Genomic DNA, 144,179 nt, shown 5'->3' on the forward strand with positions numbered 1-144,179 from the left:
AACACCTGTGGTTAGTTTCTTTTCATATTTCTTGCCAGTTTTGGAATTTTTTTCTTTGTATTTTGGTTTATGCAATCTGCTTCTTGTTCCGAAAGTAAACTTCCCAAATGTGGCCAACGCTACAGCTCACCAATCTGAATTCTTTAGTTTGTGATTGATTAGTATCCTTCACAGCCTTTGAGCACCATGGGTGGTTCATCTTCACATCTTCACATCATCTTCTTTTTCACCAGAGCCAAACATTACTGAGAGTTATTAATCAGTACCTGCTTAAATGACCCCTCCCCCCAACACACACACACACACACACACACACACACAGACACACACACACACACACACACACACACACATCTGCTGACCTTCACCTGTGTCTATTTTCACACTCCAGATATATGACATAAATCTGCATTTGAAATGCCTGGCTCTTTTCAATCATTCAGTGGGAACCTACGTATGTGGTTGAACACATGATCAGCTGAGGATGACTCCACTCTCCCAGTTTCCCTGGCTCTGTCATTTCTGTTCGACAATACCACATTCCTTTGAGAAGCTTCCTACATGACATCCTTTTCTCTTAAACCAGAAATCCTCTCACTCTGATGTACTGAGCCTTCAGCTGTGACTGTCCAATCTCTCTCGTTTCTGCCCTCACTCCGTCCCCTCCTTCCCAGAACAATGATAGATCTCCCCTTATCCTCACTTGTACTGCACTAGACTCTGCATTCAGAGAATCATCCTCCCCCACTTCCACCACCTCCAGCAGGACCACACCATCAAACACATCTTCCCCTCCCGCCAACTGTCAGAAGTTCACAGAGACCACTCCTTCTGTGGCACGCTCCATAACCTGAACACTTCCCCACACCCCCATGACACCTTCCCATGTAAATGCAGAAGCTGCAGCATTTGCTCATTCATCTCTTCCCTCTTCACTGTCCAAGGCTCTAAACACACCTTCCAGGTGAAGCAACATTTCACTTGTACGCTTTCAATCCAATCTCCTGTCATTGCTGCACACAATGCAGTCTCCTTTACATTAGTGAGCCAAATAGAAACTGCTTTGAGGAACATCTCCACTCTGTCGGTTGGAATGACCCTGACCTTCTGCTTGCTCCCCATTTCAATAACCTACATTGCTCTCAAGATAATGAGAATTATTTGAGGAGGTAACGAAGGGTTGGACCAAAGACAGTTACCTATTTGAACTTCCAGAAGGCCTCTGATATGGTACCGCACAGGAGGCTGCAGAGTAAGATAAGGACCCATGGTGTCAGAGGACAGGTACTGGCATGGATAAAAGGTTGGGTCTCTTACAGGATGCAGAGTGAGGATAAAATTGTCCCTCTCAGGATGGTAGCCGGTGACTAGCAGTGTTCCACAAGAGTCAGTGTTGGGACCACAACATTTCACTTTATAGGTTAATGATCTGAGTGGCGGGACAGAAGGCATTCTGGCTACGTTTGCAGATGAAGCAAAGACAGGTGGAGAGGAATGTAATATTGAGGAGGCAGGGAGTCTGCAGAAATATTTCGACAGTTTGGGAGAGTAGGAAATGGAGTAGGAGATGGAATACAATGTGGGAGGGTATGAGGTCATGCACTTTGGTAAGAAGAATACAGGCATGGACTATTTACTAAATGGGAAAAAAATCAGAAATCTGAGTAACAAATGGAGTTGGGATTCCAAGCGCAGGATTCGACTTAGATAAACTTGCAGGTTGAGTCAGTTAAGAAGGCAGATACAATGTTGTCATTCATCTTGAGAGGAGTAGGATATAATGGTGGGGATTCTGAGGCTTTTTAAGGCTCTGGCCAGACCACATTTCCTGTATTTTGTGCCTCATACCTCAGGAAGGATGTATTAGCCTTGGTGTGTGTCAAGAGAAGGTTCACCAATGAAAAGTTTAACACATGAGGAACGCTGGAGAACTCTGGGTTTATACTCGATGGAGATTAGAAGGATGAGGGGTGATCCAATTGAAACTTACAGAATACTGAATGACCTGGATACAGTCAAAATTAGGAGGCCGTTTGCACTAGCAGGAGGACACAGGCTTAGAGCAAAGGGAAAATCCATTAGAACGGGATAAGATCAAACGTCGTTAGCCAGAGGGTGGTGAAATTGTGGAATTCCTTATCACAGAAGACTGTGGAAACCAGATCATTTGACACCAACGATATAGCCTGGAAAGGGACTGCGGATCTGAAAAGTGACTACAGAGAGTTAGTTTGGAACCTAAAGGGTAGGACGAGTAGAGTAGTCATTTCAGGTTTGCTACCAGTGGCATGAGCTCGTGAGATGAGGAACAGTCAACGAATGCAGCTTTACACTTGGCTGCGAGGCTGGTGCAGGAGGGAGGGCTTCAGATACTTAGACCATCGGGATACCCTCTGGGTAAGATGGGCCCTGTACATGAAGGATGGGTTGCACCTGAATTGAAGGGGCACAAATGACCTGTTTGGGAGGTTTGCTCGTGTGATTCGGGCGGGTTTAAACTAGTTTGCCAGGGGGGTAGGAATCAGACCACATGTCTGAGACGGGGTTAGTTGCAGACTTGACAGTGACAGGGATATATTGAATCTATCAGGAAGGTTTCTCACGCGATGAAACAAAGGGATCAGTTAAAGTGCGTCTGCTTTAATGAAAGGAATGTCCGAAATAAGAGTGACAAACTTAGAGCATGCATCAGTACTTGGGGCTACGATGTCGTGGCCATAACAGAGACGTGGGTTTCACATGGGCAGGGATGGTTGCTTGATGCTCCAGGGTTTAGAAAGTTTAAAAATCTTTAGGGGCGGCGCGGTGGCGCAGTGTTTAGCACTTGCTGCCTCACAGCGCCAGAGATCCGCGTTCAATTCCCACCTCAGGGAACTGTCTGTGTGGAGTTTGCAAATTTTCCCCGTGGGTTTCCTCCGGGTGGTCCGGTTTCCCTCCATAATCCAAAAATGTGCAGGTTAGGTGAATTGGCCATGCTAATTTGTTAAATGGAGGGGTAAATGTTGGGGAATGGTTCTGGGTGGGTTGCTCGATGGAGTGTTGGTGTGGACTTGTTGGGCCGAAGGGCCTGTTTCCACACCAGAAGTAATCTAACAAAGAACAGGGTGGATGGAAAACGAGGTGGGGGTAGTAGCATTGCTAATCAGAGAGTGCGTCACAGCTACAGAAATGAAGGTTGTTGAGGAAGGCGTGTCAACTGAGTCAGTCCGGGTGTAAGTTGGAACAGCAAGAGAACAATCACCGCATTGGGGGTTTTCTACAGACCATCTCATAGCAGTAGAGAAATTGAAGATCTCATAGGCGGGCAGATTCTGGAAAAATGCAAAAGTAGCTGTGTTACTGCTATGGATGATTTTAACTTTTCCAATATCGACTGGAACCTCCTAAGTGCAGATGGTGTGGATGAAGCCGTTTTTGTCAGATGTTTTCAAGAGGGTTTCCTTGCCCAGTATGTAAACAGACCGACGAGGGGAGAGGCTATTTTGGAATTGGTGCTCGGCAACGAGCCAGGATAGGTTTCAGAACTCACGTTGGGAGAGCACTTTGGTGAAAGTGATCACAAATGCCTCACATGTAGCATCGTCTGTGAGAGTGAAAGGAGCAGTTTCCCAGGGAAGATATTTAATTGTGGAAAAGGAAATTATGATGCTATCATAACCGTTAGTGCTGTCAGCAGGTTGGGATATATTGTATCTGATTCCAGTAACCAAATATTTAAAGGGCATTGTGAACAGCTGGGCCCCAAGCACCGGTCCTTGTGACACCTCAGCAAACTTCCTCTGTTAATTTCTATTTATTTATTTCGTGAATCTGGGTGTCACTGGCTGGGCCTGCATTTATTACCTGTCCCTAGTTGCCCTTGAGAAGGTGGTGGTGAGCTGCCTTGTTGAACGCTGCAGTCCACCTGCTGTGTTTGATCTCCAATGCCATTAGGGAGGGAATCCCAGGATTCTGACCCAGTGACTGTGAAGGAGTGGTGATATATTTCCAAGTCAGGATGGTGAATGGCTTGGAGGGAACCTGAAGATGATGGTATTCCCATACATCTGTAGCCCTTGTCCTTCTAGATAGACATGGTTGTGAGTTGGGAAGATGGCATCTGAGGATCTTTGGTGAATCATTTCATTGTAGCATGTATATAGTAAAACACATCTGCTGCTGCTGAGCGTTGATGGTGGAGCATTGTGGATGAAGGGACAGTCAAACTGGCTGCTTTGTCCTGGATGGTGTAAAGCTTCTTGAGCGTTGTTGGGGCTGCACTCCTCCAGGCAAATTGGGAGTCTTCTACTACACTTCTGACTTATGCATAGTAGATGATGGACAGACGTTTGGAAGTCAGGATGTGAGTTACTCGCCGCAGTATTCCTACTTTCTGACCTGCTCTTATAGTTACTGTGTTCATGTGGCGAGACCAGTGAGTTTCTGAGCAATGATTACCCACCAGGAATTTGATACTGGGGATTCAGTGATAGTAACACCATTGAATGCCAAGGGGCAGGTGAGATTGTATTTTATTGTTGATGGTCACTGTCTGGCATTCGTGTGGCCTGAATATTACTTGCCACTTGTCAGCCTGGATACTCTCCAGATCTTGTCGCGTTTGAACATGGACTGCTTCAGTATCTGAGGAGCCACAAATGTTGCAGAACATTGTACAATCATTGGCGAACATCCCCACTGCTGACCTTAAAATGGAGGGAAGGTCATTGATGAAGTAGCCCTGAAGAAGTTTTCGGTCACTGCTCGAGGACTCCTACAGATTTGGAGCTGAGTTGACTGCCCTTTATCAACCATGACTATCTTCCTACGTATCAGGTATGATTCTCACCAGTGGGGAGTTTCCCTCTGATACCCATTGATTCCAGTGTTGCTAAGGCCCCTTGATACCACACAGGGTCGAATGCAGCCTTGACTTAAAGGGCTGTAACTCTAACCCTACCTCTGGAATTCAGCTCTTTTGTCCATGTTTGAACCAAGGTAATAAGGTCAGGAGCTGAGTGGCCCTGGTGGAGCCCAAACTGGGCGTCATTGACCAGGGTATTGCTGAGCACGTGCTGCTTAAAAGCACTGAGACATTCCACCACTTTACTGATGATCGAGAGAAGACTGATGGGGTGGTATTTGGCCGGATTGGATTTGTTCTCCTTTTTATATGCAGGAGATACTTGGGGTAATTTTCCACATAATGAGGAAAAGCCATTGTTGTAACTGTATTGAAACAGTTTGGCTAGGGGAGTGGCAAGTTATGGAGAACAAATTTTCAGTACTATTGCCAGAATGTTGTCAGATTATGGACCCTATGGAGTATCCAGTATCTCCAATCGTTTCTGGATATCGTGTGGACTGAACCAAATTGGTTGATGACTGGTAACTGAATTGCTGAGGACCACTGGAGGGGGCTGAGATGGATCATCCACTCAGCATTTCTGACTGAAGATTGTTGCGAATACATCAGCCTTATCTTATACATTGAAGTGCTGGGCTCTTCCATCATGGAGGAAGGGGTTATTTGTGGAATCTCTTCCTCTGGTGAATTGTTTAATTGTCCTCAACGTTTCTTGACAAGATGTGGAAGGACTGCAGAGCTTAGATCTGAACCGTTGCTTGTGGGATCACTTGGCTCTGTCTATCACTTACTGCTTATGCTGTTTGGTGCACAAGTTATCCTTTTTGGTGGCTTCACCAGGCTGACACCTCATTGTCAGGTATGCCTGGTGCTGCTCCTGCCATCCTGCACACTCCACTGAACCAATGTTGATTCTCTGGATTGATGTCAATTGTTACGAGGGGGATATGCCAGGCCATAAGGTTGAGTGGGTGTACAATTCCGCTGTTATTGATGACCCACAACACCTTATGAACATCCAGATTTGAGCTTTTAGATCTGTTCGAAGTCTGCCCTATTAAGCACCGTGATAGTACCACCCAAAATGGTGGAGGTTATTCTCAATATGCAGGTGTGACTTTGTCTCCACAATGACTATGCAGTGGTCACTCTTACCGATACTGTAATGAACAGATACTTCTGTAACTGGCAGATTAGTAAGGCTGTGGTCAAGTATGTATTTTCCACTTGTTGGTTCCTTCACCACCTGCCACCAGTTATATCCTTTAGCACCCGGCCAGCACGATCAGTATTGCTGTAGCTGAGATACTGTTGGTGGTGAACGTTGAAATCCCCCACCCAGAATACATCTTGCGTTCGTGCTACCCTCAGTGCTTCCTCCAAGTATTGATCAGCATGGAGGAGTATTGATTCATCAGTTGAGAGAGGCTGGTACATGGTAATCAGCAGGAAGTTTCCTTTTCCATGTGCAAACTAATGCCATGAGAGTTCATGGGATAAAGAGTCACTGTTGAGGAATCCAAGAGCAATTCCCTTCCAACTGTATCCCACTATACCGCCACTTCTGCTGTGTCTGTCCTGCTGATGAGACAGGAGGTATCCAGGGAAGGTAATGGGGAGTCTGGGACATAGTCATACTCACAAAATCATACCTTTCAGAAAATGTCAGGCTGTTACTTGACGAGTCTGTTTATTTCTATTCACTGTTTCCTACCAGCTATCCCATTCTAGAAACATATCCATATATTCGCTCCAATCCACTCAGATTTGATTTTGCAAATTGAGATTGGAGCTTTACCAACATTTTTCTAAAAATCATAATGTTTGACATCATTGCTTCTCTTTCATTTGTCTCCCAGTTTGTATCTCAAACATAATTCCCATTTCATAAATCTATGTTAGTGTTTTCTATGACCATTACTTTGAGTCACAATAATTTCTGCTAAACCATTTACTAACTATGTTCTATGTTCCATGTACTCTATCATTTTCCCACACCAAACTCGGTTTTCCTTGTATTGTTAGAAAGTTTTGTGAAGACAGAACGGAAGTAGTGGCTTCATAGTTCTGCTATTTCCCTGATCCCCACTTTCCATTCTCTGGTTTCAAACAGTAAGGAAACCGCACTTGTTTTCTCATATTTCTAACATTGACGTAATTTAACAAGCAAATACAGTTCACTCTTATAACCCTTATGAATATAACTCTTCAGAAACTCATCAATTCCTGCCTTAAACTGCTCAATAATTGACCTTCCACACCATACACTCACAGGGGGCATAGACTCTGTGCCAAAAGAAATACAGCACAATCTATACTAGTCCCACTTTCCTCCACCAGGCCCATAGCCTGGAATGTTATGACACTTCCAATTGCTCGTCCAAGTGCTTTTTAACAATTGTGAGGTGATCATTCCCCTCTCAGGAAGTAATCCCAGAACCCCACACCTCGAGGTGAAAAAATGTTTAAATCATCTCTGAATCTCAAACTCTTCACTTTAAAAGTGTGCTCCTTTGTTCTTGACCCTCCACCCTGTCTGTGTCGTTTATAATCTTATCCTTCTGAATCACTGACCCCTCAGCTTTCTCTGCTCCAATCTAAACAACCTGAGCTTATCCAGCCTCTCTCCATAGCTGATACGCTCCATCCCAGGGAACATCCTGGTGAATCACCTCTGCACCCTCTCCAGTAGAATCACATCCTTCCTGGAATGTGGTTCCCGGAGCTACATATAGTATTCCATTTTGTCCGAACCAAAGCCCTGTATTGCTCTTATAATCTACATCCTGATTCGGAAACGCTACACCCAAGGTCCAATTCTTAACTAGTCCATTAACCTGTCCAGGAGAAAGTGAGGTTTGCAGATGCTGTAGGTCAGAGCTTAAAAAGTGTGTTGCTGGAAAAGCGCAGCAGGTCAGGCAGCATCAAAGGAGCAGCAGAATCAACGTTTTGGGCATAAGCCTTCTTCAGGAACCTACCCGAAACATCGATTCTCCTGCTCCTTTGATGCTGCCTGATCTGCTGCGCTTTTCCAGCAACATATTTTTAAGCATTAACCTGTCCAGTCACATTCAGGGATGTGTGGAGAAGCACAATCTGAGCTTCCCAGTGTGCTGCCATTCATTGAGTCGTCCCCTGCCTGGTTCCTTCTTCCAAAGTGCATCACCTCATATTTATCAGGGGTACGTTCCATCTGCCATTGATCTGCCCATCTGACCATTCTATCTGCATCTTCCTGTAACTTAGGGCCTTCCTCCTCACTGTGAACAAACCGGTCAATCTTTTATGTCAAACATATACTTACTTATCACACCTCCCCTACACTCCACCAAACCCCTTCCACATTCAGATCTATATTTTGTTATGAATAACACAAACAATATGCGATACAGCACTGATCCCTGTGGTACACAAGGGGACACTGGTCTCCAGTCACACAAACAGCCTTCTCCCACCACCCTCTGTCACCTGCCACTAAAATAATTTTCGTTGTAACTTGTCAAGTTATCCATCATATTGTGAGATTTTACTTTATTTTTCAGTTTCCCAGGTGGAAATTTGTCAAAGGCCTTCCTTCAAAACTATATAATCGATCTCCTCAAACTAATTCAATCAAATCTATTGGACGTGACTTCCTTCTGATAAAGTCATGATAATTATCCCTGATCAAACCTTGTGACTCTTTATGGAGTTCGATTTTCTCCTTCCCTATTTTATCCTGTCGTTTCCTTAACGGTGATCTAATACTCACTCGCCTATAGTTCCTTGGTCTATCTCTCCCACCCTTACTGTGAATTGGAATCATATTAGCAGTTCTCCAGTTCTCTGGCACCTGCACTATGGTCAGATTCTAATTAAAATATTCAGTCAGGGTCTTTCTTCCTTTGACCCCAACAGCCGCCTGTGATACAACTCATTCAGACATGGAGATTGGTCCAAATTTGTACAGAGCAAAGCCTCAAATCCTTTCTCATGTTTTACATCAAACTGTTCAAGAGCTTTCAAGTCCATCTTCTTGAATTCTGTACCTGCCTCGTCCTTCTTCCAAGTAAAATAGATGTGAAGGTCTCATGTAACAATCCATCAATGATCTCCAGCTTGACACACAGATTGCCACTTGGTTTCTAATGGACACTAGCGATTTGGTGGTTATTCTGTTCTACTTGTCCGTGTGGAATACCGTGGGATTCTCCCTTATCTCGCCTGCTTGTACTTCTCCATATCCCTCTGTTATTCAGTCTTTTCGATGTTTCTAAGATTAACCACAATCAACTCTCATGTTTTGAAACTCGAGATTACAGGCTGAGGTTCCCCATCAGACAATCTTGCCATTTTACGGATTAATCCGGATAATACCTTTTGCAGTTCCTCTGTAGTCAGTATATTCTTTCTTAGATTGGGACTCTGAACGATACACAATATTCTCCGTTTAGTCTCACCAACACTCGATGGAACTGGTGCACGACATCCTCTATCTTCCAATTACATTCACATGAATGTAAACCTAATTTTTACTTTCCCATTTGCATATGTTCTTCCCAATACCTCTCGCTTTAATTTTTCTTATGAACTTGCTGTGTGAGTTCTTTAAAAAATGCTCACGAATATCCAACTGTACGTTATCCAATGGTTTTTCATTGCCTATGTCCACAAGAATCATCTTCAAAATACTCCAAATAATGTTTGCCACTTCTGGTTTTCCTTCCATCGGTACATTCTCACACTCCCCAGTTATGTTATTACCTTCTAAATATCTAGAAGCATGCTTTTTATAATCGAGTCCAACAGATACCTGACTGCGGATGACAAGATAACTGGTCTGTAGTTTACATCCTCCAAATCCATCCTTTCTTAAACTGTTGGATAATATTTATAATCTTTGCCTTATCCAGATTGGCTAAATGCCTTTCGGGAATGTGTCGGAAAATAAAGTGACAATCCGCGATGCACTCAACATGTCTGTTGCTGCTTCCTCTGAAATTCTTGTATGAAGTACATCTCGTCTGTCAGATTTATAAATACTCAATCCTGCTTTCTTTTCAAAGATAACCCCAACACTGATAAGAATGATCTTAGACTATACTTACACAAGTCCCATGGTCACTTGGTATTTCTGGGAGAATTTCTGGACATTCTTCCATGAAGATAGACACAAAGAAACTGTTTCTTTTCCCAGCGATTTCTCTGTTTTCTGCAATAAATTACCTTGTCTGCACACCAACTGTTCCACATTTGACCTTGTTTTTATTTTTTTCATACATCGATAGACGTTTTTTAGCAGTCTTTATGTTTTTCTTTCATTTGCACGCTTTTTCTCTTTTTGATTTTATTCTCAGTTTCTTGGTCATCCTTTGCTGGGTCCTACATTTCTCTGAATCCACTGGCTTACTACAACACTTGGCATTTTTCTAAGCTGCTTCCTTTCATCTAATAAGTAGATGAAGGTGGGGTTGAATGTGATAGTCAGAGAGGAAGGAGGGTGGAACAGATGATAGGGAGGAAGGTGGACACATAGGAATGTTCAAAAGGGCGGTGCTGATTTGGACGTTTGGAGTAGGATAACGTGGGATTAGGGGAAATGGGGAAATGGGGAAATCCACTATTATCCCCTGTGGTTAGAGGGTCCCAAGGCAGAAGAGGAGGCTTTCTTCCTCCAGGCTTCTGGTGGCTTGGATTTGGCGATGGAGCAGGCCCAGGATCCTCATGTACTTGGCAGAGTGGGAAGGGGAGTTAAAGTGCTCAGCATCAAGATGAAGAATTTATTCAATTGGCTGTCCTAGAGATATTCTCTGAAATGATCCACAAGTTGACCTCCTGCCTCGCCAATGTAGAGAAGACCACATTGGGTTTAATGGATGCAGTAGATGAGGCATTCTGTCTCCCTTCGTCACTTATCACTTTCAATCCCACCTTCATCTACCTATCACAGGCCCAGCTACCTCCCCCCTGCCGCACCCTCTTCCCATTTATCTCTCATCCCCCTTGGCCCAGAAGCTTCATTCCTGATGAAGGGCTTATGTCCGAAACATCGATTTATCTACTCTTAGTATGCTGCCTGACTGTGCTTTTCCAGCACCACAGTCTTCGACTCTGATCTCCAGTATCTGTAGTCCCCACTTTCTCCTCACACCTTCATGGCTGGCATGACTCAGATTTATAACGGTTACTTCAAATAAAACAAAAACTGTTGTGTACTCAAACAGCATAAAAGAAAACCAATACATTGTGGTCACTGTTCCCAAAAGGTCCTTTCCAGCAAAAGTTTCAATTGGTTCTTCTGATCACTCAACACCAATCCCTAAATAACCTGATCTCGAGCTCAGTGCTCGACATAATGTTAATGTAAACCATCTCACACGTGGTCATGAAATCCATTTTTCACAGCATTAGCATTCAGTTGGGTTAACACAGTTTAGATATAATTTAAACAGTACATTATTACTGAAGTACCCACAAATGTGTATATCTCATTTCCTGTTTTATAACATGTCCAGAATTTGTATTGCAGCTTTCACTGAGATAAATAACTCCCATCAATGTTTGCTCCTCCTTGCTGTTTTTGCGCTCCAACATACTAGATTCTGTGGAATCTGAGCGACGTGGGCTCTGGGGAGATTAGTGGTAGAGACCATCTCGCCACATCATTTATGATTTTCTCTAACTGTAATTTCTCCAGATCTCCCGTTATGCTGATGGAGCAGAGAAGGGCAATGATCTTCCAACAATGCTCTGTATTCCCCCAGAGAGCTGAGACAACTCTAACCTGGGTGAGAACTTTACAGCAGGCTGGTAAAGTGTTGCTGCTGCTGTACAGAGAGATCACATCTGGAGTAGTGTGTACAGATTTAGCCTCTTCTACGAAGAAAGAATGTTGTTATATTGGAAGCAGCTCGGAGGTGGTTCCCTCAACTGATTCCTGCAATGAAGGTGCTAGCTTACAACGAAAGGATGATCAGGTTGACCCAGTAGCCATTGGAGTTTACAAAAATTAAAGATGATCTTTTTGAACATGAATGACAGAAGGAGGTAACAAGCGAAGTGAATTACACAGATAATGGAGGAATCCATTCCGTTCTCCAACCTGTTACGCAGGAAAAACAGGAGGATACTCAAGCCTTCAAACCTATTACACCAAAACAGAACGAGGCTATTCAACACCTGGAGCCTGATATACATTTACAGAAGGAGGCCAGTTAGCCACTTGAGCCTATAACAGTAGGCCATGCTGCACCAGTATCCTGTTAAACAGCAACATAATCAGTCCATTCAGCCTCCTCAAGTCTGTAACATAGAAACTGGAAGAGGTCACACAGTGACTGGAGAGTGTTACACTGGGATAACAGGAGGCCAATCAGACCCACCGAGACTATTGCAGGGAATTTGATAAGGATGAAAACTATCTGAGACTTCTTTCATGAGAAAGGAAGAGGTAATTTAGACACGTGTTTGTTGTATGGGAACAAGAGAAGACCAATCAAACCCTTGGTCCCATCACTGGGATACATGAGGAGACCGTTCAGTATATCCACCTGTTATGGAGAAGTATGAGAAGACTCATCAGCCCCTCAAAATGTTACACAGCAACAGGAAGATTCCATAATCTCCCAATCCTCGAAAGCACCAACAGGAGGAGATCATTCTGGCCTTGGAGATAGCAATATGGGAACACCAGAAAGACGTCAGCCCATCGATATTGTACATCAGCAGGATGGTGAGTCCATTCAGCCACACGTGGCTCTTACTCAGCAATTGGAGCAGATCTCTTAAAGCCTTGTGCCCATTAAACAGGAATTCTAAGAAACCGTGAAGGTTTTCAAAAGGGAAGAGCTTGTAATAATAGTATACATTAGGGAGTAAAGTGTAAATATATACGATTGTAATTTAAGGCACATTTTTAGAGTCCATTGTTCAGGACATTTGCAAACTCAAACCACAATTCGTCAGAGTCAACATGGTTTTACGAAGGCTAAATCGTGTTTCAATTGTTTGCTTGAGTTATTTGAAGATTTCACAAACAAGGTGGATCGTGGGAATCCTGGAGATGGAATCCTGGTCTTCCTGAAGGCATCGGATACGTCGCTTCTCCAAAGAGTAAATGGTAAGATCAGACAACATGGGTTTAGGAGTAATTTATTAGCTTGGATGGAGGATTGGTTAACCAACAAAATATAGTCAGGTGGAATAAATGTGTCATTTTCTTTTGGCAAATACAGTTTGTGCCATTGATTTCAGTACTCATGCCTCAAGCATTTGCAATCGATGGTATTACTGTACTCGGTTGACGGGAGAGAAATTACAATGCCTCATTTTCAGATAACACTAACATCGATGGGAAATTACTTCGGAATAATGATGCAAGAGATTTTAAAACATATGGATAGGTTGGGAGAATGGGCCATCATTTTGCAAGGAAAATTAATGTAAATAAATATGGGGCTATTCAAGTTGGCCAGTATAATAGAAAGACAAATTATTATCTAAATGGAGAGAAAGTTCAAAGTGTTTAGGTGCAGAGGGATCTGAGTGTCTGCTTGCATATCGCAGAAAACCTGCCTGCAGGTACTGCAAGTAATGAGAAATGCAAGCATAATTTCAGTGTTTATTTGTAAAAGGATAGAGTAGAAAGGTAGGGAGTGTTGGTGTAGCTATGCAAGGCATTAGTGAGGCTGCAACTGGAGTCCAGTTTGGGTGTCCTGCAGAATGAGGTATTTCCATTGGAGGCAATTCAGAAGAGCTTCATTAGATTGATTCCATATTTGAAGTGTTTGTCTTATGAAGAGTAATTGAGCAGTTTAGGCCTATACTCTCGAGTTTATAAGAATGAAAGGAGATCTCATTGAGGTCTGTAAAATGCTGAAAGTAATAAAAAGTGTAGATGTGGAGTGGATTTTTTTTCATGTGGCGCAATCTACAACAAGAGACTAGAGTTTTAGGATGGAGAGATGGCAGGAAAGTGGAACAGAGGCCGCGTTGACATCAGCCTCATCGAGAGGCTGGATACCTCACAAATGTTCCGTGTTCTCATTCAACACTTCTACTGTGTTGCCCAGGAATGGGGGAAGACTAGGTATCATACAGAAAGCAGGCAATCAGGATAAATCAGTGAGAGAGAATGTTACCAGTCGGGTCACACAGTGACCAGTGCTGGGTTCTCAACTATTTACAGTCTGTATTAATGATCAGGAGGATGGAAAAGATATCCAGATGCTGAGTTTGGTGATGTCCATAAGACCATGAGGCCATAAGACATAGGAGTGGAAGTAAGGCCATTCGGCCCATCGAGTCCACTCCGCCATTTAATCATAGCTGGTGGGCAATTCAAATACACTTACTCGCATTCTCCCCATAGCCCTTAATTCCTTGTGACATCAAGAATTTGTCAATCTCTGCCTTGAAGACATTTAGCGTCCCAGCCTCCACTGCACTGCGTGGCAATGAATTCCACAGGCCCACCACTCTCTTGCTGAAGAAATGTATCCGCATTTCAGTTCTGAATTGACCCCCTCTAATTCCGAGGCTGTGCCCACGGTTCCTAGTCTCCTCGCCTAACAGAAACAATTTCCTAGCGTCCACCCTTTCCAAGCTATGTATTATCTTGTAAGTTTCTATTAGATCTCCCCTTAACCTTTTAAACTCTAATGAATACAATCCCAGGATCTTCAGCCGTTCCTCATATGTTAGACCTACCATTCCAGGGATCATTCGTGTGAATCTCCGCTGGACACGTTCCAGTGACAGTATGTCCTTCCTGAGGTGTGGGGCCTAAAACTGGACACAGTACTCCAAATGGGGCCTAACTAGAGCTTTATAAAATCTCAGTAGCACATCGCTGCTTTTGTATTCCAACCCTTTTGAGATAAATTACAACATTGCATTTGCTTTCTTAATCACGGACTCAACCTGCATGTTTACCTTTAGAGAATCCTCGACTAGCACTCCCAGATTCCTTTGTACTTTGGCTTTATGAATTTCTCACCGTTTTGAAAGTAGTCCATGCTTGTATTCTTTTTTTCCAAAGTGCAAGACCTCTCATTTGCTCACATTGAATTTCATCAGCCATTTCCTGGACCACTCTCCCAAACTGTCTAGATCCTTCTGCAGCCTCCCCACTTCCTCAGTACTACCTGCCTGTCCACCTAACTTTGTATCATCGGCAAACTTAGCTAGAATGCCCCCATTCCCTTCATCCAGATCATTAATATATAATGTGAACAGCTGCGGCCCCAACACTGAACCCTGCGGGACACCGCTTGTCACTGGCTGCCATTCCGAAAAAGAACCTTTTATACCAACTCTCTGCCTTCTGACAGACAGCCAATCCTCAATCCATGCCAGTAGCTCACCTCAAACTCCATGGGGCCTCACCTTACTCAGCAGCCTCCCGTGTGGCACCTTATCAAAGGCCTTTTGGAAGTCTAGATAGAGCACATCCACTGGGTTTCCCTGGTCTAACCTACTTGTCACCTCTTCAAATAATTGTTATGTCGCTGTGATAAGCAAGAGTTTAAATTATCAAGAGAGGGTGGAGAGTCTGCAAATAGATTCAGAGAGGTAAAGACAATAGATAATAGTTTGGCAGGTGGAATTTAACATGATATAACCTGTCATTCCGTATACAGGAATAATGGAAGGCAGTATGTTACTGAAATGGAGAGGGATTACAGGAATTAATGATACTATGTACTGGGGGGTTCACTCAGACCCGTTCAGACATGGGAGGGTTTGCTCCATCCCTGATCGTCTGCTCCTTGATGCTCCAAGTGACCCCATTGCTCTCTGTACATATGGAATACTTTAATGTGGTTAATTGGTGGTGGGGATGGTGATTTGAAACGTGCAACAAGGGGACGACCTTTATCCAAGATATATTCATTTCTTTCCACGTGGAGACCCGATGAAGATGGGAATGGCTGACTGCTTCTGAATGAAGAGGCCGTGACTGCTGCCAGGACAGTGGGTATTCACCAACATGATGTACGGTGCATTTGTACACTGCTACAGTAAAAAAAAGCGATAGAGCTTCTTCAGTTCCTCTACCTCTCCCCATTGACATGAGTACTCTGCAGATGCCATGTACACCATCGGGAATCCCACTATACTGGATACACCCGGCAGCTCCCTGCTGAGGGAGAAACAATGTATTTACCTCATCCATCATATATATCCTCCATCACCGAATGGTAACATTGATGTTGAGATACTGGGTGATGATGGATATGTCACCTAGTACTGCCTGGAAAGTTCTGGAACATAGAAGCTGAATGAAACAGTGACCCTAACAGCCACAGGAAGCGCCATCCTCCCCCTGGTGTGAAGCTGCAGGTCGTGTTGAAGGAGGTGACACCTCTCTGTGACCAGCTCCTTGTTCAGTCAGGGTCCCCTCACACTCTGCTCCTGGGTTAAGTGAAGCTTGGGAAACTGTTCCTGGAAAATCCGGGGTGGATACAGCAGATTCCTTTCCCCCCACACACTCACTGCGTGGTTTCAGAGCTTCCCCTCTCTGCAGCCTCTGCTCCATTTGTTGTTCATGTTGCAGGCTCAGATGCTGTAACTACAGCCCCCAGGCTCCATACAGAGTTGGGTCACCAAATCCTCAGGTCTCCCTGAATGTCTGAGGCAGCTCACAGCAGAAACCTCCAGCAAACCAGCCCCAGCCTCTCCACTAAATTTTCAATGAAAGGAGCCAGTCAGAAACCCCTCAGTACAAGTTTTGTGGACCAGACCAGCTCCCCCCAGAATGTTTTAAGAAGACTGCTTCGACCCAAACCTTTCCTTATTTTGAATATAGATGGGAAGTGTGCGTTCCAGATATGTTGTGACTGGTCAAACCACTCGACATTAAGCAAAATATAATCTATTCAAATGCTTTAGTTAAAATACAATCAAAGGAAAGGACATTTTGGAATAGCTTATAAGTTGGAACACTTACACAAACAATAGATACCGTACCTTCTTGGTTTACACCGCTGACACAAAGATATATTCAAATACAGATCCTTCCAGCAGTTTTCCAATCCAGGGGGAAACAACATCAACAGAGATCTCAGAGAAAAGCAGCTAGGGATCATGTACTGAAACTTCCAACCCTTTTGGGATCCCCAGCAGCTTCTGAATGCTTCAGCTAAAAACAAAACGAGGAAACCTGGTCTGGGAAAGATGGCCACTGCCCTTCCATTGTTACCACCGTTTTAATGAAACCTAAAGGCTTTCTCAGTTATTTACTTAAACTGTTTTCAGACAGCAGTTCTGCACCTCTGCCTTGAAAACCTCTCTTAAAAAAACCCAAGAAAAAATACAGTGGTACTATTATCACAACTCCATCTTTAATATAATAATCCATCAATATACAAAGGTGGATTCATTTTAGACCTCCTAATCTTACTCTATTAGTAGACTGAAATGCATATACTTTACATTGATTCTGAGCATACAAATGTTCACAACTCGATTCGATTTCAGTCATTTTACTCCTGCCACAGAATGCCTTTGCCTTTCTTCATCCAAGTCTCCACAACGTTCAAAACGTAGGTTTTCTCGCCCTGTCATCTGTATAATTTCAAACTGAATGGCAGCAATAATAAGCTCAATCGAAACAAACTGGTATTTCTCTCACTAAACTTCTCTAAAAACTTTACCGGGTCACGATCAGTGATCAAGATTTGTCTCATGTATGTTATTCACAATTTAAATGCTGAAATGTTGTAACGCCAACACCAAGCTCAAAGCCTCCTTCACCATTGCGGAATAAATCTGTTGATGTTTCCACTGGACACTCCAACCACACGTTACATAATGGAGCACTTCTCATCTCTCCGATAGTCCTTCTGAATGACATAGCTCCTCATGTCTCAGCATAAAAGAGTTACGTACTTCTGTACCTCTTAATGCTCTAACCTCTTTACCTGCTACTCTTGGCCTATGCCAATAAACCTTACTCTAACAGGTATATGTTTTAAGAAGATCTCGCACATTCTTCTCAATCTCTCACAGAAACCAAACTTTGATTTCTGAACTAAGTCATCATCATCAGACATTTCATCTTCTATTCTTGCCGTTTTAATTCTCTGCTCTTCCACACGAGTTCTCACGACTGCAGGAAGTGAATTGTTGAATTTCTCCAAAATAAGAATCTCTCTAACATTTTGATAGGTTTGCTCTGTTTTTAATACCCTTACCCACCTTTCAAAATGACTTTGTTTGATCCTTTCAAACTCAATGTGGCATTTAACCAGGGACCCTTTTTTCAATTCCTGAAACGCTATCTGTCAGCTTCTGGCACAATCTCATATGCACTTCAGATGGCTTTCTTCACATCCTTATACTCCCCAGATACCTCCTCCGATAGAGATGCAAATACCTGTCAGCTTTGTTTGGATCAGCTAACTTCACATGGTCACTGAGCACTGCATTTGTTTAGCCAAGTTCTCAAATTAAATTCCAAAGGCTTTCCCCATCCTTCTCATCAAATTTAGATAATGCCTGGGTGCATTTAAACAGAACCCCATTAGACCATTGGTTACAATAAAGTTGCTCAACCGCACTATCTTCCTCATCCCACCGACCGTCTACCTTCATCTCTGCCTTCTGTGTCAACTTTCCTCTCTAACTGCTAACATTTTAAGTTGAAACTCTGCTCTTCTTCTGTCCTTTTCTCTCTTTCTTCTTCATTTTTTCATTTTCTTTTATTTATGCTTTTCATCATAATTCAAACTGTTTCAATTTCTTCTCATGTTCAAAGTGCCTCATTTGAAATTGAATTCTAGCCATTTCCAAAGAGTCTGATGGCAGTTCCACCAAATGTAATTGCTGTAACTATCTCTCATTTTCTCACAGACAAACACAACCCCAACTCCAGCTTGTCTGTTAATTCCTACAGTTTTGCCTTCATTATCTTTTGTAAAACCCCCAACTTCACTTCCTCCACACCCAGAAAACTCTTAATGACTGAAAGAATCTTTATACACAAAATACTTTTTAAACCAACCGAATTCAACATCCGGAAACAAAGACACTAACAACTACCATACGCGACCTTTGAACGCAATAGTCTCCCGGTGAATAATCTCCAGTGTCTGCATGAGCTTATTCTGGATTCTCTGGTTTCCTCCCACAATCCAAAGATGTGCATGTCAGGTAAATTGGCTATGACAAATTGTTCATAGTTTTCAGGGAGGTGTAGGTTAGGTACCTTAGTGGGGTTAAATGTGTAATAATAGGGTAAAGGAATGGGTCTGGGTAGGTTCCTCCTCGGAGGGTCGGTGTGGACTTGTTGGGTCGAATGCCCTGTTTGCACACTGTAGGGATTGTAATTCTAAACCCAATTTGGTATTATCGATTTAGAACCATTCAAGAGTCCACAGTTTGCTGCAGGCAAACTAGACTGCCTCAAACTATTTTATCAGGATAGCTTGGATGCCAAACCTTTCTTATTTTAAAGATAGATGTGAATTGGGTGTTCCAGATGTGATGCTACTATTTCTACCACTCACCATTACGCAAAACACAATATATTTAAACATTCTAATGAAAATTCATTCAAAATGATGAGGAAATTAGAATAATTTAACTATTGGAAACCTTTACCGAATAATGGATACAGTACCTTCTACAGATGAACTGTTCCAATATACTAACATCACATAAACACACTCCTTGGCATAAAGGAACATTGAGACATACATTCTTGCATACAGTTCTCCAATCCAGGAGGAAACAGCATCAAGTCAGGTTTCAGAGAGTAGCAGCTGGGGATAAGTTACTAGGCCGCTGTTACTACTATTTATTAAAAAACCCTAAAAGCATCGTAAGTCATTTACTTGAGCCGTTATCAGTAAGAAGTTTGGCCTTTAAGGTCTCTTATTTTATAAAAAGAAGAAAATAACTTTTTCTTAAAAAGTGACAGCATTGTCACACAATTGAGATGTCTGGTCCTTTACTCTCGGGACTTCTTCGTTTTACTGATCGCAAGGTCCACTGAGAGGGACAAATTCAGGTACAGACCAAGTTACAAGGATGTGTCCCATAACTTCTGAAACACCCCTGTCCATGGATCATCACATGGGACATACCGGGAAGTGAACAACAGCCTGACACACACCATTTCACTGTTTCTCAGCTTCACAATGCCAGCACTCGATACACTAGGGAGCCAAAAGCTAAGCCAAGACAAATATACAGAGAGACAGAAAGATTCATATTAATGATAGAAAGAGACAGTTAATTAACTGAAAAGATGTTGTGGAAATATGGGGAAAAAGTCAGGGCAGTGGGACTAACTGGAGAAGTGAGATCTTCGAGAGTAAACTTACAAGAATGAGAACATTGAATGAAGGCATTGTCAGATCAGCTGGAATGGTTTGTTACATCAAATTCTGAATCTGCTTCAGACAACATCACAAACAACATAAACTGGGTCAAGACGACAGCCCAGCATGGAGAGCTGTGCAGACCATGCTAGTGTGTTGCTCAGTAAACTGCACAATCTGCCAAGCATAGAGAGTATTGCAAACTTGACTATCATATGCTAACCGACTCGCATCAGATTCCTGCCTACAATGGGAAGATTTGCTGCGTTTGTGTGTGTGTGTGTTCATCAGAAACTGAGGGAAAGTGCGTGTGTGCGCGCGATTGGCGTGGCTGAATGTGAAACTCATTGCTTGAGAAGGAACGCACATGGAGGAAATTATTTTAAATATGAACAACTGGCAGGCTTTTTGTTAATGGACAGAGAGAACGAGAGAAGTTGCATGGACAGATGAGATAAAATGTTTGAGAATGTCAAAATAAAGGCATTGCCAGACACAATAGCAATATACATTGGCGTGCACATGAATGGCAGGTGGATGGGAGTTTGGTGTGAGTTAGAATCAGATTTGCTTCGGCAGGTTTGAAGCCGGAGCGTCAGCAGCAGATCATTAACTTCATTAAGACGGTATTTCATAGCTCAAGGTTCAAACAGCAGATGGAATAAACCAGTGAGATATATTCTGGGGTGGTGAGTATTTCAAGTTAGAAATGGTCAGGGTATGGTGTCAGGAATCAGCTCATGGACAAAGGGATCTCCCACAGTTGTGACTTGTCTGCTTCAACCGCAGATATTGGCCAGGGATGGGAGGGAAACAGTGGAAGGAAGTGGAGTTTGTAACCAGAACAGTGGAGAGTGACCTTCAAGCTCTGAATATTTCAATAACAAAGGCAATGTTACAACATGTTGTAGTTCTCCTCTGGAACTGAATAGGTCAACATAGAGATCCATGAGTATCCCATAGAGACCCAGAGCAGAGAGGGAGACAGTAATTGAATACATTAATTGATGTAGTTAATAGTAGTCTGTAGAGTGAATATATGGATTGAGAGTTTCAACAGGAAAATAATCGAGACAAGAAGTGCAGACTATTTGAAAGAACAATAATAGTCATAACTGCTTTATAGAAAGAAAAATCTGGACAGTGACACTTACCAGGAACACCGACGAGAGCCAGGAAAGGATAATAAAAATATTCAATAATGAGAAGAGCATAATAGAATCGCAATGATAATGACCGCCAATAAAATGCAGAAAGATACCAGACATAATTGGATAAACTCCTGTCTATTGTTGGAACATGCCAGTCTAATGTTCCCAGATTATGATACATTTTAGGAGAAAGATTTAAAAAGGGACATGAGGGACAACATTTTCACACAGAGACCGCTGTGTGTATGGATTGAACAGACAAAAGAGGTGGTGGGGGCAGGTACAGTTACACCATTTAAAAGACATTTGGATGGATACATGCATGGGAAATGTTTAGAGGGAGATGGGCCAATTGCTGGCAACGGGGACGAGAATAATTTAGGATATTTGGCGGTATGGATGACCAGACCGAACGATCTTTTTCCATGCTATACATCTCTGAGAGTCTATTGACTCTTCAGTGTTTCACACGGGAACAGGAGGAGGCTATTCAGCATTTGACTTCTGCCAGTCGGCTTGTTTGCTCAATTACAGAGAGTGAAATACAAAAATAAATCATTCAGATTTTGATGGTGTTTTACAGAAACAGGGGAAAGGCCTTTCGTCAAGAAAAGCTTTAAAGAATGTGAAGAGGCCATTCAGTCCCTCACCTCCATTCCACAGGAGCAGCAGGTGAGCACAGAGATATTGGAGCCTGTTACTCAGGAGCAGGAGGGGGACACCTACTTTCACAAAATTGGGATCAGGAGGCAGTCATTCAACTGCTTGAAACTGGGGCACAGGAACAGGAGACAATCACTCAACTGCTGAAAACTGGGGCACAGGGAAATCTAGAGGCTAGTGAGGCCCGAGGATCTTGTTACGGAGGAACTGGAGGAGGTGCCTCGCTCCCCACCAGTTTAGGACACTGGGAGAAAAGGGGAGTTTGCTTGGAACAAACAGAAATATCTGAGTAAGTTCCATTAGTGGTCCATTCAATCCTGCCCCACCATTATCTAAGACCACGTCTGATCTGATGGTGATTCCCTCATTCCATTTTACGGAGACCCCCTCTCTGCAGCCTCTGCTCCATTTCTTGGTCATGTTTCAGACTCAGATGCTGCAACAACAGTCACCATCACTCATCCAGAATTGAATAGACCACTAATGGAACTTACTCATATATTACTGTTTGTTCCAAGCAAACTCCCCATCTCTCCCAGTGTCCCATACCGGTGGGGACTGAGTCTAACCAGATGATTCAGGATTTGAAGAGTCCAATCACAAGAGTGAAAACACAAAATAAAGGCATTGCCAGATCTTTAGTTCTCTCACATTCGCAATCCAACTCACAATACCAGCCCATCCATTACATATTCAGGATGGAGCACTGTGGAGATCCGGCTAGTGTACAGCTGTATGCAACCCAGCAATGTCCAGAGTGAAACTCTGTGCAGTCCACACCAATGCTTGATCTATAATCCTGGGCTAAATGTCCAGTGTGGCGAGCTGTGCAGTCCGCACTGGTTCATTCATATATAAACCCAGGCTGTTGCATTGTTCGGTAACACTGTGTTAGATCACTGCCCAGTGTGGGGAAACATGTAACCAATGCTGAAAGTGACAGGATGTGCAGTTCCCACCCATTTACAGCTCCATATCTCCACTGTACCTTGACAAGGTGTGCTGCGAATGTGAAAGTTACTGCAAGGAAGAGATGTAAATGGAATTTAAATACCAATAGTTCTGATTAAGGCGTGTATCACTCTAGTATTTAAAGATGAAATAACTGAGATAATATCCAATAAGGTTTTGTGAATGGTGCAAACAAGTAAGAGGGGGATGGTGATGTTATAGTGGTTGTACTATACGCCTTCAAATAATCAATGGGAATTAGAAGAACAAATATGCAGGGAGACTGGCGAGACTTGCAGGAGCTATAGGGTTGTCATAATAGGTGATTTTAATTATCCTAACATAGACGGAGAGTTCCAAAGGTTTAAGAACTTAGATGGAACGTAATTTGTTAAGTGTGTTCAGGAAAGTTTCCACAAGCAATATATAGAGTATCCTACTCGGGAAGGGACAAACTCGACCTACTGTTGGGAAATAGGGATGGATAGGTGATGGAGGTAAAGTGGGGGAGCATATTGGGAAAAGTGACCAGAGCTGTATTAATGTTAAAATAGTTATGGTAGGGACAAATTGGTCCATGGATTCAAGTTCTAAATTGGGGCAAGGCGAATTTTGTTCGAATTGGGCAGGGGATTGCAGGGCTTGATTGGAGTAGTGTGTTTCCAGGTGAAAGGATCCCAGGAAAGTGGGAGGGCTTCAACAGTGAGATAGCTCGAGTTCAAGGTCTGCATGTTCCTGCGAGGGTGAAGGGAAAGTGAGGTTGGAAGAGAGAACCCTGGATGACAAGAGATATTGAGGCTCTGACCAGAAAAAAAGGAGGTCTCGCTCAGTTACAGGTAGCTGGGACCAAGGGAATCTCTGGAGGTACACAGGGGATACAGGAGTTTACTGAAGAAGGAAATCAGCAGGGCTAAAGTGGGGTATGAGATAGCCTTGGCTGAACAGATTAGGGTGAATCCAAATTCAGTATAGTAAAGAAAAAGAACAACTAGAGAGAGAATACAACGCCTTAAAACTCAAAATGGGCATACATGTGTAAAATTTCAAGAGATGGGTGAAGAGAGACATGAAGACCTGTGACCTTTTGGAGGTTAGTTGTGATATCTTCGTACAGTCCATATCACAGTAGAGGTGCTGTTGGACATATTAGAATGCACAAAGTCAGATAAATCTCTTGGTCCTGACCAGATATATCTAAGAGCACTGCACGAGGCGAGACAAGATAGTTCAGGGGCAAGGTCCTGGAAGACTGGGCAGAAGCAAATGTTGTACCCTTATTAAGAAGGGCTGCAAAGCAAAGCCTGGGAAATATAGACCAGTAAGCTTCACACCTGTTTTCGGTCAACCACTTGAGAAGGTACGGAGAAATAAGATATGCATGCATTTGGAAAGACAGAGTTTGACTTGGAGCGGTCAGCATAGCTTTGTGCCTGGCAGATCATGCCTGACAAATTTTGATAGCGTTTTTGAGGAAGTGACCAGGAAGGTTGACGAGGGCAACCACGAGGGTGGTAGACATATTCTATATGGATTTCAGTATGGCCTTTGATAAGGTTCCACATGGCAAGCCGCTCTGGAAGGTTAGATAAACATGGACTCCAATGTAAACTGGCAAATTGGCAACACAGTTGGCTTGACGTTATGAAGCAAATGCTATGGTGGAGGTATGCTTGTCGGACTGGAGGCCTGTGACTAGTGGAGTGCCTCATTGATCGGTCCTGCGCCCATTGCTGTTTGTTATCTATATCAATGATTGGGACCAGAGTGCACAACGCAACGTTAGTAAATTTGCAGATGACACGAAATTAGGAGACATTATTTACAGTGAGGAACATTGTCAGAAATCACAGCAGTATCTTGAACAGCTGGGGAAGTGGGCTGAGAAATAGAAAATGGAGTTTAATATAGATAAGTATCTTGCATTTAGGAAAGTCCAATCCAGGTAGGAATTTAATGACGAATGAGAGAGCCTTAAGGCGTGTAGCGCAACAAAAGGACGTTGGAGACCAGGTGCACGGTTGTCTGAAATTTGAGTCACAGATACACAGGACAGTGAAGAAGTCTGTTGGCACACTGGCCTACATCAGGGCATTGAGTATAGAAGTTGGGACGTTATGTTGCAGTTGCATAGGATGTTGGTCAGACTGCAGTTGGAGTATTGTGTTCAGTTTTGTTCAGCTTGCTCTAGAAAGGATATTATTGAGCAAGAAAGTACGTAGAACAAATTTCCAAAGATGTTTCCTGGGCTAAAGGCTCTAAGTTATAGGCAGAGGTTGGACAGGTTAGAACTTATTTCTTTACAGCGTAGGAAACCGAGGGGGTTCTTATAGAAGTGTAGCCCTTATAAAACCATGAGGTGTGCATGGGGTGAATTCTTCAAAATGTGTTCACAAGGTTGTGGAATCGAGGACTAGAGGACATCCATTAATGTTTGGAAAGGATAAAAATATAAAAAGGAAACTGAGGGGCAACTTTTTTTACATAGAGTGTGGTACGCATATGGACTGAGCTGTCAGTGGAAGTGATTGAGGTGGGTACAATAACAACATTGAAAAGGTATTTGGACAAATACACAGATAAGAAAGGATTAGAGGGATACAGAACAAGAGCAGGGGAATGGGGTGAGTCTGGATGGACATTCTGGTTGCCATGGACCAGCTGGGCCAAATGGCCAATCATACTGGCAGTCTCACGCAATATGACTGTAAATGATTGTTTTATGGGGTGAAGACAGGGTGGGGGCGGAGACTGAGATAAAATGTCATGGAAGGATATGTTCACAGGTTCAGAATGCTGAAATGAAGACATTTCGATAGAATCATGCAACACGGATCAGTATTTCGAAGAATTATGAGTGAAAGGGATATTGCTGTGAGTTCAGTGGATAGAGAGTTTGGATGAGCATTTGTTCGGCAGCTTTGTAACTGGGAGTGAGGACAGCACACACTGGGCTGAATCTAACAAAAAACTGTCTCAGTGACATTTTCATTGAGTGTGACAGAGGGGTTGTCTGCACGAGGCTGAGCTAGTTTCCTGGTGCTACCTAACCAAACTCATCTCATTAACTACCCACCCCATTCCATGGTGTCCCTCTCATACAATGCCAGCCCGATTCTCCCACCCATCATGACTGGAGGTACTCACAGTCGCCCGGATGCCCCTGTATATTCTGTAATCCCTGACACTGGTACCATCTTTAAAAGATCAATGGGCACACGGTGGCGCTTTCTCAGTTTGGAGCTGCCCTGCACATTTTCCCCAAGCATGGCAATGAAGGGGAAATTACACTACGGTTTTTCGACAGCAGCACAGAGGTCCTGGTAGTAGAAAAGGGGATCCAGAGGGGGCCACACGACCAGATCCACCGAGCATGGGCTGAGCTCACCACCTAGCTCAGTGCAGTTTCTGGGGTCTGAAGAAATGTCCAGCAAAACAGGACAAGCATCAATAACCTTCCCCACTCTGTCAGGATAAGGCTCGCCATATTTTCTCTGCTCCCTCACACTCACTGTATGTCTGTTACAGCACCGATCCCCGAACAATGCTCATGCTCCACCACTCTCACTACTGCTTGCAGCACCTTCCCTCTCTTTCACTCTTGCCTTTCTAATGCCCCCCACATAGTTAGAGAATATTCTGCAGAATGTCTATTATGGAATGTTCCAGGTATTGTTCCAACTTATTCCCAGTTTCAGGAAAACGGCTGTGCCCCAGTGTGTAACACGTAAGAGGATGGAGTAGAGATGTACTTTTTTCAAATTACACACAATTAAAATCCATCATGAGGACATTCAGTACTTCAAATGTGCTCCAACGTTCAATTCGTTTGGGGTTGTTCTGATGGTTTTCTCAGCTCCATGCTACAGGAACTTTCAGTCATTCAACCCCCAGGTTCCTGTTACTAAGCAGACGATTCTCAGACACTTCATACCACGGGTTTCTTCTAGCATGTGTTCAGAAGGCATTTCTCATAGGGTTGGACTCTCCTTTCAATATATTTCATCTGATTTATAAATTCATGGAACATTCAGCAGGCTTTCCACAGACCAATCAAAAACATGCACTTATTGTATGGTTATAGATATCCAATCACAATTAGTCATTCTGGTTATTTCACTTGTCCCACATTATTGTATTCAACCAAAGACAGCTTCCAAATATTTGTCTCATTATAAAATATAATTTCTAGCAGAGAACATTTTTTTCTCGAATCCGCCTTTTCCCTTGTCATTAAAATTTCTCTTGCCCTTTTTTGTGACTGATTTTGTGTGCAACATTACACAGTCTCCCACACAGTTGGCTGGATGGTTGGTTTGTGATGCTGAGGGAGGCCACCAGCGCAGGTTCAATTCCCCCCACTGACACAGGTTGCCATGAAGGAGATGCTCTCTCGACCTCACCGCATCACCCGTATAGTGACCTTTAACGTAAACCACCTTGAGAGATTTCTCCAATGAGTGTTATTTGCGACTCAAAACTATCAATGTTAACATTTACATTTTTTTAACAATTTTTTTTTATTGAAAAAGATATTTTATTATTATATTAAACCAATACCAAAACAACTCAAATAACTGAACAAAATTAAACCCATTTGCATGTATATACAAAATAAGTTAAAGTCTCTAAACGGACAGAAGAAAAACAAAAATACACAATAAATAATAAATAAATAATACGGCCCAGCACAACAAAGTGATAGCTCTCGTTCTTCGAGAGCATGAACTGATACACATTCATACGTTCATAATTCTTAATATGTGATTCATTAGACAATTTCGTCATGGCTATATAAAATCCCTTTTTCGAGTGGCAGATAAGCCTGTATCGCGGTAATCCAAAAAGGGTTGCCATATCTTATACAAATCTCTGCTTTTCGGTGCACCATACTGGTGAGAATGTCCAAAGGGATATTCTCCATGACGAGCTTACAACCACCCAACAGACCCGAAGGTTTTTCAGACATCCAACACAACAGAATATTTTTACTAGCACAGGAAGTATGGGGGAGATACTAAAGGAGTTGTGTGCATCAGTATGTACAGTAGAAAAGGATATGGAAGATATAAAATGTAGGGAAATAGATGGTGACACTTTGAAAAATGTTGATATTACAGAGGAGGAAGTGCTGGATGTCTTGAAACGGGTAAAGGTGGATAAATCACCAGGACCTGATCAGGTGTACCCGATAACTCTGTGGGAAGCTAGAGAAGTGATTACTGGGCCTCTTGCTGAGATATGTGTAGTATGGATAGCCACAGGTGAGGTGCCGGAAGACTGGAGGTTGGCTAAAGTTTTGCCATTGTATAAGAAGGGTGTTAACGACAAGCCAGGGAACTATAGACCAGTGACCCTGACGTTGGTGGTAGGTAAGTTATTGGAGGGAATCCTGAGGGACAGGATGTGCATGTACTTGGAAAGGCAAGGACTGATTAGGGATAGTCAACATGACTTTGTGCGTGAGAAATCATGTCTGACAAACTTGATTGAGTTTTTTGAAAAAGTAACAAAGAGGATTGATAAGGGCAGAGGGGTAGATGTGATCTATACAGATTTCAGGAAGGGTTTTGATGAGGTTCCCCTGGGAGACTGAATGGCATAGTTAGATCTCATGGAATACAGGGAGAACTAGCCATAAGATACAGAACTGGCTCAAAGGTAGAAGACAGAGGGTGGTGGTGGAAGGTTGTTTTTCAGACTGAAGGCCTGTGACAAGTGCAGTAAACCCAGAGATCAGTGCTGGATTCACTACTTTTTTGTCATTGACATAAATGATTTGGACGCGAGCATAAGCGGTACAATTAGTAAGTTTGCAGATGACTCCAAAATTGGAGTTGTAGTGGAGAGCGAAGAGGGTCACCTCAGATTGACCAAATGGCCAATGGGCTGAGAAGTGGCAGATGGAGTTTAATTCAGATAAATGCGAGGTGCTGCATTTTGGGAAAGAAAATCTTAGCAGGACTTATACACTTAATGGTAAGGTCGCAGGGAGTGTTGCTGAACAAAGAGACTTTGGAATGCAGGTACATAGCTCCTTGAAAGTGGAGTCGCAGGTAGATAGGATAGTGAAGAAGGTGTTTCCTTTATTGGTCAGTGTATTGAGTACAGGAGTTGTAAGATCATGTTGCGGCTGTACAGGACATTGGTTAGGCCAGTGTTGAAATATTGCGTGCAATTCTGGCCTCATTCCTATCGGAAAGATGTTGTGAAACTTGAAAGGGTTCAGAAAAGATTTCAACGATGTTTCCAGCGTTGGAGGATTTGAGATACAGGGGGAGGCTGAACAGACTGGGGCTGTTTTCATTGGAGCTTCGGAGACTGAGGGGTGACCTTATCGATGTTTACAAAATTATGAGGGGCATGGACAGGTTAAATAGGTAAAGTCTTTTCCCTGGGGTCGGGGAGTAAGAACGAGAGGGTTTCGGTTTAGGGTGAGAGGGGAAAGATATAATAGAGAACTGCGGGGCAACTATTTCACACAGAGAGTGGTACGTGTATAGAATGAACTGCCAGGTGATGTCGGGGAGGCTAATACAAGTGCAACATTTAAGAGGCATTTGGATGGGGAAATGAATAAGAAGGGTTTGGAGTGTTATGGGCCGGGTGCTGGCAGGTGGGACTATCTGGTCGGCATGGACAGGTTGGACCGAAGGGACTGTTTCCATGCTGTACATCTCCATGACTCTATGATTCTATGACTTATATTAATCTCTGTTTTTTGGTGCACCATACTGGTGAGAAAGTACAAAGGGATATTCTCCATGATGAGCTTACAAAGTCTCAACAGACCCGGGGAGTTTTCAGACATACAACACCACATAATATTTTTCCTATCATAGAAAAGAGAGGATTTTTTTTTCCCATGTGCATCTAAGATACTCTGGGCAGGCCCAGGAAAAGAGAAACTGGGTCGATTTCCAATTCGATCCCCAAGACCCACTCTACCACACTGAACACAGTGCTCCAATATATATAAAGCCTGCAGCAGGACCACATGCAATGAGTAAAAGTGTCTGTAGTTATTCTGCATTTAGGACATGCGGAAGATAATCCCACTTTGAATTTTGAGAGAAAATCTGGGGTCAGATACAACTTCTGAAGATTTTTCAACTGCATGGAATGGGTTCAATTACAGATCAAAATCCTTCGAGCATTTTCACAAATATCCTCGCATGTCTCCGAAAAGATCTAAACCCCCAACTCTCTCGCACAGACGTCATGAAGCTGCACAGTCTTGTCTGCAGGGACACTATCCAACAAATGGTAAAGGGTACTGACAGAGAGTAGATTCTTTAGAATAATCACCTGCTTCTCTGTATCGGATCTATAAGTGTCTTTTAAAATTGTGTTTTTTAATCAAATCTCTAATCTGGAAAAAAAAAACACAAGAGGTCTCTACTAGGTAGTCCATACTTACAAGTTATTTGATCAAACGGTATCATTGTTTCTCCCTCAAGTAGCACGTGGTGGCTCGGTGGTTTGCACTGCTGACTCACAGCACCAGGGTCACAGGTTTGGTTCCAGCCTTGGGTGACTGGCTGTGTGGAGTTAGTATATTCTCAACTATGACTGTGTAGGTTTCCTCCCACAGTCACAAACATGTGCATGTTAGATGACTTGGCCATTGCTCAATCGCTCATAGTGTTCCAGGATCTGTAAGTTGGGGCATTAATCAGGGTAAATATAGGATGGTCGGGGAATGGGTCTGGGTGGGTTACTCTTCAGAGGATCGAAGTGGACTTGCTGGGCCCAAGGACCTGTTTCCACACTGTAGGGATACTACTAATTCTAAATCACCCAAACAAGGTATTCCCCTCGCTGCCCACAGTTTAATCCTGGAATCCATTATCCCCGGTATACCAATTATACGGGTAAGAAACATGGTTTTGGCTGTATTGCCTCGATCTGACGCATTGTCCTTCAAGTTTTAACAGTATTGATAATCATTATTTTATGACAATATTCCAAAATGTTGTCACTTTATCTAAGAACAACAGACTAATAAGGATTTGCTTTGTCTGAGAGGGCTCAATGCCTAGCAGCATTGACGCCGAGTCCTCAGCCGCCCAGGCACAAACATACGTTTAAAAATAACTTAATTGATAGCTTTTAATTGGGGAGATCTACTCCTCACAATCTGCGGGCCCGTTGCAATTTTGTTAGCAAGATAAATAATCGCTTATGGTGCCAAATAAAAGAGCTAAACCAGCCATTATGTTTCCGAAATATCTGTCTGGGAAACTTCGTAGAAAGCATTTGAACTGGGTGTAGGAAATGAGGAAGGACATTCATTTTGATAACAGCTATCTGACCGAGCCAGGATATTGGAAATGCCTCCCATCTTTGACGGTCTTGTTTAATTTTGTCAAATAAATGGACATAGTTCACGTTAAATAAATGATTAAAGACAGATGTAATGAATATACTGAAATAGGGAAACCACCCCCGTGACTATTTAAAAGGAAACCAGGATTTGCCCACAGTAGCAGGTATTTCTCTAAGGTCTCCCATCGGCATGGCCTCCAACTTTGTAAAATTAATCTTATCGCCCAGAAAGGCAACAAGCGAATCAATGCATTGCATCACATGAACAACCGAAATTGAGGGATTTGACAAAAACATAAGACCCTAATCTGCACACAATGTAATCTTTCAAGACTTCGAACCCACCTCTGGGGCAGATATGGTGGCATCCCTGTGGATGGCCTCCGCCAGTGGCTCAATCACCAACGTAAACAACAATGGTGAAAGATGTCAGCCTTGTCGGCTGCCTGGAGAAATATTAATATTACTGGTTGGCCACACCACTAATGAGAACCGCAGCCAGAGGATCGCGGTAAAGGACCCTCACCCACTTGATCAAAACTTTGCGTAGACCAAACCATTCTAATGTACAGAAGAGATCCGGCCACTTAACCCAATCAAATGCCTTCGCTCATCTAAAGAAATCAATAATCCCTGGACAGATTGTTGTTGACACTCTTGGATTATATTGAGTAACCACTTAACATAGTAGAAAGATCTGCGGCCCTTTATAAAGCATGTTTGGTCTTTTTGAGCAACGGAAGGCAGCAAAGTTTCCACCTTAATGCACGGATCTCAGACAGGATTTTGAGTCCAATATTTAAAAGTGAGATTGGCGTGTAAGAAGCACAATCCTCCGTGGTCTTCCTTTCTTCAGCATCAGAGAGATATGAGCCTCAATGAAGGATGGAGGGAGGGGTTTGTGACTGTATGAGTGACAGAAGACGGTTAACATCAGCCCTGACAATAGATTTATAAATTATTTATAAAACTCACTCGGAAATCCGTCAGGAACGTGCGCCTTTACATTCTGAAGCTGCTTGCGCTGACAATGGTGCATTAAGGCACAACACCTATTCAGGGGTTCAATTCCTGCCTGAGGTGACTGTCTGTGTGGAGTTTACACATTCTCCCTTTGTCCGCGTGGGTTTCCTCCCACACTCCAAAAATGTGCAGGTTAGGTAAATTGGCCATGCCTGTAGTGTTAGGTGAAGGGGTAAATGTCAGGGGGTGGGTCGGTGGAGACCTTTTGGGCCGAAGGGCCTGTTTCTACACTGTAAGTAACCTAATCTAACTACTCAATCAACCAACTAGTCTTAAGAATAAAGGGATACATTCGCTAGTGTCTCGAATCTATTGTATTGCCCTTAATCTTAATCAATAAGTAAACTGCTTCATGGTCAGAAATGGTATTATTCCCAATTGTGCAGGATGCCACCGAATCTAAGATTGTTGCAGAAATGGGGAAGATATCAACCCTCATGTGGCATTTATGCCGGTTAAAGAAGAAAATAAAATCCCTACGTGTGATGTGGATCTGCCTCCAGATAGCCACCAGCTCTCGTTCTACACACATATCCACTAATTGCTTACCTTATAACGAGGGTATTGGGGCACCTTTGGACATTCTGTCCACCGTGTGGTCCACAAGACTTTTGAAGACTTCTACAATAATGTGCCACGATGCAAGATAACTGAATTTGGAAAATGCATCTACCAATAATTTAAGAGGGTGTGCCGGGAGTGGGTGGGGGTGGGGAGGGGGGCAATGAACATTCAAAATACTATATTCTTTACTATAGTCTATAGTTCAAGGTTTTGGGTATTATGAACCTCCCGTGAGTGTCAAATACAATCGAGTCGGTTAAATTGAAGATTCTTTTTATCCATTATGGCTCCTCCCCTCCTCATAATATTAAAAGAGGAGAAATAAATCCGATCAAGCCCGACCTGCTGTAATGTCAAATGTTCCTTGTCATCAAGGTGCATCTCCTGCAATAGGACAACATCTACTCTCTCTTTTTAAGACCAGAAAGTAAATTTTTCCTCTTTTCTGGCCAATGGCGCACCTTAATGCTCCAGGTCCTGCATTAAAGCACATCTTTACCCAGAACACACTGTAGCAATATTTAAACTCGAGAGAGGAAGAACTCGAATTACTGATCATTAATAAACAAAATCTCATAGAGCTTAGAAACTACACAAACTAAGGCTACTAATACTGCCGACTCTCAAAACTTTAAAAAACTAAGCATTTTTAAGTAAATGGCTGGGATGGAGTGGGTGAGGGAACCCCTTTTCCCGTGCTGTGATGCAGATTCCAACAAAGCAGACCTTCCAGATCGCCATCAGCTTGGATTTCCCCTTAACATTTTATCGATATTATCATTTCATTTTGCATTATATTCCTGGATATGCTGGAGCAGTGTGATTTTTTTTACCACTGTCAGCATTTCCCCGACACTGCACATTCCTGCCATTCCTCGATAATCCTTGACTCAGTTATTCCTTGTGAACCTTCTGTCTGTGCCTCAAACATATTCAATATCTCTGCGCCCAATACTCTGCAGGGAAGAGAGTTCCAAATACTCTCACCCTTGAGAAAACCAAAAATAACTTCATCTGTGTGAAAGATTATTTTTGTCTCCTTCTCTGAGAAAGGATATAATTAAATTGGAAGCAGTTAGATGTTTCACTTCATGTGTATTCCAGGAATGATGGTCTTATATTATGAAAGCTTTAACAGTTTACTCTTGGAATGAGAGGCGATCATATTGAAACATACAAAACCTAGAGGAGAGTGATCAGATAGATACCCACTGGGTGTTTGTATAGTCCAAACTTCTTGTTGTTTTTATAGAATCTCTACAGTGTGGAGGCAGGACATTCTGTCCATCAAGTCCACATTGACCCTCGGAACAGTATCCAGTCCGGACCTGCCCCCCTACTCTATCCATGGAACCCTGTATTTCCCATCACTAACCTACCTAACCGACACATCCCCAGGCACTATGGACAATTTAGCATGGCCAATCCGTTCTAAGCTGCTTATCTATGGACAATAGGAGGAAAGTAGAACACTGGGAGGAAATCCACACAGACATGGGGAGAATGTTCAAAATCCACATAGAGGGTTGCCCGAGGTTGGAACTGAACGTAACTACTTGGTGACAGGAGGTATCAGTGCTAACCACAAATCCACATGCGCATCCGTTAGTTTTATTCGTTACTTGTGGCTAACTAAAGAAATCTGCCTGACTTGTTCCTGTCACTGAACCTAACTCAGTCTGAGAACTTTATCATCGGCCATATCACCAACCTGGTTACATTAAAAATTTAGTGTCAGCAGTGGAGGAATGGGATGATAAAAGGAAACAGTGACACCCTCCAATATCCGTCAGAGCAGGAATTAGGAGAACTGCACAAAGTGGGATTTCAGTCAAGTGGGAATTCTCTTTCCCAGAAGTTTGGGGTGGCTGGACCTTTATATTACATCGAAGCTGGCTTTTTCTGATTTTCCATGGACATGTGAATCAGGGATAATGGTGCATGGAAAGAAAAGTGCAGCTGGGATCACAATGAGATGAGCGATGATTTTATTTACTGGTGGAGTACTGTGAAAGGGCCGAGTGGCCCACTTGTGTCCCTCAGCCCTATGTTATGATGTTCCATTCAGCCCTTGGACATGCTAAACAGGGACAGATCGAGGCCACTCCGATGGTTAGGTGTAGTTTTGGAAATGTACTTGGAAAATCCGGGCTGGATCAGGAAGTGACCACCACCCCCACCCCCCAGTCCCTGTTTCCAGGCTTCCTCTCTCTGTAACTTCTGCTCCAGATGTGGGTCATTTTGCAGACCCAGATACGCTGGGAATACAGACATATACCCCACCCAGGGTTAAAACAACAAATCCTCTGCTCTCCCTGAATGCAACATTGTACAACATGATTTCCAGCAAAATAACCCGTTACTTTCCAAAAGCATGACATGTGAAATGAATAAATAGGAACAGGAGTAGGTCAATCGGCCACTCAAGCTAACCCTGTCATTTCATAAGAACATGGCTGATCTACTCCAGGGCTCAACTCCACTCTCTTGCCGACTCCTTGTATCCCTCCACACCTGTCTGGGTTAGGGAATTCCAGACATTCACTACCTTCGGAGAGAAAACATTACTCTGCATCTCAGATTGAAATTGATGTTCCTTATTCAGTATCTATATCATCGAGTTTGTCACTTTGTTCAAGAATGGAAACAACTTCTCAACATCTACCTTCTCCAACCCATTCTGTGTCTTGTAGGTTTCAGCATTATCACTCCTCATTCATTTAAACCCCAATGAATTATCGCCTCACCATTTTAGAGATTCTCAATAACACAACCCTTTCTTCCCAGGAAACCGCCTAATGTACCAACCGAGTTACTTGCTGCATCATTATGCTGACTTTATGTTTCATACACAGGAAGACCCCAATGCCTTTCCTGTTCCTTTTCTGGAAGTCCTCTCCATTAAGTAACAGTCTGCCTTTTGATTCGGCAAAGGCATTTGTCCCTGACACCATTCCTGCAATAGGACTGAGGACTTTTGCTACACAACAAGCCATGTACCTGAGGAAGCTGTTTCATTCCAGCTCCAACTCTAACATCTCCCTGGCAATGTGGGTAATTAGCAACTGCAGTCCTCACTTTCTCCTAATGTGGGTAATTACTCAACTATGTCCCATCCCCTAAGAAGGGAATAATTACAATCGGACCAATAACCATGCCCTCAGTCCCATCACGATAGTCAAATTGGTTGGGGTTATTTTTGATAGAGCTGTCAAACAGCACAAAAATAATCGGTTCAGTGTGGTTTCCGATAGGCCCCCATGGGGAGATGGTGCTGTTGTGGAATTGTCATTGGATTGCTAATCCAGACCAGGATAATTCTCTGGAAACTGGTGCAAGTTAAAAAAAATTAATAAAATATCGAGATCTAATAACTGGTGTCAGTAATAGTGATCGTGTATTCAATGTCGATTATAGATGTCGATCTCCTTCCCCAGTGTACTCTCAGGAAGTGAATCCCCCGTGCTTTCCTTTCTGGCCTAAAAGTGACTCCAGACACACAGACATGTGATACACTCTTCAATGGTCTCTGAAATGGGCAAGCAAGACACTCTATTGTATCAAACTGCTCCGAGGTCTTAAAGGGTAAACCCGGAGAGAACACCCGGCACCAGCCTCGTTATCAGAAAAGGGAACGGGAAACACAATCCTGTCGACCCTGCAGAGACCTCCTTCCTAACAGCTGAGAGCTTGTGACAACATTTACAGAGCTTTCCCACACACTGCACAGAAGCATCGGGAAAGGAGTACGTCATACAACTCTTTGAGCTTTCCCTATTCAAGTTAATGGCCGAACATCTCCTCAACGCAGTTTTCCCCATACAATATACATAACGCTTAATATGTTTAAACATTGTGAACCATAAAATGAGAACTGCTGTAGTCCATTCAGCCCACCAGTTTTCCCCCTCCATTCTATGTACAGGCAGTTCACCGATAACACATATTGATTAAATACAATTCAGCTGCAATGCAATTCATGAACCTTTTTCTATAAAGTGAACTGGCGTTTACTGTGACGCGATTCCTTGGCGGGCACCAGCTGACCAGCAAACCCAGCCTCAGAAACCCTCTGTCCACAAAAGGTACAATCAATGTGTTCAGCTAAAACAGGAATGCAATCGACTCTGCAAGCCTTAAAACTGAGCCTGAAACTGGGGATTGTACTCTATGTTTGGAAAGAACTTTATTTCAAACTTTGGGGAGAATCTTGGAGAGAACTGGAATTCCACATCAGCATCACATGGTCAGACAGCCCCCGTGCGCTTTCTGGTGAAGATTGTGGTGAAAGGTACAGTGCACCAGTGAGTGACTCTAGTGTGAAAGCGTTAGATTTACAGCACTGTTCCATTACAACATGTAATTTAAAGATTTATTTAGACTGTCCTATTGTGTGTTAGACCAAATTTAATTTTTGGCTTTTACTGATATTTTGGGGGTTCGCCAATTACCCTCTTTTTTCCATAGACCCCATTATTAATATTGCACGATTTTGTACAACACCGTGTTGTACAGGAACACAGTTATTGTGTTATTGGAGAAAAACCTGGAACGATAGCTGATTTTCTATCTTCACACCATACTCCTGCTCTCTCCCTATCCTTTAGTTTCCAGAAATCCTTATTTATATTCAGCCCCTTGACATCCACAGCCTGATCTTGGAGAGAATACCCCTGGTTCGCCAGTCTCCGAGTGCAGACATTTAATCTCACCTCAATGCAAAGTGGCCTGTCTGTACCTAATATCGTCGCCCCTGGTTTTAGACGCCCCAGCCACGGGAATTACCATCCCTGCTTTTAATCTGTCTTGCCCTGTCAGAGTGTTACATATTTCACTAAGATTTCCACTCATTTTCCTAAACCCCATTGAATACAGGTCTAATTGCCCCAAACTCTGCTCTCACACCAAGTCTGTCACCCCAGAGATCAGTCTGGTCATCCTTTGCTACTCTCTCTCAATCTCAGGTTTGTCCTCTGTCAGGAAAAGAGACCAAAACTGCACACAATACTACACAATGTTCGAGATGGGGTCTCACCAAGGCACTGTACAGCTGGAGTAAGATACGTTTACTCCTGTAATCAAATCCCCCCGAAATGAAGGTGAATACAGCATTTATCTTCCTTCCTACTTTCTGTTCCTGCAATATTGCTTTAAGGGGTTGTTGTACAGGGAGATCCACATTCCTTTCAAAGTTACAGTTCCCTCGTGCTGGGCCTACATGCAATGGTCAGCGTGCCAATGCCATTCCCAGTATTGACTTCTGGCTTCAGAACTCACTGCCACACATGGACTCGGAGGGCTACGCAGAAATAAACAAAAACGCAGCTTAAGTTCATTTATAGTGCAATGTTTTTCAACCACTCCTTTTTCAAATGAGAGGCTGCCAGTCCATTGTTCCCATCAAAGTACACAACATCTCATCTCTACCATTACTCTCCACCTGCCACGTATTTGCCCAGTCACTCCACTTGTCTCAGTCACCTTGGAGCTTTTTTACATTCTCCTCATCCACTCACAGGATGACACCGTTTAGTGCTGTCAGCAGACTTGGGAATATTGCATTTGCGCCCCTCACCCAAAGATATGACGTGTATTGGGAATAGCTGGAGCCCAAGACACGATCCGTACAATATCCTCCAAGCCTTCCATATAAAAATAAAACATTGTTTTATTCCTACTCACTGTTTCCTGCCAGCTCTCCCATTGTGAATCTATGACCATATATTCGCCCGAGTCCCATAGGATTCGAATTTGCACAATAGGCTTGGGGCTTTATCAAAAATCTTTCTGATAATCCACTCGCATAGCATTGATATCTGCTACATAATTTTACTAAAAGCCACTTTCTCAAATATGATTCCCATGTCATAAATCTCCGTTGACTTTGTCTATGCCCATTAATTTCAGTCCAATACTTTTTCTAAACTGCTTAGTTGCTATTTACATTCTATTCCCCTTTTCTCACAAGACTAAAGTTCCCGAGTATTGCTAGGAAGTTTTCTTTTTTGTTTTGTTTTCTTCTGTGAAGGCATAACTAAAGTATTTGCTCCATAGTTCTGCTATTTCCCGGTCCTCAATTATCTGGTATCACACTGTAAGAAATCAGCAACTTTTTTCCCTTAATTTTGCCATTGACGTGTTTCCAGAAAATATTACAAGTTCTCTCTTATCAACTTTGTTCAGATAATCTTCAGAAACCCATCAATTCCTACCTTAAGCTACTCAATGATTGTCCTTCCACAGCCATACAACCACAGAAGCACGGACTCTGTACTACCAGAAATACAGCACAGTCTACATTTGGCCCACTTTCTAACACAAGACCTTAGCCGTGAATCTTAAAGCATTTGAAGTGCACAACAGTTTCGTTTCTAATGGTTTGAGGTTAGCATGACAACTCCACTCTCAAGAAGTGCATTCCAGACCCCAACACGCTCTGGTTGAAAAACAATTCTCAAATCTTCACAAAACCGCAAATCCTTCACTTTTAAAGTGTGGCCCTTTGAGTAACAGCAATAGCTGCTGTCTATTCACCCTGTCCATGTACCTCGTAATCCTATCCTTCTGAATCACAGACCTCGCAGCCTTCTCTTCTCCAAACTAAACAACCTGAGATTATCCAGCCTCTCTCCATAACTGATATGCTCCATCCAAGGGAACATCTCTGCACCCCCTCCACTACAATCACATCCTTCCTGTAATGTTGTTCCCAGACCTACACACAGTATTCCATCTTGCCCTCTCCAATGTTCCACATAGTTCTTATAATCTCTGCCTCGATTAATAAAGGCTATGTTTACATCCCCCTAGCCTTTCCCAGATTGCGTATTAACCTGTACAGTCACATTCAGCGATGTCTGGAGAAGCACCCTCTGAGCTTTCTCGTGTGCTGCCTTCATTGAGTACTCCCCTGTCTGGTTCCTTCTTCCAAAGTTGCATCACCTCATAGTTATCAGGGTTACATTCCATCTGCCACTGATCCACCCATCTGACCATTCCATCAGTATGTACCTGTAACATAAGGCCTTCCTCCTCATTGCCAACCACCCGGCCAATCTTTGTATCAAATACAAACTTATGTATTACACACCCCACCCCTCGTCCATATTCACAGCTGCATCATTTATGAATACCACAAATAATAAAAGGATAAAAATCTCTCAACATCAGTTACATCACGTAGTTGTGCACGTTGATGAAGAAGCAGTGTTTCGAAAGCTAGTGCTGCCGAATAAACCTGTTAGACTATGGTCTGGTGTTATGCTATTTTTCGATTTGTCCACTGCAGCCCAACACTAGCACCTCCGAATCACAAATAATAAGGGACGCAGCACTGATGCCCGTGGTACAGCATTGGACACTAGCCTCCAGTCAAACAAACAGCCTTCTACAACTCCCCTCTTTCTCCTACTACTAAAGTTGATTTAGATGCAACTTGGCAAGTTACTAATGAGTCCTACGAGTTCACTGGTTATTCTGTTCCACTTGACACACTTGTAGATTATCTGAGGATTCTCTGTAATCCTATAAGACCATAAGACATAGGAGCGGATGTAAGGCCATTCGGCCCATCGAGTCCACTCCGCCATTTAATCATAGCTGGTGGGCAATTCAAATACACTTACCCGCATTCTCCCCGTAGCCCTTAATTCCTTGTGAAATCAAGAATTTATCAATCTCTACCTTGAAGACATTTAGCGTCCCAGCCTCCACTGCACCCTGTGGCAATGAATTCCACAGGCCCAACACTCTCTGGCTGAAGAAATGTCTCCACATTTCTGTTCTGAATTTACCACTTCTCATTCGAAGGCTGTGTCCAGGGGTCCTCGTCTCCTCGTCTAACAGAAACAATTTCCTAGCGTCCACCCTTTCCAAGCCATGTATTGTCTTGTAAGTTTCTTTTAGATCTCCCATTAATCTTCTAGACGCCAATGAATACAATCCCAGGATCCTCAGTCGTTCCTCATATGTTAGACCTACCATTCCAGGGATCATCCGTGTGAATCTCCGCTGGACACGCTCCAGTGCCAGTATGTCCTTCCTGAGGTGTGGGGCCCAAAACTGGACACAGTACTCCAAATGGGGCCTAACCAGAGCTCTATAAAGTCTCAGTAGTACAACGGTGCTTTTATATTCCAACCCTCTTGAGATAATTGACAACATTGCATTCGCTTTCTTAATCATGGACTCAAACTGCATGTTTACCTTTAGAGAATCGTCAACTAGCACTCCCAGATCGCTTTGTACTTTGGCTTTATGAATTTTTTCACCGTTTAGAAAGTAGTCCATGTTTGTATTCTTTTTTCTTTATTTCTTTTATCCTGCCTTGCCCCTGTGTTAGTCAGTCCCCTCCACGCGCAGACTTTCCTCCTTATTGCAGCCTTCAATGGTTTGTCCCTTATCCTGTCATTATTTGCCTTGAATGTGGATTAGACAGACTGATAAATTTCCTGTTAATTTCCAACTTGCCGTTTGTTTTGTGAGTTTTATAAGTTCACAGTGACCCACCGCTGATTCGTTGAAACTCGAGAGAACATAGGCCGAGTTTCCTCATCACGCAATCTCGCCATCTGAGGGATTTATCTGGATAATGTCCATTACACTTCCTCTGTGGTTAGTATATTCTTTCTTAGATTTGGTCACCAAAACTGTTCTCAATACTCCAGGTACAGTCTCACCAACACTCTGTGAAACTGCTTCAACGTGTCTTTACATCTATATTCTGACTCCCTTAAAGGAAGGCAAACCAAACTTTAAGTTTCCACTTACATATGTTCCTCCAAATACCCTTCACATCATTGCATATTCGAACTCACTGTGTGAGTTCTTATAGAAAGCCTTCTGATAATCTAAAATATACCAATTCTACTGGATCCCCATTATCTATGCTGTAAGAATCAACTTCAAACAATTCCAAAGTTTCTCAAGTATGATTTCCCTTTCAGAAATGCATACTGAGTCTCTCCAATATTGCTGTTAATGTCTAAGTATCCAATCTCACATCCTATATAATAGATTCCAACAGTTTCCCGACAAATGTCAAGTTAATTGGTCTGCAGTTCTCCACACTATCTCTTCTTCCCTTTGTAGATGCTTGGATCCCTACCATCCATCTATAGTGCTTGGATCACGTTTACTAATGTACAATTATATACACCAGCTTCCAGACTCTGCAGAATGTACAGGAAAATACAACGCAGTCATCGACAATGCAATCAATACTTTTATTTGTGATTTATTTCTGAAGGTTTTGGTGTGAAGTACATCTGGTTTGTCAAGGTTAGCAATGCTCAATCCAGCTGCATGTTCAATATTGCCTTGTTACTGATATGAATTGACTTTATGTCTTTACTTCCACAAGTCCTATACAATCACTTCGTATTTCTGGGTGATTTTCTGGATCTTACTCCATTAAGACAGATGTAAAGTAACTGCTCATTTGCTTTGCCTTTTCCCTATTATTCACCATAATCTCGTCTCTCCCGATTGCAAATTTCCACATTTGACTACTTGTTTTCTTTTGAAATATAGATCATAGATTTTTGCAGTCTTTGTGTTCCTGTTTGTTTGCATGCATGTTCGCTTTTTGATTTCCTGATCAGTTTCATGGCCCACCTTTTCTGGATTGCAATTTTCTGAGAATTCTTCGGATTCCACAATGTCTGGAATTCTTCTGAAGTCACTTCCTGTGATTAATATATTCTTTAATTTGTTATGTTAGTCATTATTAAGTCACTTACTCACTCTTTGGTGTCTTCACCTGAAATAAGTAGACATATCTTTCAGACTATGCAGTATTTCTATAAATCTCCTGGTCCTGACCAGATATATTCAGGAGCACTGCACGTGGACAGAGAAATAATAGTGGGGCCCCTGGTTGGTACGTTTGTATCATCGGTAGCCAACGGGTGAGGTCCTGGAGGACTGGAGGGTAGCGAATGCTGTGCCTTTATTCAAGAAGAGCTACAAAGAAAAACCTGGGACATATAGACCATTAAACCTGACATCTCTAGTAGGTAGGTTTCTTGAGGAGATTCTGAGAGAGACGATATACATGCATTTGGAAAGGTAGGGTGTGATTATGAGCAGTCAGTACGTCTTTGTGCATGGGGGATCATGGCTTAAAATTTGTGAGAGTGCTTTGGTGAAATGACCAGTAACTTTGACAAGGGCATGGTGGTATACATAGTGTATATGGATTTCAGTAAGGCCTTCAGTAAGGTTCCACATGGTAGGCTGCTCTGGAAGTTTAGATCAAATGGAATTGAGAGGGAGCTGGCAAATCAGATCCAAAATTTGCTTGATGGTAGGAAACATAGAGTAACAGTGGAAGCATGCTTATCGGACTGAAGGCCTGTGATGAGTGGAATGCCTCAGGAGTCGGTTCTGGGACTATTACTGTTTGTTTCATGCATGTATATTGTATATATATTTACAGGTAAGTGTCAGTTCTTGCATTTTAGAAAGTCATATCAAGGTAGGAGTTTCATGGTGAATGACAGAGTCTTAAGGAGTGTATTGAGACAAAGGGACCTTTGAATTCAGGTTCACGGTTCTCTGAATGTGGAGTCACAGGTAGATAGGGCAGTGAAAAAAGCATTTGGCACACTGGCCTTCATCAGTCAGAGTAATGAGTATCGAAATTAGGGAGTTGTGTTGCAGTTATACAGGATGCTGGTGAGGCAATACTGGTAGTGTTATGTTCAGTGTTGTTCACTTTGCTATAGGAAGAATGTTATTAAACTGGAAATAGTGCAGAAGAAATTTACAAGGGTGTTGCGCGGACTCAATGGTCTGAGATATAGTGAGAGGTTGGGCAAGCTAGGAGTTTTTACTTTAGAGTGTATGAGACTGAGGGGGATCTGATAGAAGTGTATAGGATCATGGGAAGTATAGATAGAGTGAATGCACTCAGTCTTTTTTTCCACAGGATTAAGCAACCTACGGACTATTGGGCATCAATTTAAGATCCGAGGGGAAAGAGTAAAAGGGAAGCTGAGGGGCAATTTCTTTTACACACAGGGTGGTATGCACATGCAATGAGATGCCAGCAGAAGTGGTTGAGGGAGGTACATTCACAAACTTTGAAATGCATTTGGACAAATACACGGATAGGAAAGAATAAGAAGGATATGGGGCAAGGGCAGGGAAATTGGGTTAATGGGCATTTTGTTCGGAATGGACCAGTTTGGGCTGAAGGGCCTTTCTCTGAGCTGTCGGACTCTATGACTCTCACAATCATTGCTTCTCCCATTGAATGTTATATCATACTTCCCAATTCATTGGAGCGTACTTGACCCTCTAGCCTCCGGGCTTCCATGATGCGTGACCAGAATGTTCAAACATTCGATATTGTATTCAGACGTTGTGTAAAAATGCAACATATTGATGTCACTATTCCTCCAAAGCTGCTTCAGAGCAAGCTTACTAATTAGTCCTCCTAACAACACAACACCAAATCTGAAATAATGTGCTCTCTAGTTTGGTTCACAACATACTGTTCAACCTACCTGATACACACTTACGGAAGTTATTCTTCACAGTTTCAGTGCAATTTGAGACCATCCATTATTACTGCAGCACCCACGATGATTTGTTACTCATTCACAGGATGAGGGCGTCGCTGGATAACCAGTATTTATTGCCCATGCTAGAGGGCAGTTAAGACTCAGCAGCGCTGTCTTGAGTCTGGAGTCACATGCAGGCCACACCAAGTAAGGACAGCAGTATCCTTCGCTCAAGGATATCAGTGAACCAGATGAGTTTTTCCAACAATCGACAATGGATTCCTGGTCATCATAAACCCTTGATTCCAGATACATATTGAATTCAAATTCCACCATGGTAGGAATTGAATTCATGTCCCCAGAATATTACCTGGGTCTCTGGCTTAAGAGCCCAGTGATAATATCACGTGTCATTGCTCCCCCTTGCATTTACTTGCATACCTAATTTCCAGAGCATATGTTGTAAAGTATTTACGTGACAGATTTGGTTTTGATATATAACACACTAATGTTTGCTTCACCTTGCTATTTGTAAGATCCACCCAAACTGATTCTGTGGGAAGTGATGGAAAGGGTCTGAGGCGTTATTACTGATCGACTTGGACAAGACGTTCACGGAGACTCGCCTCAACGCTGAGATAATCTGAAGAATTGGTCAGCAATACAGGACAACCATCAATATTCTTTCCCCCCACTTTGCCAAGATAAGTGTCACCATATTCTTCTGCTCCCTCACACTCACTGTATATCTGTTATAACACCTACCCCCGAACAAGGCTCACACTCTATCTCCAAATAAGGCTCAAGCACGACCACACTCACTGTTGAATTCGCAGCTTCATTCCCCCACTTTTTTCTGTCACTGACGCAATAGCCACGCACACTAATACCACTGCATGGATACAACACTGTGGTCAGACTCCCTCCGGACATCTCACCCTTCCCCCTTCCCCTATACCAGCATTATCAGCAGGGACATCCACTCCCACCCTCACTCCGTCCCTCCTCTTCTCCTATTCCAGGAGAAACATCCTGGAATAGGACATAAAAGGCCAAGCCGGGTGTTAGAGGGTCCGATATCCGTTCCCTCACCCTCTACCTCGACATGTGGGGAGGATCCTGCAAAGAGCCAGAGAGAACCAGGACACCTTGTGTGGAGATTCTGAAACATCGACGTCCCACCAACCAACCAAGCAGCAATATTCAGGAAAGAGCAATTCTCAATTTAAACTCGCTGGCATTTCCAATCTCATCTCTCTCACTTTTCAGGCTTAGTTAAAAGCATTACTGAAAGACTGAAAATAAAAATAATGTTTATTCTCTTCAGTAAAAATGTTAAAAAGAAAAATAAATGATATAAGTTCATTACAAAAAAATCTAAAACATGACGTTCATTCAAAATTATGGACAATCCTCGTAAATACTCGACATCATTTCTCTCACTAAATCTTCTTACCAGTGTTTGTATTCTAGCATCGGCTTCTTTAATTTCAAAGGAATATCGTGCCCTGCTATCAGATGTTCATCGTAAATGTCCCTTCCTCTCTGAACTTTTCGTAAACTCTCAATATATTTCCAAATAACTGGATGTTCCACATCAAGTTCGCATTGTCATCTCCTGTGGGCAGCTTTTGCATTATTGTTTGTTTTGTCCTCATTGTTTAAAGTTCTTTCATATAAATTCCGCATTCCAACTGGAAAAACCAGTAGACACCGAACATTTCCTCTGCTTAATCTTCTACCTCCATAGTTATCCTCGAACCAGTCCAGCAGCGGTTGCAATTAATCTGGAAGGGCATCAGTCAAATGTTCAATAGCTTCATGAATGTTTTCAATCGGAATAAATGCAAAATTAATTATCATTTTAGCTCTGAAAGAAAACTCTGAGTCAGTGTTATACTTACTCAAGTGTCTTTTTAACATTTTTACTGAAGGGAATAAACATTATTTTTATTTTTATTGCTTTGATTAATGCTTTTATCTAAGCCTGAAAAGGAATAAATATGAGCTGCACTGAAATAGTTCTGCGCCATAATGGGTCTGTGTCAAAATGGGCTGCACCAATCAGACCGCACCAAACAGAATGAAGTATTCAGTAAATTACACAGCACAGAGGGACGTCATATAACCATCCCAGGCTGTTATGCAGAAGCAGGGACACCCTGGGTAGCTGTCAGGAAATGCAGAGAAGAGATCATTACTCATTTTGTGTTTGGAAAGTTGCAACGAGTGGAGTTCTTCAGGGATATGTGTGAGCTCATCAACAAATTACAATCTATTCTCATGAACCGGATGAAGGAGATGGAGCTCAGTTTGCTCATGCACCGGATAATCATTCAATAAGATGTCAAATGGACACAGAGCGTCTGCAATGGGATACAGACAGGGGGAGGGCAGAGCATCTGCAATGGGATACAGACAGTGGACGGAAGAGCATCTGCAGTGGGATACAGACGGAGGATGGCAGACCGTCTGCAATGGGATACAGACAGGGGAGGGCTGCGCGTCTGCAGTAGGACACAGACGAGGAAGGGCAGAGCGTCTGCAGAGTTGCAGACAGGGGACGGCAGAGCATCTCTGCAAAGGAATACAGACAGGGGGAGGGCAGAGTATGAGCAATGGGATACAGACAGGGGGAGGGAAGACTATCTGCAATGGGATACAGACAGGGGGAGGGAAGACTGTCTGCAATGGAACACAGACGGAGGATGGCAGACCGAGGGCAGTACATCTATAATGGGACACAGACCGGGAAGTGCAGAGCCTCTGCAATGCGATACAGACGGCTGAAGGCAGTGCGTCTGTAATGGGATACAGACAGGGAAGGGCAGATCGTCTGTTATCGGACACAGACTGGGGAGGGCACAGCAACAAGCAATGGCATACAGACAGAGGATGGCTGTGAGCAAAGCTTCAGGAGAAAAAAAAAGCAGTGCAATATATATGTGATGGAAATTTTCTGTGTTGGTGAAGATGAAACAGCAGAAAATTATTTAAATGTAAGGAGAATGCAGAACTCAATGGCACAGAAAGATTTGTGTGTCTTAGTACATGAATCACATCAAATTAACCTGATGGTGTAGCAAATGATTTGGAAGGTAAATGTCATGATCCTGTTTCGTGCAAGGGGTGTTGGGTATGATCTTAGCGATGTTTTCTGCATCTGTACAGGGCATTGCTGAGATTACATCTGTTGTATTATGTGTAGTGATACCTGCCTAAACTGAAAAAAAAAACAAAATTGCTTTCGAATTATGTTTCTCTTTATGCATTCTTGGGCTGAAGGCATTACGTTATGAAGAATTAACAGTTCGGCCTGAGAATGAGGGATGTTTTATTGACCATATAAGATCTTGAGAAGAGTGTTGTTGGTGAATACCGGATGGATATTTCTTCTTGTGTAGAAGAATAAAACTGGTGAAATACATTAAGAATAAGTCAGTTCCAAAGGAAAAGTCATTGGACAGAAAAATTGAATTCTGAATTCTGTTCCTACATGCTGACAGACAGGCTGAACTTTTCCAGCAATTACTCTATATGTTTTAGAATATTCATTTTAACACAGATATTGTGAAGACATGACACGCTTATTTTTACATTATGCAAGCACATATTAACACATCTTCAAAACAAGTATGACCACTTATTGTGAATGAATTGATTCTGCAATAACACACTGACCTGGAGTCCAGAATGTAATGGAGTCATATAGTTTGGACAATGTTCAAGAAGAGCTCACGGAGTCCAGTGTGGGACTGATAACGTTATCGATTTAACTTACAGATGGAAAATGTAGCCTATCTGTGGAGAAACATTCTATTGCTCCCTTTCTCTTTCCCTATCGCTCATCACAGCAATGTTTGGGAGTGAAAAAAAGCGCAGTCGTCTTTCCCACGAATGGACGATTCCTGATGAGGATTCATTTGAATCTCCCCATTGTCTGAAGCAAAACAATTCAGCCAAATTCAACTGTTTCATGAAGAATTCCCATTGTCAGAAGGCTGTGCAAGTAGAATAACTACAGAAGTAATTATCCGACTCGATAGTGAGGGGAACAGACAGGAGATTCTGTATCTGCAAATGGGAATCCGGAATGGTGTATAGCGTCCCACATGCCAGGGTCCGGGATGTCTCAGAGCAGCTGCAGAATGTTCTCACCGGGGGTGGGGGTGGGGGGAAGCAGCTAGAGGTCATTTTGCACATTGGTACAAAGGACAGAGTGACACAGGTAGAAATCGTGATGACATCCTGCAGAGTGATTATAGAGAGCTCGGAAAAGGAGAAAAGACAGGACCATAACAGTGGTAATATCCACTTTACTTCCAGTTCTCCGTGCTAGTGAGGGTAAGAACAGGAGGAGATGGTAGATAAAAGGGTGGCTAAAGAATTGGTGCAGAGGGAAGAGATTTTTGGATTACTGGGATCTTTTGTGGGGCAATTTGACGTGTTCAGGAAGGACGGGTTGTACTTGAACTGGAAGGGGACCAATATCCTGGCAGGCAGGTTTGCAACTGCTGCAAGGGAGGATTTCAACTAGATTGGCTGGGGTTGGGGAGGGGTGGGATCCTCAACAGCAGGGAGGGAAGTGCGAGGCTGGAAGGAGATACAGTAATCAGAAACAGTAAAATGAAAAGACAGCTCAGGCTAGACAACGACGGGGAGCAAGGAATGCCTGTTGGATTAAATTGCAACTGTTTCAATGCAAGATGGCTGACAGGTAAGGCCGATGAACTCAGGGCATGGATCGGTGCATGGGACTGGGATATTATAGCCATTACTGAGACATGGCTAAGGGAGGGACAGCACCGGCAGCTTAATGTACCAGAGTACAGGTGCTTTCTGCGGAACAGAGATTGTGGAAGGAGGAGACGGGGAGTTTCATTTTTGATTAAGGCGAGTAACACAGCAGTAATCAGAGATAAAATAACTGATGGATCATCCTGTGAGGATTTGTCTTGGGAGCTAATAAATAAGAAGGGAATGGTGACAGGATTTGGGTTGTACTATTGGCCCCCAAATAGTAAACGAGGAATTAGGGGAACAAAAATATGTAGACAGACTGGGGAGACTTGCAGGGCCAATAGGATTGCATTAGTAGGAGATTTTAATTTTCCTAACATAGACTGGGAATGACACAGAATTAAGGACTGGGATGGGGTGTATTTATTAAGTGTGTTCAGAACAGTTTCCTCAAGCAGTTAGTAGAGGGTGCAACTCGGGAAGGGACGAAACGTGACCTACTCTAAGATCTAGGGCAGGACAGGTGACTGAGGTGACAATGGGGGAGCCCTCTGGAACCCGTGACCATAGTTCTATTAACTTTTAAATAGTTATGGAGAAGGACAAAACTGCTCCACATGTTCAAGTTCAAACTTGGGGTAAGGCGAATTTTGATGGAATTAGACAGGAGCTTGTAGGGGTTGGTTAGAGGAGTTTGTTTGCAGGCGAAGGGACCTCCTGCAACTGGGAGGCCTTTAAAAGTGAAATGTCTACAGTTCAAGGTCTATATGTTCCTGTGAGGGTAACAGGCAAGTTTGGTAGGAAGAGGGAACCTCGGATGTCAGGAGATAATGAGGCTTTGACTAGCAAAAAAGAGGCGTGGCTCAGGTCCAGGCAGCTGGGATCGAAGGAATACCTGGAGGTGTACACGGGATACAGTAGTTTAGTGAAGAAGGAAATCAGGAGGGCAAAAAGGGGGCACAAGGTAGATTTGGCTGAGAAGATTAGGGTGAATGCAAAGAGATGCTTTCAATATATTAAAGTAAAAGGAATAACTAAATGAGAATATGACCCCTCAAGATGCAAAGTGGACATGCATGTCTAGAACCGTAGGAGATTTGCGAGATTCTCAATGGATATTTCTCCTCTGCCTTTACCGTGGAGAAATACATGAAGAGTTGGGAGCTTAACAAAGGTCGTGGGGTTATCTTGGGGTGAGTCAATATCACAGGAGAAGACGTGTTGGATACATTAGAATGTATGAAGGTGGATGAATCTCCTGATCCTAAACAGATGCATCCAAGAACACTGCAAGAGGCTACAGATGAAACTACGGGGACCCTGGTTGATATTTTTGCATCAGCGTTAGCTACAGTTTAGGTTCCAGATTATTGGAGAGTAGCAAATGTGGTGCCATTATTCAGGAAGGGAAGCAAAGAAAAATCTGGGATCGATAGACCAGGAAGTCTAAATCTGTGGTACGTAGGTTACTTGAGAAGACTCTGAGGGATGAGATATACATGCATTTGGAAAAATAATGTTTGATTAGAAATAGTCTTTTTGACAGATTCCCTACAGTATGGAAACAGGCCATTTGGCCCAACAAGACCACACCGATCCTCCAAACTAACCCACCCCGTCCCATTCTCCTACTCTATATTTACCCCTGACGAATGCACATAAAACTATGGGTAACTTAGCATGGCAAATTCACCTGACCTATATATCTTTGGATTGTAGAAGGAAAGTGGAGCACGTAGAGGAAACCCGCACAAACACAGTGAGAATGTGTAAACTGCACACAGATAGTCACCCGAAGTTGGAACCAAACCCGGATCCATGGCACTATGAGGCAGCAGTACTAGCCAATGAACCACCATGCCACCCTTGCTTTTTTCAACACAGTTCAATGACACAGGGACAAAATTTATTCTGCTCTTCACCCATGAAACACGTTCCAGTATCACATACCATGGATAATTTATTTTCCACTGAAAATGTCATCTTATTATTATTTATAATTTAGTTTGTTATTATTACTTTTACAGCTGGGCCCGTTGCGGTTTGTTATCTGTATCAATGATATTCTTGCGAATGTACAAGGCATGATTAGGAAACTTGAAGATGACACTTAAATAGGTGGTATCGTGGACAGTGAGGACGTATATCAGAAATTGCACCAGGACCTTGTTCAAACTCGAGAAATGAGCCGAGGAATATTTTGGAAACGCTAGATCAAGGTAGGAGTTTCATGGTGATTGGTAGGACCTTAAGGAGTGTAGCAGAGCAGAGGGACCATGGAGTTTTGGTCCACCATTCTCTGAAAGTGGGGTCATAGTTAGACATGGTAGTGAAGTAGGCTTTTGCCACACGGGCATGCATCGGTCAGGACACGGAGGAGAGCAGTTTGGAAGTTGTCTTGCAGTTATGCTGGATGTTGGTGGGGCTGCACTTGTAGTGTTGTGTTCAGTTTTCGTCACATTGCGATCGGTAGGATGTTTTTAATTTGGAATGTGTGCAGACGGAATTTACAAAAATGTTGCCAGGACTCAACAGTATGAATTATAGGGAGAGGTTGGACAAGCGAGGACTTTTTTCTTTCGAGAATAGAAGACTGAGAGGGATCTTATAGAAGTTTACATGGATAGGGTGAATGGATCCAGCCTTTTTTTCCTAGAGTTGGGGAATCGAGGAGGAGAGGGCATCAGTTTAAGTTGAGAGGGGAATGAATAAAAGGGAAACTGATGGAAACTGTTTTACACAGAGAGTGGTACACAAAGGGAATGAGCTGCCAACGGAAGTGGTTGAAGCATTTATATTAACGATATTTAAACGGCATTTGGGCAAGTACATGGACAGGAAAGGACGAGAATGCTATGGGCCAAGTGCTGGGAAATGAGGTTAGTGTGGTTGGATATTTGGGTTAGCATGGACGAGTTTGGACCAAAGGGCCTCTCTGCCTCTCTCCATGCTGTAGGACTTGATGACTCTGCAAATAGAACAGCATTTGAGTCAAACTGTCATTTTTCCTTTGGTCATGAGTTTGAATCATATTTGGACAATATTCTTTCAAGTTAACTTTGCAGATATTTTGCTTTTCAGTTCGTTATCAACAATACGTGTGTGTGTCCGTGCGTGTGCATGTGTGTGTGTCTGTTTGTGTGTGTGTGTGTGTGTGTGTCTGTTTGTGTGTGTGTGTGTGTGTGTGTGTGTGTGCGTCTGCGTGTATTTCTCAGTATTTTTCAAAGAAAAATATCAGTGTGTGTGTGTGCGTCTGCGTGTATTTCTCAGTATTTTTCAAAGAAAAATATCAATGTACATATTTGCAATATCCTCTCGTCATTCCTCTTTCCATCATAGTTTTAGCAACTTTGTTTTGGTCATAAACGTGTTGTTTTAGCAGATTAAAGAAATCTGCCTGATTTGTTCCTAGCACTGACCCTGACACATTCTGAGGACTATATCATTGGCCATATCACGAACATAATAATAATTATTTTTTGTGGTCAGTATCAACCAACGTTCGTGTCGAGGAGTTCGTTGGAGGAGAGTCTGAGGGATAGGATTTACATCTATTTAGAAAGACAAGGACTGATTAGGGATAGTCAATATGGATTTGTGTGATGGAAATCATGTCTAATTAATGTGATTGAGTATTATGAAGAGGTGACAAAGAAGATTGAAGAAGACTCTGTGGTATAAATTGTTTACACAGACTTCAGCAAGGCATTAAATAAGGTTCCCCATCGTAGACAGATTACTAAAATTAGGTTATATGTAATCTAGGAAAAACTAATCAATTGGATATAAAATTAGATTGAAGGTAATGGATTGTTTTCCAGACTGAAGACCTGTGGCCAGCGGCGTGCTGAAAGAATCACTGCTGAGCTCACTGCTTTTCATCACGGATAAAAACAACTTTGAAGTGATTACCGGAGGCATGGTCGGTTAATTTACTGATAACATCACCAAAGTGGTGCAGTGGACAGTAAAGATGATCTCAGAATATAACGGGATCCTTGACCATCAATGAGCCAAGAACTGGCAGATGGAGTTTAATTTAGATATTTGTGAGGTTTTACATTTTGGTAAGTTAAAGCAGGCTAGTGCCCTGGGGAATGTTACTGAACAAAGAGACCTACGGGTGAAAATTCATAGTTCCTTGTAAGTGGAGTTTAGGTCGGTAGAGTGGTGAAGAACGTAGTTGGCATGCTTGCCTTAATCGTCAGAGCATTGAGTATAGGAGTAGGGGTAGGGTGTTGCGCTTGTACAGGACTTAGGTGAGGCCACTTTAAAAATACTGTGTACATGTCAGTTGAGTCTGCTAAAGGATGGATGTTGTTAAGCTTGAAAGGGTGCAGAAAATATTTACAAGGATTTTCTGGAACCTGAGGGTTTGAGCTACAGGGAGATGATGAACAGGTTGAGGCTTTTTCCCCTGGCCTATCAGAGACTGAATGGTGACATGACAGAGGTTTAACAAGTCCTGAGGGGCATGGATAGTCTGAATGGGCAAGAACTTTTTCCCAGTGTAGGGGCATCCAGAACTAGACGGCACAGTGTGAAGGTGACAGGGCAAAGACTTAGAAGGGATCTGAGGGGAAACATTTTCATACAGAGGCTGGTGGGTGTACTGTCAGAGGAAGTGGTGAAAGCGGATACAATTACACGTTTAAAATGTATCTGGATAGGTACATAAATAGAAATGGTTAAGAGGGATGTGTGTCAAATGCTGACAAGTTGGACGAGATCTGATTAAGATGCCTGATTGGCCTGGACAATTTGGACAAAAGGATCTGTTTCCACGCAGTATGACTCTCTTATTCTCACAACAGGATGAGGGAAAATTCATAAAAGGCCATTCGAATGGGAATTCTCTTCCCGATAAGTCTGTGGTGCCTCTCTGATTACAAGTATTCACAGCTGAGTTAGCTAAAGTTTTGACAGAGAAGTGTTTCATGGATAATGTGACACAGGCAGGAAAATGAGGCTGAGACCACAATCTGATCAGCCACAATCTTAATGCCTGGTGGAGAAGGCTCAAATTCTCTAATGACCCACTTCTGCTCCTCAGTCCCATGATTCTGCATTCCATTCAACCCCTCAAACCTGCTAGCAATGGCTTCCCCTCTTTGTAACTTGTCTTTCATTTGTTGATCATGTTGTAGACCCAGATTCACTGTGAATACAGCCCCCAAATCTCACCCAGCGATGGCTCACAAAATCCGCTGGACTCACTGATTGCAAAATTCCATAAAAAACCTTCCAGGAAAATAACACCAACTAACTTTCCAATAACAGAATGGGAGATTATCAGAAACAGAGGCAGGTCATTCACATCCTAAGCCTGTCTTGCCCTTCACTAAGATCAATCTGACCTGCTCCAAGTCTCAAATCTTCCTCAATGTTCAAGCCTTCTTGAGCACTTCCATAGAACACAGAACAAAGAACAGTACTGATTTGAAGATGCCGGTGCTGGAATGGAGTGTACACAGTTAAAAATCACACAACACCAGGTAATAGTCCAACAGGTTTCTTTGGAAGCACACTAGCTTTCTCAGCGTCGCCCCTTCATCAGGTAATAGTGGAGGGCTCAATCCTAACACAGAATTTATAGCACAAATTTGCAGTGTGTTGGAACTGAAATTATGCATTGAAAATTTGATTGTTAAGCCTTTCATCTGTTAGAATACCATGATAGTTTCTCTTCTTTCATATGTAAATCACAAAACCTTTTTTTTAAAGTTGCATTCTCAGGTTAACTGTTAACAATGGTGATGCCTAGACAATTTGGTGAAAGTGTTGCCTCCCTGTGTTCTCCCTCTATGCCATGATGTTTACATTGATTCTAATCTAAAAAGTGAGATAACGGTGTTTTACATAAATTCATGCAGTTTTTGGACTCAGAGTTCTACATGAATGCATACAGTTCGGACTTTCATCACTCGACGTTGTGCAATTTATCCTACTCTAAGATCAGACGAATCTACATGCTTCCTTTCACTTTGTTCCATGTGCCTATCCAAGAGTCTCTTAAGTTTCCCTCACGTATTTGACTCTACTATCACTGCTGGCAGTGCATTCGACTCATCCACTACTCTCTGTGTAAAGAATCTACCGCTGATATCTCCCCTAAACCTTCCTCCAATTGCCTTAATATTATGCAACCTAGTCATAGATATTTCTGCCCTTGGAAAATGCTTCTGACTATTCACTCTCTCTATGCCTCTCATCATCTTGTACACCTCCAGTAAGAAAAGCCCTCGCTCCTCGTGGTTTCCTCATAAGACCCGCCCTCCAGTTCAGGCAACATCCTGGTAAATCTCCTCCTGGAATTAATTATGACCTCTCCACTTTTTAGAGTCATTCATTGCAAAAGGGAAGATGATTATCATTGGTGGGCATCAATCATCTCAGCCGTGGGACACATCTGCCGGAGATCCTCAGCGTGGCTTCCTCAGCCCAGGCATCTCCAGTTTGTCATCACATAATCCCTACAGTGTGGAAGGAGGCTATTCAGCCCATTGAGTCCAAACTGAGCAGATTGGATTCCCGACAGTGTGGATACAGGCACTGCGGCCCAACCAGTCCACAACGACCCTCTGAAGAGTTACACACCCAGACACATTTCCGTCTGACTAATGCACCTAACATAATGGACAATTTAGCATGGCCAATTCACCTGGCCTGAACATCTTCGGACTATGGGAGGAAACCAGAGCACCCGGAGGAGACTTATGCAGACAAGTGGGGAACGCGGAAACTCCACACAGACAGTTGCCCACGGCCGGAAACGAACTTGGGACCCTGGTGCTGTGAGGCAGCAGTGTTAGCTGCTTAGCCACCGTGCCAGCAAAAACGGGGGCATTCACTGAAATTTACAAAAGTTCCAGGACAAGTTGTCCCTCTTCAACTCTTGAAACAGTCTATGACCATGTCCAGCAAGACGTGGACAACATTCAAGATAGTACTGTTAAAGTCTGGGTAACATTTATGTACCAGCACAGTACATTTCCACAGTAAAACGAAGAGTTTATTCAGCACCTCAATCTGGTTTCACAAGAATATGGGGAAGCCATACATCCCATCAAAACTGCTGCGCAAGAAGAAGGATGGACCATTAAGTCCCTCCTGCCTGTTGCACAGGATACAGGGAGTCTGTTCTCTCCCACATGTGACGTACATGGGATCAGAAAGAGCCATTTCATACCCGGAGTCACTTACAAAGGATCAGGAAGAGGTTATTCAGCTTGTCAAACCACTAACACAGGAACAGGAAAGTGTCAGAGATGCTCCAACATCACAAACAAATGGAGCAGGGGCTGCACAGACAGACTGCTCCAAATTGATCCACATGGCTCAATTACTCATGGTACATATGTGTTACTTTAACATGGTTTTCTGGCAGTCGGAATGAAGCTAAAATTTTTAGCCATTCTCCAAGTTATCTTCCATCTCCAAGAAGGCAGACCGATGGGCTCCATGGAGGTGGGAAACCGGTGAGGAAAAACTAACTGGTTCAGAATGAAGGCATTTTGGCTGCTGACAGGATTGTGTACAAAGTGACATTCAATGCAGTGTCACACAGTAACTGTGCATTAAAGTGTTCAGAGTTCATTCAAAGCCTGCACCTCTCTGTCAATCGACATGGGAGCTCTGCAGATGCACATAAACTGTCGTGAATCAAACATACAATGAAAAGTATGACATTTTCACCACATTCAGCTATTTGGGACATAATGAGTTTCTGTCCATACCCATCAAGCTTCAACTTCTTATTCTCTCACAGCGCTAAAGTTTAAACACATAGTTACTGCGCTCTCTCCTCATGGTAACATCATGCCAGTGTTTAGTCTGGTCAAACTCCAGTACACTCTCTCAGTGACAAAGGGATCATTGTTTATAAAGCAGACCAAACCTTTACACAAAGCACCAAATACTTTCTCAACAAAACACGATCATTGGGAAAGATATTCGAACTTTGATACTTCAATCATTTTGCCTGAAGAGCCACATATCATTTACTTCCTGTCCCTGTATGAATTCTGTCAGTGACTTATGACCAAGGACATCCAGGTCCTTTTCAACAAAAGCACTCGCCAACCTCTCTACCATTTAATAAATATAAATGTACATGATGATATTTGTTGTTCACACCTGAATCATTTTTATACCTTGTGAACAGCTATTGTCCAAACACTGATCCTGCTGCCACCCATCAATCCTTCAGTCCAGAGAAAAACAGCATTCTTCTCGCATCTCCATTATCCAATGTTTAATCCATGTGGTATATATTCCACCCCTACCTACCCATGGACTCTAACATTCCTCACTCACCTGTATTCAAACATGTCAAACGTCTTCTAAAAATACAAATACTCCACTCCCATCGGACAATCTCCATCAACAGGTTTATCAAAGATCGTTTCCCTTTCCTGAATCTAGGCCGAATGTACCAAATTATATAATTATTCTCCAAGTTTCTAGTTGTCACATTCCTTATAAAAGGTTCCAATATTTGTTTTCCCTCAGCTGACATCAAGCTATTTAGTTTTCTGTTTTCCCTCTCCATCCTGTTTTAAACAATGAAGTTTACAATAGTTGTTTTCCAGTCTGCAGGATCCTTTCCAGAATCTAACTAGCTTTGAAGAATAATCAGTAATTCTTCCATTAGCTCTGTTCTCATCTCAATCACTCTAGGATGGAGCTCATCAGATGCAGCAACTTATGAAATTTCAAATCAATTAGATTTTCAATAACATACTCTTTATTAATTCTGATTTCCTGCAGTTTCCCATTTTTACCAGTCACTCTTTTCCCCAATATTTCTGGAAATTAGTTTCTGTACCTTCCTCTGTGGAAATGGAACCAATGCATTCCTCTCAGCAGGCAGATGGCTTCAGGCAGCTCGTGAATATATTGGAGGACTGCACTTCAGAGATGGTGGATATATTACCCACTGCTGCCTGCAAAGTTCCAGTATCAATCCAGTTTAATTCATCGTGAGTGCCAGCACAGTCCTGTCCCTAGTATGAGACTACAGGTTATAATGAAGGAGGGGATACAGCTCAGTGACAACCTCAATTTTGAGACAAGCTGGTATTACACTTTACACCTGAATGGGTGCAGCTTAGACAAATGTTCCTGGAAATCCCAGAGAGTATAGTACAATGCCCTGCTCCTCCCTGTTAACATAGCTTCCCTTCTTTGTAGTCGTAGCTCCATTTGTTTACCATGGACCCAGACATATTGTAAATGCAGTATTCAGAATGGGGTCCCTCGGGGCTCCCTGAATGAACCCAGTAGCTGACATCACAATCCTGAGAACACCATCCACAAAACCTCCACTGACTTTCCAGATGACAGCAGCAAGTCAATTCCCCACAACCATAGTGCATCCATTCAGTATTGAAAATGTCTCGGTGTCCTCAGAATCGCTTCCTGGCTGAGAAAGCTCTTAATATCTCCACACAGTCGCACAGCAACAGTTCCTCTCTCCAAAGAAGCAGTTGACAATGTAACATATGTTTCTCTATATCTCAGCAACTATAAGTATTGCTGATGGAGCTGATCACCACACTCAGAGACGAGAGATAGAGGGAACATAACTCACAGTAAGCAGGGAGATTCCATAATAAATATGATATTCAGGAATATGTGAAAAGGGGAAATGGTAGAATAACTTCCCGTTCTGTTTTCCTTCCAGTCCATCATCAGCAATCATTTTGCTTGCTTTTCCTTTCTCTCTCTCTCTCTCTCTCTCTCTCTCTCTCTCTCTCTCTCTTTCTCTCTCTCTTGCTGGACATCATCCACTCAACACAAACCTCCTGCTCACCCTTCCAAACATCCCTAATATAATAATATTATTTCTCAGTTGCATTCAGTCTTGATAGGTTCACTGAACTCGAAACGCTATTTTGTGTTTCTTCCGACAGACTGCCATACCTGCTGAGATTATCCAACATTCTTTCAGACGGTGGAGAATTTTATTTCAGATCGCCAGCATCCACATTTCCTTGGTTATTTCACCTTTAATGTTGTTTCGCGGTATGCCAGCATCACTGGTAAGGGCAACATTTGTTGTTCTTCACAACTGCCCTTGACCTCGCGGCCATTTGTCAAGGCAATATGGAGGCAACCAAATCGTTGTGGGTCTGAGGTGACACTTAGTTCAGACAGGGCAAACATGTTAGGTTTCTTTCCCAAAGGTTATCAATAGAATAAGAAAAGAAATCCTGATGTTTAATGGTTACCATGAGTGAAATTAGGTTTCATTCCAATTTTTGCCATTGGAATTTAAATTTAGTCATCGACTGTGGTAGGATTTCAGACAATGCTTCTGGATTCATATCCTGTGTCACTGAATTACACCGTCAGTGACATTATTACCCTATTTAAGAGTCCCTGTTGTGAAGTAACTGTAGAGACAAGAACATGTTTGTGGTCAAACTATTTGTAACTGGAAGAAAGGTCAGAAGAGAACTGGGGCCATAAAATCTGTTGTTAACGAAGGGGTAGGTGATGGCAAAGTCAGCAACAGAATCAGGCAGAGCTGGAGATTGGGGATATTATGAAGGTGGGTGTCGGCAGATTTGATAATAGAAAGAATATGGAGTCATAAAACAGTTCACGGTAAAAAGGAGAGTCAAGGTTCCGAACAGTCTTATTCCTTCTCAGATGTTTATGAGTAAGTAGTTTGGAAATGCATGAGAAAGAAGTGGCGTTTGTTACGGAAATTTTATGTATTTGTTAAATATAATCAACCAGAATAACAGTAACATTCAGCATCATTTATAGAATTGACAGAGATAGACTTACCAGGAACACCAATAATAGCGAGGATGGGATAGTAACCAGCTTGAATAATGTACAGTACGGATCGTATCCGCAAATGTAACCCCGGCCAATCCTGAGAAAGATAGTAAAGACCCAAGGATAAACTCCTGTCCATTGTTGGAACATTTCAGCCTAATGTTCTCAGATTCTGATCTCTCTCTCTCTTCCCCTGTAGCTGCTGATCCCAATCTTGTTGAGGTTGACTCTACCCCGAATACTATGGCATAACAAGCTGAAGTAAGTCCCTCATTATGGAACGAGGGAAATCCTCCAGTGACCCAGTTAGGTCCAGGAAGATTGATATTAATCACAGTCACTGAACAAACAGCTCCAGTTAACCCATTTCACGGCAACTCTGATGTATCACAATAATACTTGGTGTATTAAAGGCCAATGGCCACACGGTTGAGCTTTCTCAGTTTGGAGCTGCCCTGCACAGTTTACCCCGAGCATGGAAGATTAGGGAAATTACACCACAGCTTGTCGACAGGGGCACGGAAGTCCTGGTGAATGGTCTAGTACAGAGGGGGACAATTCTCTGCCCAAAGGGAGCCACACCACCAGACTCACCGAGCATGGTCTGAGCACACCACCCAGCTCAGTGCAGTATCTACGGTCCGAAGAAAAGTCCAGCAATACCGGAAAAGCACCTTCCCCGCTCTGTCAGGATAAGGGTCACCGTATTCTCTCTACTCTCTCACACTCACTGTGTATCTGTTAGAGCCTTCCCCAGAATAAGGCTCCATCACTCTCACCACTGCAATACAGCACCTTCTCTCTCTCTCTCACCTACGCAATACCCCCACATGGTTATAAAATGTTGTTATGAGTACAGTTTCTGGAATTCTCTGGATGATATCGTTTGTACAATGTTCCAGATAATTTTAAAAATAATTCAACTTGAGAAAAATATTCATCCCCCAGTATGTAACGCATCAGAGGAAGGAGCAGAGTTTTACTTTTTTTTAAATCACTCAGGATGAAAGTGCATCATGAGGCCATTAAGCCTCTCAAATATACTCCACTATTCAGGCAAAGGGAGCACCTAAACACTTGCAGACTCACTCTCTTCTTGAAGACAGGCGCCACTTTGGAGTTTCGCCAGTTTCAGTGGAGTACTCCTGTAATCCCGAGAGTTATGGAATATTTCATACAGTGCTACCAGTCACTCTGTAACCACTTCTAAAAAAACAAGCTATGAATTACTGATGAGTTGTTTACCCTTGGTCTTTTCTCTTTGAGAAAGGCCTTGCACGTTTTGTTAGAGACAATGCAAAACTTTCATCTGACTACAATTTTGTTTATAATATTGAAACACTTTGTGCCTTCCCCTGTGAGGAACGATGTAAAATACTGTTTTAAATTCTCTACCTGTTCCCTGAAACCAGTTCCCCAGTCACATCCTCCAGGTGTCCCATATATTCTTTACTGCCTTTCTTCTTAGTGTCACACGCACATCATGAACGTTTTTTATTCGATATGGGAAAACTCTTGTGGTTAGTTTTTATTTCATATTTCTTACCAGTTTTTGAATATATTTCATTGTATGTTGTTTTGTACAATCTGCTTCTGGTTCTAAAAGCAAACTTCCCAAATGTGGCCAACGCTAGAACTCACCAATTTGAATTCTTTAGTTTGTGATTGATTAGTATCCTTCACAGCCTTTGTGTATCATGGGTGGTTCATCTTCACATCTTCATATCATCTTCTTTTTGACCAGAGTCAATAATAGCTGAGCGTTAATAAGCAGTACCTGCTTAAATGTTCCCCCACCCCCCAACACATCTGCTGACCTTCACCTGTGCCTATTTCCACACTCCGTATTTGACCAGATATATTACATAAATCTGCATTTGAAATACCTGGCTCTTTTCAGTCATTCAGGGGGAACCTACGTATGTGGCTGAACACATGGAGAGTGACTCCATTCTGTCAGTTTTTCTGGCTCTGTGATTTCTGTTCAATGATGTCACATTCCAGTCGGAAGCTTCCTACATGACATCCTTTACTCTCAAACTAGAAATGCCCTCACTCTGATGGACTGAGCCTTCAGCTGTGACTGTCCCGTCTCCCTCACTTCTGCCCTCACTCCATCCCCTCCTTCCCAGAACAATGATAGTTCTCCCCTTGCCCTCACTTCCTACTGCACTAGAAGCTGCATTCACAGAATCATCCTCTGCCACTTCCACCACCTCCAGCAGGACAGCACTATCAAACATATTTTCCACTCCCATAAACTTTCAGTATTTCACAGACAGTATTCCTTCTGTGGCACGCTTCATCACCCCGAACATTTCCTCACAACCCTATGGCACATTCCCATGAAAATGCAAAAGCTGCAAGATTTGCCCATTCACCTCTTCCCTCCTCACTGTCCAAGACCCTAAACACACCTTTAAGGTGAATTAGCATTTCAGTTGTACTCTTTCAATCCAGTCTCCTGTCATTGCTGCTCACAGTGCAGTCTCCTTTACATTAGTGAGCCAAACAGAAACTGCTTTGAGGAACATCTCCACTTTATCTGTAGGAATGACCATTTCCTTCTGATTGCTCCCCACTTCAACAACCTACATTTCTGTCAGGATAATGAGAATTCTTTGAGGAAGTAACGACGCGTTGAACCAGAGAAAGTTACCTATCTGAACTTCCAGAAGGCCTCTGATATGGTACCGCACAGGAGGCTGCAGAGTAAGATAAGGACCCATGGTGTCAGAGGCCAGGTACTAGAATGGATAAAATGTTGGCTGTCTGGCAGGAGGCATAGTGAGGATAAAATTGTCCCTGTCAGGATAGCAGCCAGTGACTACCAGTGTTCAACAAGAGCCAATGTTGGGACCACAACATTTCACCTTATAGGTTAATGATCTGAGTGGTGGGACAGAAGGCATTCTGACTACGTTTGCAGATGATGCAAAGATAGGTGGATGGGCATATAGTATTGAGGAGGCAGGGAGCCTGAAGAAAGAATTCGACAGTTTAAGAGAGTGGGAAAAGGAGTAGCAGATGGAATACAATGTGGGAGAGTGTGAGGTCATGCACTTTGATATGAAGAATACAGGCATGGACTATTTACTAAATGGGAACAAATTCAGAAATCTGAGTAACAAAGTGACTTGGGATTCCAAGCGCAGGATTCGCCTTACATACACTTGCAGGTTGAGTCAGTAGTTAAGAAGACAGATACATTGTTGTCATTCATCTCGAGAGGAGTAGGATATAATGGTGGGGATTCTGAGGTTTTCTAAGGCTCTGGTCAGACCACATTTCCAGTATTTTGTGCCTCATACCTCAGGAAGGATGTATTAACCTTGGTGTGTGTCAAGAGAAGGTTCACCACAAATGAAAAGCTTAACACGAGGAACGTTGGAGGACCCTGGGTTTATACTCGATGGAGATTAGAAGGATGAGGGAGGATCCAAATTGAAACTTACAGAATACTGAATAACCTGGATACGGACAGAATTGTGAGGACGTTTGCACAGGAGGACACAGGCTTAGAGCAAAGGGAAAACCCATCAGAACGGAGATAAGATGAAACGTCTTTAACTAGAGAGTGGTGGAATTGTGGACTTCCTGACCACAGAAGGCTGTGGAAACCAAATCATTTGGCACCAACGATATAGCCAGGAAAGGGACTGGGGGTCTGGAAAGTGACTACAGAGAGTTAGTTTGGAAGCTGAAGAGTAGGACGAGTAGAGTAGTGATCTCAGGTTTGCTACGTGCCACGAGCTAGTGAGATGAGGAACAGTCGGAGAATGCACCTTTACACGTGGCTGCGTGGCTGTTGCAGGATATCTTTTGGGTAAGGTGGGACCTGTACATGAAGGACGGGTTGCACCTGAACTGGAGGGGCACAAATGGCCTGTTTGGGAGGTTTGCTCGTGTGATTCTAGCCGGTTTAAATGAGTTTAGCAGGGGTGTAGGAATAAGACCGCATGTCTGAGAGGGGGTTAGTTGCAGACAGGACAGTGACAGGATATATTGAATCTATCAGGAAGGTTTCTCACGCGATGAAACAAAGGGATCAGTTAAAGTGCGTCTGCTTTAATGCAAGGAATGTCCGAAATAAGAGTGATGAACTTAGAGCATGGATCAGTACTTGGGGCTACGATGTCGTGGCCATAACGGAGACTTAGGTTTCACAGGGGCAGGGATGTTTGCTTTATGTTCCAGGGTTTAGAACGCTTAAAAATGTTTCGGGGCAGCACGGTGGCACAATGGTTAGCACTACTGTCTCACAATGCCAGACACCCGGGTTCAATTCCCACGTCAGGGAACTAACTGCGCGGAGATTGCTAATTTCCCCCGTGGGTTTCCTCCCATGATCCAAGGATGTGCAGATTAGGTGAACTGGCCATGCTAAATTGCCCATAGAGTTCTTTGAAGGGTTAAATGTAGGGGAATGGTTTTGGGTGGGTTGCTCTATGGAGGGTTGGTGTGGACTTGTTAGGCCGAAGGGCCTGTTTCCACACTGCAAATAATCTAATCTAATCTAAAAAGGAATAGGGTGGGTGGAAAATGAGGAGGGGGTATAGAGTTGCTAATCAAAGAGTGCGTCACAGCTACAGAAATGAAGGTTGTTGAGGAAGTTGAGTCAGTATGGGTGGAAGTTGGGAACAGTCACCGCATTTGGGGTTTTCTCCAAACCACCTAATAGCACCCAATATCATAGGCGGGCAGATTCTGCAAAAATGCAAAAGTAGCAGGATTATTGTTATTTGTGATTTCAACTTTTCCAATATCGACTGGAACCTCCTAAGGTGCAGATGGTGTGGATGAATCCGTTTTTGTCAGGTGTGCTCAAGACGGTTTCCTTGCTCAGTATGGAGACAGACCGACGAGGGGACAGGCTATTTTGGATTTGATGCTCGGCAACGAGCCAGGACCGGTGTCAGAACTCACGGTGGGAGGGCACTTTGGTGAATGTGATCACAACTGCCTCACATGTAGCATAGTCTGCGAGAGTGAAAGGAGCAGTTTCCGAGGGAAGACATTTAATTGTGGAAAAGAAAATTAGGATGCTATCAGACAGGAATTGGGAAGGACAGACTGGGAGCAATTGTTCCACAGAAATGGCACAGCAGACATGTGGAGACTGTTTCAGGAGCAGTTGTTGTGAGTGATACACAAATTTGTCCCTCTGAGACAGGTAAGAAGGGGCAAGATTAAGGAACCTTGGATGACGAGAACAGAGGAACGTCTCGGGAAAAGAAAGCAGGCAGCTTACCTAAGATGGAGGAAGCAAGGATCTAGCACAGCTTTAGAGGATTACAGGCTTGCTCGAAAGGAGATCAGAAAAGGACTGAGGCGAGCAATGATGGGGCACGAAAAAGGCTTGGCAAGAAGGATTAGGGAGAACCCAAAGGCATTTTACTCATATGTGATGAATAAGAGAATGATCAGGGAGAAGGTAGGGCCGATCAGGGATAGCGTAGCGAACTTATGCGTGGAGTCTGAGCAGATTGGGGAAGCCCTAAATGAGTTTTTTGCTTCGCTTTTCACCAAGGAAAGGGAACTTGTTGTAAATGAAACTTAGAGGAACTGGGCCAGATCAGTCTTGACCAGATCAAGATTGATGAAGTTGGTGTGCTAGCAATTTTGGAAAACATTAAGATGGATACGTCCCTAGGGCCAGACCAGATTTATCCGAGACTGCTCCGGGAAGCAATAAAGGAGTTTGCTAAGCCGCTGGTGATGATATTTGCCTCCTCACTCTTCACAGGAGTCGACCAGAGGATTGGAAGGAAGCGAATGTTGTTCCTTATTTCAAGAAGGGTAATAGGGAAATCCCTGGCAATTAGACACTAGTCAGTTTTACGTCTGCGGTCAGCAAAGTTTGGAAAAAAGTTCTGAGGGATAGGATTTATGACTATTTGGCAAAGCATTGTGTGATTAAAGGCAATCAGCATGGCTTCATGAGGGGCAGGTCATGCCTCACAAATCTTATGGATTTCTTTGAGGTGGTGTCAAGACAGGTCAACGACTGTCGAGCAGTGGATGTGGTGCATGTGGACTTCAGCAAGGTATTTGATAGGGTTCCCCATTGATGGCTCATTCATAAAGTCAGGAAGTATGGGATACAGGAAGATTTGGCTAGCTGACGTCAGAATTTTCTGGTTGGCGGAAGGCAGACAGTGGTTGTGGATGGAAAGTATTCTGCTTGGAGGACAGTGTTGAGAGGGATCCCACAGGGCTGTGTTCTTGGGCCTCTGCTCTTTGTAGTTTTTATAAATGACTTGGATGAGGAGGTTATGGTGTGGGTTAGTAACTTTGCTGATGACACAGGGGTTGGAGGTGACGTCGATAGTATAGAGGGCTACTGTAGGCTGAAGCGCGACATAGACAGGATACAGAGCTGGGCTGAGAAATGACAGGTGGAGTTCAACCTGGGTAAATGCGAAGTGATTCATTTTGGAAGGTCAAATTCGAATCCTGAATATAGCAATAAATACAGGATTCTTTGCAGTGTGGAGGAACAGAGTTATCTGGGTGCACAAGTGCATAGATCCCTCAAAGTTAACTCAGAGTGGGGTCAGTCTGTTCTCCCAGGGTTTGTTACATTGACAGAGTGGGGGTCAGTCTGCTCTTCCCTTGCTGTGTTACAATGACAGAGTGGGGTCAGTGTGCACTTCCCTGTGTGTGTTACATTTACAGAGTGGGGGTCAGTCTGCTCTTCCCAGGGTGTGTTACATTGACAGAGTGGGGTCAGTCTGCTCTTTTATGGGTGGGTTACATTGACAGAATGAATTCAGTCTGCTCTTCCCTGCGTGTGTTACATTGACAGAGTGGGGTCAGTCTGCTCTTCCCTGGGTGTGTTACATTGACAGAGTGAGGTCAGTCTGCTCTTCCCTGGGTTTGTTACATTGACAGAGTGGGGTCAGTCTTCTCTTCCCTGGGTGTGTTACATTGACAGATTGGGGTCAGTCTGCTCTTCCCTGAGTGTGTTACATTGACAGAGTGGGGTCAGTCTGTTCTTCCTTGGGTGTGTTAAATTGACAGTGTTGGGTCAGTCTGCTCTTCCCTGGGTGTGTTAAATTGACAGAGTGGGGTCAGTCTGTTCTTCCCTTGGTGTGTTACATTGACAGAGTGGTATCTGTCTGCTCTTCCCTGGGTGTGTTACATTGACAGAGTGGTTTCAGTCTGTTCTCCCATTGTGTGTTACATTGACAGAGTGGGGTCAGTCTGCTCTTCCCTTGGTGTGTTACAATGACAGAGTGGGGTCAGTGTGCACATCACTGGGTGGGTTACATTGACAGAGTGGGGTAAGTCTGCAGTTCACTGTGTGAGTAATTTTGCAGAAGAGGACATTCTGCTCTTCTCTGGGTGGGTTACATTGACAGAGTGAGGTTAGTCTGCTCTTCCCTGGGTTTGTTACATTGACAGAGTTTGGTCAGTCTGCTCTTCCCTGGGTGTGTTACATTGACAGAGTTGGGTCAGTGTGCTCTTCCAGGGCGTGTCACATTGACAGAGTGGGGTCAGTCCGCTCTTCCCTGGGTGTGTTACATTGACAGAGTGAGGTTAGTCTGCTCTTCCCAGGGCGTGTCACATTGACAGAGTGGGGTCAGTCTGCTCTTTTATGGGTGGGTTACATTGACAGAGTGGGGTCAGTCTGCTCTTCCCTGGGTGTGTTACATTGGCAGAGTGAGGTCAGTCTGCTCTTCCCTGGGTTTGTTACATTGACAGAGTGGGGTCAGTCTGCTCTTCCCTGGGTGTGTTACATTGACAGAGTGGGGTCAGTCTGCACTTCCCTGGGTGTGTTACATTGACAGAGTGTGGTCAGTCTACTCTTCCCTGGGTGTGTTACATTGACAGAGTGGGGTAAGACTGCAGTTGACTGTGTGAGTAATTTTGCAGAAGCGGTCATTCTGCTCTTCTCTGGCTGGGTTACATTGACAGAGTAAGGTCAGTCTGCTCTTCCCTGGGTTTGTTAAATTGACAGAGTGGGGACAGTCTGCTCTTCCCTGGGTGTGTTATAGTGACAGGGTGGGTTCAGTCTGCTCCTCCCTGGGTGTGTTACATTGACAGAGTTGGGTCAGTCTGCTTTTCCCTGGGTGAGTTACATTGACAGATTGGGGTCAGTCTGCTCTTGCCTGAGTGTGTTACATTGACAGAGTGGGGTCAGTCTGTTCTTCCTTGGGTGTGTTAAATTGACAGTGTTGGGTCAGTCTGCTCTTCCCTGGGTGTGTTACATTGACAGAGTGGCGTCAGTCTGTTCTTCCCTGGGAGTTTTACAGTGACAGGGTGGTGTCAGTCTGCTCTCCCCTGGGTGTGTTAAATTGACAGAGTGGGGTCAGTCTGCTCTTCCCTGGGTGTGTTACATTGACAGAGTGGCGTCAGTCTGTTCTTCCCTGGGAGTTTTACAGTGACAGGGTGGTGTCAGTCTGCTCTCCCCTGGGTGTGTTACATTGACAGAGTGGGGTCAGTCTGCTCTTCGCTGAGTGTGTTACATTGACAGAGTGGGGTCAGTCTGTTCTTCCTTGGGTGTGTTAAATTGACAGTGTTGGGTCAGTCTGCTCTTCCCTGGGTGTGTTACATTGACAGAGTGGCGTCAGTCTGTTCTTCCCTGGGAGTGTTACAGTGACAGGGTGGTGTCAGTCTGCTCTCCCCTGGGTATGTTACATTGACAGAGTGGGGTCAGTCTGCTCTTCCCTGGGTGTGTTAAATTGACAGAGTGGGGTCAGTCTGTTCTTCCCTTGGTGTGTTACATTGACAGAGTGGTATCTGTCTGCTCTTCCCTGGGTGTGTTCCATTGACAGAGTGGGGTCAGTCTGTTCTCCCATTGTGTGTTACAATGACAGAGTGCGGTCAGTCTGCTCTTCCCTGGGTGTGTTACAATGACAGAGTGGGGTCAGTGTGCTCTTCCCTGGGTGTGTTACATTGGCAGAGTGAGGTCAGTCTGCTCTTCCCTGGGTTTGTTACATTGACAGAGTGGGGTCAGTCTGCTCTTCCCTGGGTGTGTTACATTGACAGAGTGGGGTCAGTCTGCACTTCCCTGGGTGTGTTACATTGACAGAGTGTGGTCAGTCTACTCTTCCCTGGGTGTGTTACATTGACAGAGTGGGGTAAGACTGCAGTTGACTGTGTGAGTAATTTTGCAGAAGCGGTCATTCTGCTCTTCTCTGGCTGGGTTACATTGACAGAGTAAGGTCAGTCTGCTCTTCCCTGTGTTTGTTAAATTGACAGAGTGGGGACAGTCTGCTCTTCCCTGGGTGTGTTATAGTGACAGGGTGGGTTCAGTCTGCTCCTCCCTGGGTGTGTTACATTGACAGAGTTGGGTCAGTCTGCTTTTCCCTGGGTGAGTTACATTGACAGATTGGGGTCAGTCTGCTCTTCCCTGAGTGTGTTACATTGACAGAGTGGGGTCAGTCTGTTCTTCCTTGGGTGTGTTAAATTGACAGTGTTGGGTCAGTCTGCTCTTCCCTGGGTGTGTTACATTGACAGAGTGGCGTCAGTCTGTTCTTCCCTGGGAGTTTTACAGTGACAGGGTGGTGTCAGTCTGCTCTCCCCTGGGTGTGTTAAATTGACAGAGTGGGGTCAGTCTGCTCTTCCCTGGGTGTGTTACATTGACAGAGTGGGGTCAGTCTGCTCTTCGCTGAGTGTGTTACATTGACAGAGTGGGGTCAGTCTGTTCTTCCTTGGGTGTGTTAAATTGACAGTGTTGGGTCAGTCTGCTCTTCCCTGGGTGTGTTACATTGACAGAGTGGCGTCAGTCTGTTCTTCCCTGGGAGTGTTACAGTGACAGGGTGGTGTCAGTCTGCTCTCCCCTGGGTATGTTACATTGACAGAGTGGGGTCAGTCTGCTCTTCCCTGGGTGTGTTCCATTGACAGAGTGGGGTCAGTCTGTTCTCCCATTGTGTGTTACATTGACAGAGTGCGGTCAGTCTGCTCTTCCCTGGGTGTGTTACAATGACAGAGTGGGGTCAGTGTGCACATCACTGGGTGGGTTACATTGACAGAGTGGGGTAAGTCTGCAGTTCACTGTGTGAGTAATTTTGCAGAAGAGGACATTCTGCTCTTCTCTGGGTGGGTTACATTGACAGAGTGAGGTCAGAATGCTCTTCCCTGGGTTTGTTACATTGACAGAGTTTGGTCAGTCTGCTCTTCCCTGTGTGTGTTACATTGACAGAGTTGGGTCAGTGTGCTCTTCCCAGGGCGTGTCACATTGACAGAGTGGGGTCAGTCTGCTCTTTTATGGGTGTGTTACTTTGACAGAGTGAGTTTAGTCTGCTCTTCCCAGGGCGTGTCACATTGACAGACTGGGGTCAGTCTGCACTTTTATGGGTGGGTTACATTGACAGAGTGGGGTCAGTCTGCTCTTCCCTGGGTGTGTAACATTGGCAGAGTGAGGTCAGTCTGCTCTTCCCTGGGTTTGTTACATTGACACAGTGGAGTCAGTCTGCTCTTCCCTGGGTGTGTTACATTGAGAGATTGGGGTTAGTCTGCTCTTCCCCAAGTTTGTTACATTGACAGAGTGGGGTCAGTCTGCACTTCCCTGGGTGTGTTACATTGACAGAGTGAGGTCAGCCTGCTCTTCCCTGGGTTTGTTACATTTACAGAGTGTGGTCAGTCTACTCTTCCCTGGGTGTGTTACATTGACAGAGTGGGGTAAGACTGCAGTTGACTGAGTGAGTAATTTTGCAGAAGCGGTCATTCTGCTCTTCCCTGGGTGTGTAACATTGGCAGAGTGAGGTCAGTCTGCTCTTCCCTGGGTTTGTTACATTGACACAGTGGAGTCAGTCTGCTCTTCCCTGGGTGTGTTACATTGAGAGATTGGGGTTAGTCTGCTCTTCCCCAAGTTTGTTACATTGACAGAGTGGGGTCAGTCTGCACTTCCCTGGGTGTGTTACATTGACAGAGTGAGGTCAGCCTGCTCTTCCCTGGGTTTGTTACATTTACAGAGTGTGGTCAGTCTACTCTTCCCTGGGTGTGTTACATTGACAGAGTGGGGTAAGACTGCAGTTGACTGAGTGAGTAATTTTGCAGAAGCGGTCATTCTGCTCTTCTCTGGGTGGGTTACATTGACAGAGTGAGGTCAGTCTGCTCTTCCCTGGGTGTGTTACAGTGACAGGGTGGGTTCAGTCTGCTCCTCCCTGGTTGTGTTACATTGACAGAGTGAGTTCAGTCTGCTCTTCCCTGGGTGTGATACACTGACAGAGTGAGGTCAGTCTGCTCTTCCCTGGGTGTGTTACATTGACAGAGTGGGGTCAGTCTGCTCTTCCCTGGGTGTGTTACATTGACAGAGTGAGGTCAGTCTGCTCTTCCCTGGGTTTGTTACATTGACAGATTGGGGTCAGTCTTCTCTTTCCTGAGTGTGTTACACTGACAGAGTGGGGTCAGTCTGTTCTTCCTTGGGTGTGTTAAATTGACAGTGTTGGGTCAGTCTGCTCTTCCCTGGGTGTGTTACATTGACAGAGTGGCGTCAGTCTGTTCTTCCCTGGGAGTTTTACAGTGACAGGGTGGTGTCAGTCTGCTCTGCCCTGGGTGTGTTACATTGACAGAGTAGGGTCAGTCTGCTCTTCCCTGGGTGTGTTAAATTGACAGAGTGGGGTCAGTCTGTTCTTCCCTTGGTGTGTTACATTGACAGAGTGGTATCTGTCTGCTCTTCCCTGGGTGTGTTACATTGACAGAGTTTGGTCAGTTTGTTCTCCCATTGTGTGTTACATTGACAGAGTGGGGTCAGTCTGCTCTTCCCTGGGTGTGTTACATTGACAGAGTGGGGTCATTCTGCTCTTCTCTGGGTGGGTTACATTGACACAGTGAGGTCAGTCTGCTCTTCCCTGGGTTTGTTACATTGACAGAGTTTGGTCAGTCTGCTCTTCCCTGGGTGTGTTACATTGACAGAGTTGGGTCAGTGTGCTCTTCCCAGGGCGTGTCACATTGACAGAGTGGGGACAGTCTGCTCTTTTATGGGTGGGTTACATTGACAGAGTGGGGTCAGTCTGCTCTTCCCTGAGTGTGTTACATTGACAGAGTGGGGTCAGTCTGATCTTCCCTGGTTGTGTTACATTGACAGAGTGAGTTCAGTCTGCTCTTCCCTGGGTGTGTTACATTGACAGAGTGGGGTCAGTCTGCTCTTCCCTGGGAGGGTTACATTGACAGAGTGGGGTCAGTCTTCTCTTCCCTGGGTATGTTACATTGACAGATTGGGGTCCGTCTGCTCTTCCCCAAGTTTGTTACATTGACACAGTGGGGTCAGTCTGCTCTTCCCTGGCTGTGTTACATTGACAGAGTGGGGTCAGTCTGCTCTTCCCTGGGTGTGTTACATTGACAGAGTGGGGTCAGTCTGTTCTTCCCTGGGTGTGTTACATTGACAGAGTGAGGTCAGTCTGCTCTTCCCAGGGCGTGTCACATTGACAGAGTGGGGTCAATCTGCTCTTCCCTGGGTGGGTAACATTGACAGAGTGTGGTCAGTCTGCTCTTCCCAGGGCGTGTCACATTGACAGAGTGGGGCCAGTCTGCTCTTTTATGGGTGGGTTACATTGACAGAGTGGGGTAAGTCTGCTATTCCCTGGGTGTGTTACATTGACAGAGTGGGGTCAGTCTGCTCTTTCCTGGGTGGGTTACATTGACAGATTGGGGTCAGTCTGTTCTTCCCTGGGTGTGTTATATTGACAGAGTGGGGTCAGTCTGCCCTTCCCTGGGTGTGTTACATTGACGGAGTGGGGGTCAGTCTGCTCTTCCCTGGGTTTGTTACTTTGATAGGGTGGGGTCAGTGTGCACTTCCCTGGGTGTGTTACATTGACAGAGTGGGGTCAGTCTGCTCTTCCCTGGGTGTGTTACATTGACAGAGTGGGGTCAGCCTGCTCTTCCCTGTATGTGTTACATTGACAGATTGGGGTCAGTCTGCACTTCCCTGGGTGTGTTACTTTGACAGAGTGGGGTCAGTCTGCTCTTCCCTGTGTGTGTTACATTGACAGAGTCGGGTCAGTCTGCACTTCCCTGGGTGTGTTACATTGACAGAGTGGGGACAGTCTGCTCTTCCCTGGGTGTGTTCCCTTGACAGAGTGGGGTCAGTCTGCCCTTCCCTGGGTGTGTTACATTGACAGAGTTGGGGTCAGTCTGCTCTTCCCTGGGTTTGTTACTTTGACAGAGTGGGGTCAGTCTTCTCTTCCCTGGGTGTGTTACATTGACAGATTGGGGTCAGTGTGCACTTCCCTAGGTGGGTTACATTGACAGAGTTGGGTCAGTCTGCTCTTCAGTGCATGGGTCAGGTGACGGTCTACCTCTTTCATTGGGGCGGATGTCAAGGAGCATCTTAAACCGGAGAGGGATCGGGGGGAATTGGAGCCGTTTAGAGAGAGAGTACAGAAGGTAAGACAGCTCAGCTCAAAGCACGGTAGTTAATGCTGCCCCGATTAAAATATTGAAGATGGCAGAGGGGCAGATGAGCTGAGACAGGGTGGGAGCTGGGCGATATTGATGATGTGGAAGGACAGTGTGTGTATCTGATCACATTCTGTCAGTCTGACTAATAGCAGTCATTCCTGCCACTGGATTCACTGAGGGGTGAAGGCTATGTGAACAGAGTAGACTGTCCCTGTTATTCTGTTCCTGACTCTCCAGCTCCCACTCTGTTAGTGACCTCTCAGTCTCCCGGGAAATGGGCTTTTTCCCAATTGTGCCGGATTCCTGGCCTTCATCCTTGGCCGAGCTGAGAGTTGATGGTCTGAGGAATATCATTCCCAAATGACTCCTGTCCAAGATAATACCGATTAATGTGTCTGTGTATCCTCCAGTAATCTGTAAACATCATTGCTCAGGGCTGGAGGGACATGGATTGATGACATTGAGGATGTTATGAACCAGACCAAAATCCTCTGCCTTAAGAAAATGGTCTAGACCCCTTTTCCTGATTTCCTGAAGGGAAGTGTAAGGCGTTACAATGTGATTGGTCAAACTGCCAGGCTTGAATCAAAATACACTTTACTCCACACTATCGTTGTAACACAAACATAAGGAAGAAAGATTGGACAAACCGAACTCGATTGGAAACCTGAACCAAATGAACATTATTTAACTATAAACAGCAACTGTTCGGATATCGTAACATTCCATAAACCACACAATTCTGGTCTTTCTGCTATCGGGAGAATGGGGTGAAACTTGTAAAGATTCAGAAAAGATTTACAAGGATGTTTGCAGAGTCAGGATTTCTGATTGTTTTGTGGCTGGAGTTTATTTTATCCTTGTGTAGATTTGACACATTAACCCTCCCTCCCCACCACTACAGAAGCTGTTGGAACTGTTCAGTGTTTCCAGTGGCTTCTGTAATTATTTCAGGTTCCTGACAGGAGCAGTCTCTCACTTTTCGAACAAAACAAACCCATCCTTGTGCTGCAACCAATATTTCAATAAGAAATGGGAAGCAGCAGAGGGGAAAGCTTCTGAGATGCCGAGCAATGCTGCCCGGTTCCACACTGCAATTCACAGGAACCATCACCAGGAAAAGCAAGGAGCAATCTGACAGATCCGGTTTACCACAGAATGAAAGATTTATTTCCTCGATTTATCCCAGTGCCTTACCTTTAAAAGGCTGTTTACAAACCACAACACTGCAATGGCTGGGAATCGGACCCAGGTCAACTGCTTGGAAGACAGCTCTGCTCCCCACTATCCCACCATCACCCTCCTAACAGCTCCCTCCCCATTCCCAAACACACTTAACAAGGCCGTGATCATCACCAACTGGATTGGGGCTGAAATCCAAACAGACACATACTCTGTATCTAACCAAGTGATGGAGCTATCCTGATTGAGTTTGATGTGAACAGGATGGGGGAAGTGGGGGATTTAATCAGTACCTAACGCCGAGCTCAAAATGGCCTGGGAATTTGAAATGCTGCAGTGTAGAGGGAGATTTACTCTGTATCTGACCCCATTCTCTACCTGCCCTGGGGATTTAAATGGAGACAGTTTAATGGGAGCTTTATTTTGTCTGGAACCCTGTGCTCCCTCTGCCCTGGGAGTGTTTGCTGGGATCACTGTCTAACCTCTGTGATATGGATCCTATGAAGATTGATGGGAGACAGTGTAAATGGAATTGTCAGGATCCAATTCCTTCACGTGGATGAGAGAAGGTGGGAAAAAATGATACCAGTGGGACTGAAGGGTCAGTAGCAGAATGAAGACACCATTGGCTCAGAGAGAGTAGACAGGAGAGAGGGTCATGAGGGTTTCAGACTGGAGGGAGCTACAGGCACATACAAGTTGGGAACTGTTTTCAGTAAAAGACAATTGATCCCAGGTCACTGCAGAGTGTAAGAATCTGATGCCTTTCCCTCACTATCCCCCTCCAATCCCTGGGAAGATCTGCTCCCACACCATGTTCCATCCCAACTGCTGACTGTGTTACATACATTAATACATTGGAGCTGGGCAGAGGTGCTTTTAACCCTGGGATCTTGCTGTGTAACTTGCCTCCAAAATGCTCTTGCTCCCCCTTTCAACTAATCTTTTCCCTCTTTTATCCCGAGGAACCTTTGTTTGGAAAACTGCAACGTGAAGATCCAAAATGTTCGAGTCCAGGAAAGAACAACCTCCAGAGGGGGAGCACGGGCCTGAGGCCTGAGGCCTGGTCGACAGGCTGCACCCCGTGGGGGCCCACGTGAGTTGTGTGTTTATTTACCCCGAGGTTTAATCTCCTCTGGGGAGGACCCTGGGTTTTAGGGGCCTCTGGGTAACTGGTTCCTGTCAGATTGTGGCCCTGTCATTTTTAAAACAGGTTTGAAGCCTGGGGTTAAAGTTTGTCAATCCCCAGGATCTGAGAGGTAGGACTCTCTCAGGGTGGAATTAAAACCCAAATGCTGTGACCCTCTCTAAAGACTCCCTCTCTCACCCTTCTCTCTCACCCCTCTCTCTCTCACACCCCTCTCTCTCACCCTCCCTCTCTCATCCCGTCCCTCTTCCCCCTCCCACTCTCATCCCTCCTCTCTCACACTCTCCCTATCTCACCCCTCTCTCACAGCCCCTCCTGCTCTCACCCACGCTCTCTTGCACCCCCTATCTCTCTCACCCCCTTCTCTCTCACTGCCTCTCTCTCACACACCCCCTTTCTCTCTCACCTTGTTATCTCTCTCTCCCTCACTCTCTCTCACCCCCTCTCTCTCCACCCTGCTATCTCACTCTCACCCCTCCCTCTGTCATCCCTCACCCTCTCTCCCCTTTACACCCTCTCTCTCCCCCGCCCTCTCTCTCATCCCCTCATGTCTCCGCTCCCTTTTTCTCTCTCTCATTCCCCTTCCCTCTCGCACTCTGTCTCACACTCCCACTCTCTTTCTCTCTCGCACCCTCTTTCTCTTGTTCACCCCATTTCTCCATCTCTTTTGACCCCTTTCTTCCTCCCTCCTTCTTGCTCTCGCTCTGTCTCTCTCTAGCGCCCACTCTCTCACCCCATCTCCCTCACACCCCTCTAACTGTCTCATCTGTTCACTCGCTCTCTCTCTCTGTCTCTCTCTCTCTCAACCCATCATTCACTGTCTATCTCACCCTCTCTCTCACCTCTTTAACTCTCTCTCTCTTGCGTCCCATCTCTCTCATCCCTCTTTATCTCGCTGTCCCCCTTTCTCTCTCACCCTTTCTCTATTTCTCCTCCTTTCTCTCAATCCCTCTCTCTCACCCCCTCTCTCTCCCACTCTCTCTCCCACCTCCTCTCTCTCACCCCCTCACATTCACTCTTTCTCTGACCTTCTCTCTCTCTTTCTCTTCCCCCTCTCTCTTTCTCCCCCTCTCTCCTTTTCTCAGACCTCTCTCCCTTTCTCACCCCTCTCTCCCTCACCCCTTTCTCTCTTACCCCCTCTCTCTCAACCCCTCTCTCTCACCCTCTCTCTCTCACCCCCGCATCCCCCTCTCTCCCCCCTCTCTCCCCCGCTCTCTCACCCCCTCTCTCCCCCTCTCCTCCATCTCTCCCCCTCTCTGCCATCTCTCTACCCCCTCTCTGTGCCCTCTCTCTGCCCCCAATCCCACCCCCTCTCCCTCTCCCTCCTCCTCCCTCGCCCCCTCTCTCTCATCCTCTCTCCCCTCCTCTCTCGCCCCTCTGTCTCGCACCCCTCTCTCTCCCCCCCTCTCTCTCACATTCTCTCTCTCTGTCTCACTCTTCTGCTCGCTCTCTTCCTCTTGCGGTGTCTCTCTCACTCTCTCACCCTCTTCTCACGTTCTCTCTCTCTCCCTGCCTCTCTCCCTCTCTCTTGCCTCCCGCTCTCTCTTATCTCACGGTCTCTCTCGTTCGCTCTCTCGCTCGTGCTCTCTCTCTCTCTGTCGCTCATGCTCTCTCTGTCTGTCACTCTCACTCTTGCTCTATCTCTCTCTGTCTGTCGCTCTCTCTCTCTCCATCTCTCTCTCTCAGTCCTCCCCCTCACCTCCTTTCTCTTGCAACCCATCTTTCTCAACCCCTCTCTCTCCCGTCTCTCTCTAACCCTCTCTCTCTCTCTCACCCCCTCTTTCCCCAGTCTCTCTCTTAACCTCTCTCTCTCAAAACCTCTCTCACCCCCTCTCTCTCAACCTCTCTCTCCCCCCCTCAACCCCCTCTCTCAATTGCTCTCTCACCCCTCTCATTCTCACCCTCTCTCTCTTCCCCTCTCTCCCACCCTCTCTCTCTCACTCCCGTCGCTCTCTCTCTCAAGCCCCCCCTCTCTCTCTCACATCTATCTCCCTCTCACACCCCTCTCTCTCTCCCCTCTCTCTCCATCACCCCTCTCTCTCCCACCCCAATCTCTTTCACATCCCCCTCACTCTCTCACCCCCTCCCTCTCTCCCACCATCTCTCTGCCTCTTTCTCATCCCCTCTCTCTCCTTCTCGCTCCCTCTCTCTCACCTACTCTCTCTCTCCCACCTCCTCTCTGTCACTCACTCCCACCTCTCCCTCTCACCGCCCTCTCACCCAGCTCTCTCTCCCCCTCTATCTCACCTCCTCTCTCTCGCCCCTCTCTCTCGCACCCCTCTCTCACCCCCCTCTCTCTCACATTCTCTCTCTCTGTCTCACTCGTCTGCTTGCTCTCTTCCTCTTGCGGTCTCTCCCTCACTCTCTCACCCGCTTCCCACGGTCTCTCTCTCTCCCGGCCTCTATCCCACTCTCTTGCCTCCCGCTCTCTCTTATCTCACGGTCTCTCTCGTTCGCTCTCTCTCACTCGTGCTCTCTCTCTGTCGCTCATGCTCTCTCTGTCTGTCACTCTCACTCTCTCTCTCCCTCTCTCTCAGTCCACCCTATCTCTCTCACCTCTTCGCTCTCACTCTTGCTCTATCGTTCTCTCTGTCTGTCACTCTCTCACCCCTCACTCTCACTCCCTCTCTCTCTCAGCCCCCTCACCACCCCTTCTCTCGACACCCCTCAATCTCCCATCCCCTCACTCTCTCACGCCCCTCAGTCTCTCACCCCCTCTCCCTCAATCCCTCGCTCTCTCTCACATCCAACTCTCTCTCACCCTTCTCTCTCAACCCCCCTCTCTCTCCCCTCTCTCTTCCTCACCCCTCTCTCCCACCCCAATCTCTTTCACAACCCCCCACTCTCTCACACACACTCTCACACACCCTCGCACTCTCACCCCCTCCCTCTCTCCCACCATCTCTCTGCCTCGTTCTCATCCCCTTTCTCTCCTTCTCACTCCCTCTCTCTCTCCCACCCCCTCTCTCAACCCCCCCCACTCTCTCATTCCCTCAGTCTCTCACCCCCTCTCTCTCAACCCCTTGCTCTCTAAACCCCCCCACTCTCACCCCCCTCTCTCTCACTCCCCCTCTCTCTCACCACCCCCTCTCTCAACCCCCCACACTCTCTCACCCCCTCAGTCTCTCACCCCCTCTCTCTCAACCCCTTGCTCTCTAACCCCCCCTCCCTCTCCATCTCCCTCTGTCTCTCACACCCCCTCTCTCTCCATCCCATCTCACTCTCTCACACCCACTCTCTCTCACACACCCCCTCTCTCTCACCCCCACTCCCTCACCCCCTCTGTCTCACCCATCTCTCTCCCCCCTCCCGCTCTCTCCACTCTCTCGCTCCCCCCTCTCTCGCCCTCCCCTCTCTCTCACCCTTCCCTCTCTCTCGCCCTCCCCACTCTCTCTCCCTCCCCTCTCTCGCCCTCCCCTCTTTCGCCCTCCCCTCTCACTCGCCCACCCCTCACTGGCCCTCCCATCTCTCTCCGTCCCCCTCACTCTCCTTCCCCTCTCTTGCCCTCCCCTCCCTCTCACTCTCCCTCCCCTCTCAATCTCCCTCCCCTCTTACTCTCCCTCCCCCTCCACCCACCCAGCCTCCACTCTCTCTCCCACCCGCTCTCTCCCACGCTCTCTGCCCTCTTCTCTCTACCCCCTCCCCCTCTCACCTGTCTCACACCCTCCACTCCCCCTCCTCTCTCTCCTCCCTCCTCTCTCTTCCTTCCTCTCTGACCCTCCTCTGTCCCCTCCTCTCTTTCCTCCTCTCTCCCCCTCCTCTCTCCCCTACTCTTTCTCCTCATTGCTCTCCTTCTCTATCTCTCCCTTATCCTCTCTCCCCTCCTCTCTCTTCGCACCTCTCTCTTCCCTCCTCTCGCCTCCTCTCTCTCCCACTCTCTCTCTCTTGCTCTCTCTCTCTCTCACTCTCTCTCCCCTCTCTCTCTGCACTCTCTCCCCTCTCTCTCCTTCCCCTCTTTCTCTCCCGAACTTTCTCTCCCCCCACTCTCTCTCTCTGCCCACTCTCTGTGCCTCATCTCTCTGTCCTCTCCCTACCGTCCCCCCGTCCCCCTCTGTCCCCCACTCTCTGCATCCCCCATTCTCTGTCCCCCTCTCTCTGACCCCTTCTCTCTTCCCCACTCTGTACCCCTCTCTCTGCCCCCGACTCTCTGTCCCCCTCTATCTCCCCCACTCTCTGTGCCCCTGCTCTGTAGTCCTCTCTCTGTCCCCCTCTCTCTCTGTCCCCCTCTCGCTCTGTCCCCCTCTCTCTGTCCCCCTCTCTCTGTCCCCCTCTCTCTGTACCCCTCTCTCTGCCCCCGACTCTCTGTCCCCCTCTATCTCCCCCACTCTCTGTGCCCCTGCTCTGAAGTCCTCTCTCTGTCCCCCTCTCTCTCTGTCCCCCTCTCTCTGTCCCCCTCTCTCTCTGTCCCCCTCGCTCTCTGTCCCCCTCTCTCTGTCCCCCTTCTCTCTGTTCCCCTCTCTCTCAGTCCGGCTCTCTCTGTTCCCCCTATCTCTGTCGCCCTCTCTCTCCCACCGCCTCTCTCAGACCCCCTCTCCCTCCCACCACATCTCTCTCTGTCCCCCTCTCTCTATCTCCCCCTCTCTCTGTCCACCCTGTCTCTGTCCCACCGCTCTCTGTCCACTCTCTCTGTCCCCCTCTCTCTGTCCCCTCCACCTCTACCCCGCTCTCTGCCCCCCTCTCAGTCGCCCTCTCTCTGCACCGTCTCTCTCTGCCCCCAGTCTGACCCCCTCTCTCTCTCTGTCCCTCACTGTCTCCATCTCCCCACTCTTTGTCTCCCACTCTCTGTCCCCCTCTCTCTGACCCCCTCTATCTCCCCCACTCTCTGTGCCCCTCTCTCTATCGCCCTCTCTCTGCCCCCTCCCCTTCCACCCGCCTCTCTCTGTTCCCCCCTTTCTCTCTCCCCCCTCTGTGTCCCCCCTCTGTCCCCCCTCTGTCCCCCCTCTCTGCCCCCTCAATCTCCCCCTCCCTCTAACCCCCTCTACCTCCCCCTCTTTTTGTCCTCCTCTATCTTCCCCACTCTCAGTACCCCCCTCTCTCTACCCCTCCCTCTGACCCCCTCTACCTCGCCCTCTTTTTGTCCCCCTCTATCTCCCCCATTCTCAGTACCCCACTATCTGTCCCCCTCCCTCTGACCATCTCTACCTCCCCCTCTTTTTCCCCCTCTTTTTGTCCCCCTCTATCTCCCCGACTCTCAGTACCCCCCTCTCTGTCCTACTCTCTGTCCCCCTCTCCGTGCCCCCCTCTCTGTGCCCCCCTCTCCGTGCACCCCTCTCTGTCCCCCCCTCTCTGTCCCCCTCTCTCTGTCCCCCTCTCTCTGTCCCCCTCTCTCTTCCACCCGCCTCGCTATCCCCCCACTTTGTCCCCCCCCCCCGTCCCCCTCTCTCTCAGTTCGGCTCTCTCATACCCCTTCTCTCACCCACCGCATCTCTCTCTGTCCCCCTCTCTCTGTCCCCCCTCTCTCTGTCCACCCTCTCTCTGTCCCCCCTCTCTCTGTCCCCCCTCTCTGTCCCCCTCTCTCTGTCCCCTCTTTCTCTCCCCTGCTCTCTGCCACCCCCTCTGTCGCCCTGTCTCTGCTCCGTCACTCTCTGCCCCTCTCTCTAACCCCCCCTCTCTCTCTCTCCACCACTCTCTCCATCCCCCCACTCTCTGTCCCCCTCTCTGACCCCGTCTCTCTGACCCCCTCTCTCTCCTCCACTCTGTACCCATCTCTCTGTCCCCCACTCTATATTGCCCTCTCTCTCTGTCACCCTGTCTCTGAGCCCCGCTATCTCCCACCTCTCTCTCTGTCCCCCCTCTCTCTATCCCCTCTCTCTCTGTCCCCCTCTCTCTCTGCCCCCTCTGTCTCTCTGTCCCCTCTCTCTCTGTCCCCTCTCTCTCTGTCACCCTCTCTCTGTCGCCATTTCTCAGCCCCCCTCTCTCACTGTCCCCCTCTGTCTCTGACCACCTCTCTTGCTGTCCCCCTCTATATCACCCTCTCTCTGTCCCCCTCTCTCTGACCCCCTCGATCTCCTCCACATTCTGTGCCCCTCTCTCTGTCGCCCTCTCTCTGTCACCCTCTCTCTCTACCCCCTCTCTCTCTGTCCCCCCCTCTGTCTCCCCATCTCTCTCTGTCCCCCTCTATCTCCCCCTCTCTCTGACCCCCTCTATCACCCCCTCTTTTTGTCCTACTCTCTGTCCACCTCTATCTCCCCCACTCGCTGTACCACTATCTCTGTACTCTTCGCTCTGAACCCCTCTATCTACCCCTCTCTCTGTGCCTCTCTCTCTGTCCCCCTCCCTTTGTCAACCTCTATCTCCCCTTTCTCTGTCCCCCTCTCTCTGTCCCCCTCTCTCTCCCACCAGCCTCTCTCTGACCCCCTCTCTCTCCCACCCGCCTCTCCCTCTCTGTCCCTCTCTCTGTCCCCCCCCCTCTGTCCCCCCCCCCCTCTGTCCCCCCCTCTCTGTCCCCCCTCTCTCTGTCCCCCCTCTTTCGGTCCACCCCTCTTTCTGTCCCTCCCTCTCTCTGTCCCAATCTCTCTGACCCGCTCTCTCTGACCCTCTCTAGCTCCCCCACTCTCTGTGCTCGTCTCTCTGTCGCCCTCTCTCTGCCCTCCTCTCCCTTCCACCTGCCTCTCTCTTCCCCCCCTCGCTCTGACCCCCTCTCTCTCTGTCCCCCTCTCTCTCTGTCCCCTTCTCTCTGTCCCCCCCTCTCTCTGTCCCACCTCTCTCTGTCCCCCCTCTGTCTGTCCCCCCTCTCTCTCTGTCCCCCCCTCTGTCCCCCTCTCTCTCTGTCCCCCCCTCTCTCTGCCCCCCTCTCTCTCTGCCCCGCTCTCTCTCTGTCCCCCTCTCTCTCTCTGTCCCCGTCTCTGTCCCCCTCTCTGTGCCCCCCTCTCTGTGCCCCCCTCTCTGTGTCCCCCTTTCTGTCCCCCCTCTCTCTGTCCCCCTCACTTTGTCCCCCTCTCTCTGTCCCCCTCGCTCTCTGCCTCCTCTCTCTGTCCCCCTCTCTCTGTCCCCCTCTATCTGTCCTCCTCTCTCTGTCCCCTCTATCTCTACCCCAGTCTCTGCGCCCCTCTCTTTCGCCCTCTCTCTGCTCCGTCTCTCCCTGTCCCCCTCTCTGACCCTCTCTCTCTCTCTCTCTCTCTGTCCCACACTCTCTCCATCTCCCCACTGTCTGTCTCCCCCTCTCTCTGACCCCATCTATCTCCCCCACTCTCGGTGCCTCTCTCTGTCGCCCTCTCTCTGCCCCTCTCTCCCTTCTACCTGCCTCTCTCTGTCCTCCTCTCTCTCTGTCCTCCTCTCTCTCTGACCTCCTCTCTCTGTCCTTCTCTCTCTGTCCACATCTCTCTCTGTCCCCCTCTCTCTCTGTTCCCCTCTCTCTCTGTCCCCACCTCTCTCCGTCCCCCCAACTCTCCGTCCCCCCCACTCTCTGTCCCCCTCTCTCTGTCGCCCTCTCTCTGCCCCCATCTCTCTGATTCCCTCTCTCTCCCCCACTCTGTACTCCTCTCTCTGTCCCTCACTCTCTGTCCCCTCTCTCTGTCCCCCTCTATATCTCCGTCTCTCTGTCCCCCTCTGTGACCCTCTCTCTCTGCCCCCTCACTCTGTCCCCTTCTGTCTGCCCCATCTCTCTCTGCCCCTCTCTCTCTGTCCCCCTCTCTTTCTGCCCCCTTTTCTCTCTGTCCCCCTCTCTCTGTTGCCCTCTCTCTGCCCCCTCTCTCTCTGTCCCCCACTCTCTCTGTCACCGTCTCTCTGTCGCCATTTCTCTGCCCCCCCTCTCACAGTCCCCCTCTGTCTCTGACTCCTTCTCTCGTAGTCCCCCTCTATATCACCCTCCCTCTGTCCCCCTCTCTCTGACCCCCTCTATCTCCCCCACTCTCTGTGACACTCTCTCTGTCACCCTCTCTCTGTCCCCCCTCTCTCTGTCCCCCCCTCTCTGCCCCTCTCTCTACCCCCATGCCCCCCCACTCTCAGTACCCCCAACTCTCTGTCCACCCCATCTCTCTGTCCCCTCTATCTCCCCGACTCTCTGTGCCTCTCTCTCTGTCCCCCCTCCCTTTGACCATCTCTGTCTTCCCCTCTCTCTGTCCCCCTCTCTCTGTCCCCGCCTCGCTCTCAGTCCGGCTCTCTCTCTGCCCCCTCTCTCTGTCCCCCTCTCTCTGTCCCGCGCTCTCTCTGCCCCCTCTCTCTGTCCCCCTCTCGCTGTCGCCCTCTCTCTGTCCCCCCCTCTCTCTGTCCCCCTCTCTCTGTCGCCCTCTCTCTCTTTCCCTCTATCTCTCCCCCGCTCTCTGCCCCCTCTCTCTGCTCCGTCTCTCTCTGCCCCTCTCTCTTTGACACCCTCTCTCTCTCTGTCCCCCACTCTCTCCATCCCCCCACTCTCTGTCCCCCTCTCTCTGACCCCCTCTCTCTCCCACTCTTTACCCCTCTCTCTGTCCCCCACTCTCTGTCCCCTACTCTCTGTCCCCCTCTCTGTCCCCCTCTCTCTGTCCCCCTCTATGTCCTCCTCTCTCTGAGCCCCGCTATCTCCCCCACACAATGTGCTCCTCACTCTGTCGCCCTCTCTCTGCCCCCCTCTCCCTTCCACCCGCCTCTCTCTCTGTACCCCCCTCTATGACCGCCTCTCTCTCTGTCCCCCTCTCTCTCTGTCCCCCTCTCTTTCTGCCCCCTTTTCTCTCTGTCCCCCTCTCTCTGTCGCCCTCCCTCTGCCCCACTCTCTCTGTCCCCCACTCTCTTTTCACTCTCTCTCTGCCCCCTCTCTCTCTGCCCCCCTCACTCTGTCTCCCTCTGTCTGCCCCATCTCTCTTTTCCCCTCTATCTCTGCCCCGCTCTCTCTCTGTTCCCCCCCTCTCTTTCCCCCCCTCTGTCCCACCCCCTCTCTGTCCCCCCTCACTGTCCCCCCTCTCTCCGGCCCCCCCTCTCTCTGACCCCCTCTATCTCCCCCTCTCTCTCTTTCCCCCCTCTCTCTTTCCCCTCTCTCTCTGCCCCCTCACTCTGTCCCACTCTCTCTGCCCCCCTCTCTCTGTCCCCCCTTTCTCTGTCCCCCACTATCTCCCCCACTCTCTGTGCCCCTCTCTCTGTACACCTCTCTCTGACCCCTTCTACCTCCCGCACTCTCTGTGCCCCTCCCTCTGTCCCCTCTCTCTGTACCCCTCTCTCTGACCCCCTCTACCTCCCGCACTCTCTGTGCCCCTCCCTCTGTCCCCTCTCTCTGACCCCCTCTATCTCCCCCTCTCTCCGTCCCCCTCTCTCTGAACCCCTCTACCTCCCCCTCTTTCTGTCCCCCTCTCTCTGTTCCCCCTCTCTCTCTGTCGCCCTCTCTGTGTCACCCACTCTCTGTCGCCCTCTCTTTTCCCCCTCTCTCTCTGTCCCCCTCTCTCTCTATCCCCCTCACTCTGTCCCATACTCTCTGTCCCCCTCTCTTTGTCCCCCTCTCTCTGACCACCTCTACCTCCCCCACTCTCTGTCCTCTCTCTCTGTCCCCCCCGTCCCTGTGCCATCTCTCTCTGTCCCCCTCTCTCTGACCCCCTCTCTCTCTGACCTCCCGCTCTCTCTCTGACCCCCTCCCTCTGTCCGTCTCCCTCTGTCCCCCCTCCCTCTGTCCCCCCTCTCTCTGTCCCCCCTCTCTCTGGTCCCCCTCTCTCTCTGTACCCCTCTCTCTGTACGCCTCTCACTCTGTCCCTCTCTCTCTCTGACCCCCTCTTTCCCACCCGCTTCTCTCTCACCCCCGCTCTCTGCCCCCCTCTGTCCCCTCTCTCTGCCCCGCTCTCTCTCCCACCCGCCTCCCTCTCTCCCCCTCTCTCTCCCCCACTCTCTGTCCCCCTCTCTGTCGCCCTCTCTCTGACCCCCACTGTCTGACCCACTCTTTCACCCCCCTCTCTCCCACCCATCTCCCTCTATCCCCCCCTCTTTGACCCCCTCTCTCTCTGTCCCCTCTCTCTCTGTCCTGCGCTCTCTCCCACCCGCCTCTCTCTGATGCCCTCTCTCTGTCCCCCGCTCTCTGACCCCTCTCTCTGTCCCCCCCTCTCTCTGTCCCCCACTCCCTGTCCCCTCTCTCTGCCCCCCTCTCTCTGACCCCTCTCTATGTCGCCCTCTCTCCGCCCCCTCTCTGTCACTGTCTCTCTGCCCCCCCGTCCCCCCTCTCTGTGTCCCTCCTCTCTCTGTCCCCCTCTCTCTCCCCCATCTCTGTCATCGTCTTTCTGTCCCCCCCTCCCTCTCTCCACTCCCTCTCTCCCCCCTTTCTCTGTCCCCCCTCTCTCTCTCTGTCCCTCCCTCTAGCTGTTCCCCCTCTCTCTGTCCCCCCTCTCTATCCCGCCTCTATCTGTCCATCCTCTTTGTCCCAACCCTCTCTGAACCCCCTCCTCCTCTCACTGTCCCCCTCTCTTTCTGTTCCCCTGTCTCTGAACCCCTCTACCTCCCCCACTCTCTGTCCCCCCACTCTCTGTCCCCCCCCTCTCTCTGTCCCCCCCTCTCTCTGTCGCCCTTTATCTGACCCCCTCTCTCTCTGTCCCTCTCTCTGTCCTCTCTCTCTGTCCCCCACACTCTGTCTCTGACCCCCTCTCTCTGCCCCTCTCTGCCCTCTCTCTGTTCCCTTCTCTCTGTCCCCCTGTCTCTGTCGCCTCTCTCCCTGTTCCCCTCTATCTCTGTCCCCCTCTCTCTCTGTCCCCCCTTTCTCTGTCACCCCCTCTCTGTCCTCCCCACTCTGTCCCCCATTTCTCTGTCCCCCATTTCTCTTTTCCCTCTCTCTCTGTCCCCCCTCTCTGTCCCCCTCTCTCTCTGTCCCCCCTCTCTCTCTGTCCCCCTCTCTCTGACCCACACTCTCTGTCGCCCTCTCTCTGTCCCGCTCTCCCTCCCACCCACCTCTCTCTGACCCCCTCTCTCTATCCCCCTCTCTCTGAACCCATCTATCTCACCCACTCTCTGTCCCCCCCTCTCTCCCACCCATCTCCCTCGATCCCCCCTCTTTGTCCCCCTCTCTCTCTGTCCCCCTCCCTCTTTACCCCCGCTCTCTGTCCCCCTCTCTGTCGCCCTCTATCTTCCCCCCTCTCTATCCCCCTCTCTCTGAACCCATCTATCTCACCCACTCTCTGTCCCCCCTCGCTCCCACCCATCTCCCTCGATCCCCCCTCTTTGTCCCCCTCTCTCTCTGTCCCCCTCCCTCTTTACCCCCGCTCTCTGTCCCCCTCTCTGTCGCCCTCTATCTTCCCCCCTCTCTGTCCCTCTCTCTCTCTGTCCCCCCTCTCTCTCTGTCCCCCTCTCTCTGACCCACTCTCTCTGTCGCCCTCTATCTGTCCCCCTCTCTCTGTCCCGCTCTCCCACCCACCCACCTCTCTCTGATCCTCTCTCTCCCACCCGCCTCTCTCTCTGTCCCATGCCCTCTGACCCCCTCTCTCTCTGTCCCCCTCTCTCTGTCCCCCTCTCTCTCTGTCCACATTCTCTCTGTCCCCCTCTCTCTGTCCCTCTCTCTCTGTCCCCCCTCTCTCTGTCCCCCTCTCTCTGTCCCCTTCTATCTGACCCACTCTCTCTGTCACCCTCTCTATGACCCCCTCTCTCTACCACCCGCCTCTCTCTCTCCCCGGTCTCTGACCCCCTGTCTGTCGCCCTCTCTCTGTCCCCCTCTCTCTCCCACCTCCATCTATCCCCCCTTGTTCTCCTCTCTCTGTTCCCCTCTCTCTCTGTCCACTCTCTCTCCCACCCGCCTCTCTCTGACCCCCCTCTCACCCCCACTCTATACCCCTCTCTCTGTCCTCCAGTCTCTGTCCCCCACACTCTGTCCCCCTTTCTGTCCTCCTCTCTCTGTCGCCCTCTATCTCCCCCTCTCTCTGACCCCCTCTACCTCCGACTTTTTCTGTTCCCCTCTCTTTATCCCCCTCTCTCTCTATCCCCCTCTCTCTGTCGCCCCTCTCTCTGTCGCCCCTCTCTCTGTCGCCCCTCTCTCTGTCCCCCACTCTCTGTCCCCCTCTCTCTCCCACCTGTCTCCCTCTATCCCCCCTCTTTGTCCCCCTCTCTCTCTGTTCCCCTCTTGCTCTGTCCCACGCACTCTCCCACCCGCCTCTCTCTGACTCCCTCTCTCTCCCACCAGACTCTTTCTCTGTCCCCCTCTCTCTGTCCCCCTCCCGCTCTCTGTCCCGCGCTCTCTCCCACCCGCCTCTCTCTGACCCACTCACTCTGTCCCCCTCTCTCTCTGCCCCCTCACTCTGTCCCCCTCTCTCTGACCCCCTCTCTCTGTCCCCCTCTATCTCGCCCTCTCTCTGTCCCCTCTCTCTGTCCCCTATCTCCGCCCCCCTCTCTGCCCCTCTCTCTCTCTGTCCCCCCTCCCTGTCCCCCCCTCTCTGACCCCCACCACCCTCTGACCCACTCTCTCACCCCCACTCTGTACCCCTCTCTCTGTCCCCCACCCTCTGGCCCCAATCTCTGTCCCCCCTCTATGTCCCCCTCTATCTTTATCCCCTCTCTCTCTGTCCACCTCTCTCTGACCCCCTCTCTCTCTGTCCCCCCTCTCTCTCTGTCGCCCCTCTCTCTCTGTCCCCCCGTCTCTGTCCCCATCTCTCTGTCCCCCATCTCTCTGTCCCCCGTCCCTCTGTCCCAATCTCTCTGTCCCCCTCTCTCTGTCCCCCTCTCTCTCTGTCCCCCTCTCTCTCTGTCCCCCTCTCTCTGTCCCCCGTCTCTCTGTCCCCCTCTCTCTCTGTCCACCTCTCTCTCTGTCCCCGTCTCTCTGACCCCCTCTCTCTCTGACCCCCTCTCTCTCTGACCCCCCTCTCTCTGTCCCCCTCTCTCTGTCCCCCTCTCTCTTTCGCCCTCTCTCTGTCGCCCTCTCTCTGTCCCCCTCTCTCTCTGACCCCCTCTCTCTCTGTCCACCTCTCTCTCTGTCCCCCTCTATCTGACCCCCTCTCTCTGTCGCCTTCTCTCTGTCGCCCTCTCTCTGTCCCCCTCTCTATGACTCCCTCTCTCCCACCCACCTCCCTCTATCCCCCCTCTTTGTTCTCCTCTCTCTCTGTTCCCTCTCTCTCTGTCCCGCTCTCCCTCCCACCCGCCTCTCTCTGACTCCTCCGCCTCACACTCACCTCTCTCTCTACCCTCCTCTCCCTGTCTCCTCTCTCTATCCCCCTCTCGCTGTCCCCCTCTCTCTGTCCCCTCTCTCTGTCCCCCTCTCTCTGTCCCCCTCTCTCTTTCGCCCTCTCTCTGTCGCCCTCTCTCTGTCCCACTCACTCAGACCCCCTCTGTCTGGCCCACTCTCTGACCCCACTCTCTCCCACCCGTCTCCCTCTATCCCCCCTCTTTGTCCCCCTCTCTCTCTGTCCCCCTCTCTCTCTGACGCCATCTCCCTGTCCCCCTCAATCCCCCCGTCTCTCTGTCCCCGTCTCTCTGTCCCCCTCTCTCTGTCCCCCCTCAGTCTCCCCGCTCTCTGTCCCCCCTCTCTTCGCCCTCTCTCTGCCCCTCCCTCTCTGCCCCCACCCTCTCTGTCCCCTCTATTTCTGTGCCCCACTCTCTCCATCCCCCCACTCTCTGACCCCCTCTCTCACCCCCACTCTGTAAACATCTCTCTGTCCCACTCTCTCTGTCCCCCCCCCCTCTGTCCTGCGCTCTATCCCACCCGCCTCTCTCTGTCCCCCTCTCTCTGTCCCCCTCTCTCTGTCGCCCTCCCTCTGCACCCTCTCTCTGACCCCCTCTCTCTGACCCCCTCTGTCTGACCCACTCTCTGTCCCCCACCCGCCGCCCCCTCTCTCTGTCCCCCTCTCTCTCTGTCCCCCTCCCTCTATCCCCCCTGTCTGTCCCCCTCTCTCTCTGTCCCCCCCTCTCTCTGTCCCCCTCTCTCTCTCTGTCCCCCACTCTCTCTGTCACCTCACTCTCTGTCCCCAACTCTCTCCATCCCCCCAATCTCTGACCCCCTCTCTCACCTCCACTTTATACCCCTCTCTCTGTCCCCTCTCTCTGTCCGCCTCACTTTGTCGCCCTCTATCTCCCCCTCTCTCTGACCCCCTCAACCTCCGACATTTTCTGTCCCCCTCTCTCTATCCCCCTCTCTCTATCCCCCCTCTCTCTATCCCCCTCTCTCAGTCGCCCCTCTCTGTATCCCCCCTTTGTCCCCTCTCTCTCTGTCCCCCTCTCGCTCTGTCCCCCTCTCTCTGTCCCCCCTCTCTCTCTCTGTCCCGCGCTCTCTCCCACCCGCCTCTCTCTGTCCCCCTCTCTCTGCTCCCCACTCTCTCCATCCCGCCACTCTCTGAACTCCTCTCTCACCCCCACTCTGTACTCCTCCTCTCTGTCCCCCACTCTCTGCCCCCTCTCTCTGTCCCCCTCTCTCTGTCCCCCCCCTCTCTCTCTTTCCCCCTCTATCTCGCCCTCTCTCTGTCCCCCTCTCTCTGTGCCCCTGTCTCTGCCTCCCTCCCTCTGCCCCCTCTCTCTATCCCCCCACTCTCTGTCCCCCCTCTCTGTCCCCCTCTCTCTTTCCCCCTCTCTCTCTGTTCCCTCTCTCTCTGTCCCCCACTCTCTCCATCCCCCCACTCTCTGACCTCCTCTCTCACCCCCACTCTGTACCCCTCTCTCTGTCCCCCACTCTCTGCCCCCCCTCTCTGTCCCCCACTCTATCACCCCTCTCTCTCACCCCCTCTACCTGCGACTTTTTCTGTACCCCTCTCTGTGATCCCCTCTACCTCCCCCTCTCTCTGTCCCCCCTCTCTGTCACCCTGTCTCTGTCCCCTCTCTCTCTCTATTCCCCTCTCACTCTCTGTCCCCCTCTCTCTCTGTCGCCCTCTCTCTGTCCCCTCACTCTCTCCAACTCTCTCTACCCCTCTCTCTCTTTCCCCCTCTCTCTCTGTTCCCCCTCTCTGTCACCCTCTCTCTGTGCCCTCTCTCTCTCTATTCCCCTCTCACTCTCTGTCCCCCTTTCTCTGTCCCCCTCTCTCTCTGTTCCCCCTCTCTGTCCCCCTTTCTCTGTCCCCCTCTCTCTGTCCCCCTTTCTCTGTCCCCCCTCTCTGTCACCCTGTCTCTGTCCCCTCTCTCTCTCTATTCCCCTCCCACTCTCTGTCCCCCTTTCTCTGTCCCCCCACTCTCTCTGTCGCCCTCTCTCTGTCCCCTCACTCTCTGTCGCCCTCTCTCTGTCCCCTCACTCTCTCTATTCCCCTCTCACTCTCTGTCCCCCTTTCTCTGTCCCCTCACTCTCTCCAACTCTCTCTACCCCTCTCTCTCTGTCCCCCGTATCTCCCCACTCCCTGTCCCCCTCTCTCTGTTGCCCTCTCTCTGACCCGCTCTCTCTGTCCCCCTCTCCCTACCCCCTCTCTCTCTGTCCCCTCCTCTCTGCCCCCTCTCTCTCTGCCCCCCTCTCTCTGTCCCCCTCTCTCTGTCCCTCTCTCACTGTCCCCCTCTCTCTCGCCACCTCTATCTCCCCCACTCTCTGTCCTCTCTCTCTGTCACCCTCTCTCTGCCCTCCTCTCTCTGTCCCCCCCTCTGTCCTGCCTCTATCTATCCACCCTCTCTGCCCCCTCTCTCTGACACCCCTTCCGCTCTCTGTCCTCCTCTCTCTATCACCCCTCTCTCTCTCCCCCACTCTCTGTCCCCCTCTCTCTGCCCCCTTTCCCTGTCCCCTCTCTCTCTCCCCCCTCTCTTTATCCCCCTCTCTCTGTCCCCCCTCTCTCTCTGTCACCCCCTTTCTATGTCTCCCCCCTCTCTCTGCCCCCCCTCTGTCCTCCCACTCTCTGTCCCCCTCTCTCTGCCCCCTCTCTCTCTGTCCTCCAACTCTCTGTCCCCCTCTCTCTGTCCACATCTCTCTGTCCCCCCTCTCTTTCCTCCCCTCTCTCTGTCCCTCTCTCTCTGTCCGCCTCTCTCTGCCCACCTCTCTCTGCCCCCTCTCTCTGTCCCTCTCTTTCTGTCCCCCTCTCTCTCTGTCCCCCACCCTCTCTGTCCCCCTCTCTCTGTCCCCCACTTTCTCTGTCCCCTCTCTCTCTGTCCCCCCCATCCCCCCACTATATGACCCCCTCTCTCACCTCCACTCTGTATCCCTTTCTCTGACGCCCATTCTCTGTCCCCCACTCTCTGTCCCCCTCTATCCCCCCTCTCTCTGACCCCCTCTACCTCCGCCTTTTCTGTCCCCCTCTCTCTGACCCCCTCTATCTCCCCTTCTCTCTGCCCCCCTTTCTCTGTGCCCCTCTCTCTGTCCCCCTCTCTCTGTCCCCCTTCTCTCTGTCCCCCCCTCTCTCTGTCCCCCCCTCTCTCTGTCCCCCTCTCTCTCTCTGACCCCCTCACTCTGTCTCACTCTCTCTGCCCCGATCTCTCTCTGCCTATGTCTCTCTGTCCCCCTCTATCTCCCCCACTCTCTGTGCCCCTCTCTCTGTGCCCATCTCTCTGACCCCCTCTACCTCCCACTTTTTCTGTCCCCATCTCTGACCCCCTCTATCTCCCCCATTCACTGTGCCCCTCTCTCTCTTCCCCCTCTGTCTCACCCCCTCTACTTCCCCCTCTCTCTATCCCGCCTCTCTCTGTCCCCCTCTCTCTGTCCCCCCTCTCTCTGTCCCCCCTCTCTCTGTCCCCCTCTCTCTCTGTTCCCCTCTCTCTCTTCCCCCTCTCTCTCTGTCCCCCCCTCTCTGTCCCCCCTCTCTCTGTCCCCCCTCTCTCTGTCCCCCCCACTCTGTCCCCCCTCTCTCTGTCCCCCCTCTCTCTGTCCCCCTCTCTCTCTGTCCCCCTCTCTCTCTTCCCCCTCTCTCTCTGTCCCCCCCTCTCTGTCCCCCCTCTCTCTGTCCCCCCTCTCTGTCCCCCCTCCCTCTGTCCCCCCTCTCTCTGTCCCCCTCTCTCTCTCCCACTCTCTCTCTGTCCCCCCTCTCTCTGTCCCCCTCTCTCTCTGTCCCCCCTCTCTCTGTCCCCCTCTCTCTCTGTCCCCCTCTCTCTGTCCCCCTCTCTCTCTGTCCCCCCTCTCTCTCTGTCCCCCTCTCTCTGTCCCCCCTCTCTCTGTCCCCCCTCTCTCTGCCCCCTCTCTCTCTTTCCCCCTCTCTCTCTGTCCCCCTCTCTCTCTGTCCCCCCTCTCTCTGTCCCCCTCTCTCTCTGTCCCCCTCTCTCTCTCTGTCCCCCCTCTCTCTCTGTCCCCCTCTCTCTGTCCCCCCTCTCTCTGTCCCCCTCTCTCTCTGTCCACCCTCTCTCTGTCCCCCTCTCTCTGTCCGCCTCTCTCTCTTCCCCCTCTCTCTCTGTCCCCCCTCTCTCTGTCCCCCTCTCGCTCTGTCCCCCTCTCTCTGTCCCCCCCCCTCTCTGTCCCCCCTCTCTCTGTCACCCTCTCTCTGTCCCCCTCTCTCTGTCCCCCTCTCTCTCTCTGTCCCCCCCTCTCTGTCCCCCCTCTCTCTGTCCCCCCTCTCTCTGTCCCCCTCTCTCTCTGTCCCCCCCTCTCTGTCCCCCCTCTCTCTGTCCCCCCTCTCTCTGCCCCCTCTCTCTCTTTCCCCCTCTCTCTGTCCCCCCCTCTCTCTGTCCCCCCTCTCTCTGTCCCCCTCTCTCTCTGTCCACCTCTCTCTCTCTGTCCCCCCTCTCTCTCTGTCCCCCTCTCTGTCCCCCCTCTCTCTGTCCCCCTCTCTCTCTGTCCACCCTCTCTCTGTCCCCCTCTCTCTGTCCGCCTCTCTCTCTTCCCCCTCTCTCTCTGTCCCCCTCTCTCTGTCCCCCTCTCTGTCCCCCCTCTCTCTGTCCCCCTCTCTCTGTCCCCCTCTCTCTGTCCCCCTTTCTCTCTGTCCCCCCCTCTCTGTCCCCCCTCTCTCTGCCCCCCCTCTCTCTGTCCCCCTCTCTCTGTCCCCCTCTCTCTCTGTCCCCCCTCTCTCTGTCCCCCTCTCTCTGTCCCCCTCTCTCTCTGTTCCCCCCTCTCTGTCCCCCCTCTCTCTCTCCCCCTCTCTCTGTCCCCCTCTCTCTGTCCCCCTCTCTCTCTGTCCCCCTCTCTCTCTGTCCCCCCTCTCTCTGTCCCCCTCTCTCTGTCCCCCCTCTCTCTCTGTCCCCCCTCTCTCTGTCCCCCCCCTCTCTGTCCCCCCTCTCTCTGTCCCCACTCTCTCTGTCCCCCCCCTCTCTGTCCCCCTCTCTCTGTCCCCCCTCTCTCTCTGTCCCCCTCTCTCTCTGTTCCCCTCTCTCTTTCCCCCCTCTCTCTGTCCCCCTCTCTCTCTGTTCCCCTCTCTCTTTCCCCCCTCTCTCTGTCCCCCCTCTCTCTCTGTCCCCCCTCTCTCTGTCCCCCTCTCTCTCTGCCCCCTCTGTCTCTCTGTCCCCCTCTCTCTCTGTCCCCTCTCTCTCTGTCCCCCTCTCTCTGTCGCCCCTCTCTCTCTGTCCCCCTCTCTCTCTGTTCCCCTCTCTCTTTCCCCCCTCTCTCTGTCCCCCCTCTCTCTCTGTTCCCCTCTCTCTGTCCCCCTCTCTCTCTGTCCCCCCTCTCTCTGTCCCCCTCTCTCTCTGTCCCCCCTCTCTCTGTCCCCCTCTCTCTCTGTCCCCCCTCTCTCTCTGTCCCCCCCTCTCTCTCTCTTCCCCCTCTCTCTCTGTCCCCCCTCACTCTGTCCCCCCTCTCTCTGTCCCCCTCTCTCTCTGTCCCCCCTCACTCTGTCCCCCCTCTCTCTGTCCACCCTCTCTCTGTCCCCCCTCTCTCTGTCCCCCTCTCTCTCTGTTCCCCCTCTCTCTCTGTCCCACCTCTCTCTCTCTTCCCCGTCTCTCTCTGCCCCCCTCTCTCTCTCTTCCCCCTCTCTCTCTGTCCCCCCTCTCTCTCTCTTCCCCCTCTCTCTCTGCCCCCCTCTCTCTCTCTTCCCCCTCTCTCTCTGTCCACCCTCTCTCTGTCCCCCCCACTCTGTCCCCCCTCTCTCTGTCCCCCCTCTCTCTGTCCCCCTCTCTCTCTGTCCCCCTCTCTCTCTTCCCCCTCTCTCTCTGTCCCCCCCTCTCTGTCCCCCCTCTCTCTGTCCCCCCCTCTCTGTCCCCCCTCCCTCTGTCCCCCCTCTCTCTGTCCCCCTCTCTCTCTCCCACTCTCTCTCTGTCCCCCCTCTCTCTGTCCCCCTCTCTCTCTGTCCCCCCTCTCTCTGTCCCCCTCTCTCTCTGTCCCCCTCTCTCTGTCCCCCTCTCTCTCTGTCCCCCCTCTCTCTCTGTCCCCCTCTCTCTGTCCCCCCTCTCTCTGTCCCCCCTCTCTCTGCCCCCTCTCTCTCTTTCCCCCTCTCTCTCTGTCCCCCTCTCTCTCTGTCCCCCCTCTCTCTGTCCCCCTCTCTCTCTGTCCCCCTCTCTCTCTCTGTCCCCCCTCTCTCTCTGTCCCCCTCTCTCTGTCCCCCCTCTCTCTGTCCCCCTCTCTCTCTGTCCACCCTCTCTCTGTCCCCCTCTCTCTGTCCGCCTCTCTCTCTTCCCCCTCTCTCTCTGTCCCCCCTCTCTCTGTCCCCCTCTCGCTCTGTCCCCCTCTCTCTGTCCCCCCCCTCTCTGTCCCCCCTCTCTCTGTCACCCTCTCTCTGTCCCCCTCTCTCTGTCCCCCTCTCTCTCTCTGTCCCCCCCTCTCTGTCCCCCCTCTCTCTGTCCCCCCTCTCTCTGTCCCCCTCTCTCTCTGTCCCCCCCTCTCTGTCCCCCCTCTCTCTGTCCCCCCTCTCTCTGCCCCCTCTCTCTCTTTCCCCCTCTCTCTGTCCCCCCCTCTCTCTGTCCCCCCTCTCTCTGTCCCCCTCTCTCTCTGTCCACCTCTCTCTCTCTGTTCCCCCTCTCTCTCTGTCCCCCTCTCTGTCCCCCCTCTCTCTGTCCCCCTCTCTCTCTGTCCACCCTCTCTCTGTCCCCCTCTCTCTGTCCGCCTCTCTCTCTTCCCCCTCTCTCTCTGTCCCCCTCTCTCTGTCCCCCTCTCTGTCCCCCCTCTCTCTGTCCCCCTCTCTCTGTCCCCCTCTCTCTGTCCCCCTTTCTCTCTGTCCCCCCCTCTCTGTCCCCCCTCTCTCTGCCCCCCCTCTCTCTGTCCCCCTCTCTCTGTCCCCCTCTCTCTCTGTCCCCCCTCTCTCTGTCCCCCTCTCTCTGTCCCCCTCTCTCTCTGTTCCCCCCTCTCTGTCCCCCCTCTCTCTCTCCCCCTCTCTCTGTCCCCCTCTCTCTGTCCCCCTCTCTCTCTGTCCCCCTCTCTCTCTGTCCCCCCTCTCTCTGTCCCCCTCTCTCTGTCCCCCCTCTCTCTCTGTCCCCCCTCTCTCTGTCCCCCCCCTCTCTGTCCCCCCTCTCTCTGTCCCCACTCTCTCTGTCCCCCCCCTCTCTGTCCCCCTCTCTCTGTCCCCCCTCTCTCTCTGTCCCCCCTCTCTCTCTGTTCCCCTCTCTCTTTCCCCCCTCTCTCTGTCCCCCTCTCTCTCTGTTCCCCTCTCTCTTTCCCCCCTCTCTCTGTCCCCCCTCTCTCTCTGTCCCCCCTCTCTCTGTCCCCCTCTCTCTCTGCCCCCTCTGTCTCTCTGTCCCCCTCTCTCTCTGTCCCCTCTCTCTCTGTCCCCCTCTCTCTGTCGCCCCTCTCTCTCTGTCCCCCTCTCTCTCTGTTCCCCTCTCTCTTTCCCCCCTCTCTCTGTCCCCCCTCTCTCTCTGTTCCCCTCTCTCTGTCCCCCTCTCTCTCTGTCCCCCCTCTCTCTGTCCCCCTCTCTCTCTGTCCCCCCTCTCTCTGTCCCCCTCTCTCTCTGTCCCCCCTCTCTCTCTGTCCCCCCCTCTCTCTCTCTTCCCCCTCTCTCTCTGTCCCCCCTCACTCTGTCCCCCCTCTCTCTGTCCCCCTCTCTCTCTGTCCCCCCTCACTCTGTCCCCCCTCTCTCTGTCCACCCTCTCTCTGTCCCCCCTCTCTCTGTCCCCCTCTCTCTCTGTTCCCCCTCTCTCTCTGTCCCACCTCTCTCTCTCTTCCCCGTCTCTCTCTGCCCCCCTCTCTCTCTCTTCCCCCTCTCTCTCTGTCCCCCCTCTCTCTCTCTTCCCCCTCTCTCTCTGCCCCCCTCTCTCTCTCTTCCCCCTCTCTCTCTGTCCACCCTCTCTCTCTCTCTTCCCCCTCTCTCTCTGTCCCCCCTCTCTCTCTCTCTTCCCCCTCTCTCTCTGCCCCCATCTCTCTCTCTTCCCCCTCTCTCTCTGTCCCCCCTCTCTCTGTCCCCCCCTCTCTCTGTCCCCCCTCTCTCTGTCCACCCCTCTCTCTCTCTTCCCCCCTCTCTCTGTCCCCCCTCTCTCTGTCCCCCCTCTCTGCCCCCCCCTCTCTCTGTCCCCCTCTCTCTGTCCCCCTCTCTCTGTCCCCCTCTCTCTGTCCCCCCTCTCTCTGTCCCCCCCTCTCTCTGTCCCCCCTCTCTCTGTCCCCCTCTCTCTGTCCCACCTCTCTCTGTCCCCCTCTCTCTCTGTCCCCCTCTCTCTCTGTCCCCCTCTCTCTCTTTTCTCCCTCTCTCTCTGTCACCCCTCTCTCTCTCTTCCCCCTCTCTCTCTGTCCCCCCTCTCTCTGTCCCCCCTCTCTCTGTCCCCCTCTCTCTCTGTCCCCCCTCTCTCTTTCCCCCTCTCTCTCTATCCCCCTCTCTCTGTCCCCCTCTCTCTCTGTCCCCCCTCTCTCTGTCCCCCTCTCTCTCTGTCCCCCTCTCTCTGTCCCCCTCTCTCTCTGTCCCCCCTCTCTCTGTCCCCCCTCTCTCTGTCCCCCTCTCTCTCTGTCCCCCTCTCTCTCTGTCCCCCCCTCTCTCTGTCCCCCCTCTCTCTGTCCCCCTCTCTCTGTCCCCCTCTCTCGGTCCCCCTCTCTCTCTGTCCCCCTCTCTCTGTCCCCCTCTCTCTCTGTCCCCCTCTCTCTCTGTCCCCCTCTCTCTGTCCCCCTCTCTCTGTCCCCCTCTCTCTCTGTCCCCCTCTCTCTGTCCCCCTCTCTCTGTCCCCCCTCTCTCTGTTCCCCTCTCTCTGTCCCCCTCTCTCTGTCACCCCTCTCTCTGTCCCCCTCTCTCTGTCCCCCTCTCTCTCTGTCCCCCCCTCTCTCTGTCCCCCTCTCTCTGTCCCCCTCTCTCTCTGTCCCCCTCTCTCTCTGTCCCCCCTCTGTCTGTCCTCCTCTCTCTGCCCCCCCTCTCTCTCTGTCCCCCTCTCTCTGTCCCCCTCTCTCTGTCCCCCTCTCTCTCTGTCCCCCTCTCTCTCTGTCCCCCTCTCTCTATGTTCCCCTCTCTCTCTGTCCCCCCTCTGTCTATCCTCCTCTCTCTGCTCCCCTCCCTCCCACCTGCCTCTCTCTTTCTCCCTCTCTCTGTTCCCCCCTCTCTCTGCCCCCCCTCTATGCCCCCACTCTGCCCAGCTCTCTCTGTCCCCCTTTTTCTCTTACCCTCTCACTCTGTCCCACTCTCCCTGCCCCCCTTTCTCTCTGTCCCCTCTCTCTCTGCCCTTCTCTCTCTGTCCCCCCTCTCTGTCCCGCCTCTATATGTCCCCTCTCTCTCTGTTCCCCTCTCTCTGACCCCCTCCATCTCCCCCACACGCTGTCCCCTCTCTCTGTCTGCCTCTCTCCTCACCCCCTCTCTCTGCCTTCCTCTCTCTGTCTCCCTCTCTCTGTCACCCTCTCTCTGCCCCTTCTCTGTCCCCCCTCCCTCTGTCCCCCTCTCTCTGTCCCCCCTCTCTCCCCCCCCTCTCTCCCCCTCTCTATCTCCCCCTCTCTCTCTCCCCCTCTCTCTGACCCCCCTTTCTCTGTCCCTCTAACTCTGTCGCCCTCTCTGTACGCCCTCTCTGTCACCGTCTCTCTGTCCCCCCTCCCTCTGTCCCCCTCTCTCTCTTTCCCCCTCTCTCTCTGTCACGCTCTCTCTGTCCTCCTCTCTCTGTCCCCCTGTCTCTGATCCCCCTCTCTCTATCCCCCTCTCTTTCCCACCCGCCTCTCTCTGTTCCCGGCTCTCTGTCCCCCTCTGTCTGTCTCCATCTGTCTGTCCCCTTCTCTCTGTCCCCCTCTCTCTCCCACTTGCCTCTCTCACCCCCGCTCTCTGCCCCCCTCTGTCTGTCGCCCTCTCTCTGCCCCCCCCCATCTCCCATCCGCTTCCCTCTATCTCCCCTCTTTGTCCCCCTCTCTCTCTGCCCCCCTCTCTCTGTCCCACGCTCTCTCCCACCAGCCTCTCTCTGACCCCTCTCTCTCTCCCACCTGTCTCTCTCTCTGTCCCCCTCTTTCTGTCCCCCTCTCTCTCTGGCCCCTCACTCTCTCCCCCTCTCTCTCTCCCCCCTCTCTGCCCCCCCTCTGTCGCCCTCACTTTCTGTCCCCCTCTCTCTCTGTCCCCCACTCTCTCTGTTCCCCACTCTCTCTGTCCCCTACTATCTCCATCCCCCCTCTCTCTCTGAACCCCTCTGCCACCCCACTCTGTACCCCTCTCTCTACCCCACTCTCTGACCCCCTCTCTCACCCCACTCTGTACCCCTCTCTTCCTGTCCCCCACTCACTGACCCCCGCTTCCTGCCCCTCTTTCTGTCCCCCTCTCCCTCACACCCGCCTCTCTCTTTCTCCCTCTCTCTGTTCCTCCATCTCTCTGCCCCCTCTCTCTGCCCCCCTCTCTCTCTGCTCCCCTCTTTCTGTCCCCTTCTCTCTCTGACCCCCTTACTCTCTGACCCCCTCTATCTGTCCCACTCTCTCTGTTCCCTCTCTCTCTGTCCCCTCTCTGTCCCCTTCTATCTCCCCTACTCTCTGTGCCCCTGTCTCTTTCACCTCTCAATGTCCCCCCCTCCCTCCCACCCGCCTCTATCTTTTCCCCTCTCTGTTCCCCTGTCTCTCTGCCCCCTCTCTGTCCTCCTCTTTCTCTGACCCCCTCTATCTCCCCCACTCTATGTGCCCGTCTTTCTGTCCCCCCTCTCTGACACCCTCTATTTCCCCCACTCTCTGTCCCCCTCTCTCTGCCCCCCTCTGTCTGCCCCATCTCTCTGCCCCACTCTGTCTCTGCCCCCCTCTCTCTGCCCCCTTCTCTCTCTGTCCCCCTCTCTCTGTCATCCTCTCTTGTCGCCATCTCTCTGCCCTCCTCTCTCTGCCTCCTTCTCTCTCTATCCCATTCTCTCTCTCTCTCCACCCCTTCTCTCTGTCCCCCCTCTCTCTGACAACCCCTCTCTCTGTCCCCTATTGTCTGCCCCCTCTCTCTGCTCCACTCTCTCTCTGACCCTCTCTCTCAGTTCCCGTCTCTCTGTCTCCCTCTCTCTCGCCCCCCTCTCTCTCTGCCCCCTCGCTCTCTGCCCCCCTCTCTCTCTGTCGCCTCTCTCTCTGTCCCCTGTCTCTGTGTTCCCCTCTCTCTGTCCCCCTCTCTCTCTGTCCCCTGTCTCTGTGTTCCCCTCTCTCTCTGTCCCCCTCTATCTCCCCCACTCTCTGTGCCCGTCTTTCTGTCCCCCCTCTCTGACACCCTCTATTTCCCCCACTCTCTGTCCCCCTCTCTCTGCCCCCCTCTGTCTGCCCCATCTCTCTGCCCCACTCTGTCTCTGCCCCCCTCTCTCTGCCCCCTTCTCTCTCTGTACCCCTCTCTCTGTCATCCTCTCTTGTCGCCATCTCTCTGCCCTCCTCTCTCTGCCTCCTTCTCTCTCTATCCCCTTCTCTCTCTCTCCACCCCTTCTCTCTGTCCCCCCTCTCTCTGACAACCCCTCTCTCTGTCCCCTATTGTCTGCCCCCTCTCTCTGCTCCACTCTCTCTCTGACCCTCTCTCTCAGTTCCCGTCTCTCTGTCCCCTGTCTCTGTGTTCCCCTCTCTCTGTCCCCCTCTCTCTCTGTCCCCCTCTCTCTCTGTCCCCCTCTCTCTCTGTCCCCCCTCTCTCTGTCCACCCTCTCTGTCACTGTCCCTCCCCTCTGTCGCCTTCTCTCTGACCCATCTCTCTGTCCCCTCTCTCTCTGTCCTGCCATCTCTCTGTCCACTTCTCTCTCTCTCCTTCCCTCTCTGTCCCCCCTCTCTGTCCCCCGTCTCTCTGCCTCCCTCTCTCTCTGTTTCTCTCTCTCTCTGCCCCCCTCTCTCTCTGTCCCCGTCTCTCTGTCTCCCGCCTCTCTTTGTCCCCCCCGTCCCTCTCTCTCTCTGTCCCCTTTCTCTCTCTGTCCCTCTCTCTCACTGTCCCCCCCCGTCGCCTTCTCTCTGACCCCACTCTCTCTGTCCCCCTCTCTCTCTGTCCACTTCTCTCTCTGTCCCCCTCTCTCTGTCCCCCCCACTCTGTCCCCCCTCTCTGTACCCCTCTGTCCGCCCACTCTACCCCCCTCTCTGTCCCCCGCTCTTTTTCCCCCTCTCTCTCTGCCTCCTCTCTCTGCCCATCTCTCTCTCTGTCCCCCACTCCCTCTGTTCCTCTCTCTCTGCCCCCCTCTCTCTGCTCCACACTCTCTCTGCCCCTCTCTCTCTGTCCCCCTCTCTCTGACACCCTCTCTCTCTGTCCCCCCGTCCCCCTCTCTCTCTGTCCCCCTCTCTCTGCCTCCCCCTCTCTGTCCACCCTTCTCTCTGACTCCCTCTCTCTGTCCCCCTCTCTCTCTGTTCCCCGCTCTCTCTGTCTCCCTCTCTCTCTGTCCCCCCCTCTCTCTGGCCCCTCTCTCTGCCCACCTCTCTCTCTGTTCACCTCTCTCCCTGTCTCCCTCTCTCTCTCTGTCCCCCCCTCTCTCTCTGTCCCCCTCTGTCTCTGCCCCCCTCTTTTTCTCTCGCTCTGTCTGCCCCCTCTCTCTCTGCCCCCTCTCTCTGCCCTAATCTCTCTCTGTCCCCCACTCCCTCTGTCCCCCTCTCTCTCTGTCCCCCCGTCCCCCTCTCTCTCTGTCCCCCTCTCTCTCTGTCCTCCCTCTTTCTGTCCCCCGCCTCTCTCTGTCGCCCCCGTCCCCCTCTCTCTCTGCCCCCTCTATCTGTCCCCCTCTCTCTCTATCCTTCCCTCTCTCTGTCGCCCCCTCTCTCTGACCCCCCTCTATGTGTCCCTCTCTCTCTCTGTCCCCCCATTCTCTGTCCCCCCTCTCTCCTTTCCCCCTCTCTCTGTCTACCTCTCTCTTTGTCCCCCTCTCTCTGTCTCCCCACTCTCTGCCCCCTCTCTCTGTTCCCCCTCTCTCTGCCCCCCGCTGTCTGTGTTCCCCTCTCTCTGTGTTCCCCTCTCTCTCTATCTCCCTCTCTCTATCTCCCTCTCTCTCTCCCCCCCTCTCTCTCGCACTCTCTCTGACCCCTTGCTCTCTGACCCCTCTCTCCCTGCCCCCCACTCTCTCTGCCACCCCCTCTCTCTGCCCCCTCTCTCTCTGCCCCCCTCTCTCTCTGTCCGCCTCTCTCTGTCCCCTTCTCTCTCTGTCCCTCTCTCTCTGTCCCCTTCTCTCTCTTCCCCCCTCTCTCTCTGTCCCCCTCTCTCTCTGTCCCCCTCTCTCTCTGTCTCCCTCTCTCTCTGTCCCCTCTCTCTGTCCCCTTCTCTCTCTCCCTCTCTCTGCCCCCCTCTCTCTCTGCCCCCCTCTCTCTCTCCCCCCCTCTCTCTGTCCCCCTCTCTCTCTGTCCCCTCTCTCTGTCCCGTTCTCTCTCTCTCTTTCTCTCTCTGCCCCCCTCTCTCTCCCCCCCTCTCTCTGCCACCTCTCTCTCTGTCCCCCTCTCTCTCTGTCCCCCTCTCTCTGTCCCCATCTCTCTGTCCCCATCTCTCTCTGTCCCCTCTCTCTCTGTTCCCCTCTCTCTCTGTCTCCCTCTCTCTCTGTACCTTCTTTCTCTGCCCCCTCTCTCTCGCTCTCTCTCTGCCCCCCCTCTCTGCCCCCCTCTCTCTCTGCCCCCCCTCTCTCTGCCCCCCTCTCTCTCTGTCCCCCACTCTCTCTGTTCCCCTCTCTTTCTGTTCCCCTCTCCGTTTGTCTCCCTCTCTCTCTGTCTCCCTCTCTCTGTGTGTCTCTCTCTCTCTGTCCCCCACATTGTCTGTCACCCTCTCTCTCTCCCCCCTCTCTTTCTGCCTCCCTCTCTCTCTCGCCTTCTCTCTGCCCCCCCCCGCCCCCCTCTCTCTGCTCCCCTCTCTCTCTGCCCCCGCTCTCTCTGCCCCATCTCTCTGTCCCCCTCTCTCTGTCCCCTCTCTCTGTCCCCCTCTCTCTCTGTCCCCTCTCTCTCTGTCCCCTCTCTCTGTTCCCCTCTCTCTTTGTCCCCTTCTCTCTCTGCCCCCCTCTCTCTCTGTCCCCCCTCTCTCTGTCCCTCCTCTCTCTGTCTCCCACTCTCTCTGCCCCCTCTCTCTGCCCCCTCTCTCTCTGCCCCCCTCTCTCTCTGTCCCCTCTCTCTGTCCCCTTCTCTCTCTCTCTCTCTGCCCCCTCTCTCTCTGCCCCCCTCTCTCTCTGTCCACTCTCTCTCTGTCCCCCTCTCTCTGTCCCCCTCTCTCTCTGTTCCCCTCTCTCTCTGTCCCCTTCTCTCTCTGCCCCCCTCTCTCTCTGTTCCCCTCTCTCTCTGTCCCCTTCTCTCTCTGCCCCCCTCTCTCTCTGTGCCCCTCTCTCTGCCCCCTCTCTCTCTGCCCCCCCTCTCTCTGCCCCCTCTCTCTCTGTCCCCCTCTCTCTGTCCCCTCTCTCTGTCCCCTTCTCTCTCTGTCCCCCTCTCTCTCTGTCCCCCTCTCTCTGTCCCCCTCTCTCTCTGTCCCCTCTCTCTCTGTTCCACTCTCTCTCTGCCCCCCTCTCTCTCTGTCCCCCACTCTCTCTGTTCCCCTCTCTCTCTGTTCCCCTCTATCTCTGCCCCCCTCTCTCTCTGTCTCCCTCTCTCTCTGTCCCCCTCTCTTTCCCACCTGCCTCTCTCTGTTCCCCGCTCTCTGTCCCCCTCTGTCTGTCTCCATCTGTCTGTCCCCTTCTCTCTGTCCCCCTCTTTATCCCACCTGCCTCTCTCACCCCCGCTCTCTGCCCCCCTCTGTCTGTCGCCCTCTCTCTGCCCCACCCATCTCCCATCCGCTTCCCTCTATCCCCCCTCTTTGGCCCCCTCTCTCTCTGCCCCCCTCTCTCTGTCCCACGCTCTCTCCCACCAGCCTCTCTCTGACCCCTCTCTCTCTCCCACCTGCCTCTCTCTCTGTCCCCCTCTTTCTGTCCCCCTCTCTCTCTGCCCCCTCACTCTCTCCCTCTCTCTCTCTCCCCCCTCTCTGCCCCCCCTCTGTCGCCCTCACTTTCTGTCCCCCTCTCTCTCTGTCCCCCACTCTCTCTGTTCCCCACTCTCTCTGTCCCCTACTATCTCCATCCCCCTTCTCTCTCTGAACCCCTCTGCCACCCCACTCTGTACCCCTCTCTCTCCCCCACTCTCTGACCCCCTCTCTCACCCCACTCTGTACCCCTCTCTTCCTGTCCCCCACTCACTGACCCCCGCTACCTGCCCCTCTTTCTGTCCCCCTCTCCCTCACACCCGCCTCTCTCTTTCTCCCTCTCTCTGTTCCTCCATCTCTCTGCCCCCTCTCTCTGCCCCCCTCTCTCTCTGCACCCCTCTTTCTGTCCCCTTCTCTCTCTGACCCCCTTTCTCTCTGACCCACTCTATCTGTCCCACTCTCTCTGTTCCCTCTCTCTCTGTCCCCTCTCTGTGCCCTTCTATCTCCCCCACTCTCTGTGCCCCTGTCTCTTTCACCTCTCCCTGTCCCCTCCTCCCTCCCACCCGCCTCTATCTTTTCCCCTCTCTCTGTTCCCCTCTCTCTCTGCCCCCTCTCTGTCCTCCTCTTTCTCTGACCCCCTCACTCTGTCCCACTCTCTCTGCCCCCTTCTCTCTCTGCCCCACTCTCTCTGTCCCCTCTCTCTCTGTCCCCCTCTATCTCCCCCACTCTCTGTGCCCGTCTTTCTGTCCCCCCTCTCTGACACCCTCTATTTCCCCCACTCTCTGTCCCCCTCTCTCTGCCCCCCTCTGTCTGCCCCATCTCTCTGCCCCACTCTGTCTCTGCCCCCCTCTCTCTGCCCCCTTCTCTCTCTGTCCCCCTCTCTCTGTCATCCTCTCTTGTCGCCATCTCTCTGCCCTCCTCTCTCTGCCTCCTTCTCTCTCTATCCCCTTCTCTCTCTCTCCACCCCTTCTCTCTGTCCCCCCTCTCTCTGACAACCCCTCTCTCTGTCCCCTATTGTCTGCCCCCTCTCTCTGCTCCACTCTCTCTCTGACCCTCTCTCTCAGTTCCCGTCTCTCTGTCTCCCTCTCTCTCGCCCCCCTCTCTCTCTGCCCCCCTCTCTCTCTGTCGCCTCTCTCTCTGTCCCCTGTCTCTGTGTTCCCCTCTCTCTGTCCCCCTCTCTCTCTGTCCCCCCTCTCTCTGTCCCCTCTCTCTGTCCCCTGTCTCTTTGTTCCCCTCTCTCTGTCCCCCTTTCTCTCTGTCCCCCTCTCTCTCTGCCCCCCTCTCTCTGTCCACCCTCTCTGTCACTGTCCCTCCCCTCTGTCGCCTTCTCTCTGACCCCTCTCTCTGTCCCCTCTCTCTCTGTCCTGCCATCTCTCTGTCCACTTCTCTCTCTCCTTCCCGCTCTGTCCCCCCTCTCTGTCCCCCGTCTCTCTGCCTCCCCCTCTCTGCCCCCCTCTCTCTCTGTCCCCGTCTCTCTGTCTCCCGCCTCTCTTTGTCCCCCCCGTCCCTCTCTCTCTCTGTCCCCGTTCTCTCTCTGTCCCTCTCTCTCACTGTCCCCCCCTGTCGCCTTCTCTCTGTCCCCCTCTCTCTCTGTCCCCCTCTCTCTCTGTCCCCCCTCTGTCTGTCCTCCTCTCTCTGCCCCACTCTCTCTGCTCCCCTCCCTCCCACCTGCCTCTCTCTTTTTCCCTCTCTCTGTTCCCCCCTCTCTCTGCCCCCCCCTCTATGCCCCCCACTCTGCCCAGCTCTCCGTGTCCCCCTTTTTCTCTTACCCTCTCACTCTGTCCCACTCTCCCTGCCCCCCTTTCTCTCTGTCCCCTCTCTCTCTGCCCTCCCCTCTCTCTGACCCCCTCCATCTCCCCCACACGCTGTCCCCTCTCTCTGTCTGCCTCTCTCCTCACCCCCTCTCTCTGCTTTCCTCTCTCTGTCTCCCTCTCTCTGTCACCCTCTCTCTGCCCCTTCTCTGTCCCCCCTCCCTCTGTCCCCCTCTCTCTGTCCCCCCCTCTCTCCCCCCCCTCTCTATCTCCCCCTCTCTATCTCCCCCTCTCTCTCTCCCCCTCTCTCTGACCCCCCTTTCTCTGTCCCTCTAACTCTGTCGCCCTCTCTGTACGCCCTCTCTGTCCCCCTCTCTCTCTGTCCTCCCTCTTTCTGTCCCCCGCCTCTCTCTGTCGCCCCCGTCCCCCTCTCTCTCTATCCTTCCCTCTCTCTGTCGCCCCCTCTCTCTGACCCCCCTCTATGTGTCCCTCTCTCTCTCTGTCCCCCCATTCTCTGTCCCCCCTCTCACCTTTCCCCCTCTCTCTGTCTCCCCCTCTCTCTGCCCCCTCTCTCTGTTCCCCCTCTCTCTGCCCCCCGCTGTCTGTGTTCCCCTCTCTCTGTGTTCCCCTCTCTCTCTATCTCCCTCTCTCTATCTCCCTCTCTCTCTCCCCCCTCTCTCTCGCGCTCTCTCTGCCCCCCTTGCTCTCTGACCCCTCTCTCCCTGCCCCCCACTCTCTCTGCCACCCCCTCTCTCTGCCCCCTCTCTCTCTGCCCCCCTCTCTCTCTGTCCGCCTCTCTCTGTCCCCTTCTCTCTCTGTCCCTCTCTCTCTGCCCCCTCTCTCTCTGTCCCCCTCTCTCTGTCCCCCTCTCTCTGTCCCCTTCTCTCTCTGCCCCCCTCTCTCTCTGTCCCCCTCTCTCTCTGTCCCCCTCTCTCTCTGTCCCCTCTCTCTGTCCCCTTCTCTCTCTCTCTCTCTCTGCCCCCCTCTCTCTCTGCCCCCCTCTCTCTCTCCCCCCCCTCTCTCTGTCCCCCTCTCTCTCTGTCCCCTCTCTCTGTCCCGTTCTCTCTCTCTCTTTCTCTCTCTGCCCCCCTCTCTCTCCCCCCCTCTCTCTGCCACCTCTCTCTCTGTCCCCCTCTCTCTCTGTCCCCCCTCTCTCTGTCCCCATCTCTCTGTCCCCATCTCTCTCTGTCCCCTCTCTCTCTCTGTTCCCCTCTCTCTCTGTCTCCCTCTCTCTCTGTACCTTCTCTATCTCCCCCTCTCTCTCTCCCCCTCTCTCTGACCCCCCTTTCTCTGTCCCTCTAACACTGTCGCCCTCTCTGTACGCCCTCTCTGTCCCCCTCTCTCTCTGTCCTCCCTCTTTCTGTCCCCCGCCTCTCTCTGTCGCCCCCGTCCCCCTCTCTCTCTGCCCCCTCTATCTGTCCCCCTCTCTCTCTATCCTTCCCTCTCTCTGTCGCCCCCTCTCTCTGACCCCCCTCTATGTGTCCCTCTCTCTCTCTGTCCCCCCATTCTCTGTCCCCCCTCTCTCCTTTCCCCCTCTCTCTGTCTCCCCCTCTCTCTGTCCCCCTCTCTCTGTCTCCCCACTCTCTGCCCCCTCTCTCTGTTCCCCCTCTCTCTGCCCCCCGCTGTCTGTGTTCCCCTCTCTCTCCCCCCTCTCTCTCGCGCTCTCTCTGCCCCCCTTGCTCTCTGACCCCTCTCTCCCTGCCCCCCACTCTCTCTGCCACCCCCTCTCTCTGCCCCCTCTCTCTCTGCCCCCCTCTCTCTCTGTCCGCCTCTCTCTGTCCCCCTCTCTCTCTGTCCCCCTCTCTCTGTCCCCCTCTATCTGTCCCCTTCTCTCTCTGCCCCCCTCTCTCTCTGTCCCCCTCTCTCTCTGTCCCCCTCTCTCTCTGTCCCCTCTCTCTGTCCCCTTCTCTCTCTGTCCCCTCTCTCTCTCTGTTCCCCTCTCTCTCTGTCTCCCTCTCTCTCTGTCCCCCCTCTCTGTCCCCCGTCTCTCTGCCTCCCCCTCTCTGTCCCCCTCTCTCTCTGTCTCCCTCTCTCTCTGTTTCTCTCTCTCTCTGCCCCCCTCTCTCTCTGTCCCCGTCTCTCTGTCTCCCGCCTCTCTTTGTCCCCCCCGTCCCTCTCTCTCTCTGTCCCCTTTCTCTCTCTGTCCCTCTCTCTCACTGTCCCCCCCGTCGCCTTCTCTCTGACCCCACTCTCTCTGTCCCCTCTCTCTCTGTCCTCTTCTCTCTCTGTCCCCCTCTCTCTGTCCCCCCCACTCTGTCCCCCCTCTCTGCACCCCTCTGTCCGCCCACTCTGCCCCCCTCTCTGTCCCCCGCTCTCTTTCCCCCTCTCTCTCTGCCCCCTCTCTCTGCCCCTCTCTCTCTCTGTCCCCCACTCCCTCTGTTCCTCTCTCTCTGCCCCCCTCTCTCTGCTCCACACTCTCTCTGCCCCTCTCTCTCTGTCCCCCTCTCTCTGACACCCTCTCTCTCTGTCCCCCCGTCCCCCTCTCTCTCTGTCCCCCCTCTCTCTGCCTCCCCCTCTCTGTCCACCCCTCTCTCTGTCCCCCCTCTCTCTGTCCCCCTCTCTCTCTGTTCCCCTCTCTCTCTGTCTCCCTCTCTCTCTGTCCCCCCCTCTCTCTGGCCCCTCTCTCTGCCCCCCTCTCTCTCTGTTCACCTCTCTCTCTGTCTCCCTCTCTCTCTCTGTCCCCCCCCTCTCTCTCTGTCCCCCTCTCTCTCTGCCCCCCTCTTTTTCTCTCGCTCTCTCTGCCCCCTCTCTCTCTGCCCCCTCTCTCTCTGCCCTAATCTCTCTCTGTCCCCCACTCCCTCTGTCCCCCTCTCTCTCTGTCCCCCCGTCCCCCTCTCACTCTGTCCCCCTCTCTCTCTGTCCTCCCTCTTTCTGTCCCCCGCCTCTCTCTGTCGCCCCCGTCCCCCTCTCTCTCTGCCCCCTCTATCTGTCCCCCCCTCTCTCTATCCTTCCCTCTCTCTGTCGCCCCCTCTCTCTGACCCCCCTCTATGTGTCCCTCTCTCTCTCTGTCCCCCCATTCTCTGTCCCCCCTCTCTCCTTTCACCCTCTGTCTGTCTCCCCACTCTCTGCCCCCTCTCTCTGTTCCCCCTCTCTCTGCCCCCCGCTGTCTGTGTTCCCCTCTCTCTGTGTTCCCCTCTCTCTCTATCTCCCTCTCTCTATCTCCCTCTCTCTCTCCCCCCCTCTCTCTCGCGCTCTCTCTGCCCCCCTTGACTCTCTGACCCCTCTCTCCCTGCCCCCCACTCTCTCTGCCACCCCCTCTCTCTGCCCCCTCTCTCTCTGCCCCCCTCTCTCTCTGTCCGCCTCTCTCTGTCCCCTTCTCTCTCTGTCCCTCTCTCTCTGCCCCCTCTCTCTCTGTCCCCCTCTCTCTGTCCCCTCTCTCTGTCCCCTTCTCTCTCTCTCTCTCTCTGCCCCCCTCTCTCTCTGCCCCCTCTCTCTCTCCCCCCCTCTCTCTGTCCCCCTCTCTCTCTGTCCCCTCTCTCTGTCCCCTTCTCTCTCTCTCTCTTTCTCTCTCTGCCCCCCTCTCTCTCTTCCCTCTCTCTGCCACCTCTCTCTCTGTCCCCCCTCTCTCTCTGTCCCCCTCTCTCTGTCCCCATCTCTCTGACCCCATCTCTCTCCGTCCCCTCTCTCTCTGCCCCACTCTCTCTCTGCCCCCTCTCTCTCTGCCCCCCTCTCTCTCTGTCCCCCACTCTCTCTGTTCCCCTCTCTTTCTGTTCCCCTCTCCCTTTGTCTCCCTCTCTCTCTGTCTCCCTCTCTCTGTGTGTCTCTCTCTCTCTGTCCCCCACATTGTCTGTCACCCTCTCTCTCTCCCCCCTCTCTCTCTGCCTCCCTCTCTCTCTCGCCTTCTCTCTGCCCCCCCCGCCCCCTCTCTCTCTGCTCCCCTCTCTCTCTGCCCCCGCTCTCTCTGCCCCATCTCTCTGTCCCCCTCTCTCTGTCCCCTCTCTCTGTCCCCCTCTCTCTCTGTCCCCTCTCTCTCTGTCCCCTCTCTCTGTTCCCCTCTCTCTTTGTCCCCTTCTCTCTCTGCCCCCCTCTCTCTCTGTCCCCCTCTCCCTCTGTCCCTCCTCTCTCTGTCTCCCACTCTCTCTGCCCCCTCTCTCTGCCCCCTCTCTCTCTGCCCCCCTCTCTCTCTGTCCCCTCTCTCTGTCCCCTTCTCTCTCTCTCTCTCTGCCCCCTCTCTCTCTGCCCCCCTCTCTCTCTGTCCACTCTCTCTCTGTCCCCCTCTCTCTCTGTCCCCCTCTCTCTGTCCCCCTCTCTCTCTGTTCCCCTCTCTCTCTGTCCCCTTCTCTCTCTGCCCCCCTCTCTCTCTGTGCCCCTCTCTCTGCCCCCTCTCTCTCTGCCCCCCCTCTCTCTGCCCCCTCTCTCTCTGTCCCCCTCTCTCTGTCCCCTCTCTCTGTCCCCTTCTCTCTCTGCCCCCTCTCTCTCTGTCCCCCACTCTCTCTGTTCCCCTCTCTCTCTGTTCCCCTCTCTCTCTGTCTCCCCCTCTCTCTGTCACCCTCTCTCTCTGCCCCCCCTCTCTCTGACCCCTCTCTCATTATGTCCTCCCCTATTTCTCTCTCTCTCCCTCCCTCCCTCACCTTATTTCTCCCTTCCCTCTCTCTCTGTCTTTCCCTGCTCCTTCGCTCTCTCTCCATCTTCTCTCACTCTCGATCTCCCCATCTTGGTCTCTCTTTTCCCACCACCCTCCGTTTCTCTCTAACCGAATCTCTCTCCCTTCTGTCCCGCCCTTACTCTCTCTCTCTGACACACTCTGTCTCCCTGGTCCTTCCCTCTCCCTCTGACCCAGAGACTGCAGGTTGGTGGTGAGTCTGCTTGTGGGGGTTGGGGGGGTGGGGGGGCTTGTGGGTGTGAGATGATCGAGAGACGTGGGAAGTGGGAGGTGGGGAAAATGGGGTAGAGCCAGAATTGTGAGAAGGAGATAGAGACGGCAGGAGAGAGAGAGAGAGAGAGAGAGAGAGAGAGGGTGAGGGGGAGAGAGAAGAATGGAGGCAGGTGGATAAACTCATGTTGGGGGTGTGAGAGAGAGAGAGAGGGGGAGAGTGAGGCAGAAAGAATAGTGGAGGCAGGTGGAGAAACTGGGGTTGGGGCCTCTGAGAGGGGACCAGAGAGAGTGAAAGGGAGAGGTGGTGAGAAAGAGAGATTGTGCAGGAAGGGAGAGATGGAGAGAATTGAGGAGGAAAAGTGGGGGTGAGGAATTGGGGAGGCCAGGTTGGAATGGGGGGGGGCGGTTAGAGGGAGTTAAACCCAGCTCCTGAGCTCAGGGCGCGGTGCCCTCCCCTTCCCTGAGGACCAGGACTTGGGACTGAGTCTGTCTCTCTCCAGCTCAGCTTCTCCAACACAGACACACAACAACATCGGTCACTCTGCTGCTCGGCATGCTTTAATCAACATTTTTATTGGTTACAAATGGAAGTGATGGATACAGTCCGTGGGATGGTGCCTTTTCTCACTGGCCCCTGAGTTGTGAGAAACATTGAAATGTTTCCCTGTAACCCCCCTGTGGGATAAGGATGGACAAACCAGCGCTACTCTCAGTCTGTTACCATAGCGACAGGCTGCTCCATCGCTGAAACACTGAACTGAAATGAGAAAATCCCAGATGGATTGATTAACGAGGGAATTTGATGGATGGATGGATTTGGGTGAAGGGATATTTCAGCACATTCTTCAGCTGCTGCCTGAACTTAGTCTGGGTCACGGCATAAATCGCGGTGTTTGTGCAGCAACTGAGGAGCTGCAGCATGAAGCCCAATTCCTGCACAAAGAGATGGATATACACAGAGCAATACCCCATAAACCACATCCGTCTCCATATCGAATACAGCATTAACGTTGACCATAACAGGATGAAATTGGCCGAGATCACAAACAGTAAAATGATGGATTTTTTTCGGTTTCTCATTTCAGTGTCAGACTGAGCGTCCCCATTGGTGTGAGCGCGGAGTCTCCTGCGGGCTCTGCTGGTCACTAAAATGTGTCTGACGGTGAGAACATTGAGCAGCAGAATCAGGAGAAATGGGACACACGGGGTTAGAATGTTGTGGAGGGACTCAATTGTGCCCCAGACACTGGAGAATCGAACAGCGGTTTTTACATCACAAAACCAGGGGGCGTTCACCAGCCAATACCGAGCCGTGAACATAAAATACCAGGAAATGTTCTTTAAACAGCTCAGCACAGTCACTGCTCCCAGAACCACAGCCGCCGTTTTCTCACTGCAATATTTACTTTTCAGCTTCTGGCAACAAATGGCCACAAACCGATCAAAGGTGAAAGTGACGGTGAACCAGACAGAGCAGTCAGTGGCTGCATAAAGCAGGACGGCGTGGATATTACACACGGGGACGGAGTCCTTCAGGAAATAAAACTGTTCCCCATAAACAATGGGAATGTGTCTCAGGATCAGGTCGAGGATAATGACCAGGAGATCCGCCGCTGCCATGGCCCCCAGGTAACGTCTGACACATGGAGACAATCCACAATCTTTATAAAGCAGGACGTAGATGGTCACTACGTTAACTGTGAGGAAGGAAAACAAACCCATTATCCATCAGCCTGGAGGCAAAGGGACCCGTTTGATCGGGGACCCAGTGAGATTTTCAAATGTGTCCCTATATTCAGGGATTTATTAAAATAATTGGAGCTGGAATAACAAATGGGAAGGTCGGAATTACTGACAAAAATGTGACATAAACCACAAGAAACCCTCCCTCCCCAAACACACAGAGACACATCCATAAGGACAGATGGTTTCTAGAACATTCCCACACACTCGATCCCTCGAGAGCAGATATAGGTCACTCCTTCCCAGTTCCTAATACTGAGGGTGGAAACGTTGCTGTCCTGAAGGATTCTCTCCCAGTTTCCTGAAGACAAACGGAGTTAGGGAATTCCTGTATTTTGGTCTAAATTGTGGTCGGTCCTGTGTCGTGGAGAAATGTAAACGTAGGGAAAACGTATTCACCCCTTTAACTGCCTGAGGGACCTTCGGAACAGTGTCTCCTTCTCCCTGGAACGGGATCTCTTCCCTCGGGATCTTATCGTTTGTTCAATTCACTGACGTCCGGCCATTCACAAACAACGTCAGGGTCAGAACGTTCCGGGGAATGTCAGTTATAGAATGTCAGGGACGGAACGTTCCGGGTAATGTCAGTTATAGAATGTCAGGGACGGAACGTTCCGGGGAATGGCAGTTATAGAATGTCAGGGACAGAACGTTCCGGGGAATGTCAGTTATAGAATGTCAGGGACAGAACGTTCCGGGGAATGGCAGTTATAGAATGTCCGGGACAGAACGTTCCGGGGAATGTCAGTTATAGAATGACAGGGACAGAACGTTCCGGGGAATGGCAGTTATAGAATGTCCGGGACAGAACGTTCCGGGGAATGGCAGTTATAGAATGTCAGGGACAGAACGTTCCGGGGAATGTCAGTTATAGAATGACAGGGACAGAACGTTCCGGGGAATGGCAGTTATAGAATGACAGGGACAGAACGTTCCGGGGAATGGCAGTTATAGAATGTCCGGGACAGAACGTTCCGGGGAATGTCAGTTATAGAATGTCAGGGACAGAACGTTCCGGGGAATGTCAGTTATAGAATGACAGGGACAGAACGTTCCGGGGAATGGCAGTTATAGAATGTCCGGGACAGAACGTTCCGGGGAATGGCAGTTATAGAATGTCCGGGACAGAACGTTCCGGGGAATGGCAGTTATAGAATGTCAGGGACAGAACGTTCCGGGAAATGGCAGTTATAGAATGTCGGGGACGGAATGTTCTGGGGAACACCTTGACCTGCCCATCACCTTACCCCCATCCACCCCACCCTCTTCTCTGACCTATCACCTCTCCCCCTGTAAACCGGAAGCCATTCCCCCGCCCCCCCCCCCCCCCGCAGCATGTAGGGATGTGTATACCAGCCCAGTACATTGATCTGTAACCTAGGAGCATTACCCCCCCCAGCATGTAGGACTGTGTACACCACCCCAGTACATTGATCTGTAAAACAGGAGCAGTTACCCACCCAGCATGTAGGACGGTGTACACCAGCCCAGTACATTGATCTGTAACCCAAGAGCAGTTACCCCCCCCCCCCCAGCATGTAGGACTGTGTACACCACCCCAGTACATTGATCTGTAACCCAGGAGCAGTTACCCTCCCAGCATGTAGGACTGTGTACACCACCCCAGTACATTGATCTGTAAAACAGGAGCAGTTACCCACCCAGCATGTAGGACTGTGTACCCCAACCCAGTGCATTGATCTGTAACCCAGGAGCAGTTACCCTCCCAGCATGTAGGACTGTGTACCCCACCCCAGTGCATTGATCTGTAACCCAAGAGCAGTTACCCTCCCAGCATGTAGGACTGTGTACCCCACCACAGTACATTGTTCTGTAACCCAGGAGCAGTTACCCTCCCAGCATGTAGGACTGTGTACCTCATCCCAGTGCATTGATCTGTAACCCAGGAGCAGTTACCCTCCCAGCATGTAGGACTGTGTACCCCACCCCAGTACATTGATCTGTAACCCAAGAGCAGTTACCCTCCCAGCATGTAGGACTGTGTATCCCACCCCAGTGCATTGATCTGTAACCCAAGAGCAGTTACCCTCCCAGCATGTAGGACTGTGTACCCCACCCCAGTGCATTGATCTGTAACCCAAGAGCAGTTACCCTCCCAGCATGTAGGACTGTGTACCCCACCCCAGTGCATTGCTCAGTAACACTGTGTTAGATCCCTGCCCAGTGTGGGGAAACTTGCAGCCCGTTCTGGAACTGACTGGATGTACAGCGTCACCCATTTACAGCTCCATATCTCCATTGTTGCCCCGACAAGGGGGTGCTGTGTGTGTGAACATCACTGCCAGAGAGACCAGGCGGGGGAATCAGTTTAAATATCACCTTATGGGAGGGGTTTGGGGTATAGACAGAGAGGGGGAGACTGAGAGACAGTGTCATGGAAGGATGTGTTCCCAGGTTGCAGAATACTGAAATATCGACACTTCAATAACATCCTGTAACAAGAGCCTATCTTCCCAGGAAAGATGGGAAAATGGGATATTTGAGCATTTGTACTACAGCTTTGGAAATGGGAGTTGTTTCAACAGAATCTATGATGCACTGGGCTGAATCAAACAAAAAACTGTCTCAGTGACATTTTCCCTTCGTCTGACAGAACGATTATCTGCACGAGGCTGAGCTAGTTTCCTGGTACTATCGGATCAAACTCACCTCATGAACTACCCAGCCCACCCCATGGTGTCCGTCTCATTCAATACCAGCCCGATTCTCTCACCCATCATGGCTGGAGGTACTCACCATCTCCCCGGGTGCCCCTGGATATTCATTGTTCCCTGACACTGGGACCACCTTTAAAAGGCCAATGAGCACACGGTTGCGCTTTCTCAGTTAGGAGCTGCCCTGCGCAGTTTACCCTGAGCATGGGGGATAAGGGGCAATTACACTGCGGTTTGTCGATAGGGGCACGGAGGTCCTGGTGGATGGGCTAGTACAGAGGGGGACCATTCTCTTCCCAGAGGGTCCACACCACTTGACCCACTGATCATGGTCTGAGCTCACCACCCAGCTCAGTGCAGTATCTGGGGTCTGAGGAAATGCCCAGCAATACAGGACAAGCATCAATAACCTTCCCTACTCTGTCAGGGTAAGGATCACTGTATTCTCTCTGCTCCCTCACACTCACCGTATAACAGGTAAAGCACCATCCCACCCCGCCGTGATCTCTCTCTCCCTCTCTCTCCCACTCTCTATCCCTCTCTCTCTCTCTCCCTCTCTCTCTCCCCCTGTCTTCCTCCTGCCTCCACTTTACCCCCCCACGTTAATAACACTGCATGGATACAACACTGTGGACTGATTCCCTCCGGACCCCTCACCATGTCCCCGTCCCCTTCCCCAAAACCAGCACTAACACCAGGGACACCCACTCCCACCCTCACTCCCTCCCTCCCTTTCTCCCATTCCAGGAGAAACAGCCTGGAATAGGACAGGGAGGGCCTATCCGGGTGGTGGAGTGCCCGATATCCGTTCCCACATTCCCCTCCCCCCGCCATTTGGGGAGGGCCCTGGTGCGACCCGGAGAGGACCGGGACGCCTCGTGTGGAGATTCTGAAACATCCACGTCCCACCGACCGAGTAAGGAGCAATGTTCAGTGAAGGGCAATTCTCACTTTAAACCCACTGGCAGCTCCGTTTCCCCCGGGCACAACTTAGAAGCCATGGCCCTGATGCCATCTCCCTTTTGTGTCGAGCTGGTACAAATGGAATCCCCACGGTCTCGGTGGGCAGGAGGGTGGGCTCACATCACATCGTCACCACCACCTCCCAGGAAGGAAGCACGGAGACTCCCTCCTACACCTCCTCCTGTAAACAGCTCAGATACTGAAACTAATCTGTGATAGTTACTGCTCTCCCCACTTGTCCTGACATCTTCAACAATCTGTGCTCATATACACCCAGCGCTCTCTGCTCCTGCAGTCCCTTTATAATGGTACAGCCTGTTTCAAACTGCCTTTCAATGTTATTCCTACCACAGTACATCACCTCACACTGCTCTGCACTGATCACCATCTGCCTTACACCTGAACACTACACCAACGTGTCACTGTCCTGTTAGAGTTCCACACTCTCCTCCATAGACTTCAGAGTTCTTCCAGGTTCGGTGCCATCTACAAACATTGAGATTGTTATAGTGTCACAGTCCCCATGAAACAACTGAAATCCTGCCCCACACACACAAGTCTGAGCAAGTGAAATACTGATATATTCCCACGGACAGAGTCGAATAATGACATGCTGTCAATGGAGCAACAGAAGGCCTGACACATATCAGACAGAGTAGATGAATTATTGACAAACCACAGAGCAAGAGAAATCCGGTTAGGTCCCACTTATCCACTTCATCAGGGTTTAATGTGATGAAGTTGAAAGTGTGTCCTGTACCTTTAAGAGAGAGGGAATGCTCTTCTGAACTGAGAGCTGCCTAGCACCTGTGATATGAGAGGATGGCAGACCCAGAAACAGTATATTGCTATAGAGCTGGAGTCAGGAAAAAAGCAGTTAAGAGAAAGAGGGTCCCTGAGTTGTGAATAGTTGATGGAAAATGTTCACTTTCAGAGTGAAAAAAATAAATTGATGTTTTTATTTAACCAGTGGAGTTGGCGGATCTGTCCCTCATATTTTAACAGTTTACGAGGTGAATTGAGCATTTCAATGTGTCATTGAAGTTCCCAGATGAGCTTCACGCTGTGTCCTTACCATCCCCATGTGTGTATCTGTGCACCTCCACACACATCATCTATTGTATCCGCTACACCCGATGGGGCCTCCTCTATATTGGGGAGACAGGCCGCCTACTTGGGGAATGTTTCAGAGAACACCTCTGGGACACCCGGACCAACCAACCCAACCACCCTGTGGCTCAACACTTCAACTCCCCCTCCCACTCCAACAAGGACCTTGGACTCCTCCATCGCCAGACCATGGCAACACGACGGTTGGAGGAAGAGCGCCTCATCTTTTGCGTGGGAACACTCCAACCACAAGGGATGAACTCAGATTTCTCCAGTTTCCTCATTTCCCCTCCCCCCACCTTGTCTCAGTCAAATCCCTCGAACTCAGCACCGCCTTCCTAACCTGCAATCTTCTTCCTGACCTCTCCGCCCCCACCCCACTCCGGCCTACCACCCTCACCTTAACCTCCCTCCACCTATAGCATTCCCAATGCCTCTCCCCCAAGTCCCTCCTCCCTACCTTTTATCTTAGCCTGCTGGACACACTTTCCTCATTCCTGAAGAAGGGCTTATGCCTGAAACTTCGATTCTCCTGTTCGTTGGTTGCTGCCTGACCTGCTGCGCTTTTCCAGCAACACATTTTCAGCTCTGATCTCCAGCATCTGCAGTCTTCACTTTCTACTCGGGTAATAAGCAGTTCAGTGAAAGAGGGTCCCAGAGTTGTGAATTTTTGATGTAAAGTGTTCACTTTCAAAATAAAAAAATAAATTGATGTTTTTATTTAAACAGTGGAATTTGGGAGTTCTCTGTCTCTCATATTTTATTGTTTACGAGGCAAATTGAGCATTTCTTTATGTTTCATTTAACTTACCAGATGAGCTTCACGCCATGTCCTAACAATTCCTGTCAGTGTATCTGTGTGTCTCTGTGTGGGGCAGGTCTTGCAGTCTCTGTGGTGCTTAAAGTGATGCAATGCCACCCTCTGCTGGCCTCCCCTCGCCACTGCAAGGCATTGGCAGAGGGTGAAAACCAACAGGGATTCATTCAGAGAGGGGGAGGGAGAGAGCAGCTGCTCACAGCACCATCCAAACTGATGTCTTATACATGTACTGATCTAAATGTCCTTTAAACGTTGTAACTGTCCCTGCTTTCACCACTTGCTCTGCAAGTTCATTCCACACACAAGCCAGCTTCTGTCTAAAATAATTAACTCTTATGACTTTTGTAAATCTTTTTCCTCGCACCTTAAAATATCCCTCAGTTTTCAATCCCCAACTCTAGGGAAAAGACATCAGCCCTTCAGCTTATCTGTACCCCTCATAATTTTGTAAACTTCTGTGAAGTTATCCCTTAACCTCATCCTCTCCAGTGAAAAAAGTCCCAGCATACCCAGCCTCTCCTTATCGCTCACTCCCTGCATTCCCAACAACATCCAAGTTCATCTGTTCTCAATCCTCTCCAGCTTAATAATATCAAGGTCAATAATATCAAAGTGAATAGTCAAGGTATTTTCTAAGGGTAGGGTAGACCAAAACTAGAGGGCAGAGGTTTAAGGTCAGAGGGGAAACATTAAAGCGACCTAAAGGGCAGCTTTTTCACCCAGAGGGTGGTGTGCCTATGGAATGAGCGGGCAGGATGACCAGACTGGACACAGTATTCCAGTAGAGGTCTCACCAATGTCCTGTACATCCTCAACATGACATCCCCATTCCGATACTCAAAGAGTCTGACCAATGAAAATAAGTGTGTTAAACACCTTCTTAACCGTACTATCTCTATGAGATGCAAATTTTAAAAAATTATACCTGACGGCCTACGTGTCTATTCTACAACACTGCCAAAGGCTTACTTTTAATTGTATAGGTCCTGCTGTTGTTTGATTTACCAAATCCAATACCGCACATTAATCCAAACTAAACTCCATCAGCCACCCCTCTGCCCGTTGTGTGATATTACTGCCACCTCCCCTCCCCCTTCAATTTTAAAACGCCCATTCCTCTCCAGACGGCCTGCACACTCCGGCCTTGATTTTCACAAAGACCCTGAGCTTGGTTTGCCTTGTGTGGTTTGGGGGAGGAGGGACAGATTGCAGACACAGTCAGTGGGGAGGAGAGGCTGGACAGTAATCACCGGCCTGGTGTCATTTCATGGTTTTAGGAAAAGGGCAGTCGCACGTGAGAGTTGGGTAATAGTGATCGGTGTTTTGGGGTCAGAAATTAAGCTCTTCCTTCGTCTCTGCTGTTCAGTAATAAATATCCATTTGAGACCATTCATTGGGCAGAGTGTTTCTGCAGGATTTCTTTCCGAAATATTGCAGACTACAGATACTAGCAATTAATCAATGGCATAGCACGTCACTCAATATCCTACAGTTGAGACAAATACCTTGCATTTGTTTAACAATACAAAAAATTTTGGGTAGTTCAGTAATGGTAACCTGATTATAATAAATCCTCACCGAGCTGAAAGTGGGCACTAAAATATGACCCAAAATCTGGGTATAGCAGTGTGGTGGGTAGTGTCCCTGTCTCTGAGCCAGAACTCTGTATTTGATTCCAATTCCTGAACTTGTGTGGTAGTGTTCCTAGCTCTGGACTATAAGGCCTGGATTTAAGTCCTGCCTGTTGCAGAGGTATGTCACATCATGTCAGGACAGTCTGATGAACTTTCACAGAGGAGAATACTGTTACAGCTTTATGGGTATTGTTGAGTGATGCTAGTCCCTCCCTCTGGGCACAAAGGTCTCGGTGTAAATCCCACAGAAGTTTCTCATGATAAATCTGAACAAACTGATTAAAATGGATTTAGAATTGTGACTTGATGGATAAGGGAGCGGTGTCAGTATTGAATTTCAGAATTTAGGCGCGGGATGACTGAAAGTACAGCTATTCGTGATCATTGGAGTCACATTTCGCAGCAGTAGTGGTTTATAAAATCAAAATGGCCATGGATAGGGTGAGTATGTCAGGGTTTATCCCCAGGTTAGGGGCGTCCAAAACTAGAGGGCATTGTTTGAAAGTGAGAGGGGAAAGATTTTGATGAGGCCTAAAGGAAACCATTTCACACAGAGGGTGGTGTGCATATAGAATGAGCTGCCAGAGGAAGTGGTGGAGGCTGGTACAACTACAGCATGTAAAAGGCATCTGGGTACTGACAGATCTGCCGAGCTTTTCCCGAAATTTCTGCATTTGTTAAAAAATGCAGTCATTTTAACACAAGGTATTCTGAATAAATTAAATATTTTAATTTTTTAATGACGCAGGGCCATGTAAACATATTTCAAATCAGTCGAGACCATTTTCTGCTAAGGGTATGGCTCTGTCTATGACAGCAGCAATGATACACCTACATGGAACAGGGAATGTGATGGAGACATAGTTTGGACAAAGTACAAGGAGACCTCACATGGTCCAGTTTGGGAGAGGATGACATTACTGTGTGATTCAGCTCAGAGAGGGAGAAAATGTAACCTGCCTGAGAAGGAATTGCCTATCACACTCTCTCCTTCATTGTTCCTCATCACAGCAATGTGTGCAAGCTAAAAAAAAAATCTACAGTCATCGTTACTTTTATAGAATCACTGCAGTGTTGAAACAGGCCCTTCGGCCTAACAAGTCAATACCAACCTTCCCAACCCATTTCCCTCTATTTGCCCCTGACTAATGCACCTAACCTAGAATTCCCTGAACACTACAGACAATTTAACATGACAATCCACCGAACCTACACAGTTTGTGGGAGGAAACTAGATCACCCATTAAAAGCTCACACAGATAAGGGGAGAATGTGCAAACTCCACACAGACAGTCACCCAAGGCTGGAATCGACCCCAAGCCCCTGCTGCTGTGAAGCAGCAGTGCTGCCCACCGTGCTGCCCTTTGGGTGATCCTGACCAGAATTCACTGGAATCTCCTCACTGCCTAAAGCAAAGGGAATTCAGCCAAATCCAACTCTCCCAGGATGAAATCCCATTGCTAGCAGCTGTGTGTGTACAATATCTTCAGAAGCAGAATAACGTTTTGGACAATCTCAATTTTTACTTTTGTCATGAGTTCCAATAATATCTAGACAAAGTTCTTTCAAATTAATTTGCAGAAATTTTGTTAATCTGTGTGTGTTTTTGTGTGTGTGTGTTTGCATGTGTGTTTGTGTGTTTGTGTTTAGAAAGGGAAATATTAGACCATAAGACATAGGAGTGGAAGTAAGGCCATTCGGCCCATCGAGTCCACTCAGCCATTTAAACATGGCTGATGGGCATTTCAACTCCACTTACCCGCATTCTCCCCGAAGCCCTTAATTCCTTGTGACATCAAGAATTTATCAATCTCTGCCTTGAAGACATTTAGCATCCCAGCCTCCACTGCACTCTGTGGTAATGAATTCCACAGGCCCACCACTCTCTGACTGAAGAAATGTTTCCGCATTTCTGTTCTGAATTTACCCCTTCTCATTCTAAGGTGTAAAGGAAACAATTTCTTAGCGTCCACCCTTTCCAAGCCATTGATTATATATTTGCAATACCCAAACAGTTTGCCATTCATCTTTCCATCATAGTTTGAGTAACATTGCTCTGGATCATAAACGTGTTGTTTTAGCAGATTAAAGAAACTAGCCTGACTTGTTCCTAAAACTCACCCTGACCCAGTCTGAGACCGATATCATCGGCCATATCACCAACTTGGTTACATTTAATATTTGTTGTGAGCAGTGGAGGAGTGGGACTAGAAAAGGAAACAGTGACCCAAAAAGTCGGGGAACTATAGACGGGTGAGCCTGATGTCAGTGGTGGGTAAGTTGTTGGAGGGGATTCTGAGGGATAGCATTTACATACATTTGGGAAGGAAAGGGCTGATCGGGGTAGACAACGGAGCTTTCTGCATGGGAAATCATGTCTCATTAATATGGTTGCGTTTTTTGAAGAGGCGACAAAGAAGATTAATGAAGCCAGTTTGGTAGACATTGTCTATGTGGACTTCATTTAAACAACAAAGAACAAAGAAAATTTACAGCCCAGGAACAGGCCCTTCACCCTCCAAGCCTGAACCGATCCAAATGTCCTGTCTAAATCTGTCGGTCTATTCCTAACCATCTGTATCCCTCTGCTCCCCCCCTACTCATACATCTGTCCAGATGCATCTTAAATGAATCGACCGTGCCTGCCCCTCCCACCTCTGCAGGCAATGTGTTCCAAATGCCCACCACCCTCTGTGTGACGTACTTACCGCGTGTATCCCCCTTAAACTTTCCTCCTCTCACTTTGAAAGCACGACCTCTCGTTATTGAATCCTTAACCCTGGGAAAAAGCCCGTCTCTATCCACCCTGGCTACACCCTTCACGATTTTGTAAACCTCAATCAGGTCCCCCCTCAATCTCCTTTTATCTAGTGAAAATAAACCGAACTTACTCAGCCTCTCTTCATAGCTAGTATTTCATTCTGATTGGTAGACAGATTAGTACGTTTCAGTCACATCAGATACAGAGGAAGCTAGTCACAATTGGCTTGAAGGAAGAGGGATATGTTTCAGCCTGGAGGCTTGTGAGCAGCAATGTGCTGCAAGAATCAGTACTGAGTTCACTGCATTTCATCATTTATGTAAAGGATTTAGATGTGAATATTGGGGCCATAGTTAGTAAATTTATAGATGACATCAGAAAGGTGGTGTAGTAGATTATCTCAGAGTACAACAAGACCACAATTAGATGGGACAAAGGGGCAAGTTCAATTTAGATAAATACGAGGTTTTGCATTTTGTGAACGCACACCAGGGCAGGAATTATACACATAATGATAAGGTCCTGGGGTTTGTTGTAGAACAAAGGGACATAGGACTGCAGGTATATTGTTCCTTGAATGTGGACTCGCAGGTAGACAGAGTGGTGCAGAACACATTTGGCACATTTGTCTTAATCAGTCAGAGCATTGAGTATAGGAATTGTGGTGGGATGTTGTATCTGTACAGGACGTTGTGAGGCCACTTTAAGAATACTGCGTACAACTCGGTTTTCTGCAGAAATAACTTACCCAGATGTTCCAGGACTGGAGGTTTGAGCTTTAGGGAGAGGCTGATTAGGTTGAGGTGCTTTCTCCTGGTGTGTCAGAGGCTGAAGGGTGACATTATAGAGGTTTATAAAACCATCAGGGGCATGGATATTCTGAACAGCCACGTTCTGCTCTCCAGGTTAGGGGAGTCCAGAACAAGAGGGCATTAGTTGAAGGGGAGAGGGCGAATGATTTAGAAGGGACCTGAAGATAAATGTTTCACAGAGAGAGTGGTGTGTGTACAGAAAGTGCTGTCAGAGGAAGTGCTGAAGGCGGTTACAATCGCACATTTAAAAAGTATCTGAAAGAGGAGAGATATTTACCAAATGCTGGCAAATGGGACTGGATCAGATTTGATATCTGATCGGAGTGAACAGATCGGACTAACGGGTCTGTTTCCATTCTGCATGACTCTCTGGTTCTATAAGAAGGATGTTGAATAATTCTTAAAGGACCTTTCAAGTGGGAATTCTCTTCAGTGGAAGTTTATTGTGCCTCTATGTTCACATTGATTGAAAGCTGCATCAGTTAAATATTTGACAGAGAAGTGAGTCACGGATATTGGGATATAGACAGGAAAGTGGGGCTGAGACCCCAACCTGATCAGCCACAATCTTAGTGCCTGGTGGAGAAGGCTCAAAGTATCTCACTCCTGTTCCTCAGTCCCATGTTCCTGTGTTCCATTCAGCCCCTCATACCTGCTAGACAGGGACAGTTGGAGGCCTATAATCTGGTGCACAGAAACAGAGGAGACCATTCAGCCTCTCAATACTGTCACACATGCTTTGAAGTGATTTGGGAAGTGTAATTGGAAAATCCAGGCACAGGTATGAAAGAGGCCTCTCATCTCTCTTCACAGAGCTTCCCCTCTCTGCAACTTGTGCTTCATTTGTTGGTCATGTTGTAGATCCAGATTCACTGTGAATACAGCCCCCATACCTCAACCAGAGTTGGCTCACAAAATCCTCTGGTCTCCCTGACTGCAATATTCAGTAATTGCACATTCATGAAAATAACACCCACTAACTTTCCAATAACAGAATGTGAGAACATCAGGAACAGGAACAGATCGTTCACTCCCCAAGCCTGCCTTGCCCTTCACTAAGCTCATGACTGATCTGCTCTTGGTCTCAAATCCTCTTTCATACCCAATTCCTCATCGCCCTGAACTCTCTGACAGGTCAATATCCATCTCCCTCCTCTTCAAATACGTTCAGACATCTCACTCCCCGAACACCCTTGAGGAGAGAAATCCTGACATTCAATCCCACCTGTTTGAAGAAAACACTTGCTGCTCCTATATCATGGCCTATTGATATGGACAAAAGAGGTTGAAACAAGGGTTCAGGTAAAAATGACCTGCCCTAATATCAAGGCAGTGATTGAGTTCTGTTGACATCAAGGAGCTGAACAAAACTGAACTTAATGGGAATCAGAGTAACCTCTCCAGTGTTTGGGGTTAAACATGGCACAAAGGAAGATGTTCACCATCTCAGTCCTGGGTCACATTTGTGGGAGATCCTCAGGGTAGCTTCCCCTTCACAAACATCTTCAGCTGCTTCATCAATGTCTCCCCGCCCTCACCCTCCGCAACATAAGATCAGAAGTGGGGATGGTCACCGAACATTCCACAATGTTCAGAACATTTTGATACCCCCTCAGCTCCTGAGCTGGTCTGTGTCCATGTGCAGCAAGACCCAGACTCCATTGAGACTTGTGCCATTAAATGGTCCGTAACATTCATCTACCAGCACTGCCTGACACTGCACATTTCCACAGTGAAATAAGAGTTCATTCAGCACCTCACGCTGGATTCACAGGAATATGAGGAAGCATTCAGCCCATTGACACTATTGGAGAAGAACAGGGACAGCCCATTCAGTGCCTCCAGTCTATTACTCAGGAAGAGAAGGAGTCTAGTGTGATGGACCACACCAGAGCCCCTCGAAAATATTTGAAGGCGGTCACCTAGACTCTATTTTTTTTATTTTAAAGGGAATATAAAGTTACTGTTCCAGATGCAATGTGACAGGTCAAACTACTCGGTGTGAAGCTAAACACTATTTATTGAAACGGGAAAGATAAAATGAAAGCAAAGAAAGAGGAATTTAGAAAATCATAATTCCATTAGACAAGTTAACAGAATAACAAATCAAGGAACTATTACTAATGAACTGTACCAATATAGGAAAATCCCAAAAACACAGCCTCTGGCAGAAAGGAAAATTCAGACACAGATCGTCACAAACATTTCTCTAATCCGGGAATTAAAAACAGCACCAAGAGAAAATTCAGAGAGAGTAGCACCCAGGTGATAGTCACTGAAGATTCCAACTCTGTGCAGACCCCAATAGTTTCTGATGTTACTGAGAAACCAAAACCCAGAGATCCTAACCTGTGAGAGGTGGCCACACCCATTCAGGCTGCATTAAAATAAACCCAAGACCTCCCTAGCTGTTTACTCAGTGGTCTTAACTAACCAGTTTGGTAACGATCATTCAATCTCTCTCTGAAAAGAAACCAGGACAAAATAACCTCTCAAAGCCTGCAGCACCATCACACTTGTCAGTACATTGAGCTGTCAAACAGGAACCAGGGGTAACCCAATCAGGCTTTTGGTCCTGTCCAATCGGAAGAGGAAGAAGCCAGTCAGTCCCTTGAGTCTCTTACACAGGAACAGGAGGAGGCCATTCAGCCCCTAAAGCCACTTCCACAGCAACAGGATGAGGCCATTCAGCTCCTTCAGTCTCTTACACAGGAACAGGAGGAGGCCATTCCCCCCTCAACGCACTTGCAAAGGGACAGAATGAGGTAATTGATGCTGATTCCTGATGAATGGCTTATGCCCAAAACGTGGATTCTCCTGCTCCTCGGAGCTGCCTGACCATCTGTGCTTTTCCAGCAATCTACTGTCTACTACAATCTCCAGCATCGGCAGTCCTCACTGTCTCCAGATTGATGGTCTAACATGATGAACAAGTGGGGCAGAGGCTGCACAGACAGACTGCTCCACGTTGTTCCTCCTGGCTCCGTTGCTCATGATACACACGTGGGACTTTAACATGGTTTTCTAGTGTTGAGGAGGGAAGGATTATGTCTTGTGTGAAGTCTCAAGAAGGCACCTTCCATCTCTGAGAAGCCAGCCTTTTTCTATGCAGGGTGGAAGCTGGTGGGAATGGTTACCTGTTTCAGATCTAAGGTATTATGGCTGATGTTAGGGATTGTGAACAACATGGCGTTCAGTGCGGGTTCACACGCCAACAGCACAATAACATGGGGAGAGTTAATTTAGGCATATAAACTATTAGGAAAGTCACGTTAGACTGATGAATCGACTCTCTGTGTTCAAATAACGCTGATCTTTCTCATGTTGATCTTGTCGAGTGCATGTCCTGTTCAGTGTAACCTGTGTGCCTTACTCTGTCCAAGTCTATTTCCACCCTATAATCTGTCTGGCCTTGCTTACTATGATCTGCCTCCACTGCTCATAAATAAAGTGTTTCCCTGTACTGAGGTACACGTGACAATAAATCAGATCAATCAATCCTGAGTAAAGTATGGAATTTCTCACCCTATCAATGTGTCTTTTGGAAATATACCTGCTACACCTCGTGTTTCAGCGTCACCATTTCAGATTTTACAGCTCTGCAGATTAAACTCTCAGGTTCTTCACTCTACCCTCATGATACTGCCATCTGTATCTGTGGTAAGGAGATCATTCCTTACAAAGGAGATCAAATCTGTACAGAGTGCCCCAAATGCTCTCTCAGCAAGGCTCTACAACAGCAGGAAGATGGCTTTACTCACGTACTCGAATCATCTTACAATGAAGGGCAGCATACCATTGACTGCACCCATTACTTACACAGGGTTTGATTCGGAGCAGTCAGCATAGACTTGTGAGTGGGAGATCATGCTTCCCAAATTTGTTAGAGTTCTTTGATGAAGTGACCAAGAAGGTTTACGAGGACAGAGCTGTAAATTTAGTCTCTATGTATTTCAGTAAGGCCTTTGATAAGGTTCCACATGGCAGGCTGCTCTGGAAGGTTCCATCACGTGGAATGCTGGGGGAACTGTCCAATCGGATACACAGTTGGGTTGATGACCGGAAGCAGAGGGTTTAGTGGAAGGATGATGGTCAGACTGAAGGCTGTGTCCATTGCTGTTTGTTATCTATGATTTGGTTGAGAATGTACAAGGCATGATTAGTAAGTTTGCAGATGATACTAAAATAATTGGTAGCGTGATCAGTGAGGAAGTTTATCAGAAATTGCAGCAGGACCTTAATCAGGTGGGGAACTGGGCTGAGAAATGGCAAATGGAATTTAATATAGATGTGTGAGGTCTTGCATTTTGGAAACTCAAATCAAGGTAGGAGTTTCACGGTGAATGGGAGGGTCTTAAGGGGTGCAGTGGGCAGAGAGACCTTGGTTTCACGGGCTCTCTAAGAGTAGAGTCACAGGTTGACAGGGCAGTGAAGAAGGCTTTTGGCACATTGGCCTTCATCAGTCAGGACTTTGAGGATAGAAGTTGGGAATTTATGTTGCAGTTACACAGGACTTTGGTAAGGCCGCACTTGGAGTATTGTATTCAGTTTTTATAACCTTGTTATAGGGAGGATGTTATGAAATTAGAAAGAGTGCAGAAGAAATTTACAAAGACGTTGCCAGGACCCAATGGTCTAAGTTATAGGACAAGCTAGGACCTTTTCTTTAGCGTGTAAGAGACTGAGGGAGTCCTTATAGAGCTGTATAAAATCATGAGGGGTATGGATAGAGTTAATGCTCTCAGTCTTTTTCAAAGGTGTACAGAATCGAGGATTAGAGGGGATCAGTTTAAGGTTAGAGGGGAAGGAATAAAAGGGAACCTGAGTGGTCACTTCTTTACACAGAGTGCTGGAACATGGATGAGCTGCCAGCAGATGTAGTTGGTGGTGGGGCGGCGGGGGGTGTACATTAACAACATTAACAACATTTCAATGCATTTGGATAAAAATGTCGATAGGAAAGGACTGGAAGGATATGGGCCAACTGCAGGGAAATGGGGCTAATGTGGATGGACATTTACAAGGTGAAGATGAACCCCTCTGTTAATAGAAACCAAACACCCACAAAAGCTCGCCTCACCTCGTAATCTGTTAAAATATGAGTGACACCGATCTCCTATATTCCACTATTTAAACAAAAATTAACAAGTTTGTTTCTTAACTTTAATAGTGAACAATAAACAACAACTATTGACAAATACAAGCCCCTCTTTTCTTAGCTACTTAATATCTGACTCCAACTCTGTAAATATATGCTGTTCCAACAGCCCACATATAAAACATTACAATCTCGAGAGCACACAGTCTCTATCTTCCCCACTGTGCTCACTCATTCAGCTGCTGATCTCCCCGGGTCATTTTATTATTGCATGTAGGTTTAGATGAACATGTATCTTTGATAGAGAGTGTTTGGGATGGCCAGTTAGCACTGATGCTCTACAGCAGTTGCTCTGCTGTTGGATGGCAATAGCTCTCCCTGTAGTGTTCAAAATGCTGGGTATGTATACTCCCCATGATATAGTAATTCCCATAATTTGGTTGCTTACCAGGTGTCCAAATAATAATATTCAAATTCCATTGGCTTCTGGTTTACTGAGCGTTATTTAAACTCTTTGGTTGCATTTGAATGGCTGTCAAAACAGCAACCAAAACTCAGTTATCCATTTCTCAGCTAATGGTAACATGTGGAACAGTTTGACCTTTAGCTAGCATCTGTGGCTTTAATTTCTATTCGGCAAAACCCGTTCTGTTTTAAAGTACTCTACATATTTTTGGCTTCACAACATCTCCCCGCTTCAGAAAATAAAGTGAACCAGCAGAATGAAAAGATGACTACATTTCTTCTCCTCTAATTTAAAATCCAAATTTTATGAAATACAAAAGTATTTATCTCAGTTATATCATTCATATTAATTCTGCACACCATTATAACACTGGAATAAGGTAAATCTTATCTACACTTTTTCCTTTAAATCCGCGATAACACATCTGCTATCACATTGTATGAGCCGCAGCATGTACCTTTTGTAAGTTTAAAGTCAGGAAGGTAAAACTCCAATGAAATAGTCTCATATTCTGGTCTTTAAATATTCCAAAAATGCGAGAGATTTGTCATTGTCCAAAACCATCTCCGACAATTTGTTTGTCATATACACGTTAAATTATTGTCAGGCCAGTGCGAAACATAATCATTCTTGTTCAATAATGGAGATTTTGTATCTTTGTTCTAGTGGATATTGAGTTTTTTCGACAAGTAGCCAAATAGCCATTCAGTTCCATCCTCATCTTTCTGTATCAATACATCTCTGACCCCGATATCCCGAGCATCAAACACAATTTTCAATGGGTTTCAGAATATTTGGTGTAGCTAAAACGGGTGATTAATCCTGCTTTAAAATTCTCAAATGCCTCCTGGCATTGTTCTGTCCACCACAATTCTGTGTTCTTCTTTAGTAAATCCATCAGTGGTGCTGAAGTTTGGAACAAACTTCTGATAGAATCCACTCAGTTCCAAAAATCGAAGCATTTCTTTCTTCGAGGATGGTTGTGGAAATCCCTCAAAGCCCTTCGACTTTGTGTTCCATGGGGTCAACCTCCCATGTCCAATGTAATGTCCCAAGAACGTCACCTCTGCCTTCGCGAATTCTGTTTTCTTTAAGTTTATTACCAAGTTTGCTTCTTGTTCAACATGATCTGTCAACTGTAACATGTGAGCTTTTAATCACTTGCTAAATATCACCACATCATACAGATAAACTACACAATTTGTTCATCTGGCCACAGCTCTGTTCCTGAGTCATAAATATGTCTGGAGCATTATTCATCCATATAAAATACTCGATTAAATTTTTGTCATCTCCAGTATCTTTACTAGATCGCTGAACTGACTCCACATTTTTTTTAATTTGAAAGGGGCCGCTAAACCTGGCTTTGAAGTAATTACCTACCCCTGGTGGCAATACTAATACGTCATCCCCACGGGATATCCTCAAAGTTTCAGAGTTTTTAACTGCCACCTGCTTCACTCTATGTTGTGCTCTTCAGATACTATTCAGATATAGTATTTAGCAAACTCACCTACTCCATTTACTCTCTCCTTCACCTCACACACAGAATCTAAGTGTGAGATTTCCGACTTTGGTCCTGTCAATTTATATTTTATTAATTTCAACGGACCTCTCACTTCATGTACGAATATTAACTCAAAGGAAGTAAAGTGAGTAGATTTATTTGGGGCATCTCTAATGGCAACAATATAATGGGACACCTTTATTCCAATCATTCGGGTCATCATAAAAGTATGCTGTTAACATGGTCTTCAGCGTCTGATGCTAACTTTCAAAGACTCCCTGGGATTCAGGATGGGACGCACTTGATTTAAACTGCGGCATGTTGAAGCTATCCATGACTTCCTTAAACAGCTGAGCGGTAAAATGAGATCTTTCGTCTGACTCAATCTTACTGCCTAGCCCACAGCGAGTAAAGAAAGCTACCAACCCCTCCACCTCCCTTTTTATCTTAACATTCCGTAATGGAATTGCCTCTGGAAATCTGGTGGACATATTCATTATGGTCAGCAAATATAGTTTTCCACTTCTATGTTAGGAAGTGGAGCTACACAATTAATCATAACCCACGTGAAATGTTCTTCGAATGCAGTAATTGGCACGAAAGGTGCTGGTTTTATTCCTGCCTGTTACTTACCTACCATTTGGGATGTATATCATGTACAAAAAAAACACGTCCTTGTGCATTCCAGGCCAGTGGAAATGCTTCTGTACCTTAGCCTGAGTCTTCGGTACACCTAAGTGACCACCTGCAATTAGTTTATGTGCTAGCCATAACACGGTACGTTACTGCTAACACAATCTGGTGCACTTCGGCCAATTTCCCTTCTGCAGTAACCTATCGGGGTCTCCATTTTAATTTTATGATTCTATCTTTAAGTTAATAACATTCAACAATATATTCTGATTCCTTTTCTGTGTGTGTGTATATATCTGTTGTAAGTCCATGAGCCTTTCTGGACTAAACCCCTCTGCCTGATCCTCTGCCTGTTCAGGTTTATCCTGCACCGTTACATCAAACAGGGGGTCAGTTCACTGCACATCAACTCATTTGTCTTTTTCTTTCGGTTTTACTTCCTGCTGTAACTTATGACAGTGGGATCTTGTTACTACACACTCTGGAAAGATTCCTCGGTAATTTTCTTTTAACACCCCAATTCCGTAGACTTCTGTTCGCTTCTCCACCACAAGGGGTGCGTCTCCCACCTCGCCTCCTGCTAAATCGTTCACAAGAACAAACTGTATTCCTGGAACTGACACTCTGTTACTCACTGTCACTGTTACTTCCCTAATCTTGATTTGGCATTCCATCCTGATGTAACACAAGGGAATGATTAATTTCTGTCCCCATTCCATAAATTAACACACTCTTGATTATCATGCCAGAAAGAGTGAAAAAATCTTTCATCTCTTACTATTAGAGGGTGAGAGAAAGTGAGGGCTGCAGATGCAGGAGATGAGAGTTGTGAAGTGTGGGGCTGGAAAAAGCACAACACATCGGCAGCATCCGAGGGGCAGGAGAGCTAACGTTTCAGGTATAAATCCTTCATCAGGAAAGTGGGGGGTAAGGGAGGGGGAAGGAGGTTGAGAAATAAATAGAAGGGTGGGGTGGAGCTGTGTGGAAGGGAGCTTGGAAGGCGATAGGTAGATGCAGGTGGGATGTGATGGTGATAGGTCGGACAGGAGGGTGATAGGACACCTATCGGTGGGAGGACAGCTGGAACCCTCAAACTGTACAGCATCAAAGTTGACTTCACCAAATTCCAAATCTCCCCTCCACCAACCTCTCCCAGATCCAAACGTTCAAACTAGCACTGCCCTCTTGGACTGCCCTAACTAACCATCTTCCTTCCCACCTATCGACTCCACCCTACCCTCCAACATATCACTATTACTCCCACCTACATCTTCTTATTGTCTTCCCAGTGACCCTCCCACCAGCACAACTATTACCCTCGTATTTATCTTTCAGCCCCCTTGTCTCCCAACCACATTCCTGACGATGGGTTTCTGCCTGATATTCGATTGTCCTGCTGTTTGGATGCTGCCTGATCTGTTGTGCTTTTCTGGCGCCTCACTTCTCAATTATTAGAGACTGAGCAGATCCCATATCTCACAAAATTATAACTTCTTGTCGTTCTCCCCCTGTTCTTTCTGAGTAAACTTTATCTACAGAGATGAATTCTTTCAGAGATCAGGCACTGCCTCTATACCCAGCCCTTGCCTAGGCTGTGCACTCTCCTGCAGCTCTTCGGCTCTACTTGGGGTCTCCTTTACCAGTTTCACTAATGCCATTGGGCTTAACCTCTTCTGCCACAGCTTTCCCCAAAGTGCCTTCATTCAACTCCCATCACGGTGTGTCCCCGCTTAGTGCAGTGAAACCACCTTTTCCCAGTGCCCTTCTTAAACCACCAGCATTGTAATTTTATGTGTTACACTCCCTTATAGTGAGAACACCTGAGGCCTTTCACCACCTTTCAACCCCCTTGGGCTTCTTCTTTCACCTGTGGTAAAGTATTGTGCGCTACTGTTCGCTTTGTAATGTGTGATCTTCCCTTCTCCCAATTTCTATCCCTCACAGGATGCAACTCCTGCCAGAAGCTAAGTATCATCTCATGCCACAGTGCATATTTACCTGCCCTTTCTGCCGTGCTTCTCACTTCTTGAACTTTCGGTACATTCACATGAATTCTTACTATCTCTGGAAGTAAGTCTTTTAACTTCTCCAGCAAATTTATCTCCCTTCAAGCCTCACAGGTCTTATCCATTTTTAAGGCCAGCACCCACCTGTCAAAATGACTGGTTACTTCTTTCAAACTCAATATAAGTCTGACCTGGTTCCGTCTCTATTTTTCTGAACTTCTGTCTATATGCTTCTAGTACCAATTCATAACCAATCAAAATAGCCAATTTGACATCTTGATAATCTCTTGATCCCTCATCTGACAGCGCTGCACATACCTCACCAGCTGTGCCCACCAGCTTAGTCTGAACTAGCATTAGCCACAAGTTCACTGGACACGTCATCTGCCTAGCCATTTTTTCAAATGAAATAAAAAAGGTTTTGACATTTTTGTCACCGAAATATGGCAAGTTCTTAACATAGTTGTATACATCCCTATGTTCTCCCTTCATCTCCATCCTGTTAACTTAACTTGCTTGTCTAATTCCCAACTTCTGCATTTCAAATCCTCTCTCTCTTTCTTTTTCTTCTCTTTCTCTTTCTTCTCTCTATTTCCTTCCCTTTAGTTATTTTCTATCTCCAGTTGCCACATTTGCAATTTAAGTTTTTTCTAACTCCACTGCAGTTCCCTATTTCTCTGATACATCAAAGTGCTTAACCAACTCCATTACAATTTCAGCTTCCCTTTTCTCCCTGGTTAAACCCAATTCCAACCTATTTGCTAATTCTAAAAAATGTCCTCCTTCTGTCTTTCTAAACTTCCTTGGAAAATTTGGGAACCTCTTTAGTCATGTTAAAAGCCATTTCCCTCACTTTTGATTTACTCAACCACAAGTAACAAAATTAAACGAATTTTCCCACTGGTTTTATTTGAAGATCAAAGTCACTAATTCCAATGAGTTGGAATTTGCTGGGACCTGTTGTATCTCAAATTTGTTCAAGTCGGTCCAAGTGCCACACGGCAAGGCCCCAAACTGTCATGACATCAATGTCGCACCCCTCTGTTAATTAAAATCACACACCTAGAAAAGCTCACCTCACATCATAATCTGTTAAAACGTGAGCGACAGAGAACTCCTAAATTCCACTAATAAACAACAAATAACAATTCATATCTGTGCAAGTTAGCTCGCTGAGCTTGAAGGTTTGTTTTCAGAAGTTTCGTCACCATGACTAGGTGACATCATCAGTGAGAGTATCTGCTGACGCTCTGGTGGTATGTCCCACCTCTCTATTTAGAGGTGTTGGTTTCTTAAAGTGGGTGATGTCATTTCCGGTTATTTTAACAAGAAAATGTAGACAGGATCTAAATTGATGTGTCTATTGATGGACTTCTGGTTAGAACGTCATTCCTCTAAGAAGGTCCTTGCATGTCTTAGTATGTGTGTGTGCTTTGTCCCAGTCAAAGTGGTACCTTTCTTTGTATGTATGGAACATAGTGATCGTGCGTCATGTCTTTTGGTGGCCAGTTGGTGTTCATGTATCCTCATAACACGACAACAGGACAGTTTCAATGTTCGAAAAGTGATTTTATACACACTGTTTAATCAATGTTTGTGTGAAGTTAAGTAGCATTTTTCACACGTGCACAACACATTGTAAATGAACAACAGAAACACAGTTAACGAAAAATGATGCACATGATGTATAAAATTGATAAAACATTAAAACATGATTTGATCCTCTCAAAGTTCCCTCCTTTTCTGGAATTCCCTACTCTACTCTCTCATTCTTACCAGTCTGAGTGCTCCAAATTTTTGATTCTAGTGTCCCAAATTATTTTAGTTAATCCCCTTCAATATATTGGCCTGTTGGGTTCTTTCCAAAGCTAGTGTCTGTCATATCATGGGAGATAAATATTCTGGCATCAGACTCAGCATTTGAACATATTACTCTGTTGTACACGCACTGTACCAAGGACCACAGCACACAGGCATTGCCAAACCATTGGGGAATGTTCATCTACTTCTTTCGATCATGTAGTTTTCTCATTTTCCACATCTCCAGATCTATATCCTCTCTCTCGTTCTCCCTTTGCATCTAGTTAAGAAATCCACCAATTATTCTTCGTGTCCCATCTCCCAAAACCACTTCTTTCAGTTTATATCTAACGCTCTCTTCAAGATGTAATGTGGTTATAATTAAGCAATGTAACTACAAAGACATGCGGGAGGAGCTGGCCAGAGTTAATTGGAAGGGGAGCAGAGCAGCAAAGACCATGGAGCAGCAATGGGACCAGGTTCTGGGGATAATTCGGAAGATAATACCAGAAATTCAACCCCAAGAAGATGAAACATACTCATGGGAGAACAAGGCAGCCATGAGTGATAAGGCATCAAACCAAAAGATAAAACATACAATGTGGTGAAGATGATTGGGAATCCAGAGAATTCGTTGCCTCTGAAACTACATAACGCTGGCATCACTGACACGACAGAGCTCTTAATCATGGTCAGGGAGAGATACAGAGGAAACACATTCACTTTAAACACAGAAGATGGTATTTCTCAAGGAAAAGGATTCAGGTGAATTAAACATTTGCATTAAGATCAGTTAAATGCTTTTGTGGAATGTGTCAGATTGGAAGCAAGACCCAGGGAGACAGACCCTCAGCAGAATGAGAGTTTGAAAATGAAAGTATTTCCACATCAGAAACCAGGTTAGGTCACTGAGTGCAAGGCTGATGGGTGAATGGGTCTCAGTGAGACTTGGGGAACAGACAGCAGAATTGCATTGCAGATATTGCAGCTCGAAACTGCATATTCATGTAGTGCTGTAGACCACAGCAGCAGGAGAAGCAGACCTTCATTCAACCACAACCTGTAACTTTTTGCCAGGGTAACACTCCCGTCTGTCATTACCATCAACACCATCTATGGCTCAGTAACGAGTGTGGGTGAACATGTCAGAGTCAGATTCACATGAACTTTAACCTGATGCTAACTCATTAAAGCTACCAGACTTGACCAACAGATCTGAACGAAGCCCTGCAGTCCTGTCACGTTCAGTTATAAAATGGTGATGGACGATTAAACAAATGACTGGAGGAGAGGGCTCCACAAACATTCCCATCCTAAATAATGGAACAGACCTGCACATCAGTGTAAAAGAGAAGGATGTTTTATCTGCACCATCCTCTGCCAGAAGTATTGAGTCGATGATAGACCTCACCCTCATCACGATGCCCACAAAATCACAGATGGCAGTCTTCAACCAATTTCAATTGCTGCACGTGACATGAAGAAACAGCTGAACAGAGTAGATATGACACAGGCAATGAGCCCTGACACCATTTCTGCAATAGGACTGAAGACTTGTGCTGCACAACAAGCTGTGTCCCTGGGGAAACTATTTCATTCCAGTTCCAACTCCGACATCTCCCTGGCAGTGTGGAAAATTACTCAGCTATGTCCCGCTCCCTAAGAGGGGAATAATTACAATCTGACCAATTACCACCCCCTCAGACCCATCACAACAGTCAAATTGGTGGGAGTTCTTTTTGACAGGGCTGTCAAGTAGCACAGAAATAACCAGCTGAGTGTGGTTTCTAATAGGTCCCCATGTGGAGATGGTGCTGTTGTGGTAATGTCACTGGATGACTAATCCAGACCAGGCTCATGCTCTGGCAGCTGGTGGAAGTTAAAGACAATTAATAAAATATCGAGATCTAAAATCTGGGGTCAGTAACAGTGACCTTGAAGCCAATATGGATTATAAACAGAATTTCCTTCTCCAATGGACTTTTAGGAAGTGAATCTCCCATGATTTCCTGGGCTGGCCTAAAACTGACTCCAAAGACCCTGACATGTGATAAACATTTCAACGGTCTCTGAACCCCAATCAAGGGCACTCATTTGTATCAAACTACTCCGAGGTCTGAAAGGATGAAACCGGACAGAACACCCGGCCTCAGCATCAGTGTCGGAAAAGGGAATGAGAACACAGTCCTGTCGACTCTGCAGAGACCTCCTTCCTAACATCTGAGAGCTTGTGACAACATTTACAGAGCTTTCCCACAGACTGCACAGAAACAGCGGGAAAGGAGTAGGTCATTCAACACATTGAGCCTCCCCATTCTAGTTCATGGAAAAAGTCTCCTCAATGCACTTACCCCACACGATATACATATCTGTTAATGTGAGTAACCTTGGGAAGCTATAAAATAAGTGGTGCAGTAGTACGTTTGGTCCATCGAGTTTGCTATCCAATTCATTGTAATGATGGTTGGCCCTTCATTTCCACACCGTACTCCTGCTCTCCCACCATCCCTTTACTGTCTCTAAATCCTTATCTATAATCAATGTCTGGGTTTCCAGGTGCAAGCGAATTCCCCAGGTTCACCAGTCAGTGAGTGCAGACATTTATTCTCATCTCAATGCAGAGTGACCTGCTTCCAATCTGACTCACCCTGTCAGAGTTTTGTATATTTCACTGAGATCTCCACTCATTTTCCTAAACACCGTGGAATACTTATCCAGTCTCCCCAATCTGTGCTCCCACAACAAGTCCGTCATCCCAGAGATCAGTCTGGTCATCCTTCACTGCTCTCCATCAATGTCAGGTTTGCCCTTTATTAGGTAAGGAGACCAAAACTACACACAATTTTGCACAATGTTCGGGATGATATCTCACCAGGCCCTGTACAGCTGCAGTAAGACACCCTTACTTCTGGACTCACATCCCCCTGAAATGAAGGTCAACACATCATTTATCTTCATCACTGCTTTCTGTTTCTGCAATATTGTTTTCAGCGTCTGGTGTACAGGGAGATGCGGATCCTTTTTAATGTTACAGCTCCCCACTTGGTGGGTCTATATACACTGGGCAGTGTGCCAATCTCCATGCCCAGTATTGTCATCTGGTTGCAGAACTCACTGCACTGCATGGGCCTCAGAGGTTTATGCAGAAGGAAAAAACAAACAGGAGCATACGTCCCTTTGTAGATCAACATGTTTCAACCAATCCTTTCCAAATGGTAGGCTGACAATTTATCGTTTCCACCAAAGGGCACACCGTCACCTCTATTCACATTGTTCTCCATCTGTCACGTATTTACCCATTCACTCCACTTGTCTTAGTCTTCTCGGTGCTTTTTTACATCCTCCTTACCCACTCACAATCCCACACCCATTAGTGCTGTCAGCAGGCTGGGATATATTGTATCTGATTCCAGCAACCAAATGTTTAAAGGGCATTGTGAACAGCTGGGCCCCACGCACTGGTCCCTGTGACACCTCAGCAACCTTCCTCTGTTAATTTCTATTTGTTTATTCGTGAATCTGGGAGTCACTGGCTGGGCCAGCATTTATTGCCCGTCCCTAGTTGCCCTTGAGAAGGTGGTGGTGAGCTGCCTTGTTGAACGCTGCAGTCCACCTGCTGTGGTTGACCTCCAATGCCATTAGGGAGGGAATCCCAGGATTCTGACCCAGTGACTGTGAAGGAGCGGTGATATATTTCCAAGTCAGGATGGTGAATGGCTTGGAGTGGAACCTGAAGAAGATGGTATTTCCATACATCTGTAGCCCTTGTCCTTCTAGATAGACATGGGAGCTGGGAAGTTGGTCTCTGAGGATCTTTGGTGAATCATTTCATTGCAGCATGTAGATAGTAAAACACTGCTGCTGCTGCTGCTGAGCGTTGATTGTGGAGCATTGTGGATGAAGGGACAGTCAAACTGGCTGCTTGGTCCTGGATGGTATAAAGCTTCTTTAGTGTTGTTGGGACTGCACTCATCCAGGCAAATTGGGAGTCTTCCATCACACTTCTGACTTATGCATTGTAGATGATGGTCAGACGTTTGGAAGTCAGGATGTGAGTTACTCGCCGCAGTATTCTTAGCTTCTAATCTGCTGTTATAGTTACTGTATTTATGTGGCCAGACCAGTGAGTTTTTGAGCAATGATTACCCACCAGGACTTTGATACTGGGGGATTCAGTGATCGTAACACCATTGAATGCCAACGGGCAGGTTAGGTTGAATTTTATTGGTGATGGTCATGGTCTGGCATGTGTGGCCTGAATATTACTTGCCACTTGTCAGCCTGGATACTGTCCAGATCTTGTCGCATTTGGACATAGACTGCTTCAGTATCTGAGGAGCCACAAATGTTGCAGAACATTGTACAATCATTGGCGAACATCCCCACTGCTGACCATAAAATGGAGGGAAGGTCATTAATGAAGCAGCCTTGAAGAAGTTTTTGGTCACTGCCCGAGGGACTCCGACAGACTTGGAGCTGAGTTGACTGACCTTTATCAACCATGACCACCTTCCTACGTGTCAGGTATGATTCTAACCAACGGGGAGTTTGCCCCTGATACCCATTGATTCCAGTGTTGGCAAAGCCCCTTGATACCACACTTGGGCGAAGGCAGCCTTGATTTAAAGGGCTGTCATTCTCACCCCACCTCTGGAATTCAGCTCTTTTGTCCATGTTTGAACCACGGTAATGAGGTCAGGAGCTCAGTGGCCCTGGTGGAGCCCAAACTGGCCGTCATTGACCCGGTTATTGCTGAGCAGGTGCTGCTTAAAAGCACTGAGACCTTCCACCACTTTACTGATGATCGAGAGGAGACTGATGCGGTGGTATTGGCTGGATTGGATTTGTTCTGCTTTTTACATACAGGAGCAATGATAACTTGGGGTAATTTTCCAAGTAATCAGGAAAAGCCATTGTTGTAACTGTATTGAAATAGTTTGGCTAGGGGAGTGGCAAGTTATGGAGCACAGGTTTTCAGTTCTATTGACATAATGGTGTCAGATTATGCACCTTTTGGAGTATCCAGTATCTGTAATCGTTTCTGGATATCGAGTGGACTGAATCGAATTGGTTGATGACTGGTAACTGAATTGCTGAGGACCACTGGAGGGGGCTGAGATGGATCATCCACTCAGCACTTCTGACTGAAGATTGTTGCGAATGCATCAGCCTTATCTTATACACTGAAGTGCTGGGCTCTTCCATCATGGAGGAAGGGGTTATTTGTGGAATCTCTTCCTCCAGTGAATTGTTTTTTGTCCCCAACGTTTCTCGACTAGATGTGGAACAACTGCAGAGCTTAGATCTGTTCCTTTGCTTGTGGGATCACTTAGCTGTGTCTATCACTTACTACTTATGTTGTTTGGTGCACAAGTAGTCCTGATTGGTGGCTTCTCCAGGCTGGCACCCCATTGTCAGGTATGCCTGGTGCTGCTCCTGCTATCCTGCACACTCCACTGAACCAATGTTGATCCTCTAGATTGATGGCAATTGTTGCGAGGGAGTTATGCCAGGCCATGAGGTTATGCGGGAGTACAACTTGGCTGCTATTGATGACTCACGACACCTTATGGACATCCAGATTTGAGCTGCTAGATCTGTTCGAAGTCTGCCCTGTTTAGCAACGTGATAGTACCACCCAAAATGGTGGAGGTTATTCTCAATGTGCAGGTGTGATTTTGTCTCCACAATGGCTATGTGGTGGTCTCTCTTACCGATCATGTCATGGACAGATACTTCTGCGACTGCCAGATTAGTAAGGCTGTGTTCAAGTATATATTTTCCTCTTGTTGGTTCTTTCCCCACCTGCTGCAGAACCAGTCGAGCAATTATATCCTTTGGGGCCTGGCCAGCTCGCTGTAATGCTGTCGCTGAGATACTCTTGGTGGTGAACACTGAAATCCCCCACCCAGACTGGATCTTGCGTCCGTGCTACCCTCAGTGCTTCCTCCAAGTGTTGGTCAGCATGGAGGAGTACTGATTCATCAGCTCAGAGAGGCTGGTACATGGTAATCAGCAGGAGGTTTCCTTTCCCATGTGCAAAGTAATGCCATGAGACTTCATGGGATATGGAGTCACTGTTGAGGACTCCAAGAGCAATTCCCTTCCAACTGTATCCCACTGTGCCGCCACTTCTGCTGTGTCCGTCCTGATGAGACAGGAGATATCTGGGGAAGGTAATGAGGTGTCTGCGATATAGTCATACTCACAGAATCATACCTTACAGACAATGTCAGGCTGTTGCTTGACGAGTCTGTTTATTTCTATTCACCGTTTCCTGCCAGCTGTCCCATTGTGGAAACATAGCCATATATTAGCCCCCAATCCACTCAGATTTGATTTTGCAAATTGGGCTTGGAGCTTTACCAAAATCTTTCTAAAAATCCACATGTTTTACATCCATTGCTTCTCTTTCATTTGTCTCCCATTCTGTTTCTCAAACATAATTCCCATTTCATAAATCTACGTTAGTGTTGCCTATGACCAATACTTTCAGCCACAATAATTTCTCCTAAACCATTTACTTACTATGTTCTATGTTCAATGTACTCTATCATTTTCCTCCACCAGACTTGGTTTTCCTTGTATTGTTTGAAAGTTCTGTGAAGACAGATCTGAAGTAGTGGCTTCATAGTTCTGCCATTTCCCTGTTTCCCATTCTCTATTCTCTGGTTTCAAACTGTAAGGAAACTGCACTTGTTTTCTCATATTTGTCACATTGACATAATTTAACCAGCTATTACAGTTCACTCTTTTAACCCTTGTGAATACACTCTTCAGAAAGCCATCAATTCCTGCCTTAGACTACTCAACAATTGACCTTCCACACCATACACTCACAGGAGCATAGACTCTGTGCCAACAGAAATACAGCACAATCTATATTAGTCCCACTTTCCTACACCAGGCCCATAGCCTGGAATGTTATGACACTTCCAAGTGCTCGTCCAAGTATTTTTTAATGATTGTGAGGTTACCCGTGATAATTCCCCTTCTCGGGAAGTAATCCCAGAACCCCACATCCTCGAGGTGAAAAAATATTTAAATCCTCTCTGAACCTCAAACTCTTCAGTTTAAATTGGGCTCACTTGTTCTTGATCCTCTGACTAAAAGGAACAGCTGCTGTCTATCCACCCTGTCCATGTCCCTCATAAACGTATCCTCCTGAATCACGGACCCCTCAGCTTTCTCTGCTCCAAAGTAAACAACCCGAGCTTATCCAGCCTCTCTCCATGGCTGATATGCTCCATCCCAGGGAACATCCTGGTGAATCACCTCTGCACCCTCTCCAGTACAATCACATCCTTCCTGGAATGTGGCTCCCAGAACCACATACAGTACTCCATTTTGGCCGAACCAAAGCCCTGTATTGCTCTTATAATCTACATCCTGATTAGGAAACACAACACCCAAGGTCCAATTCTTACCTAGCCCATTAACCTGTCCAGTCACATTCAGGGATGTGTGGAGAAGCACACACTGAGGTTCCCAGTGTGCTGCCATTCATTGAGTCCTCCCCTGTCTGGTTCCTTCTCCCAATGTGCATCAGCTCATATTTATCAGGGTTACATTCCATCTGCCATTGATCTGCCCATCTGACCATTCCATCTGCATCTTCCTGTAACTTAAGGCCTTCCTCCTCACTGCGAACCAACCGGTCAATCTTTATGTCAAACATACAGTTACTTATCACACCTCCCCCACTCTCCACCTAGCCCCCTCCACATTCACATCTGTTTTTTTTATGAATAACACAAACAATAATGGACACAGCACTGATCCCTGTGGTACACCAGGGGACACTGGTCTCCAGTCACACAAACAGCCTTCTCCCACCACCCTCTGCCTCCTGACACTAAGACAATTCTCCTTGTAACCTGTCAAGGTATCCTTCATATTGTGAGATTTTACATTATTTCTCAGTATCCCGGCTGGAAATTTGTCAGAGACCTTCCTACAAAACTAAACAATCGACCTCCTCAAACTAATTCAATCAAATCCATTAGATGCGACTCCCTTCTGATAAAGTCATGATAATTATCCCTGATCAAACCTTGTGACTCTGATTGGAGTTCGATTTTCTCCTTCCCTATTTTCTCCAGTAGTTTACTTAACAGTGATCTAATACTCGCTCATCTATAGTCACCTAGACTATCCCTCCCACTCTTACGGTGAAGTGTAATCGTATTAGCAGTCCTCCAGTTCTCTGGCACCTCCTCTATGGTCAGATTCTAATTAAAATATTCAATCAGGGTCATTCCTCCGTTGACCCCAACAGCCGCCTCTGATACAACTCATTCAGACATGGAGATTGGTCCAAATTTGCACAGAACAAAGCCTCAAACCCCTGCTCGTATTTTACATCAATCTGTTCAAGAGTTGTCCAGTCCATCTTCTTGAATTCTGTACCTGCATCCTCCTTCTCCCAAGTAAAATAGATGTGAAGGTCTCCTGTTACAATCCATCAATATTCTCCCGCTTGACACACAGATTGCCCCTTTGGTTTCTAATGTACACTGACTGTTTGCTGATTATTCTGTTCTACTTGTCCGTGTAGAATATCATGGGATTCTCCCAGATCTCACCTACTTGTACGTCCTCATGTCCCTCTGTTATTCAGTCCTTTCGATGTTTCTAAGATTCACTACGATCACCTCTCATGTTTCGAAACTCGAGATTACAGGCTGAGTTACCCCGTCAGACAATCTTGCCAACTTAGGGGTTAATTTGGAGAATATCTTTTGCAGTTCCTCTGTAGTCAGTATATTCTTTCTTAGATTGGGAATCCGAGCGATACACAATATTCTAAGCGTAGTCTCACCAACGCTCGATGCAACTGATGCAAGACATCCTCTATCTTCCAATTACATTCACATGAATGTAAACCTAATTTTTACTTTCCCATTTGCATATGTTCTTCCTAATACCTCCCGGTTTAACTTTTCTTATGAGCTCAGTGTGTGAGTTCATTAAAAAAGCTCATGAATATCCAACTATACATTATCCATTGGTTCTTCACTGCCTTTGTCCACAAGAATCATCTTCAAACCATTCCAAAAAAATGTTTGCCAATGCTGGTTTTCCAGTCATCGGTGCATTCTCACACTCCCCAGTTATGTTTTTACCTTCTAAATATCTAGTAGCATGTACTTTGTAATCGAGTCCAAGAGATACCTAACTGCGGATGACAGGTTATCTGGTCTGTAGTTTACCATTCTCCAAATTTATCTCTCCTTAAACTGTTGGATAATATTTATGACCTTTTCCTTATCCAGATTGGCAAAATGCCTTTCGGGAATGTGTCGGAAAATAAAATGAAAATCCGCGATGCAATCAACATGTCTGTTGCTGCTTCCTCTGAAATTCTTGTATGAAGTACATCTAGTCTGTCAGATTTATAAATACTCAATCCAGCTTTCTTTTCAAAGATGACCTCAACACTGATAAGAATGATCTTAGACGTTACTTGCACAAGACCCATGGTCACTTGGTATTTCTGGGAGAATTTCTGGACATTCTTCAATGAAGATAGACACAAAGAAACTGTTTCTTTTCCCTGCGATTTCTCTGTTCTCTGCAATAAATTACCCTGTCTGCACACCAACTGTTCCACATTTGGCCTTGTTTTTATTTTTTTGATACTTTGATAGACGCTTTTTAGCAGTCTTTATGTTTTTCTTTCGTTTGCACGCTTTTTCTCTTTTTGATTTTCTTCTCAGTTTCTTGGTCATCCTTTGCTGGTTCCTACATCTCTCTGAATCCACTGGCTTACTGCAACACTTGGCATTTTTCTAAGCTGCCTCCTTTCATCTAATAGGTAGATATAGGTGGGGTTGAAAGTGATAGTCGAAGAGGAGGGTGGACCAGATTGATAGGAAGGACTATGGACATATAGGAACATTCAAAAGGGCGGTGCTGACTTAGAAGGTTGGAGGAGGATAAGGTGGGATTAGTGGAAATGGGGAAATGGGGAAATCCACTATGATCCCCTGTGGTTGGAGGGTCCAAAGGCAGAAGATGAGGTTTTCTTCCTCCAGGCTTCTGGTGGCTCGGGTTTGGCGATGGAGCAGGCCCAGGACTCTCATGTCCTTGGCAGAGTGGGAGGGGAGTTAAAGTGCTCAGCCACTAGGCGATGGTGTCGTTCAATGTGGTTGTCCCAGAGATGTTCCCTGAAATGATCTACAAGTTGACCTCCTGCCTCGCCAATGAAGAGAAGAC

Source organism: Chiloscyllium punctatum, chromosome 30, assembly GCF_047496795.1.
Source record: "Chiloscyllium punctatum isolate Juve2018m chromosome 30, sChiPun1.3, whole genome shotgun sequence".
Lineage (NCBI taxonomy): Eukaryota > Metazoa > Chordata > Chondrichthyes > Orectolobiformes > Hemiscylliidae > Chiloscyllium > Chiloscyllium punctatum.